This window comes from Pseudophryne corroboree, chromosome 6 (genome assembly GCF_028390025.1).
Source record: "Pseudophryne corroboree isolate aPseCor3 chromosome 6, aPseCor3.hap2, whole genome shotgun sequence".
Classification (NCBI taxonomy): domain Eukaryota; kingdom Metazoa; phylum Chordata; class Amphibia; order Anura; family Myobatrachidae; genus Pseudophryne; species Pseudophryne corroboree.
The window spans coordinates 373,243,627-373,387,805 of NC_086449.1; the positions used below are offsets into that span (position 1 = coordinate 373,243,627).

Below are 144,179 nucleotides of genomic sequence, written 5' to 3' on the forward strand. Positions count from 1 at the left end.
CTCTGCTACATTTATTAACAGTTTCTTATATAGCACAGCATATTCCATTGCGCTTTACAATTGGTTACATGGCTCACTTCTACCCCCATCTGTGTCACCCTGTCTGTCTGCCCCTCCCCTTCAGAATGTAAGGTCTCACGAGTGCTATCCGCTCAGATGGTCAACAATGTTTAGGTTGGCACTCATTAGGTCGACCACTATTGGTCGACATTGAAAAGGTCGACATTGGCAAATAGTCGACACGTGAAAATGGTTGGCACATGAAAATGTCAACATGGCTTTTTAAAAAAAAAATATTTTTTACTTTTTCATTCTATACCATCCACGTGAACTATGACTGGGAATAGTAACCTGTGCCGAGCGCAGCGAGCAGGGCCCTCTTACCTAATGTGCTTTTCCCTCTGAGACTATTTTCTTCTCCATACTCTCTACGGCACCCAGCCCTCTGTTTCTGCCACCCTGATGATTATTTCAGTGTCCTGTCCCCTGATACAGCAATGTCAATATACCATGTATTTGTCCTACATTGTCTTGTACTTTAAGTTATTGTTTTCTTGCTTTGCTCATTTGTTTGTGCACTTTGTTAGGCACTGCAGAACCCTTGTGTCAACATTTAAATAAACAATAATAATAATAACAACGTTATAAAGGTTATGTTATAAATCTGCAGAATGTCAGGCTCAATGTGGAATTCCTGCAATATTATATGAAGTCAAACACCCAAGGTAGATAAAATGTCAAATGTATATATTTATCAATAATGGCAACACAAGAACATGTGTAGTTTTAATTCACTTTATCTCATTCAAGTTAGCTAATTTTTAAAATATGAGTAAATGCTTAACGTGTCGCTATTTCTTTTGTTTATGTACTATAAGCATTGTAAAATTTATGTAATAGTATAACCTATGTTTGCAACTTGGATAGTTTCTATGTTACTGGGTACAATATTTTGGAATGTGAAAATGCTCTGGCAAATACACCTGAAAGTGTGGGAATGGAATGATGAATGAGATCCAAGCCTAACATTAAAAGTTATCATAATGGCAGATTGACAGTCATGCTTCATTTTACAGAAAAAGTTTTTCCAGGATTTAATTTCTGTTGCAAGAGCCAATATGAAAAAGTGTTCCATAATCTTCAGGGGTGAGCGTTAATAAAGGAATCATTATCGCCTTACAGGGGTCCATATTTAGCAATATAGCAGGTATAAACAGTACTTAGCCACTGTATAGGCCACATCAATGCAGAAAGCTTTACCACTGTTGTCTGACGATAGTATCGTAAAAAGCTGACAGCTGATATCTGTAAATGAATGCTAAGACCCATTTAATCGTACAACAAATCAGCAAGTAGAGAAAACATTGTAATGCCTGTAAGACACAACTTCTATTTTCATTTATGGGCAGTATCTACAATATATCTATGTGTATATATATATATATATATATATATACACACAAATATAAAACCACAGCACGCGCCACCCCAAAAGCGGGGCACACAAGTGCACTCACCACTCATAGGGTGGGGTGCATGTAACCTCGGTACTCACCACCCCAGAAGCGGGGTACACAGATGTACTTACCACTCATAGGATGGGATACATGTAGCCCATTACCACATCACTCAAATACATAGAAACAGAAAACCCAGCACTCACCATAGCAAGCTCACTTATCCTCAACACTTCAATAAATAAATGATGGGTGTTTAGTTAGTGGTTTGGCCAATGCACAGAAGCCTGCAAACCGATCGCCAAGGGTACCCCACATTCATGCAGGTCCTACACTATCACAGAGTCTTAATACCTGGCAACTGTCTCACACATCATATGCCTGCTAGGTTTAATGTGCACCTGCCACACACCTTGTGGCTTGTAAAGGTACACTAGTCACCTGACACTGGCTAATAGATTACGAAGAAACAGCTGAGACAGGTTCAGGATAATTGAGTCTACATAGGGGTGCATGAGAAAACTAGTGGTCACAGTTAATAAGAGTTAACCAGGCAGGTGCACATTAAACCTAACAGGCATATGATGTGTGAGACAGTTTCCAGGTTTTAAGACTCTGTAATAGTGTAGGACCTGCATGAAGGTGGGGTACCTTGGCGATCGGTTTGCAGGCTTCTGTGCATTGGCCAATTCAGTAACTAAACCCCCATCATTTATTTATTAATGTGTTGAGGACAAGTGAGCTTGCTATGGTGAGTGCTGTTTGTATATATATGTATATATATATATATATATACTGTAAGGAGGTAGTCGGGCAGCACTCACAAGACGCGTCCGACACCCTCCTTTCAGGGTACCCAGGCAGCTACCGTCTCTATCACGAGTGCCGGTCACTACGGATCAACAGATTATATATATAGGTATATATATAATTATTATATATATATTTTTGCCTGAATATCGTTGGCAAACCTTATTTTTTTTTTTTCATTGGAAGCACCAATTATGGCTTTAGATTACCAATAAGTATGGGAGGACCCAGAAAAAACTGCACATAAGTAGTTGATCTAGATCTGTAATCCATTAAAATGTTAATAACTATATACTGAGTGTATACTGTAATGCAATAAAGTGTACAGACCTCCTATCGTGATAAGATTGGTATGACTGTATTGAGAATAATTACATGAGAATCATATAACAAATGCCTGCCTGTATAAATGAGAGGTGTTGAGTGCAAAGTCATCAACTATTATCATATTACTTCTTATATGAACACTAGTTGTCTAACGGAGCAACACTTCAAATAGCTCCGTTGGGCGCCATCTAGTGGCCGCCGGCATGCAAACACCTGAATTCCCCACCATAGAGGTGAGAAGCAGCATTAGCCTTTCATTATATAGGATTGATATTAGGTAGAGATAAGGCAATGGCAGTGGAATTGCATTTTGTGGTGGAACAGGTCATTTTCCAATCCATCAGCCAAATGCAAAATGCTTTACCAGCTCTTGGAATGATAAACACATTAACTGGATGCTGAACTGTCATTTCTGAATGTGCTTCAGGCATGGCTGCTATTTATTAAATGGCTGTAGTGTATGCTATATAAACTACCCATGAAATTTGCCAACCATTTAAAGGAATGTGTGGTGGATTTGCAGTAATCTTGAAAGATAAAAGCAGGAAGAATAACGTATTAAAAAGGGTGAGTAAAGTATTGCATACCTTCTATAGAAGTAGCATCGCTTAAACTGATAGTCTAGAGCTGCAGGTATTGAGTCATATACAGATAAAGCTTAGCACCACATAGCTCAAACTGGTATGGGACTCCAGGTCGACACCAAAAAGGTCAACACAACTTAGGTCGACACACCTTAAGTCGACTCCTGAAATAGGTCGCCATGGACAAAAGCTCGACATGGAAAAAGGTCGACATGAGTTTTTTATGGGTTTTTGGTGTCATTTTCTTCGTAGAGTGACCGGGTACCCCAATTAGTGCACCGCGTCCCCTCGCATGTTTTGCACTTTGGGCAAGGTGCCTCGCTGCGCTCGGCACAGGTTACCATTCCCAATTGTAGTCCACGTGGATCGTAAAGTATGAAAAAGTTAAAAAAATGAAGATTTTTTTTTTTAAACTCATGTCGATCTTTTTCCATGTTGACATTGTTCATGTCAACCTTTTGTCTATGTTGACCTATTCCAGGTGTTGACCTAAGGTGTGTTGACCAATTGGTGTGGACCTAAGGTGTCTCGACCTTTTTGGTGTCGACTTGGAGTCCGGATACCGCTCAGATACTGGTATCTGTAAAACTAAAAATAATGATTCAGAGAATATCTCAATTAAGTAAACTACAAAATAGTAAAATAAATGAAGGCTTAGTGCTGCCCACTGGACTCATGAGTGTGTGAGAATGTGCCAATGAAAGGCATGCCAAGCATTGCCGTCAAGAGGAATGCTGGGTCCTGGCATGAAGCAGGCCTGCCCACACCACATTGTGATTTTCTGGCCCATTTGTGGAGGTTTAGTGCTGAAGGAGGTGGAATCAAACAATGTTGGGAGCATAACTTTTATAGGCATGGGCCCCCACGTAAGCTGGGCCCCAGTATATTTATCCCCACCATACCCTCAGCACCCCATGGAGTCAGTTCAATAAATATGATGTGAATAAAGAGCTGTCAAAACCGCATGAGAACAATTGTAACAGCGGTACAATGCACATTTTACCTGAAACCCCTGATGTTGGGCTACTGTCGCACATTGTGGTTAATTATATTGCACCGCAGAAATAATCAATGTGCTAAAATGTGCGAGAACTTGAAACAACGAGGAAACAGCACCTAGGGCACACAAGAGGTACCTCAGAAACTAGACAGATAAAGAGGGATCGGAAGGATTTTCATCTCTGTAAATAGAATGATCACACTTTTACAGAGACACATGGTAAAAGTATGGTAGCTTATGTTGCAGCACAATTCCGTACACTGCATGAATGTAGTGTGCATATCATTTAAACCAGTTGGACATCTTTTGAGGCATAGGGTTCTATGATTGATTCTATAGACTGTGCAGTTTTGTTTGCCACACTGGGTATAGACTGAAAAAGCATTATATATAAAATATATGCTGTAGGTTCAGTAGAAATACTGTGCTGCATTTAGTTTTATAGTCAGTATATGTAGTGTGAGTTGTAAAGTCACAGTGTGTTGTGTCTAGGTGGGGTCAGGTGTGGTGTTGTAATGTTTGGTAATGTACAATTATCATTGCAAAGCTATAGTACACTGTATTAAATTGTGTATAAGTGCTGTGCTGCAATTGTCCGGAGTCAGTTGGGGCCTCTCCTTAGACTTGGACACAGTAGTACAACAGCCGCAGCTACAGCCAGAAGGACGAGAGGATTCCATAGAGTGGCCTGGGAAGAGAGAGAAAAGAATGGGTCATAAAAACTGGACACTATAGATAATGCTTATAATATAAACACGGAGAGAAGAAAGCAAACGGAGTGGCAACTGCAGTTACAGCAGCATGCCAACATCATAGTTATGGAATCTAAAAATTTGTCATTTTTTTCCCTCCAAATATCTTCTCTCCGCTTTTCTAAATGAATCCTTTGGGTGATGCATCATTTAGCTTTGCCACCTTCTCATACTGCTCTAACAGACAGAGGATGGAATATGGATACAAGCAGGTATATAGCATTGTACCAATGCGGGATGTGGCGGTGTGGCTGTATAACAAAACAAAACTGACATCCACAGAAAGGATTCTTGAAAAAGAAGCACATAAACAGACAATGCGACTTGTGCTTCGTATTCCCGTGTTTCTGCCACACAAAACATTTTCATAGGCAAGAATTTAGGAAGCTCATGAATACAAATTTACTGGGCAGTTGGACATATTAGGACATTTGGAGTGGAGTTTATGGTCTGACCAAACTTCAGGTCACATGGGTTCCCACCTTGGTCAATTCAATTAGACCGACCACCATTCTACAGATCAGACTGAATGTGAGTACAATGGATTTGATATTATTTGGAACACAAATCCAGTTGTCTGACAATTGCTTTAGTATATGTGCAAGGCTATCTGCCAACTCTTAAATGAAAGAGCAATGTATAAGGTCAATTTACACTGCAATCCCATTGGATCTGTGTAATCAGGCAATCAACATCTTATTTGACTGCAATAATACAATTCAATCAACTGGAGATGTACAAAGATGTACAGATGAAAATTAACACGTGCACTAGTTCTCAAATTGTAAGACTCAGTTTAAAGGTTAATATTTACTATGGGGTTCAGGTACAGTAAAGAAAAGTAAAATAACTTGTATTATGTAGTATATATGTATTATGTAGTAAACATTATATATGAGGTAGGTGTCTCCTCCTAAGTTAATGCATCAGGTTTGCTCCAGCAAATATACAAGCCAACTACTGACCAATAGGAAATATACAATTCACACCAAAAGAAAATATTAATTCTAACTACTGACCACCAGGCAGGGACTGATGGGAGCTTTAAACTGGCCCTGGCACTGGATGTGGCGACATCTCATGGGGGTGTGGCATGTCTCACTGAGGCGTGGCATGAGCCATGGGGCCTGGGCTCACTGCAAGTCAGTCGGTGGAGCTGCTTGGCCAGGTCACACAGCTGTATTGACACATCTGACCATCGTCCCTTCTGGCATTAGCTAGAAGTGCCAGATGGCCAGTCCTGCCCTGCCACCAGAAAATATACACACTAACTACTGACCAATCAAAATATCCAAGGAAACTAATGCATTTAAAGCATAGTTGGTTAAAATAATTATTAGAAAATATTGATGATATGCAGCAGTGTGTGATGGTGTAGGAAGCAACTAAATAGATATCTGTATGAAAAACAAAAATAGATTGCAGAAATACAACTTTATTTCAGATGCATTTTCGCAATTACATTTGCCTCCAGCTCTGAATAAGTCCCTGTATGTCTTCTAAAAAATTTTTTGACCATCTCAGAGGATTTAAAGCAGGCATGTCCAAACTGCGGCCCTCCAGCTGTTGTGAAACTACATATCCCAGCATGCCCTGACACAGTTTTGCTGTCAGAGAAGGCTAAAGCTGTGTCAGGGCATGCTGGGATGTGTAGTTTCTCAACAGCTGGAGGGCCACAGTTTGGACATGCCTGATTTAAAGGATGGTTTCCCTAAAACTTTGGATTTAAAACCCACATGGTATGTGGCTCTCATTTTATTTAGTACCTTAAATGTATTTCTATCAATATATTTGAATTAGTTATACTTGTATGCACTTTAGTTTAAACTTATCTTTTGTAAAGGCTTAAAATCATTGGTTAGTTTCAATTTTTTTTAATTATTATTATTATTATTACAGGTTGAGTATCCCTTATCCAAAATGCTAGGGACCAGAAGTATTTTGGTATACCGGTAACTGCATACCATGATGAAATATCATGGTGATGGGACCTAAGTCTAAGCACAGAATGCATTTATGTTTTATATACACCTTATGCACACAGCCTGAAGGTCATTTTAGCCAATATTTTTAATAACTTTGTGCATTAAACAAAGTGTGTTTACATTCACACAATTCATTTATGTTTCATATACACCTTATACACACAGCCTGAAGGTCATTTAATACAATATTTTTAATAACTCTATGTATTAAACAAAGTTTGTGTACATTGAGGCATCAGAAAACAAAGGTTTCACGATCTCACTCTCACTCAAAAAATTCCGTAGTTCGGAATATTCCGTATTTTGGAATATTTGGATATGGGATACTCAACCTGTATTATTATTATTATTATGTAGTCAGGAATTATAACCTTTAGATTTGAATAAAGCAGCGATACTATGCAATTTTTTTTTAATTATTATTATTATGTAGTCAGGAATTATAACCTTTAGATTTGAATAAAGCAGCGATACTGGCAATTTTTTTTTTAATTATTATTATTATGTAGTCAGGAATTATAACCTTTAGATTTGAACAAAGCAGCAATACTGGCAAATAAGAGGATTTAAAAACAACAACAGGATCATTGAATAGCCAGGGGCACCGAGACGGGGACTGATACAGTACAAAGGCCCGAGGCATTCTGGGGGATCAGGAGTGCAGGGGAGGCATAATCACACACTCAAGACAGCACTACTATGCCACACCTGTGTGCTGCTTCTACATAGGGCCCTTGATAGAGCATAGTCAGACCCCTCAAATAGCCACTAGCACCCACTGTTCATCCAGCAGCATACTGATACAACACATTATACCCAATAGTAACTGTCACACATCTCACTGTTATACCAGTAATGGCCATATTATGTCATACATGCACAGATTATGCTAGCATAGAACTATTATATTATGCCAACAGTGCCAACCTTATATCATCAATGCCAAACTACATACTAGCAGAGCCCACATTATGTAATACATCAGTAATGCCTAAAATATAAAAACATATACTAGTAGTGCCCACATTATGCCACAAGTGCCCACATATTGCATGTACTGTAGGAGCACATGCCATGATTGTCTACATTATTCTCGAATTACTCCAGTGCTGACCAGAAGTGCTTATATTATTCCATGTTTGCACATTTTGCAAGAAATACCCTAGTACTTACCAGCAGTGTCCACATTATGATACAAGTGCTGCCACTTTGCTAGAAATACTTCAGTACATATCAGCTATGTATTATTTTTTGCCAGCACTGCACAAACATTTTACCATCACTGCATGATTATAAAGAAATGCTTTCTATTATAATAAGATAATAAGAATAATAATAAGTGCTCAACAGGTACTCTACCTCAAAACTGAAATTAAGGGGGGAGGAAGGGGGGATGGTGGGTTGTAATTTCGGATGGGCAGCAAGTCCTCCTGTAAGGTTGAATATATTTTGTCCACTTTCATAATGTGTACGTTGTTGTAATGTGCAGTAGCTCCATCGGTGTCTTCAGGGTCCAGAGGTTAGCAGCCGGATTCTGTGGTGCTTCTGGCAATAATTAATGCCAAACCCACCCCCCTAGTGCCTAACCCTAACCTTCCTTCCCGCAGCCTAACCCTGACCCTCTGCTCCTGCAGCTTAAAGCTGTTGGCATTTCACATGTCAACTTGTAAGAGGTTAACACTGTGAAAACACCATAACTGTTGACATTATGATTGTTGACATTGTGTATGTCGACGTGGTCACTGCAAACCCGCCCCCACCCCCTCCCCCTGCGGATGACATGAATGATGGAGAGGGAGTAACATTAATTGTGCTCCTGCAAGATGACTCTTTAGCTTATGCCTTTAGTCTTGATTTCTTTTTTTTAACTGAAGTTTTTTTTATTGGAGAAAAAAGTGTTTTACATTACAGATATTTCAAATCAGTGTAAACATACATGTACAAAATGTCATATTAACATCTGATCTGTAATAACATGAAAGTAAACAATAAAAAGGTGAAGAAAGGGAGAGAAAAAATGGGGGGGGGGGGATTACAAACATAAGTTCTAAAAGTGTAAATCAAATGATCGGTATGCACATGCCCTAAATATCATGGGGATGTAGGATCTGCCCAACAAGAGAGCAATTAAATGAGTGTTAGGTTCCTGGTGCTCAGAACAAGGGAGATGTTGCGTAGTGAGTCCAGAGCACCAGAACGTGACGCTGAAATAAGGTGTGGTGTGGAAATAGCCCCTAGCACCCTACCTCCATTGTTTCACCCGTCTGGTCAGTTCACGCCTGAGTGACTATGGTTTCTTGGGCCCACGGCAGCCGCGTTTGAAGGGCAGATTAGGTCTGCCCAACTCCGATCCCCCCAGGTCTTAGAGTGAGACAAGGCGTGAACCAAGACAGGATACTAACAAGGGGACCTCTAACTAAAGCAAACAGAAAGCTAGGGGCTACTAACAACCCTAAAACTAAATATATGTGCGGCACGCCGCCAAAGGAAAAGAACAACAAAGGAAATGCTGTCCACACGCCGACACAATACTGTTGTGTACCGGCGATGACAGAGGCGGAACTACCGCCAGTGCAGCCAGTGCGTTGCACTGGGGCCCGCCTCTGTCCAGGGCCCAAAGCATGTAATGAGTCAAACTGACTCATTACATGCCGCTGTGCGCTGCAGGCAACCGCTGCCCGCAGCGCACAGCCGCCCGGAGAGAGGAGAGGAGCAGCGGTAGTGTACGGGGGAGAAGGAGGAGGAGGGAGCCGAAGGAGGGAGCCGCAGCAGCGCTTTACTACTGGTGGCGGCGCTACTGCTGCTGCCTCTCTGCTTCACTATAGGCTGTCTTCCGAGAACAGCCTGTAGTGAAGCAGAGGGGAAGCAGCAGCAGCGCCTCCACCAATGACACAGCGCTGCTGCGGCTCCCTCCTCCACCTCCCTCCTCCTTCTCTCCAGCCCGGGAATCGTCTGACGCTGCACCGAGGAGCCTGAGCCAGCGGAGACGCCGGAGAGGGTAAGTATAATTCTTTCTTTCTGTCTCTTTCTTTCTGTCTCTTTCTTTCTTTGTTGGGACTGCCTGCCGCTATGTGTAAAAATGGGGGACTGCCTGCCGCAATGTGTAAAAATGGGGGACTGCCTGCCGCTATGTGTAAAAAGGGAGAATCTGCCTGCCGCAATGTGTAAAAATGGGGAATCTGCCTGCCGCAATGTGTAAAAATGGGGGACTGCCTGCCGCAATGTGTAAAAACGGGGGACTGCCTGCCGCAATGTGTAAAAAGGGGGAATCTGCCTGCCGCAATGTGTAAAAAGGGGGGACTGCCTGCCGCTATGTGTAAAAATGGGGAATCTGTCTGCCGCTATGTGTAAAAAGGGGGAATCTGCCTGCCGTAATGTGTAAAAAAGGGGACTGCCTGCCGCAATGTGTAAAAAGGGGGAATCTGCCTGCCGCAATGTGTAAAAATGGGGAATCTGCCTGCCGCAATGTGTAAAATCGGGGGACTGCCTGCCGCAATGTGTAAAAAGGGGGAATCTGCCTGCCGCAATGTGTAAAAAGGGGGGACTGCCTGCCGCTATGTATAAAAATGGGGAATCTGCCTGCCGCTATGTGTAAAAAGGGGGAATCTGCCTGCCGTAATGTGTAAAAAGGGGGATGCTGTCTGCCATAATGTGCAACAAGGGCACACTGTCTGCCGTAATGTGTAAAAAGGGGACGCTGTCTGCCGTTATGTGTAAAAAGTGCACGCTATCTGCCGTAATGTGTAAAAAGGGGGACGCTGTCTGCCGTTATGTATAAAAAGTGTACGCTGTCTGCCGCTATGTTTAACAAGGGCACGCTGTCTGCCGTTATGTGTAAAAAGTGTACGCTGTCTGCCACTATGTGTAACAAGGGCACGCTGTCTGCCGTTATGTGTAAAAAGGGGACGCTGTCTGCCGTTATATGTAAAAAGTGCACGCTGTCTGCCGTAATGTGTAAAAAGGGGGACGCTGTCTGCCGTTATGTGTAAAAAGTGTACGCTGTCTGCCGTTATGTGTAAAAAGTGTACGCTGTCTGCCGCTATGTTTAATAAGGGCACGCTGTCTGCCGTTATGTGTAAAAAGTGTACGCTGTCTGCCGTTATGTGTAAAAAGTGTACGCTGTCTGCCGCTATGTGTAACAAGGGCATACTGTCTGCCGTAATGTGTAAAAAGGGGGACGCTGTCTGCCGTAATGTGTAAAAAGGGGGACGCTGTCTGCCGTAATGTGTAAAAAGGGGACGCTGTCTGCCGTAATGTGTAAAAAGAGGAATCTGTCCGCTGTAAGGTGTAAAAGGGTCTCTACCTGGTGTAGTGGTGTTACTGTGCGGCGTAATTTGAAGAATGGAGACTACTGTGCACCGTTTTATGAACTGGTATTATTTTGTGGCCACACCCCTTCCCCACAAAGCCACGCCACTATGTATTTTTGCGCGCGCCTATGGCGCACGCTGCCCCTGTTTTGCATGCAGGGGTGGGGCTCCGATGCCGTTTCTTGCACACAGTGCTAAAATGTCTAGTTACGGCACTGTTGCTAGGTATTCACTTCCCTGAGCAGGTCCCCCCCACCAGATCCTCTCCAGGGGTGAGGGGGTGGACTTGGATGGGATGTGTGTGGGGGGGGGGGGGCAAAGCATTTTGTCGCACTTGGGCCCACCGCTCGCTAGTTCCGCCACTGGGCGGTGACAGCATAAGCAGAACCCTCTGCAAAACACCAGTAACAAAATATAACCAAAGAATACTGCGGCCTAGGCCGACGGACGCGGCAAAGCCGCTACTCACGGAAACCGGTACCAATACTGGCAAACGGACAGGAACCCCCAATGTAGCCGACACAGACTCTCAGAACCGGAGGACAGGCAGAATCCCAAACGACAGACCGGTGGACACCAAGAAGCCAGATACTCGACCAGGCACAGACAAAGCCACAGGACTTCTGGACAGGAACGCTTCACGGCAGGACACGGGATCAGACACTGGAACCGACACTGGAACCGATACTGGAACCGACACTGGAACCGACACTGGAACCGACACTCGAAGCAGCTAGACAGACACTGCTAGACAGGAGCTCAGGAACTGGCAGGGACTAGCTCAGAACTCAAGAACTCTGGAAATATCACCAGCGTCTGTGAATTGCATTGAGCCAGAATATAACAGAGAGTCTTAATTAATTATGTCGTGCAGCTGCCCTGCTGCACAACTGAGAGGTGCAATCAACAGACAGGTGAGGCTGAACACATGGGAACAAGCTGCAATCACAAAGACTCACCACCGGCAGCAAATAAGAGTCTTCTCAAACCAGAGCAACGGGAAATCCTGGCCTGCAAGACAACTATAAACATAGAATAGGAATGAACCACTACCTGTGGTTCATAACAGTACCCTCTCCTTAAGGGTGAGCTCCGAACACCCCATGACACCCACGGGGAACATAAACAGAAGTATAACATAAAATACATAACCAAAATGCAAAACAGGAATGAGCCACAGCCGTGGCTCATAACAATGAGTCAACCCTGAGAACAAGGCTGACCCCTAGGGGCAGCAGTCAGAAGAACATTGGGGACCTAAAGGAAGAATGTTGCCTCCTTCGTAAGTGAAGGCGTTGCCCAGAGTTACATGAGTTGTACAATAGCTTGACCAGGCTGACTATTTGTTAAAGGGAAAAGATGGGGCCATAGAATACTTAAATCATATAGCTTTCATTTCAAAGCTACGTTTAACATTAGAAATGATCTTCGACAATCTAGGGGGGAGTCTGCCCTTTTTCAATATTGGGCCAAGGCAGCTCTGGTGGCAATGAGTATATGTATGTACTATAATGTATGTATTATCACCTTGGGGGGAGGAGGGGAAGTTGTGTAAAAAGACAATTTCAGAAAGAAACGGAAGGAACATAGCAGTTTGAGTTTAGACCACAGCCAAAATGTATGAACTAATGTACCCTCCAGACCACAATTCCTCCAACAATATTTAGAGGACTCAGGCCAGATTTTATGCACTTTATCTGGGGTGTGATAGCGACCATGTATTAATTTAAATATCATTTCTGAATGGTTAATGCATTTAGATATCCTAAAAACATTTAAGAAGACTTTATTCCAATCATCATCTGTTAAGAAGATGTTCAACTCTGATTCCCATCTAACTTGAATTTGAAGCTTCGGGTTATCATGAGGAGATAGGAGGGTTTGAGTACCATAGAGAGATACCACTTTTATGACCTGAGGTGGAAAATTTAGATAACACATACAGTATGGTGGAGGCGGAGGAGGAGGAAGGGAATGTGGTGCAGATGAGCTTGACAAAATTCAGTGTCTAATGCGTAAATATTTATACAAGTCCTTAACTGGACAGAGTATTGTGTTTCTATTTGTTAGAAATATTTAAGAACCAGGTTATCATATAAATCCTTAATTGACAGAATACCCAGATCTTGCCAATTCTGTAAAGAGAGGTCAGGAATTAATTTCGATAGTGCCAACAGGGATAAACTGGAGGAAGGACGGGAGAATTCACCCAAAGAGGTAATTAATTTATCCCAGACCACTAGGGTATTTGAGCCACTTTTTAAAGATGTAGCAAAAGGCTACCTATGAGCAGTCTTGATCCATATCAAGTCACACAGAGGGAAGCCTTGGCACATATGTCACAGCTTTTATTTATCGTAAGTGTATTTATTTTTAGAGTCTTTAGATAAAAAAAATAAGGTGACCCTAATTATTTTTTTTATTAGATTATTAGTAACTATAAATGATTTTCTTGTGCAATGTCTTGCCCTAGACTAGGTGTATTCAGCCCTGCAGCTGTTGTGGAATTATACATTTCAGAATGCCCTGCCACAGTTTTAGCATGCCATAATAGCAAAACTGGAGCTGGAAGGCCAAGTGTGGAATACTACTGCCCTATGGGAAGTTCTGCAAGTAAATAAGGAAGATTGGAGACTGAGAGCAATAATGTTGGAACAGGATTCTTAAGATCCACTTCTCACCTTTACCTTTTTCACAATTACAGTAGGGTTATTATTTTGTGCCAGAATCCAATTAACCTACCAGTTTGTTTTTGGATTATAGGAGAAAACCAGGATACCTGGAGGAAACCCATGCATCTCCACACAGTTAGTTGGTGGGAGTTGAACCCAAGATCTCACTACTGTTAGGCAGTAATGCTAACCATTGCAGCAATCATTCTGAATTAATTAATGCTAGTTTTTGTTGAAATGGTCACTGGATTTAAGATTGTACCAAGGAGTTGGGAAACACCAGCACCTAGATGGTTCTGGAGAAACCCATTTAGACTTTCTCTTAGCGTTAAAGGAATATATTGTGCTGTACATTCCTGTTGAATTTCGTTAGAATCTTTTTTTTCTGTTGTTGTAAAGGCATTTCTTGATTATGTCACTGTTACCATTCTAATTTATCTGTCCCTAACGCTCTCAGAAATTACCTGCACATGTTTGTACAATTTTGTTATGTGGGTATTGTGCTTACCCTTTGTATTGTACCTTCTGTTTGTGTACCCTTGAAACAATAAAAACCAATAAAAAAAAAATCTTAATTTTTTTTTAAATTACTGGCCCATCTCTGAGCCCCCTTACCCCTCTAAGCTAATTGAGAGACTTGACTACATCTGCTCAAGGGCGTAGCTACAATAGATGGAGGGAGTTTAGCTGCTATGGGGCCCAGGGCTGAAAGGGGCCCAACACTATATCTAGTTATGTCACATGGACCTGCTCATTGTAATGTGGTATAAAATGAAGTGGAAGCACTATAGTGTCGCATAATATGAACTGGGGACACTGTATGTAATAATGTGAATTGGGGGTACTGTGTTACATAATGTATACTAGCAGTCCTACAATGTGACATAATGTGAACTAGGGCATTACTATGGTTCAGAAAATGAATTAGGGCACTTCTATGTGGCATAACATTAACTAGGGCCCTATTATGATTCATAAAATGAACAACTGTTGCGGAGAGGTGTCTCTCTCTAGAAGTATTGGAACAGGAGCCCCTTCAAAATGTTGCTACGGGGCTCGCTAAGTTCTGGCTATGCCCCCTGCCTCACACACATTCCTGACTTGTACAACTTATTAGACCCACTTCAGTCAGGCATTCGTGAGCAATTGTTAGGGTCTCCTGCCCTGTGCTGCCACGTCGTCATGGCAACCGGGAGACAAGTGGTAGTGGAGTAACCTGAGCGCAGCTGATACTCCGGTTCGGGTCTTTTGCTGTGCAGTGGTTATAGGCTCTGTGCACGGCAGGGGATCCGGTGCTGGTTTTTGTGCTCACAGTCTGTGAGGTCTGAGTGGGGCGTGGACAGCACCTGCTTTATAAGGCCTCTTTTCAGGGTAAGCAGATGCTGCTGAATCTCTGTTGGTTAGTCAGTTCATGAAAGTTAGCCAGTACTGTGTAGCTTTGTATTTGTTTGTTGCTTACTGCAAATAGGCCTGGGGATTTGGTATTACACTCTGCCAATCCAGACCTAGCAGTAAGACTGGAGTCAGTCGTTTAGCTTGCTGGGGTTCTGTTATTACTCTGTGAACTTAGCAAGTTTGCGGCTGTATTCTAACACTTGCCTGTCTAATCCTGTCTCACTGTGCTAGGTGTCAGGGGTCAGTTTAGTGGCAGTAAGCTTAAACCTGTGCACTGCAAGTGAGAATCAGGATTGTGGAGGCTCTCCTTGTGTCTATCATTCCATCTCTGACCAAGGAGTTTACTGCCACACCCGTTGGTAACCCTTTAGGGTTTTGCTGTTGCCCTTAGCAACAGCATTTCGGGTTCTCTACGTATTAAAACACAACATCTTGCTTTTTACATCTGAGCAGTTCTAATACAAGGGAGATACCCAGTTCCTTAGCCTCTGGGCTTCTCTGTTCACTGTGTGTGTATTTTGTTACCCTATCACCTTCTGTGTACGTTATGTCATATTCCCCAGTTTGTCTGTGAGTCCATTTGTTTTGCATAACAGTTCAAACACCAGTACATTCCTGCAGACACTGGAGTGCATAACAGTTCTGACACTAGTACTTTCCTGCAGGCACTGGTGTGCATAACATATTCAGCAGCCTAATACTCCTGTTGAAATTTTGTGGGAATATGGAGCATACCCCTCAAAATACGTTGCAACAGGTGGTCGATCAGGTGCAGGTCCTGACTCGACAATTTAATGATTTGTCCATTAAAATGCACACCTCCCAGGCTGCTGGCGGAGCTCCCGCAGCAGCAGCACCTGCAGGGGTTAAGGAGCCGAAAGTAAATCTCCCGGATCGTTTTTCTGGAGATCGCTCGCAGTTCTTTTGTTTCAAGGAGAGCTGCAAGCTATACTTCCGGCTTAGGCCTCAGTCTTCTGGGTCGGAGATTCAGCGGGTGGGCATAGTGATTTCCTTGCTACAAGGAGACCCACAGGTCTGGGCATATGGGTTGCAGCCTGACTGTCCGTCGCTTAAAAGTGTTGATGCTTTTTTTACGGCACTGGGCATGTTGTATGATGACCCTGACAAGACGGCCTCAGCCGAGGCTCAGATTTCGATCCTTAAGCAAGGGCGAAGGCCAGTTGAGGTTTACTGTACGGAGTTTCGGAGGTTGGCCCATGATACCCAGTGGAATGACCCAGCCCTGAGACACCAGTACCGAAGAGGTCTTTCTAACCAGATAAAGGACCAACTGGTACAATATCCCTTGCCTGATAGCTTGGATCAGCTCATGCAGTTATCCATCCGGGTGGATAGACGGCTGAGAGAGCGTAGGCTTGAAAGGGAGACTGAGATTTCCTTCCTTCCCAAGGGAACCTCAGACTCTGAGGAATTTTCTGAGGAGCCTATGCAGATTGGGGCTACCCGCCTCTCCTCGCGTGAGAAGACGCGGAGGAGACAGCAGGGGTTGTGTTTGTACTGTGGGAATAAAGGTCATGTGGTAGTATCATGCCCAGAAAAGCCGGAAAACTTCAGGGCCTGAGGGTGATGGGAAATATCCTGTCAGGCCAGAAGTCAGAATTTCCCAAGAAGACTTTTATCATTCCGGTGACCTTGAAGATCCTCGGTCAAACTGTCAAGACTGAGGCCTTTGTGGACAGTGGGGCCGACGGGGTTTTTATGGACCGCCAATTCGCCCTAAAACACTCTGTTCCCTTAGTACCCTTGGCATCGGAAATTGAGATTTGTGGGTTAAACGGGGAACCATTATCCCAAGGTAAAATTACCTCTTGCACTAGCCAGATTTCTTTGTTTATTGGAGCCACACACTCTGAAAAATTGTCCTTTTATGTGACTGTCTGTACTTTTGCCCCATTGGTGTTGGGGTTACCCTGGTTAAGGGCCCACAATCCTCAATTTGACTGGGTCTCTGGGGAGATTCTTAGTTGGGGTACTGATTGTTTCAGGAGTTGCTTGAGCCTTCCAGTCAGGCTCTCGCAGCTAAGTTTGCCAGGATTGCCAGGGTGTTATGCAGATTTTGCGGACGTGTTCTCCAAAAAAGTTGCAGAGGTACTACCTCCCCATCGCCCCTATGACTGTGCCATTGATTTGTTGCCAAATGCTAAGCTTCCCAAGAGCAGGTTGTACTCCCTGTCACGTCCTGAGACTCAGGCTATGGCAGAGTACATTCAGGAGAACTTGGCTAAGGGATTTATCAGACCTTCACAGTCTCCAGTTGGGTCGGGGTTCTTCTTCGTGGGTAAAAAGGACGGTTCGTTGCGACCCTGCATCGACTTCAGGGAATTGAACCGTATCACGATTAAAAACTCATACCCACTGCCTCTCATTTCGGTCTTGTTTGACCAGCTTCGTACTGCCACCATTTTTTCTAAGATTGACCTACGCGGTGCGTACAATCTAATCCGAATAAGAGAGGGGGATGAATGGAAGACTGCCTTTAATACCCACTCAGGGCATTATGAATATTTGGTGATGCCTTTTGGGCTCTGTAATGCCCCGGCAGTCTTCCAGGATTTCATGAATGATGTGCTCAGGGAATATTTGGATAGATTCTTAGTTGTATACTTAGATGACATCCTAATCTTCTCCCATTCCCTGGAGGAACATCGGAAGCATGTACGCTTAGTCCTCCAGAAACTCAGAGACCACCGGCTTGGGGCGAAGCTGGAGAAGTGCGAATTTGAAGTTCAGCAAATCGCATTTCTAGGATATATTATCTCCCCAGAAGGTTTCCAAATGGAGGGTTCCAAGGTACAGGCAGTCCTGGATTGGGTGCAGCCCACTAGTTTGAAGGCGCTTCAGCGTTTCCTGGGCTTTGCGAATTTTTATAGACGATTTATCGCTGGATTTTCGTCTATAGTGGCGCCCTTGGTGGCACTCACTAAGAAAGGGGCGGATGTTGCTCACTGGTCTTGTGAGGCTAAAGCGGCTTTTGCCCGTCTCAAAAGGGCATTTGTTTCGGCCAAGGTGCTGCGACACCCAGATCCAGAGCGTCCTTTTGTGGTGGAGGTGGATGCCTCTGAGATGGGTATTGGGGCAGTGCTTTCTCAGATGGGAGTGTCTGATAATCGCCTTCATCCCTGTGCTTACTTTTCCCGTAAATTTTCGCCTGCCGAGATGAATTATGACGTGGGTAACCGGGAATTGTTGGCTATTAAGGATGCACTCGAGGAGTGGAGACACTGGCTTGAGGGGGCTAAGTTTGTGGTCTCAATTCTCACTGACCATAAGAATCTGGCATATTTAGAGTCAGCGAAGCGTCTCAATGCCAGGCAGGCACGATGGGCTTTGTTTTTTGCTCGCTTTAATTTTTTGATAACATATCGCCCTGGGTCAAAAAACATCAAGGCTGATGCGCTCTCGCGGAGTTTTGCTCCAATCCAGGAGACCACCGAGGAGCCGTTGCCCATTGTTTCCCCATCATGTATTAAAGTGGGCATTACCCAGGACCTCTTATCATTAGTCCTTAGAGCACAGGAGCAGGCTCCTCCAGACCTTCCGGTAGGTCTTTTGTTTGTGCCTCCTAGGTTAAGACAGCGAGTGTTCCTGGAATTCCATGCCAAGAAGTCGGCAGGTCACCTGGGTATTGCCAGAACTCGGGAGTTGCTATCTAGGGCGGTGTGGTGGCCCTCGGTGGCTAAGGATGTGGATCAGTGGGTTCGGGCATGTGACATCTGTGCCCGAAATAAGACTCCTAGAGGGGTTCCTGTTGGCCCATTACATCCACTCTCTATCCCATCTAAGCCATGGACCCACATTTCAATGGATTTTGTGGTGGACTTGCCCAAATCCTCGGGGATGACAGCCATCTGGGTTGTCGTTGACAGGTTTTCGAAGATGGCGCACTTCGTTCCACTGGTTGGGCTGCCATCAGCCAGACGCCTGTCTGAATTATTTATGCTGCATGTTGTGCGTCTCCACGGGTTGCCACTTGATGTGGTCTCTGACCGCGGATCCCAGTTTGTGGCCAAATTCTGGAGGGCATTTTGTTCCGATCTCCAGATTTCTGTCAGCTTGTCGTCAGGCTACCATCCGCAGTCTAATGGGCAGACTGAAAGGGTGAACCAGTCCTTGGAGCAGTTCCTCAGGTGTTATGTCTCCAAGTGTCAGACTGACTGGGTTGCTCATCTGTCCATGGCGGAGTTTGCCTATAACAACGCGGCTCACTCTGCTACAGGGATCTCTCCCTTCCTTTGTGTGTATGGGCATCATCCTAAGGCCAATTCTTTTGACCCCCTGGACTCCACGCCTGGTGGTTCCTCTGTGGTTTCGGTCCTTAGAGGTATTTGGCGGAAAGTGAAGAAAGCCCTTGTGTCTGTGTCATTAGTGACCAAAAGGGTTTTTGATAAGCGGAAAAGACCCTGCAGCTTCAAATTAGGAGACTTCGTCTGGTTGTCTACCAAGAATTTGAAGTTGAGACAGCCATCTCATAAGTTAGGGCCCCGGTTCATCGGCCCTTATAAGATCACCAGGGTTATCAATCCGGTGGCATTTCAGTTAGATCTGCCCCGTTCTTTGGGTATCAATAAAACATTTCATTGTTCCCTTTTAAAATGGGCGATTAGTAATCCTTCTTCCAGTGGAAGACCTTCCCCTCTTCTGATACGTGGCCAGAGGGAGTTTGTTGTTGAAAGGATTCTTGACTCCAAGGTGGTTCGGGGTCGGCTGTCATTTTTGGTGCACTGGAAGGGGTATGGCCCGGAGGAGCGGTCGTGGGTGCGCAGTTGTGATCTTCATGCCCCCAGACTGATACGCTCTTTCTTCTCGCAGTTCCCCGATAAACCCGGTGGTAGGGGTTCTTTGACCCCTCGTCAGAGGGGGGGTACTGTTAGGGTCTCCTGCCCTGTGCTGCCACGTCGTCATGGCAACCGGGAGACAAGTGGTAGTGGAGTAACCTGAGCGCAGCTGATACTCCGGTTCGGGTCTTTTGCTGTGCAGTGGTTATAGGCTCTGTGCACGGCAGGGGATCCGGTGCTGGTTTTTGTGCTCACAGTCTGTGAGGTCTGAGTGGGGCGTGGACAGCACCTGCTTTATAAGGCCTCTTTTCAGGGTAAGCAGATGCTGCTGAATCTCTGTTGGTTAGTCAGTTCATGAAAGTTAGCCAGTACTGTGTAGCTTTGTATTTGTTTGTTGCTTACTGCAAATAGGCCTGGGGATTTGGTATTACACTCTGCCAATCCAGACCTAGCAGTAAGACTGGAGTCAGTCGTTTAGCTTGCTGGGGTTCTGTTATTACTCTGTGAACTTAGCAAGTTTGCGGCTGTATTCTAACACTTGCCTGTCTAATCCTGTCTCACTGTGCTAGGTGTCAGGGGTCAGTTTAGTGGCAGTAAGCTTAAACCTGTGCACTGCAAGTGAGAATCAGGATTGTGGAGGCTCTCCTTGTGTCTATCATTCCATCTCTGACCAAGGAGTTTACTGCCACACCCGTTGGTAACCCTTTAGGGTTTTGCTGTTGCCCTTAGCAACAGCATTTCGGGTTCTCTACGTATTAAAACACAACATCTTGCTTTTTACATCTGAGCAGTTCTAATACAAGGGAGATACCCAGTTCCTTAGCCTCTGGGCTTCTCTGTTCACTGTGTGTGTATTTTGTTACCCTATCACCTTCTGTGTACGTTATGTCATATTCCCCAGTTTGTCTGTGAGTCCATTTGTTTTGCATAACAGTTCAAACACCAGTACATTCCTGCAGACACTGGAGTGCATAACAGTTCTGACACTAGTACTTTCCTGCAGGCACTGGTGTGCATAACAGCAATTAAATACACATTATACTTCACAGCGTGTGACATTATTATAATTTTTCAATAGTTTTGTGCTTGTATTAATCTTTCCATTTATGTGGATCAGGAAGCCTTGCTTTCTATAGGCATCATTCCTACAGTAGGAGACTCCTCTGAGAAGCACAGACATGTGCAATTTTTTGTGGAACCTATTGAGTCTGTAATATGTCAATACCTTCACTGCCTCTTATGTTTCTTACAATGAGGTCTTTGATGTGATTTTTGACCTGGAAGACATCTTGTGCCCGCATTGTGCTAAGGATTATGAAGCTGACACAGAGCTGGAAGAAAGTAGGGAAGAAGCATTACATGGGAAAAAAATGTGTATGTCCAGCCATATGCAGATGTGACCACCGATACGTGTATGCTTGGTTTGAAACTAGTCATTAGTGTGATTATGCACCTACTCTACACTAGGTGCAGAATATACACATCCAAACAGGTGTATTTTTGCAGACTCCGACATAAGGTTGAATCACAAATGGAATCTTATTTAAATTGTGGGAAAGCTCAGTCCCCCAGACTTCATCAGACTGTAAAATTACTAGATCATTGTTCCTTATCTGCATTTAGTAGTACAACCATTTGTAGAGTTGAACTTGTCATTTTTATGAACTGGGAAAGGAGAGTCCCATTCCGTGATATAACTGTTCATCACTGAGCCCCAAAGCCGAGGAAGGGCTCAGAGATGCAGCTCTTGTTTCTGGGATCTGCTCTGAACATAGCAATGCAGGGCCGCAACTCAGTATGAAAAAGTCAGGAGAGTCCTCAACTTTGGAGTGGTAATCTTGGGAGGATGAGGCTACCTGGCATTGTGGACCTCTTTCATCTCTAGGTCCTATAGTGGCCACAAACCATGTACCCACTGTAATTACATCACTGATCCCATTATAAATATACACCACAAAGAAGCTTAATATAACACATCTATAAGCAATGAAATACAGACAATGAGACAGATAGGATGCAAAATGGTTATTTACTAACATTTCAAATACTTTTAATTTTAAAGCTATTTAAAATATGTTATAATATAAATTTTAAAAACTGGTAAAAAAAACAAGGAGGTGTGAAGAATAAGGGTCATAATAAAAAGGAAGCAATACAAGAAGATTGGAGAGACAGATGTGGCATCAGGCATAAAGTAGAAGCCACAGACATAGTCCTAGCCATGCAAAGCATGCAGAGCACGAGCAGTCACAAGGAGATAAGTACCTGATGTGCACTAGGACGTCTCAGCCCACCAGCACCAGAGCATCCCCATTATAACAATAAATCCTAGGAGGGGAAGGGAGAGAACAGGAGGGTCAGATCCACAAGGGGCCTGAGAGAGGGAAGAAGAGGGAGACAAACAAGCAGGGAAGAAAGTAAGGAGGAATGGTACAGTGAGGAAAATAGTCAAGGAATGAAGGTGGACATAGAAAGCAGTGAATCGTATTGAACCAGAATAAAGTGATAGCAGGCAAGTAAAATCAAGGCAAAGGAGAATGAGGCATTTGGATTTTGACAGTGAAATTTAGGAACACAGTGCAAGCAAATATAATGTAACAGAAAAGTCAAAAGAATGTAGATGGAAGAATAGGTGGTAACAGAAGATGGCATATGTCGCATATGCACATATGGCACAGCAAATGGGATTGTGTAGTAAAATGGAAATTGGAACATGGCGGTGAGAAGGGAGGAATGGATTGTTATATTAAAATGTACATAATGAAACATTGATAACAGTGTGTGAACAAAGAATGAAAGACAGGAATGGGGTAACGGGTGTTAGGAATATAAAGAAAATTTTGAGGCATTGTATAGAAGATAATTTGAATATGGGACAAACACAGGGAAAAAGGTAATGTTTCCCCATAAATCATGTGTCAAGACAACATGAGAAAATCATAGACAGTGTGTCCCAATGGTACAAACAGGTGGATCACCAGACAAAAACATTGTGAACGATAATGGGAATAGTGCAGAACACAACAATATGCATAGAGAATGTATCATTCAGAGCATGAGCACACGGAAGAATAGAGTTTGTAGAATTGATAAATAGTGGAAAAGAACACACATGATATAAGACGTGAAGGAGGATTTAGATTGGAAAAGAGAGAAGAGAGAGAGAGAGAGAGAGAGAAATATATTGGTTACACCAATGCCAATAGATCAGTCTGCTCAGTTAAAGGGCATGCAGGCGGCTTGTAAAAATCTGAATTTGGGTGACTATTAAAAGTAAATGCTGTATATACCCAGTTACTTTGACATGTAATCAGAACACCGGTGTGCTGCTACTGCAGCGAGTTTATAACATTAAATAAAGCAACAAAAAGAAAAAAAATACTTCTTCATATCGTACTTACAGATTTAGCAATTATAGCACCTTCATTATCAGCAATGATTTTAACTAAATGCATGTGATACCTGTTAATTATCTTTCACATTGGTGTGGGTGTATTTTGGTATTATTACCTCTTTGAGTACTGGTCCAAATTATTAATATTTTGAGTTGTCTTCCTTGGACTGCTTCATTCAGATCATAGCACACAATAGCAGGTTACCGTGAGAACTTTGGTTAGCCATTCAAAAAGACATAGGGGCCGATTTATCATTGACAACTTGTGGCATACACTGCCAAAATACCCATTTTCAGGAGATACCCACAAATATTAAGGATCCATGAATGTAAGTTTGGCCCCAGCAGCCAATGCCATCGTCAGATGTCATTAGCTGGAGTAGCCTATAGGTTTCATTTCGCAAAACATACCAGGAGAGGGTCTGCCACTAAGAAATTGTAATTAACGGGTCTGAAACCCAGTAACAAGTATGTTCCAAATGCTGATTTAGCCTTCCTGGCACACTGATTGTATGTGATCCATGTCTGTCTGCTCCTCCCCTGTAGACTGTAAGCTCTAACAAGAGGGGCCCTTTCTTTTCATGTGCTCCTCCTGTCTCACTTTATAAGAATCTGCTCCCCCTTGCCAACAACAGCATTGATGGTTTTGGTTCAGCCTGCACTGCTTTTGTGGGGTATGGCTGTATATGCACTTTATATCATGTTATGTTTGCACTGTATCTCTATATGCACTTTGTAAGATGCTGCAGACCTTTTGTGGTGCCCTATAAATAAAGGATAATAAAAATGATTCTATTATTTTTACTTGTGTGCTTAGATCCTTTACCGGGGTGTCCTGTTAAGCTTCATCAAAAATCACTGAAACCTTGTGGCTGCCTGCAACTTGCAGACGGCTACATTTATCTCTAAAGGGTCTATTCATTTTCCCTAAATTTCTACAAAAGCAGGTGAAAATTACAATTTTCACCTAAAAAGCAGGTGAAAATTACAATTTTCACATTCTTTTGTAGAAATTAAGTGTCAGGGACATTCATTATAAAGGTAATGTAGGAGATATCATGGATATCTCCTGCTTACCTTTCACACCCAATCTGTCACACTATCTCCAAACTATTGCATGGGGTCAAAACTCATCAGGCTTCGAAAATAAGACATTTTTGGATCTTCACTGATTCCCAGTGTTCTATTGAAAGAAGTATCGGGATTGCAAAGTGGGATAATTTCAGATCTCTCTGGCACTGTTTGGCTTCTTCTGCCATCTACCCGCTTCACCCCAGTTCACGCAGGTGCACGAGCCTCAGCAGTGCTATGGTTCACTGCTTCTGATCCACTGTCCTCGCACCGGAACAATTTGTATTCACAGTAGTGATGAGCGGGTTCGGTTCCTCGGAAACCGAACCCCCCCGAACTTCACCCATTTTACACGGGTCCGAGGCATACTTGGATTCTCCCGTATGGCTCGGTTAACCCGAGCGCACCCGAACGTCATCATCCCGCTGTCGGATTCTCGCGAGATTCGGATTCTATATAAGCAGCCGCGCGTCGCCGCCATTTTCACTCGTGCATTGGAAATGTTAGGGAGAGGACGTGGCTGGCGTCCTCTACGATTATTAATCTTGATGCAAAAATATTTGTGCTTATTCTTTAATTGTAGGGACTGGGGAGCAGCTGTATTATATAGGAGGAGTACAGTGCAGAGTTTTGCTGACAGTGACAACCAGTATACGTTGTCTGCCTGAAAAACACTCCATATCTGTGCTCAGTGTGATGCATATATCTGTGCTCACACTGCTTAATTGTGGGGACTGGGGAGCAGCTGTATTATATAGGAGGAGTACAGTGCAGAGTTTTGCTGACAGTGACCACCAGTATACGTTGTCTGCCTGAAAAACACTCCATATCTGTGCTCAGTGTGCTGCATATATCTGTGCTCACACTGCTTAATTGTGGGGACTGGGGAGCAGCTGTATTATATAGGAGTACAGTGCAGAGTTTTGCTGACAGTGACCACCAGTATACGTTGTCTGCCTGAAAAACACTCCATATCTGTGCTCAGTGTGCTGCATATATCTGTGCTCACACTGCTTTATTGTGGGCACTGGGGACCACCAGTATATTATATAGGAGGAGTACAGTGCAGAGTTTTGCTGACCAGTGACCACCAGTATACGTTGTCTGCCTGAAAAACACTCCATATCTGTGCTCAGTGTGCTGCATATATCTGTGCTCACACTGCTTTACTGTGGGCACTGGGGACCACCAGTATATTATATAGGAGGAGTACAGTGCAGAGTTTTGCTGACCAGTGACCACCAGTATACGTTGTCTGCCTGAAAAACACTCCATATCTGTGCTCAGTGTGCTGCATATATCTGTGCTCACACTGCTTAATTGTGGGGACTGGGGAGCAGCTGTATTATATAGGAGGAGTACAGTGCAGAGTTTTGCTGACAGTGACCACCAGTATACGTTGTCTGCCTGAAAAACACTCCATATCTGTGCTCAGTGTGCTGCATATATCTGTGCTCACACTGCTTAATTGTGGGGACTGGGGAGCAGCTGTATTATATAGGAGGAGTACAGTGCAGAGTTTTGCTGACAGTGACCACCAGTATACGTTGTCTGCCTGAAAAACACTCCATATCTGTGCTCAGTGTGCTGCATATATCTGTGCTCACACTGATTTATTATGGGCACTGGGGACCACCAGTATATTATATAGGAGGAGTACAGTGCAGAGTTTTGCTGACCAGTGACCACCAGTATATGTTGTCTGCCTGAAAAACACTCCATATCTGTGCTCAGTGTGCTGCATATATCTGTGCTCACACTGCTTAATTGTGTTGACAGGGGAGCAGCTGTATTATATAGGAGTACAGTGCAGAGTTTTGCCGACAGTGACCACCAGTATACGTTGTCTGCCTGAAAAACACTCCATATCTGTGCTCAGTGTGCTGCATATATCTGTGCTTACACTGCTTTATTGTGGGCACTGGGAACCACCAGTATATTATATAGGAGGAGTACAGTGCAGAGTTTGGCTTACAGTGACCACCAGTATATATAGCAGTACGGTACGGAAGGCCACTGCTCTACCTACCTCTGTGTCGTCAAGTATACTATCCATCCATACCTGTGGTGCATTTCAGTTGTGCGCAGTATATATAGTAGTAGGCCATTGCTATTGATACTGGCATATAATTCCACACATTAAAAAATGGAGAACAAAAATGTGGAGGTTAAAATAGGGAAATATCAAGATCCACTTCCACCTCGTGCTGAAGCTGCTGCCACTAGTCATGGCCGAGACGATGAAATGCCATCAACGTCGTCTGCCAAGGCCGATGCCCAATGTCATAGTAGAGAGCATGTAAAATCCAAAAAACAAAAGTTCAGTAAAATGACCCAAAAATTAAAATTGAAAGCGTCTGATGAGAAGCGTAAACTTGCCAATATGCCATTTACGACACGGAGTGGCAAAGAACGGCTGAGGCCCTGGCCTATGTTCATGGCTAGTGGTTCAGATTCACATGAGGATGGAAGCACTCATCCTCTCGCTAGAAAAATGAAAAGACTTAAGCTGGCAAAAAGCACAGCAAAGAACTGTGCGTTCTTCTAAATCACAAATCCCCAAGGAGAGTCCAATTGTGTCGGTTGCGATGCCTGACCTTCCCAACACTGGACGGGAAGAGCTTACGCCTTCCACCATTTGCACGCCCCCTGCAAGTGCTGGAAGGAGCACCCGCAGTCCAGTTCCTGATAGTCAAATTGAAGATGTCACTGTTGAAGTACACCAGGATGAGGATATGGGTGTTGCTGGCGCTGGGGAGGAAATTGACAAGAAGGACTCTGATGGTGAGGTGGTTTGTTTAAGTCAGGCACCCGGGGAGACACCTGTTGTCCGTGGGACGAATATGGCCATTGACATGCCTGGTCAAAATACAAAGAAAATCACCTCTTCGGTGTGGAATTATTTCAACACAAATGCGGACAACAGGTGTCAAGCCGTGTGTTGCCTTTGTCAAGCTGTAATAAGTAGGGGTAAGGACGTTAACCACCTAGGAACATCCTCCCTTATACGTCACCTGGTCCGCATTCATCAGAAGTCAGTGACAAGTTCAAAAACTTTGGATGACAGCGGAAGCAGTCCACTGACCACTAAATCCCTTCCTCCTGTAACCAAGCTCCTGCAAACCACATCACCAACTCCCTCAGTGTCAATTTCCACCTTACACAGGAAAGCCAATAGTCCTGCAGGCCATGTCACTGGCAAGTCTGACGAGTCCTCTCCTGCCTGGGATTCCTCCGATGCATCCTTGAGTGTAACGCCTACTGCTGCTGGCGCTGCTGTTGTTGCTGCTGGGAGTCGATCGTCATCCCAGAGGGGAAGTCGGAAGACCACTTGTACTACTTCCAGTAAGCAATTGACTGTCCAACAGTCCTTTGCGAGGAAGATGAAATATCACAGCAGTCATCCTGCTGCAAAGCGGATAACTCAGGTCTTGTCAGCCTGGGTGGTGAGAAACGTGGTTCCGGTATCCACCGTTAATTCACAGGCAACTAGAGACTTGATTGATGTACTGTGTCCCCGGTACCAAATACCATCTAGGTTCCATTTCTCTAGGCAGACGATACCGAAAATGTACACAGACCTCAGAAAAAGAGTCACCAGTGTCCAAAAAAATGCAGTTGTACCCAATGTCCACTTAACCACGGACATGTGGACAAGTGGAGCAGGGCAGACTCAGGACTATATGACTGTGACAGCCCACTGGGTAGATGTATTGCCTCCCGCAGCAAGAACAGCAGCGGCGGCACCAGTAGCAGCATCTCGCAAACGCCAACTCGTTCCTAGGCAGGCTACGCTTTGTATCACCGCTTTCCATAAGAGGCACACAGCTGACAACCTCTTACGGAAACTGAGGAAGATCATCGCAGAATGGCTTACCCCAATTGGACTCTCCTGGGGATTTGTGACATCGGACAACGCCAGCAATATTGTGCGTGCATTACATCTGGGCAAATTCCAGCACGTCCCATGTTTTGCACATACATTGAATTTGGTGGTGCAGAATTATTTAAAAAATGACAGGGGCGTGCAAGAGATGCTGTCGGTGGCCCGAAGAATTGCGGGCCACTTTCGGCATTCAGCCACCGCGTGCCGAAGACTGGAGCACCACCAAACATTCCTGAACCTGCCCTGCCATCATCTGAAGCAAGAGGTGGTAACGAGGTGGAATTCAACCCTCTATATGGTTCAGAGGATGGAGGAGCAGCAAAAGGCCATTCAAGCCTATACATCTGCCCACGATATAGGCAAAGGAGGGGGAATGCACCTGACTCAAGCGCAGTGGAGAATGATTTCAACGTTGTGCAAGGTTCTGCAACCCTTTGAACTTGCCACATGTGAAGTCAGTTCAGACACTGCCAGCCTGAGTCAGGTCATTCCCCTCATCAGGCTTTTGCAGAAGAAGCTGGAGACATTGAAGGAGGAGCTAAAACAGAGCGATTCCGCTAGGCATGTGGGACTTGTGGATGGAGCCCTTAATTCGCTTAACCAGGATTCACGGGTGGTCAATCTGTTGAAATCAGAGCACTACATTTTGGCCACCGTCCTCGATCCTAGATTTAAAACCTACGTTGTATCTCTCTTTCCGGCAGACACAAGTCTGCAGAGGTTCAAAGACCTGCTAGTGAGAAAATTGTCAAGTCAAGCGGAACGTGACCCGTCAACAGCTCCTCCTTCACATTCTCCCGCAACTGGGGGTGCAAGGAAAAGGCTAAGAATTCCGAGCCCACCCGCTGGCGGTGATGCAGGGCAGTCTGGAGCGAGTGCTGACATCTGGTCCGGACTGAAGGACCTGGCAACGATTACTGACATGTCGTCTACTGTCACTGCATATGATTCTGTCACCATTGAAAGAATGGTGGAGGATTATATGAGTGACCGCATCCAAGTAGGCACGTCAGACAGTCCGTACGTAGACTGGCAGGAAAAAGAGGCAATTTGGAGGCCCTTGCACAAACTGGCTGTATTTTACCTAAGTTGCCCACCCTCCAGTGTGTACTCCGAAAGAGTGTTTAGTGCAGCCGCTCACCTTGTCAGCAATCGGCGTACGAGGTTACTTCCAGAAAATGTGGAGAAGATGATGTTCATCAAAATGAATTATAATCAATTCCTCCGTGGAGACATTCACCAGCAATTGCCTCCAGAAAGTACACAGGGACCTGAGATGGTGGATTCCAGTGGGGACGAATTAATAATCTGTGAGGAGGGGGATGTACACAGTGAAAGGGGTGAGGAATTGGAGGATGATGATGAGGTGGACATCTTGCCTCTGTAGAGCCAGTTTGTGCAAGGAGAGATTGATTGCTTCTTTTTTGGTGGGGGCCCAAACCAACCAGTCATTTCAGTCACAGTCATGTGGCAGACCCTGTCGCTGAAATGATGGGTTCGTTAAAGTGTGCATGTCCTGTTTATACAACATAAGGGTGGGTGGGAGGGCCCAAGGACAATTCCATCTTGCACCTCTTTTTTCTTTCATTTTTCTTTGCATCATGTGCTGTTTGGGGACAATTTTTTTGAAGTGCCATCCTGCCTGATACTACAGTGCCACTCCTAGATGGGCCAGGTGTTTGTGTCGGCCACTTGTGTCGCTTAGCTTAGTCACACAGCGACCTTGGTGCGCCTCTTTTTTTCTTTGCATCATGTGCTGTTTGGGGACTATTTTTTTGAAGTGCCATCCTGCCTGACACTGCAGTGCCACTCCTAGATGGGCCAGGTGTTTGTGTCGGCCACTTGTGTCGCTTAGCTTAGTCACACAGCGACCTTGGTGCGCCTCTTTTTTTCTTTGCATCATGTGCTGTTTGGGGACAATTATTTTGAAGTGCCATCCTGTCTGACACTGCAGTGCCACTCCTAGATGGGCCAGGTGTTTGTGTCGGCCACTTGTGTCGCTTAGCTTAGTCACACAGCGACCTTGGTGCGCCTCTTTTTTTCTTTGCATCATGTGCTGTTTGGGGACAATTTTTTTGAAGTGCCATCCTGCCTGACACTGCAGTGCCACTCCTAGATGGGCCAGGTGTTTGTGTCGGCCACTTGTGTCGCTTAGCTTAGTCACACAGCGACCTTGGTGCGCCTCTTTTTTTCTTTGCATCATGTGCTGTTTGGGGACTATTTTTTTGAAGTGCCATCCTGCCTGACACTGCAGTGCCACTCCTAGATGGGCCAGGTGTTTGTGTCGGCCACTTGTGTCGCTTAGCTTAGCCATCCAGCGACCTCGGTGCAAATTGATTGCTTTTTTTTTGGTGGGGGCCCAAACCAACCAGTCATTTCAGTCACAGTCATGTGGCAGACCCTGTCGCTGAAATGATGGGTTCGTTAAAGTGTGCATGTCCTGTTTATACAACATAAGGGTGGGTGGGAGGGCCCAAGGACAATTCCATCTTGCACCTCTTTTTTCTTTCATTTTTCTTTGCATCATGTGCTGTTTGGGGACAATTTTTTTGAAGTGCCATCCTGCCTGACACTACAGTGCCACTCCTAGATGGGCCAGGTGTTTGTGTCGGCCACTTGTGTCGCTTAGCTTAGTCACACAGCGACCTTGGTGCGCCTCTTTTTTTATTTGCATCATGTGCTGTTTGGGGACTATTTTTTTGAAGTGCCATCCTGCCTGACACTGCAGTGCCACTCCTAGATGGGCCAGGTGTTTGTGTCGGCCACTTGTGTCGCTTAGCTTAGTCACACAGCGACCTTGGTGCGCCTCTTTTTTTCTTTGCATCATGTGCTGTTTGGGGACTATTTTTTTGAAGTGCCATCCTGTCTGACACTGCAGTGCCACTCCTAGACGGGCCAGGTGTTTGTGTCGGCCACTTGTGTCGCTTAGCTTAGTCACACAGCGACCTTGGTGCGCCTCTTTTTTTCTTTGCATCATGTGCTGTTTGGGGACAATTTTTTTGAAGTGCCATCCTGCCTGACACTGCAGTGCCACTCCTAGATGGGCCAGGTGTTTGTGTCGGCCACTTGTGTCGCTTAGCTTAGTCACACAGCGACCTTGGTGCGCCTCTTTTTTTCTTTGCATCATGTGCTGTTTGGGGACTATTTTTTTGAAGTGCCATCCTGCCTGACACTGCAGTGCCACTCCTAGATGGGCCAGGTGTTTGTGTCGGCCACTTGTGTCGCTTAGCTTAGTCACACAGCGACCTTGGTGCGCCTCTTTTTTTCTTTGCATCATGTGCTGTTTGGGGACAATTTTTTTGAAGTGCCATCCTGTCTGACACTGCAGTGCCACTCCTAGATGGGCCAGGTGTTTGTGTCGGCCACTTGTGTCGCTTAGCTTAGTCACACAGCGACCTTGGTGCGCCTCTTTTTTTCTTTGCATCATGTGCTGTTTGGGGACAATTTTTTTGAAGTGCCATCCTGCCTGACACTGCAGTGCCACTCCTAGATGGGCCAGGTGTTTGTGTCGGCCACTTGTGTCGCTTAGCTTAGTCACACAGCGACCTTGGTGCGCCTCTTTTTTTCTTTGCATCATGTGCTGTTTGGGGACTATTTTTTTGAAGTGCCATCCTGCCTGACACTGCAGTGCCACTCCTAGATGGGCCAGGTGTTTGTGTCGGCCACTTGTGTCGCTTAGCTTAGCCATCCAGCGACCTCGGTGCAAATTGATTGCTTTTTTTTTGGTGGGGGCCCAAACCAACCAGTCATTTCAGTCACAGTCATGTGGCAGACCCTGTCGCTGAAATGATGGGTTCGTTAAAGTGTGCATGTCCTGTTTATACAACATAAGGGTGGGTGGGAGGGCCCAAGGACAATTCCATCTTGCACCTCTTTTTTCTTTCATTTTTCTTTGCATCATGTGCTGTTTGGGGACAATTTTTTTGAAGTGCCATCCTGCCTGACACTACAGTGCCACTCCTAGATGGGCCAGGTGTTTGTGTCGGCCACTTGTGTCGCTTAGCTTAGTCACACAGCGACCTTGGTGCGCCTCTTTTTTTATTTGCATCATGTGCTGTTTGGGGACTATTTTTTTGAAGTGCCATCCTGCCTGACACTGCAGTGCCACTCCTAGATGGGCCAGGTGTTTGTGTCGGCCACTTGTGTCGCTTAGCTTAGTCACACAGCGACCTTGGTGCGCCTCTTTTTTTCTTTGCATCATGTGCTGTTTGGGGACTATTTTTTTGAAGTGCCATCCTGTCTGACACTGCAGTGCCACTCCTAGACGGGCCAGGTGTTTGTGTCGGCCACTTGTGTCGCTTAGCTTAGTCACACAGCGACCTTGGTGCGCCTCTTTTTTTCTTTGCATCATGTGCTGTTTGGGGACAATTTTTTTGAAGTGCCATCCTGCCTGACACTGCAGTGCCACTCCTAGATGGGCCAGGTGTTTGTGTCGGCCACTTGTGTCGCTTAGCTTAGTCACACAGCGACCTTGGTGCGCCTCTTTTTTTCTTTGCATCATGTGCTGTTTGGGGACTATTTTTTTGAAGTGCCATCCTGCCTGACACTGCAGTGCCACTCCTAGATGGGCCAGGTGTTTGTGTCGGCCACTTGTGTCGCTTAGCTTAGTCACACAGCGACCTTGGTGCGCCTCTTTTTTTCTTTGCATCATGTGCTGTTTGGGGACAATTTTTTTGAAGTGCCATCCTGTCTGACACTGCAGTGCCACTCCTAGATGGGCCAGGTGTTTGTGTCGGCCACTTGTGTCGCTTAGCTTAGTCACACAGCGACCTTGGTGCGCCTCTTTTTTTCTTTGCATCATGTGCTGTTTGGGGACAATTTTTTTGAAGTGCCATCCTGCCTGACACTGCAGTGCCACTCCTAGATGGGCCAGGTGTTTGTGTCGGCCACTTGTGTCGCTTAGCTTAGTCACACAGCGACCTTGGTGCGCCTCTTTTTTTCTTTGCATCATGTGCTGTTTGGGGACTATTTTTTTGAAGTGCCATCCTGCCTGACACTGCAGTGCCACTCCTAGATGGGCCAGGTGTTTGTGTCGGCCACTTGTGTCGCTTAGCTTAGCCATCCAGCGACCTCGGTGCAAATTGATTGCTTCTTTTTTGGTGGGGGCCCAAACCAACCAGTCATTTCAGTCACAGTCATGTGGCAGACCCTGTCGCTGAAATGATGGGTTCGTTAAAGTGTGCATGTCCTGTTTATACAACATAAGGGTGGGTGGGAGGGCCCAAGGACAATTCCATCTTGCACCTCTTTTTTCTTTCATTTTTCTTTGCATCATGTGCTGTTTGGGGACAATTTTTTTGAAGTGCCATCCTGCCTGACACTACAGTGCCACTCCTAGATGGGCCAGGTGTTTGTGTCGGCCACTTGTGTCGCTTAGCTTAGTCACACAGCGACCTTGGTGCGCCTCTTTTTTCTTTGCATCATGTGCTGTTTGGGGACTATTTTTTTGAAGTGCCATCTTGCCTGACACTGCAGTGCCACTCCTAGATGGGCCAGGTGTTTGTGTCGGCCACTTGTGTCGCTTAGCTTAGTCACACAGCGACCTTGGTGCGCCTCTTTTTTTCTTTGCATCATGTGCTGTTTGGGGACTATTTTTTTGAAGTGCCATCCTGTCTGACACTGCAGTGCCACTCCTAGACGGGCCAGGTGTTTGTGTCGGCCACTTGTGTCGCTTAGCTTAGTCACACAGCGACCTTGGTGCGCCTCTTTTTTTCTTTGCATCATGTGCTGTTTGGGGACAATTTTTTTGAAGTGCCATCCTGCCTGACACTGCAGTGCCACTCCTAGATGGGCCAGGTGTTTGTGTCGGCCACTTGTGTCGCTTAGCTTAGTCACACAGCGACCTTGGTGCGCCTCTTTTTTTCTTTGCATCATGTGCTGTTTGGGGACTATTTTTTTGAAGTGCCATCCTGCCTGACACTGCAGTGCCACTCCTAGATGGGCCAGGTGTTTGTGTCGGCCACTTGTGTCGCTTAGCTTAGCAATCCAGCGACCTCGGTGCAAATTTTAGGACTAAAAATAATATTGTGAGGTGTGAGGTGTTCAGAATAGACTGAAAATGAGTGGAAATTATGGTTATTGAGGTTAATAATACTATGGGATCAAAATGACCCCCAAATTCTATGATTTAAGCTGATTTTGAGGGGTTTATGTAAAAAAAAACACCCGAATCCAAAACACACCCGAATCCGACAAAAAAGTTTCAGGGAGGTTTTGCCAAAACGCGTCTGAATCCAAAACACGGCCGCGGACCCGAATCCAAAACCAAAACACAAAACCCGAAAAATTTCCGGTGCACATCACTAATTCACAGATGCTACTCGGAACGAATTGGATACAAAAGTATCACTGATGCTAATATTGGCATCATGAATAGACCATTTAGTGTTGTATTTTCTTCAAACGTATCATGTATTATACCACTTTCACCTCCTCTGTCTACAGGATGTTTTCTAGTAGACTTCAGGATCTTCCAGGTAGTCTTTGGGAAAGTGGAGACAGAACTAGATTCTCAGCTAGAGCAGTAAATGTATTTGTGTTATCCTCTCTTGCATACTTCCATTGATCTCTAAGGTTTGTGCTCTGAAAAGTTATAAACTGAACTTATGAGGAAAAATCTATTAGGTTGCACTGACTCGCAAAATGCAAAGAAGAGATTTCATTAGAGTAACTTTCAATTAGAGAACACCACATATAGGAAACAGCGCATGTTACTTTTGTTCAGTGTTCTTTGTAGTAGATTGGTGAATATGGTGAAACAAAGTCCTGCATTTAATCAGTCATTGATCTGGAGCTCACCATGACTTCCAGAACTCTGAATGTATTGTTGCTAGAGCAATTCTGTTGCACCACCACTAGGATGAGGAACACTGACTGTGGAATGCCTGACTATGGACTGAGAAAAGCCAAGGTAAACAGCTATGCTTTTTAAAATGATTTACTATATCAAGGGAATCATTTGTGATGTACCATAGCTGATGAAGAGGTTTAAGTATCCCTGATAAATGAAAGCTTGCAACAATGCAACTTACCAACAGAAATAACAGACATAGCCTAATTGGATGACCACTACACTCATCTGCTCATAAGGCAGCTGAAGTCAGTGCAACTGATCCTCTTCCTCATGTATCAGCAGAGATAACCAGTCCAGCACAAATAGGTTTAACAAAGGAAACCCTTATAAATCACTTCAAGTAGCCTACAAATTGTATTAACTTAAGTTTTCAATATGTTTTTATCAATGCTTTGCTGGTGAGGTCTTCCCGAGTCTCATTTGATGGAGACATTATCTGACCCTATATCTTGTGTTGTGAAGAGCAGAATGTGATTAAAGCTATGTTTAATTTTTCTACATTTATAATCTTATTTATTCTGTTTTATCAAATGTACCTCCTTGATAGAGCTTATAATAGTTATGTACAGAGATGTGCGGATCGGCTCTCCAGAAATCCAAATCTACCCAAATTTTTTGGACCTGAACCACACCAAAACTCGGTCAGGATCTCCCAAGGAGGTCCGATCCAACCAGAGTCCCGGTTCGGAACTTCCCACAGTTTGGAATTCAGATTTTAAATATGAATTTCAGGTTTTGGATTGCAAAAATCACATGATTTTAGCTGTTTTAATATATTTTTATTGCTGTTTATCAATGATTATCAATATTTTATTAGATTTTTAACTAAACCAAAAAACAAATCCGAACCAAAACACTTGAGAACCAAAACATGGGGGTCCACGCACATCTCTAGATCTATACTACAGGACTATAAAACTATTTATTGAGAATCATCAAAGCAACATTTATTCAGACATCATATTTACATATATGATAGATAGATAGATAGATAGATAGATAGATAGATAGATAGATAGATAGATAGATAGATAGATAGATACAGTGCCTTGCTAAAGTATTCACCCCCTTTGCATTTTTCATGTTTTGTTGCCTCACAACCTGGAACTAAAATGGATTGGTTGAAGGTTTGCATCATTTCATTAACAGAACATGGCTACAACTTTGAAGATTTTTTTTTTTTATTGGGAAGCAAACAACAAATAGGACAAAATAACAGAAAACTTTGGCGTGCATTAACTATTCACCCCCCTAAAGTAAGTACTTTGTAGAGCCACCTTTTGCGGCAATTACAGCTGCAAGTCTCTTTGGATAAGTCTCTATGAGCTTGCCACTGAGATTTTTGCCCATTCCTCAAGGCAAAACTGCTCCAGCTTCTTCATGTTGGATGGTTTCCGCTTGTGAACAGCAATCTTCAAGTCTGACCACAGATTCTAAATTGGACTGAGATCTGGGCTTTAACTAGGCCATTCCAACACATTTAAATGTTTCCCCTATAACCATTCGAGTGTTGCTTTAGCAGTGTGCTTCGGGTCTTTGTCCTGCTGGAAGGTGAACCTCTGTCCCAGTCTCAAATCACAGGCAGACTGAAACAGGTTTTGCTCAAGAATATCTCTGTATTTAGCACCATCCTTCTTTCCCTCGACTCGAAAAAGTTTCCCAGTCCCTTCTGCTGAAAAACATCCCCACAGCATGATGCTGCCGCCACCATGTTTCACTGTGGGGCTGGTGTTCTTGGGGTGATGGGTTGTGTTGGATTTGCGCCAGACATAGCATTTTCCTTGGTGGCCGAAAAGTAACATTTTAGTTTCATCTGACCAGAGCACCTTCCTCCATACATTTGGGGAGTCGTTCACATGCTTTTTGGCAAACTCAAAATGTGCCTTCTTATTTTTAACACTAAGTAATGGCTTTTTTCTGGCCACTCTTCCATAAATCCCAGCTCTATGGAGTGTACGGCTTATTGTGGTCACATGCGCAGATACACCAGTCTCTGCTGTGGATCTCTGCAGCTCCTTCAGGGTTACCTTTGGTCTCTGTGCTGCCTCTCTGATTAATGCCCTCGTTGCCCGCTCTGTGAGTTTTGGTGGCCGGCCCTCTCTTGGCAGGTTTGTTGTGGTACCATGTTCTTTTCATTTGAAGGTGATGGATTTGATGCTGCTCCAAGGGATCATCAAAGATTTGGATATTTTTTTATAACCCAATCCTGACTTGTACTTCTCAACAACTTTGTCCCTGACTTGTTTCTTCATGGTGTGATGCCTCTTGCTTAGTGGTGTTGCAGCCTCTGTGGCCTTTCAGAAAAGGTATGTTTATACTGACAGATCATGTGACACTTAGATTGCACACAGGTGGACTTCATTTCACTAATTATGTGACTTCTGAAGGTATTTGGTTACACCAGAACTTTTGAGGGGCTTCATAGCAAAGGGGGTGAAAACATATGCACATGCCAATTTTCAAATTTTTATTTATAAAAAAATCTTTTTTATATAAGTTTTTCTCATTTCACTTCACCAACTTAGACTATTTTGTGTATATCCATCACATAAAATTCAGATAAAAAAAAATTAAATTACAGGTTGTAATGTAACAAAATAGGTAATCGTAGCCCTGTCCCAAGCATTACAAGAAAGAAAAAAGAAACAGATCAGTTTTTATGGGTGCACTCGCTCCCATAAACACAAATATTGTTATTACTGTAGAGTCATTAAACTTTTCTTTATATATACGAGTTGACACTCAATTGTAGTACATTGCCAATACCCATATGGAATGAATCAATTTTATTAGTATCCCATATGAAGTATTTTGACCTCTAAGTGAGGCCTCAATAGTGAAATATAAAAACAATAAAAAGATAGTTGGACGTGATATAGAAAAAATGGACAAACAAAGAAAAGGTTTTGTTTAGTCCTGGTGAGAAATAATAAAAAGATATTAAAAACAAAGCCGTGTGCCGCCTGTTATTTCTTAACTGTATATATTGAACCTGTGAATTATGTTTCACTCATATATAGCTGAAAACAATATGGTCAGAACTTGTATTGTCTGTATTAGATGAACTGTAACCTTATTTTAGTTCTATATCTTGATGAACCTATGGCAACCTAGCTCAATTGATATTAAATAATTAAGGATTTGAATATTATTATATATGTATTACTGTGCAAGGACAAGAGTTTCCAATCTAGATGCTACATCTGTACTCTTGTTCTATTTAATATTGCAGTCACTGCTAAATAGTTTACACAAATTCATTCTGTGTTAGACAGAATGTTGGATACAATTGTTGCTTTTATAAACAGGGTATCTTTTTCATGTTGTAATTGTATCACAATACTATTGGAGATCTGCAGCTTCTCCAGTATAAATTCCCCTAATACCATGTTCACGCTGACAATTGGCGGGTTGCACCCGGGACTCGTGCACGAGACCTTCCCAGGTGCAACCCGCTTGAGATCCCGTTCAGACTGGCGGCCCCGACATGGCATATTGCCGTGTCGATGACGTAACCGAGTCACATGCGGGGGCGGCGCTTGGAGATCAGATGAAGATGATCTACAAGCACCGCCTGCTCCAATAGTGTTGAAGGGTCCCGGATTGCATCAACCCGGGAACACTTAACACCGTTCACACTGCCATCAAACTGCGCCTGACCCGGTATTCACCCGGGAATAACCCTTTATTCCCAGGTTGAAATACCGGGTCATACGACCCGGGAATTTGTCAGGACCCCCGTTCACACTGCAAATAAATCCGGATTACTGCGCGTTCACGTGCAATAACCCGGATTTTTCATGGCAGTGTCAGCGAGGTATAAGAGAATAGTAGTTTGTCACTCTATACTTATATGCTGAAATTGATATGCAGATGTAATAGTAGGTAACAAATCAGTTCTCAGTTATGATGTGACAGACATTTAAATGATAACCCTTTATCTTAAACACAAAAGTACAGGGATAACGTTTATTTTATGAAATCCTTAATCCATATTTACAAATCCATGTGACATTACTTGAATGTTTTATGTCCCCTTTTAACCATTGGTATTTATACACATTATAATATGTTAACCATTAATAGGAGATCAATTATTATGTTTTTAAAGATAAATATCCTTTATTAACTAGTTATACATTTCTTGTCCAATCAGTATAACAATACATAGAGGCTGAGGTGGTATATTATTTAAATGTGTTTTGCTGAATATCTGGACAAGAGGAATCTTGTAATAATAAACTGTATATATAATATTTTAACACAGTGCTCCACACAAACTATGCCTGTGTAAATTCACAAGCAACGTGGGCGTCGTACTGATAATGGATTGCTTTCACAAAGTGCATATATTTTCCTTTGTGAGCTATAAACAGTACTGACATGCACTATGCTATATTTTCATATGGCACGTATAGATCACCATCTGTATCCCTAGTAATAATAAAGATCTCAAATGTGTTTTACTGAGTATCAGGACAAGAAGAATCTTGCAGTAATAAACTGTATATACACTATATTATTCCTAGCACAGTGCTTCACACAGACTATGCCCGTATAGGTTAACAGGCAAAGTAGACATTATAATGGGGTGTAGTACGGCTGACCGGCGGGGTCAGCTTACCGACACCGGGATCCCGGCAGCATACCGACGCCGGGATCCCGGCGGGGAGGGGTGAGTGTAGCAAACCCCTTGCGGGCTCGGTGGCGACTTGCGGTCACCACAGGTTCTATTCCCACTCTATGGGTGTCATGGACACCCACGAGTGGAAATAGTCTCTGTTGGTCGGCATGCCGACCATCGGGATAGTGAGCCGTCGGGATGGTGGAGGAGGTCATGTGACTGTTGGTCAGCTGACCGCCGGTCACATGAATACCACCCATTATAATGGTAATGAATTGCTTTCACAACTTTCTGTGTCCTCTAATAATAATAGGGATCTCACAGAGCAGCAGGTGCTGCCTGTGATAATTGCTACTAAGATCTCACAATGCCGTTCTATGTATAACTAGAACTCTTCTGTACATTCACTAAATAGTCACAATAATTGGTTGCCAGGCATAATAGGTTAACAATTCCTTATACATTATAACATTTTTCTTTCAATAGACAGCGCACGGCTACTCCCTATGTGCATTTCACTCTATATTAGAGCTTCGTCAGGGCTCTAGCCTGTGCGCAGCTTTGCAAATGCAATAAATGCTGAACAGAGGCGTATCTAAGGTAGGGCGAGCAGGGCATATGCCCTGGGCGCCCTGGCAAGACTGGCAGAAGGGGGCGCTGATAGCCTGGGCAGATTAAACAGTAAGCTGTCAGCCTCTTAACCTCCGCTTCGAACCTCCGCTCCGACCGTCCCAGGGCGGGTGGGGATCAGAGAACTGTGTAGCCACCGCCGACCCAATCCACCGCCGACCCAATAGGAGAAGAGTGGGGTGGGGAAGTAGCAGACAAGGCACCATCATTGGCTGCACGTGGTGTCCGGAGGCGTCACAGGATTTTGCAGTATTGACCTCATTCAATACAGCCCAGCTGCCTGCACCCCTGCGTACTGGGTAACGCTAGTGCCAGATCTGGGCTGATGGGCAGCGGACTGCATGAAGGAGCATTGCAGCCAGAGCGGGGGCACATTACTCGGTGCTTACCTCTGCTTGAGGCTCCTCCCCTAACCCTCTTCCGCACGGCGGGCGGGATGATCTGCCCCCCCCCCCCCTCGGCGGCAGCAGCAGCTCCGGTTCCCTACCCCCTCGTCAGCAGCAGCAGCGGTTCTTCCCCCCTGCCCTCAGCGGCAGCTGCGGTTCCTTCCCCCCCTCCCTCGGCGGCAGCAGCAGCAGTTCTCCCCCCTCCCCCTCGGGGTTGAGGCTAGATCCAAGTGGCCTAAGGGACCTTTTCCGACAGGGGGAGGAGCCACGACCCAAGGGGGAGGAGCTAGGCCAGCGGGACAGTTGCTCTTATCCCCGCCACCAACTATTACCTTTAGTAATTAGGTGGCGAGCGAATCGGAGCGGAGCGAGCCACCGAGCCCGAAGCGTGGCGAGCCCGCGAGGGTACTTTTCGGGTACCCTGTACGGCCGTAGCTCCTCCCCATGGTGACGTGTCTCCTCCCCTAGGTACGTCACAAGGTCCCTTCTCCCACTTCGATATAGAACCAACCCTCCCCTCAGCAGCAGCAGCGGTTCTCCCCCCTCCCCTCCCTTCAGCGGCAGCAATGGTTCTTCCCCCTCTTCCTCGGCAGCAGCAGCAGTGGTGGTCCCCCCCCCCCCATCCTCGGCAGCAGCAGCAGCGGTTTTCCCCCTCGGCAGCAGCGGTGGTCCCCCCCCCTCTCCCCGCCCCTGCACATTTGAAGCAATGGGCACTGGGATATCTACGAGGGGGAGTGATAGAACAGGCCAGGCAAGGAGAGCTCTGGCACTGCAAGACTGAGCATGGAGGTGGCTGAAGAAGGAGTGTCTGGTCCCAAGGTGAGTGTGTGGTTCTACCCACAGCGTGTGTATGTGTGTGCATAGTATGGAATTGGCCCCTGTGTAACTGTAGGCTGGCAATTACCCATGTAGGTGTGTGTAGGGTGTCCGTGACCCGCGTGTGTGTGTGTGTGTGTGTAGGGTGGCGATGGTGTGCTGAGTGACGACACAGGGGCTAGGTGATGGTGTGCTTAGTGACGACACGGGGGGGTAGTTGATGGTGTGCTGAGTGACGACGCAGGGGGCGGTGATGTTGTGCTGAGTGACGACACGGGATAGGTGAAGGTGTGCTGAGTGACGACACGGTGTAGTTGATGGTGTGCTGATTGATGACGCAGGGGGAGGTGATGTTGTGCTGAGTGACCACACAGGATAGGTGGTTGTGTGCTGAGTGGCGACGCAGGGGGAGGTGATGTTGTGCTGAGTGACGACCCTGGATAAGTGATGGTGTGCAGAGAGACGACTCGGGGTAGTTGATGGTGTGCTGAATGACGACACAGGGGGAGGTGATGTTGTGCTGAGTGACCACACGGGATAGGTGATGGTGGGCTGAGTGACGACACGGGATAGGCGATGGTGTGCTGAGTGACGACATGGGATAGGTGATGGTGTGCTGAGTGACGGCACGGGATAGGTGATGGTGTGCTGAGTGACGACACGGAATAGGTGATGGTGTGCTGAAAGACGACAATGGGGTAAGGGGATGGTGTGCTGAGTGACGAGACAGGGGGAGGTGATGGTGTGCTGAGTGACGAGACAGGGGGAGGTGATGGTGTGCTGAGTGACGACACAGGGGGTAGGTGATGATGTGCTGAGTGACGACACAGGGGGTAGGTGATGATGTGCTGAGTGATGACACAGGGGATTGGTGATGGTGTGGCTGAGAGACGCAGGGGGCAGGATGTGAGTCTTGTTGAACCGCTGTTGTATGATGGTGACCTTGTTAATATTCCCACACAAACAGGCATCTTTTGGACGATGGGATCTCCCACATGAATAGTGAATACCGACTGAAGACGCCGTCTGCCTCAGAGGATACATTTCTTCAGAGGTTCCACATTGTGAGAAACCATCATAGAGGTAAGGTACGTGTGGAAATGAAAAGAATGTTTCCACTTGTGACGCGAAACAGGTGGGGTGTCATGTCAGCACGCACCATTTTCAGTGGCCACACCCCCTATGGTGCGTGGCCACGCCCATTTTTTTGCTGCGCGTCTGCGGCGCGCACACGTTGTTTCGTTTCTCAGACCTTTTTTTTTTCTAGTGGGGGGGGGGGGGCGCCATTCATGATCTTGCCCTGGGCTCCAAATACCCTTGTTACGCCTCTGATGCTGAATGAGGGACTTGGAACTGAATTGTAAATGAGAATCACAGTGCAAATTTACTGGGGAAAATGGCTTGTAGGACCCAACTGGTTAGTTTTTTCAATTGGCCCCTATGCAGGGCTGAATAAAAGACAAGGCTGCCTAGAGCCTAGAAGGGCTCATTTGCCACCGGATGCCATTTTTTCCCTTTATAGGGCACTCAGCCGTGATGGAGGAAGTAGGATCCTGAGACAGAGAAGTCTCTTTGTGGGGCAAATGTCTAGTGATGTATTGTGGGTGGAGCAGGCAGACTCTGTATGTACAGGAGATACTGTAAGTGCACCATTAGCTAAATCCCTCTGTATTTTATACACTTTTTTTGTGCCCGGGAATTGAACTCACAACCTCATACACCACAGTCAGACACCTAACACATGGAGCTATTTGCTTTGGAAGTCTGGTAATTCTAACTAAATTAAGCTGGAGAGAGAGATATGAATAAATACATTACAAGCAACGAAGTAGCTATAGAAATGTTATACCTTGAAATATAGTAGCAGATAAGTTCATTTCACAAAGTATAGGTGACATAGATCAAACTTTACCAAGTGAACTCTGCTTTCTTGTGATCTAACACATTTATGATGCATGCATACTGTACCTACATTGGCCTGGAACTAGGGAAACCTACTGGCTAGATATATATTACCTTTTTTTAATGTGCTCAGTCACATGTTTCCTGCAGAAACTTATAAGAGCAGACTTATCAATCACTGCAACAAATGAAAGTTATGCAAGTTATTCTGGGTACATTGAGTGTGTGTGTGTGCGCATGCATGCATGTAAGGGTGGGTAACTGTGCACAGCATTATAGGTTCCACCTGGTAGTACCAGACACGCCCCTAGGTAGCCCTATGTACACCCACACATATACGGTAACTACATACGTTCCCATTGAGGAAGCATGCAGTGCCTATACTGTATTTTACTTGCACAATCTACCTGAATTTTTTTTTCAAAAGTAGGCAAGTATGCTGTGTGTGACACTGCATGTGTGAGAGGCCATGTGTGAGACTGAGTATGCAAGTGAGTCTGAACCTGTGATTGCATGTGTAATCCTGCATGTGTGGCTCTGTGTGTGTCAGAGGCTATGTGTGATACTAACGGAGGGATGTAATGGAGTCTGAGTTCGCTGGAAGTGCGGGATGCTGGCCGATCTCATGTTTTTTTTAAAGGGCCAAACACTTATAAGGCAAAACCGTGCCTTTTAAGTGATTGCCCCTTTAAAAAAACATCCAAGATCGTCCGGCCTCCCACACCTCCGGCGTTCTTGGACATCCTGCCAGAAAACTGTACCAAAGAGAAATGTTCTGGATCTTTGAGCTTGGAACGCTTTCCCTTCAAGGCTTCAATGAATCACTCGAGATTGCACCTTTCTTATGAATTATATCGGTTGTCCTAGATCTATTTTAGATAATAGTCCTCTTATACAAAATTTTTTGCTTCTCTATTAGTATATTAGTACATATCTATTTATTTTCTCTATTATGCCACTTGTGAATTTCATCACCTTTTTATTCTTCTTACTATCTATTGCTGCATATTTATTATAAAATATTATATTAAGTTAATTAAAAATGATCCTTATATTTATTAGAGGTCATTAATACATAAATTTTTTTAATCAATTAATATTTTTTTGCACTTGTGCACATTACAGATTAAGGATATAAAGAATCAACCCTTCACCTGCGGCTGAATAATACATAGCATCCTAAGAAAAACGGAAATTTCCAGAATGGACCATCATAACATAAGTTTGCCAAAAGGACTGCTGAAGTGAAAGGATCAAGAGAGAGATCTGCTATAAGATTTACATTTTGACTGAATCTGCAGTAAATACAGACGGGCACACAGCACATTGTAATTAAATATTCCAAGTGGGCACTTTGGAAATTTGATCCAAAGAAAACCCATACCAAACTGTCAAGGGAGATATAAGTGGTTGGAGAACAACCTATTTGGCTCAGAGAAATCAGTCCTGTTTGGGAAATCAAGTAAAAACAGTTTTACCTAAGAGAAACACCCCTGATGAAGTCAATTTGGACAAAACGCGTTGGATGATATGCAAGTTGCTAGATCGGAAGCTAACAGAAACATCTGGCCTAAAAGGCACATTGTCAATTAAAGAAGTTCAACTGTTATAATATTGTATTGATTGAAGAAATACAATTTTAGAGTTTTAATGGTTTTAAAACTTATGTTCTAAATAAATGTTATGAATGGTTATTCTGGATGTAATAAGAAACGGTTTTGTTTATATAGAAGATAATTTGGTAGCCACCAAGTGTTGCATTCAAAACAGGCGCCCCTGTAGATAATTCTATTTTATATATATATCTATTTATATATATATCTATCTATATATATATATCTATATATATATATATATATATATATATATATATATCCATCCACAAATGACGGCACTGGAAGCTGATTTCAAATATAAGTGTATTGCAAGGTAGACGTTTCAGGGCTCACGCCCCGTCCTCAGTACCAAATACAAACAACATGTGCAAATACATACAAACATTTAAATACCTGACAAGGTCAGCGCCGTCCCCGCCGCCGCACACCGGGTCCTCACCTCCGGCAATCACCGCTCACTTCCCCCCTTCCTCTGACGCTGCGGTTGCCATAGTCACGCACAGCGTGCGTGTCACTGACTCCACAGCCCGGAAATACAGGGGGTTGGAATAGAGGCCGTCAGGAGGAGTCCTCTGTACCAGCTGACCGGGGCAGACTAGACCCTGTGAAATACCAATAGAAAGACATTAAAAAACATAAAACAAACAACAAAACATGAATACAAAAGTACAAAACCCCATACATAAATGCAGCAACAGGGAATATGGGTTGCAAAGGAGTGTTGTGTATGGAATAACCACCTCGCCAGAAGGTGTGTCGACCCATACATGTGCAAATATTATCACATATCTAAATAAAGTCTATAAAAGCTAAATTGCCTTGAGCTACATAGCAATAATAATCTATTTAACTATCTGATACGGTATAACTACAGACAAGTATTATAACGCATTCCAATTAATCTTATCATTGAGGCCCCCAGGTGCAAGTGTATTGAGCCTCATTATCCACCTGGATTCCCTCTCCAAAAGTGCCTTAGCTCTATCACCTCCTCTGAGGGTCAAGGGCACATGATCTATCCCAAAGTACTGAAGGTCCTCTAACGTATGGTTTGCCAACTTAAAGTGGCGGGGCACCGGTTGGTCAATAGATTTGCCTTCCAGAGTCAACTTGATGGCAGATCTATGCGCTGCCATCCTTTCACTCAATTTACGCGTGGTTTGGCCGACGTAGAACAATCCACACGGACAAACCACAACGTAAACAACAAACTAAGTACTACACGTGATCACATGTCTAATGGTGTATCGTTTATCGATATGTGGATGTTTGAAATCCTTACATAGCACCATATATTTACATGTGGCACATTTAGGGCATCTATAACACCCCGGTGCTTTGTAATGTACATTCGGAATAGCGGTACCTCCCATTCCTGTGATGTCGGATTTCACCACGCGGTCTCTCAAATTACTGCCACGCCTAAATGCTACTATAGGCCTGGTTTCCTTAAACACTGGTAAATCGGGGTCAGACGCAACTATAGGCCAAAGAGCCTTTGAGGCTCTACGGACTATCGGACTAGCCGTTGTATAGTCACAAGCCCAAGGCAGAATGTTCTGATTCTTATTGTGTCCAGAATGTAATAGTTCCGATCTGGACATTTGGAGGACGCGCTGTTTTTGCTCCTCTAAAAAAATGCCTGTCATAACCCCGACACGCAAACTTAGCAATCATGTTGTCAAGTAATTCTGGTACTCTAGTACTATCGCTAGTAATACGCGCCACCCGCATCATTTGTGATGCTGGTAGCCCCCTCTTTAAGGGCTCTGGATGATGACTTGAGGCTAATAAGAGCGTATTCCTGTCTGTGGGCTTGGAGTAAATCTCTGTATGAAGTATACCATTCTTGAGACTAATCTTAACATCCAAGTAATCAATTTCAAGATTGCTACATTTGTATGTAAATTTGATGGGAGATGCCAGAGCATTAATTTCCGACATAAGAGCCTCAAAGGACTCTTGCCCCCCAGTCCACATCAAGAATACATCGTCGATGTACCTCGTGTACATTAAGATGTTATCCTGAACAACTGTATTGCTAAAAAACATCCTATTCTCCTGTTCAAACATATATACATTCGCATACGAGGGTGCGACAGACGACCCCATTGCGCACCCCCGCAGCTGTAGAAAGAAATCACCGTCAAACAGGAAATAGTTTCTATACAGTGTTAATTCGAGCAATGTGAGAAACAGCCTATGATCAAACAATTCAGCCGATAAATACAATTCAAGGAAGGTCTTCATCGCCCGCAGACCCTCCTCATGTGTTATCGACGTGTACAGACTGCACACGTCCAGACAACAGAGGAGGGTATGCGTCGGGACCTCCCCATATTGCTGTAATTTAAACAGAAATGAAGTGGTGTCCTTGAGAAAAGTCCTCTGAGAGGTCAACAAAGGTTGTAATATACTATCAAGGAGCTGGGCCACTGGTTGGTAGAGAGAGTCTCTTGTGGAGATGATGGGTCTCCCTGGTGGACGCGTTTCATGCTTGTGAAGCTTAGGTAGCGTGTATAGGATTGGAGTTTTTGGGTTGCTCACACACAGAATCTTGGAAACTTTCTCAGGTATCAGATTCTTATCCGTTGCCTGTTTAAGAATGCCAAAAAGTTCCTTCTGGTATTCCAACACAGGGTTTGTTCTTAACTTCTTATAGACCCCCACCTCGGACAATTGGGATCTAATTTCATCACGGTAATATTCAAGATCAAGTATGACAATGGCACCGCCTTTATCTGCGGGCCTGAATACAATGTCCTGATATGTAGAAAGTTAATCCAGAGCCTCCCGTTCACTGCGCGATAAGTTAAATTTAATTCTGGCTCGTGCTGCCAAAAACCTCGTTACCGAATCATCCATGAGTCGACTAAAAGTCTTAATCGAGGAATTGTGTGAAGTAGGGTCAAAGCGTGATCTGGAAACTTTACTGAGAAATGGGTCGAATATCGATGGTTTATTAACTGTCACAGAGTTCTGGAAATACTCTTTTAAACGTAATTTACGTGTGAATTGATGTAAATCACGTGACCAGTTGAAGGGATCATGGCCGTTGGTTGGCACAAAGCTGAGGCCTTTATTCAATACCTGCATCTCTATAGCTGATAAAGATCTTTTAGACAGATTGAAGATTAGGTGTTCTTCTTGAGCGTCACACTTCTTACGCCTTTTGTTCTGGCCACCCCTGCGGCTGGGAGGCTTGCTGTACCTATGGCTCCATCTCGGCCACACCGATCTAAAGGGGCCGTACATGGATGACTATTATCCTCTGATTCAGAGAAAATTAATTCACTATCGCTACTGGAGCCGCCGCCCTTATCACCCCTCTTTCTGGGGTTTTGCCAAGGTCTTCTTCTGGTTGATGGTCTTGATTTACCACTGGGTTCCGTGCCAATGAGCCAGCAGTAGACTTTGTTTTCCTCATAGTCTCGATCAACCAGTGATTTCTTATTGCGTTTAAATTTCAACAGATCCCGCCTTAATGCTCTGGCATCTCCCATCAAATTTACATACAAATGTAGCAATCTTGAAATCGATTACTTGGATGTTAAGATTAGTCTCAAGAATGGTATACTTCATACAGAGATTTACTCCAAGCCCACAGACAGGAATACGCTCTTATAAGCCTCAAGTCATCATCCAGAGCCCTTAAAGAGGGGGCTACCAGCATCACAAATTATGCGGGTGGCGCGTATTACTAGCGATAGTACTAGAGTACCAGAATTACTTGACAACATGATTGCTAAGTTTGTGTGTTGGGGTTATGACAGGCATTTCTTAGAGGAGCAAAAACAGCGCGTCCTCCAAATGTCCAGATCGGAACTATTACATTCTGGACACAATAAGAATCAGAACATTCTGCCTTGGGCTTGTGACCAGAGGCGTCACCAGGTGTGGTGACACCCGGTGCGCACCCCTGATGTACTGCCGCGATCGCGGCAAAAAAGGGGGCATGGCCTTACAGCTAGGGGGCGTGGCTTCGCGGGGATACCGGGATCGTCACTCTGGGGGCGTGCCCAGCATCTCCGGAGATGCTGGGCTTCCCCCAGAGACGGTCTCAGTGTGCTGTCGGCTCCTCTGCTATGACAGGAGCTGGGTGCTGTAACGGAATTTCACACTGCAGCACCTGGCTCCTGTCACTGCGGAGGAGCTGACATTTGGTGTCACCCCCTCCAGGTGTCACACCCGGGTGCGGGCCGCACCCCCCGCACCCGCCTTGTGACGCCACTGCTTGTGACTATACAACGGCTAGTCCGATAGTCCGTAGAGCCTCAAAGGCTCTTTGGCCTATAGTTGCGTCTGACCCCGATTTACCAGTGTTTAAGGAAACCAGGCCTATAGTAGCATTTAGGCGTGGCAGTAATTTGAGAGGTGAAATCCGACATCACAGGAATGGGAGGTACCGCTATTCCGAATGTACATTACAAAGCACCGGGGTGTTATAGATGCCCTAAATGTGCCACATGTAAATATATGGTGCTATGTAAGGATTTCAAACATCCACATATCGATAAACGATACACCATTAGACATGTGATCACGTGTAGTACTTAGTTTGTTGTTTACGTTGTGGTTTGTCCGTGTGGATTGTTCTACGTCGGCCAAACCACACGTAAATTGAGTGAAAGGATGGCAGCGCATAGATCTGCCATCAAGTTGACTCTGGAAGGCAAATCTATTGACCAACCGGTGCCCCGCCACTTTAAGTTGGCAAACCATACGTTAGAGGACCTTCAGTACTTTGGGATAGATCATGTGCCCTTGACCCTCAGAGGAGGTGATAGAGCTAAGGCACTTTTGGAGAGGGAATCCAGGTGGATAATGAGGCTCAATACACTTGCACCTGGGGGCCTCAATGATAAGATTAATTGGAATGCGTTATAATACTTGTCTGTAGTTATACCGTATCAGATAGTTAAATAGATTATTATTGCTATGTAGCTCAAGGCAATTTAGCTTTTATAGACTTTATTTAGATATGTGATAATATTTGCACATGTATGGGTCGACACACCTTCTGGCGAGGTGGTTATTCCATACACAGACACTCCTTTGCAACCCATATTCCCTGTTGCTGCATTTATGTATGGGGTTTTGTACTTTTGTATTCATGTTTTGTTGTTTGTTTTATGTTTTTTAATGTCTTTCTATTGGTATTTCACAGGGTCTAGTCTGCCCCGGTCAGCTGGTACAGAGGACTCCTCCTGACGGCCTCTATTCCAACCCCCTGTATTTCCGGGCTGTGGAGTCAGTGACACGCACACTGTGCGTGACTATGATAACCGCAGCGTCAGAGGAAGGGGGGAAGTGAGCGGTGATTGCCGGAGGTGAGGACCCGGTGTGCGGCGGCGGGGACGGCGCTGACCTTGTCGGATATTTAAATGTCTGTATGTATTTGCACATGTTGTTTGTATTTGGTACTGAGGACGGGGCGTGAGCCCCGAAACGTCTACCTTGCAATACACTTTCTATATTTGAAATCAGCTTCCAGTGCCATCATTTGTGGATGGATATGTGCTTTTGTATTCAGGCACGGAGCACAGTTGTCTCATTGGACTAGAGTGCCAGCTGCTATGGATTGTATATATATATCTATATATATCTATATATATATATATATATATATCTATATATATATATATATATATATATATATATATATATATCTATCTATCTATGAAGAAGTCCAGACCTTGAGGGACGAAACGGCTGCTGAACTCCTCTATTGGACAGATAAGCGATTGAACTTTTAAATCCTGTACGCATGTTCTCAGGCTATTTTATATCCATTGGGACAGATTGCTGCTGTACTCCCTTTTAGATGGACAGATAAGCTTTACATTTTTTTTAGCTTGTACGTGTGTTGTCTAGCCATTGTATGTCTTAGTATATTAAATTGGTATCATGTTTTATTCTTAAATGTCTGGGCTACTAAATATGTTTGATTGGGAATAAGCATGTGCCCTAATTTATCGCCCTCTAGTGCAAATTACATTATTTTAATCTGAGAACGGTACACACTATGGCCCTCATTCCGAGTTGTTCGCTTGCTAGCTGTTTTTAGCAGCATTGCACACGCTAGACCGCCGCCCTCTGGGAGTGTATCTTAGCTTAGCAGAATAGCAAACGAAAGATTAGCAGAACCGCTACTTAATAATTCCTAGCAGTTTCTGAGTAGCTCCGGACCTACTCACAGATTGCGATCAGCTCAGTCCGTTTAGTTCCTGGTTTGACATCACAAACATGCCCTGCATTCGACCAGCCACTCCCCCGTTTCTCCAGACACTCCCGTGTTTTTTCCTGACACGCCTGCGTTTTTTTGCAAACGCAGGGAAAACGCTGAGTTGTCGCCCAGAAACGCTGCTTTCCTGTCAATCATTTACAGAACACCAGTGCGACTGAAAAGCTCCGCAGAAGCCACAGCAAAACTGCTAAGTTTTGTGTTAAATAACTTAGCGCATGCGCCCTGCGTGCCTTGCGCATGCGCAATTTGCAACAAATCGCAGCATAGCGAAAATCGGCAACGAGCGAACAACTCGGAATGACCCCCTATGTTTTGTGTTTTTCTCTTTACATGTAAATCCTAAATGATGAACACTCGTTGGATGTTCTTGTAAACCAGATAAGTGTTCTTGGTTATAATCATACCCACCTGGTTATTTCCTTTATATTTTGTTATTACACTCACAAGCGCTTATTTTCTTCATTACCTATCTTCGTCTATGTGTATGTCATACACAAATTTTGTATTATGAGCTGCTACTCTTAAAAGGGTTAAGGAGTGCTATTTACTAAAGCGCCTAGGTCTCTGCTATTCTATAAATATATATATAAAAGATACACACGTGAAAATGAATTTAAGAGTGCAAAACGTCAGATAGGAGTGGTAAATGTATAAACCTGTAACAAAAAAATAGTGCATGTTTGCAGCACTGGCAAAAAAAGTAAATGGATTGTGAATACAATTATCCTTATGCAGAGTGCACTGCAGCTTTGACAAGAAAAATTGCAGTGTAATATACACTGGTAGTTAAAAAAGCAACATGGGTGTTACCTGCAAGCCACTTTCCTTCAGCCTGTGAATCTCCTCTCTGCACAGCCTCAGCTCCTCCTGCAACTTCTCCTGCTCCTCGTGACTGATTTGATGACGTTGCTGCAGCTCCTCAATCTCAGAGAGTAACCCAGCACACTGCAAAGGTGGGGAATACATTTAGAAGAATTGTAAATTCTAGACAGTGCAGTCGCAGTGACCATTCGTGATACCTGAAAGCTATTATTATAATTTTAAAATGGGATGACTACTGCTCTCCACTTTATAAGTCCCTGCCCCCACCCACCCCATATCTTACGATGTTCCGTCTTGCATATGGAATGCTGGGTAATAACTAGAGATGAGCGCCGGAAATTTTTCGGGTTTTGTGTTTTGGTTTTGGGTTCGGTTCCGCGGCCGTGTTTTGGGTTCGACCGCGTTTTGGCAAAACCTCACCGAATTTTTTTTGTCGGATTCGGGTGTGTTTTGGATTCGGGTGTTTTTTTCAAAAAACCCTAAAAAACAGCTTAAATCATAGAATTTGGGGGTCATTTTGATCCCAAAGTATTATTAACCTCAAAAACCATAATTTCCACTCATTTTCAGTCTATTCTGAATACCTCACACCTCACAATATTATTTTTAGTCCTAAAATTTGCACCGAGGTCGCTGTGTGAGTAAGATAAGCGACCCTAGTGGCCGACACAAACACCGGGCCCATCTAGGAGTGGCACTGCAGTGTCACGCAGGATGTCCCTTCCAAAAAACCCTCCCCAAACAGCACATGACGCAAAGAAAAAAAGAGGCGCAATGAGGTAGCTGTGTGAGTAAGATAAGCGACCCTAGTGGCCGACACAAACACCGGGCCCATCTAGGAGTGGCACTGCAGTGTCACGCAGGATGTCCCTTCCAAAAAACCCTCCCCAAACAGCACATGACGCAAAGAAAAAAAGAGGCGCAATGAGGTAGCTGACTGTGTGAGTAAGATAAGCGACCCTAGTGGCCGACACAAACACCGGGCCCATCTAGGAGTGGCACTGCAGTGTCACGCAGGATGTCCCTTCCAAAAAACCCTCCCCAAACAGCACATGACGCAAAGAAAAAAAGAGGCGCAATGAGGTAGCTGACTGTGTGAGTAAGATAAGCGACCCTAGTGGCCGACACAAACACCGGGCCCATCTAGGAGTGGCACTGCAGTGTCACGCAGGATGGCCATTCCAAAAAACCCTCCCCAAACAGCACATGACGCAAAGAAAAATAAAAGAAAAAAGAGGTGCAAGATGGAATTGTCCTTGGGCCCTCCCACCCACCCTTATGTTGTATAAACAGGACATGCACACTTTAACCAACCCATCATTTCAGTGACAGGGTCTGCCACACGACTGTGACTGATATGACGGGTTGGTTTGGACCCCCACCAAAAAAGAAGCAATTAATCTCTCCTTGCACAAACTGGCTCTACAGAGGCAAGATGTCTACCTCATCATCATCCTCCGATATATCACCGTGTACATCCCCCTCCTCACAGATTATCAATTCGTCCCCACTGGAATCCACCATCTCAGCTCCCTGTGTACTTTGTGGAGGCAATTGCTGCTGGTCAATGTCTCCGCGGAGGAATTGATTATAATTCATTTTAATGAACATCATCTTCTCCACATTTTCTGGATGTAACCTCGTACGCCGATTGCTGACAAGGTGAGCGGCGGCACTAAACACTCTTTCGGAGTACACACTTGTGGGAGGGCAACTTAGGTAGAATAAAGCCAGTTTGTGCAAGGGCCTCCAAATTGCCTCTTTTTCCTGCCAGTATAAGTACGGACTGTGTGACGTGCCTACTTGGATGCGGTCACTCATATAATCCTCCACCATTCTTTCAATGTTGAGAGAATCATATGCAGTGACAGTAGACGACATGTCCGTAATCGTTGTCAGGTCCTTCAGTCCGGACCAGATGTCAGCATCAGCAGTCGCTCCAGACTGCCCTGCATCACCGCCAGCGGGTGGGCTCGGAATTCTGAGCCTTTTCCTCGCACCCCCAGTTGCGGGAGAATGTGAAGGAGGAGATGTTGACAGGTCGCGTTCCGCTTGACTTGACAATTTTGTCACCAGCAGGTCTTTCAACCCCAGCAGACTTGTGTCTGCCGGAAAGAGAGATCCAAGGTAGGCTTTAAATCTAGGATCGAGCACGGTGGCCAAAATGTAGTGCTCTGATTTCAACAGATTGACCACCCGTGAATCCTTGTTAAGCGAATTAAGGGCTCCATCCACAAGTCCCACATGCCTAGCGGAATCGCTCCGTGTTAGCTCCTCCTTCAATGTCTCCAGCTTCTTCTGCAAAAGCCTGATGAGGGGAATGACCTGACTCAGGCTGGCAGTGTCTGAACTGACTTCACGTGTGGCAAGTTCAAAGGGCATCAGAACCTTGCACAACGTTGAAATCATTCTCCACTGCGCTTGAGACAGGTGCATTCCACCTCCTATATCGTGCTCAATTGTATAGGCTTGAATGGCCTTTTGCTGCTCCTCCAACCTCTGAAGCATATAGAGGGTTGAATTCCACCTCGTTACCACTTCTTGCTTCAGATGATGGCAGGGCAGGTTCAGTAGTTTTTGGTGGTGCTCCAGTCTTCTGTACGTGGTGCCTGTACGCCGAAAGTGTCCCGCAATTCTTCTGGCCACCGACAGCATCTCTTGCACGCCCCTGTCGTTTTTTTAAAAATTCTGCACCACCAAATTCAAGGTATGTGCAAAACATGGGACGTGCTGGAATTTGCCCATATTTAATGCACACACAATATTGCTGGCGTTGTCCGATGCCACAAATCCACAGGAGAGTCCAATTGGGGTAAGCCATTCCGCGATGATCTTCCTCAGTTGCCGTAAGAGGTTTTCAGCTGTGTGCGTATTCTGGAAACCGGTGATACAAAGCGTAGCCTGCCTAGGAAAGAGTTGGCGTTTGCGAGATGCTGCTACTGGTGCCGCCGCTGCTGTTCTTGCGGCGGGAGTCCATACATCTACCCAGTGGGCTGTCACAGTCATATAGTCCTGACCCTGCCCTGCTCCACTTGTCCACATGTCCGTGGTTAAGTGGACATTGGGTACAGCTGCATTTTTTAGGACACTGGTGACTCTTTTTCTGAGGTCTGTGTACATTTTCGGTATCGCCTGCCTAGAGAAATGGAACCTAGATGGTATTTGGTACCGGGGACACAGTACCTCCAACAAGTCTCTAGTTGGCTCTGCAGTAATGATGGATACCGGAACCACGTTTCTCACCACCCAGGATGCCAAGGCCTCAGTTATCCGCTTTGCAGTAGGATGACTGCTGTGATATTTCATCTTCCTCGCAAAGGACTGTTGGACAGTCAATTGCTTGGTGGAAGTAGTACAAGTGGTCTTATGAGTACGACTTCCCCTCTGGGATGACCATCGACTCCCAGCAGCAACAACAGCAGCGCCAGCAGCAGTAGGCGTTACACGCAAGGATGCATCGGAGGAATCCCAGGCAGGAGAGGAATCGTCAGAATTGCCAGTGACATGGCCTGCAGGACTATTGGCATTCCTGGGGAAGGAGGAAATTGACACTGAGGGAGTTGGTGGGGTGGTTTGCGTGAGCTTGGTTACAAGAGGAAGGGATTTACTGGTCAGTGGACTGCTTCCGCTGTCGCCCAAAGTTTTTGAACTTGTCACTGACTTATTATGAATGCGCTGCAGGTGACGTATAAGGGAGGATGTTCCGAGGTGGTTAACGTCCTTACCCCTACTTATTACAGCTTGACAAAGGCAACACACGGCTTGACACCTGTTGTCCGCATTTCTGTTGAAATACTTCCACACCGAAGAGCTGATTTTTTTGGTATTTTCACCAGGCATGTCAACGGCCATATTCCTCCCACGGACAACAGGTGTCTCCCCGGGTGCCTGACTTAAACAAACCACCTCACCATCAGAATCCTCCTGGTCAATTTCCTCCCCAGCGCCAGCAACACCCATATCCTCCTCATCCTGGTGTACTTCAACACTGACATCTTCAATCTGACTATCAGGAACTGGACTGCGGGTGCTCCTTCCAGCACTTGCAGGGGGCGTGCAAATGGTGGAAGGCGCATGCTCTTCACGTCCAGTGTTGGGAAGGTCAGGCATCGCAACCGACACAATTGGACTCTCCTTGTGGATTTGGGATTTCGAAGAACGCACAGTTCTTTGCGGTGCTACTGCTTTTGCCAGCTTGAGTCTTTTCATTTTTCTAGCGAGAGGCTGAGTGCTTCCATCCTCATGTGAAGCTGAACCACTAGCCATGAACATAGGCCAGGGCCTCAGCCGTTCCTTGCCACTCCGTGTGGTAAATGGCATATTGGCAAGTTTACGCTTCTCCTCCGACAATTTTATTTTAGGTTTTGGAGTCCTTTTTTTACTGATATTTGGTGTTTTGGATTTGACATGCTCTGTACTATGACATTGGGCATCGGCCTTGGCAGACGACGTTGCTGGCATTTCATCGTCTCGGCCATGACTAGTGGCAGCAGCTTCAGCACGAGGTGGAAGTGGATCTTGATCTTTCCCTAATTTTGGAACCTCAACATTTTTGTTCTCCATATTTTAATAGGCACAACTAAAAGGCACCTCAGGTAAACAATGGAGATGGATGGATACTAGTATACAATTATGGATGGACTGCCGAGTGCCGACACAGAGGTAGCTACAGCCGTGGACTACCGTACTGTACTGTGTCTGCTGCTAATATAGACTGGTTGATAAAGAGATGTAGTATGTATGTATAAAGAAGAAAGAAAAAAAAACCACGGGTAGGTGGTATACAATTATGGACGGACTGCCGAGTGCCGACACAGAGGTAGCTACAGCCGTGGACTACCGTACTGTACTGTGTCTGCTGCTAATATAGACTGGATGATAATGAGATGTAGTATGTATAAAGAAGAAAAAAAAAACCACGGGTAGTTGGTATACAATTATGGATGGACTGCCGAGTGCCGACACAGAGGTAGCTACAGCCGTGGACTACCGTACTGTACTGTGTCTGCTGCTAATATAGACTGGTTGATAATGAGATGTAGTATGTATGTATAAAGAAGAAAGAAAAAAAAACCACGGGTAGGTGGTATACAATTATGGACGGACTGCCGAGTGCCGACACAGAGGTAGCTACAGCCGTGGACTACCGTACTGTACTGTGTCTGCTGCTAATATAGACTGGTTGATAATGAGATGTAGTATGTATAAAGAAGAAAGAAAAAAAAACCACGGGTAGGTGGTATACAATTATGGATGGACTGCCGAGTGCCGACACAGAGGTAGCTACAGCCGTGGACTACCGTACTGTACTGTGTCTGCTGCTAATATAGACTGGATGATAATGAGATGTAGTATGTATAAAGAAGAAAAAAAAAACCACGGGTAGGTGGTATACAATTATGGATGGACTGCCGAGTGCCGACACAGAGGTAGCTACAGCCGTGGACTACCGTACTGTACTGTGTCTGCTGCTAATATAGACTGGATGATAATGAGATGTAGTATGTATAAAGAAGAAAGAAAAAAAAACCACGGGTAGGTGGTATACAATTATGGACGGACTGCCGAGTGCCGACACAGAGGTAGCTACAGCCGTGGACTACCGTACTGTACTGTGTCTGCTGCTAATATAGACTGGATGATAATGAGATGTAGTATGTATAAAGAAGAAAGAAAAAAAAACCACGGGTAGGTGGTATACAATTATGGATGGACTGCCGAGTGCCGACACAGAGGTAGCTACAGCCGTGGACTACCGTACTGTACTGTGTCTGCTGCTAATATAGACTGGATGATAATGAGATGTAGTATGTATAAAGAAGAAAAAAAAAACACGGGTAGGTGGTATACAATTATGGATGGACTGCCGAGTGCCGACACAGAGGTAGCTACAGCCGTGGACTACCGTACTGTACTGTGTCTGCTGCTAATATAGACTGGATGATAATGAGATGTAGTATGTATAAAGAAGAAAGAAAAAAAAACCACGGGTAGGTGGTATACAATTATGGACGGACTGCCGAGTGCCGACACAGAGGTAGCTACAGCCGTGGACTACCGTACTGTACTGTGTCTGCTGCTAATATAGACTGGTTGATAATGAGATGTAGTATGTATAAAGAAGAAAGAAAAAAAAACCACGGGTAGGTGGTATACAATTATGGATGGACTGCCGAGTGCCGACACAGAGGTAGCTACAGCCGTGGACTACCGTACTGTACTGTGTCTGCTGCTAATATAGACTGGATGATAATGAGATGTAGTATGTATAAAGAAGAAAAAAAAACCACGGGTAGGTGGTATACAATTATGGATGGACTGCCGAGTGCCGACACAGAGGTAGCTACAGCCGTGGACTACTGTACTGTACTGTGTCTGCTGCTAATATAGACTGGATGATAATGAGATGTAGTATGTATAAAGAAGAAAGAAAAAAAAAACCACGGGTAGGTGGTATACAATTATGGATGGACTGCCGAGTGCCGACACAGAGGTAGCTACAGCCGTGAACTACCGTACTGTGTCTGCTGCGACTGGATGATAAATAATGATATAAAAAATATATATATATCACTACTGCAGCCGGACAGGTATATATTATATAATGACGGACCTGCTGGACACTGTCTGTCAGCAGAATGAGTTTTTTATAGAATAAAAAAACACCACACAAGTCACACGACGAGTGTTTAACTTTTTCAGGCAATCACAATATAGTATACTATACTGGTGGTCAGTGTGGTCAGGTCACTGGTCAGTCACACTGGCAGTGGCACTCCTGCAGCAAAAGTGTGCACTGTTTAATTTTAATAATATGTACTCCTGGCTCCTGCTATAACCTATAACTGCTCCCCAGTCTCCCCCACAATTAAGCTGTGTGAGCACAGTCAGATATTATACATAGATGATGCAGCACACTGGGCTGAGCACAGATATGGTATGTGACTGAGTCACTGTGTATCGTTTTTTTCAGGCAGAGAACGGATTATATTAAATAAAACTGCACTGGTGGTCACTGGTCAGTGGTCAGTCACTAGTAAACTCTGCACTCTCTAGTACTCCTAAGCTCCAGTAAATCAAGTGTCTCTGTCTCAATCTCACTCTCTCTCTTCTAATCTAAATGGAGAGGACGCCAGCCACGTCCTCTCCCTATCAATCTCAATGCACGTGTGAAAATGGCGGCGACGCGCGGCTCCTTATATAGAATCCGAGTCTCGCGATAGAATCCGAGCCTCGCGAGAATCCGACAGCGTCATGATGACGTTCGGGCGCGCTCGGGTTAACCGAGCAAGGCGGGAAGATCCGAGTCACTCGGATCCGTGTAAAAAAAGCTGAAGTTCGGGCGGGTTCGGATTCCGAGGAACCGAACCCGCTCATCTCTAGTAATAACACATATAACACTGCTCACCTCACTCTGTGCTCTCTGAATTTTCTCTTCTGCACTCTGTAGCTGTTGGTGCAGTTTTTGCCTATCCTCATCACGGTTCCTCTTCTGTGTCTCAGGTTCTGTCATACTTTCACTCTCTATAATTCCACTCATTACAATGGCATTTTCAGGATCATACTGTGGAATTGTGTTCTCCGTCAGGCTTTCATTCTCTTCTGTTTGCTCTGGCTGTGCCTCAGACACTCCATCCTCATGATCTGTGTCCACTTCTCTACAAGACAAACCAGTGATTAATCACATTACAGGGGCTTTCTAACATGTTCCTGCAGGTACTAATCAGTAACATTTAATGAATGTCATGTCTATAATATAAATGTAACAAAAAGGAATTAATAATGTTCTTTTTGCTTTCATTATGACCTCATGCAACCACTGCACGCCAAGCAAGGTGTAATGCCTGTCTTGGCAGTTGCCACACTTGCTATTTATACTGTACATTTCTCTGCTACATAATGGTAATGTTTCTACAGTTTATTTCTATAAAATATGGTGTCTGCACTTGGACTAAGATTACATTATAAGGTTATTTCGTTTAGTTAACCACACAAAGGGAAAGTTAGAAGTCACTCTTTAATCACTTAGCGGACAATTCGTCGGGGTTCTTTATGAGTGAATTAGGTGAAGAACATGTTGTTATCCGTATCCAAAATTATTTTAGTAAAAAAAAAAAAAAAAAAAAGGAAAACTTTTTTTTGATATTTGTAAAAAAAAATAAAATATATATATATATATATATATATATATATATATTATAAAACATCGGAACATCAGTCAACACCATGGACACATCGAAAACATCACGTACATTGCGACTTTAGTTTTAACAGCCCGAACAACCGCCAGGTACACATAGGGAGGAAGAAAGGGGTGGGGTTAACTTACATTACCCCAGTGGCTGCTATTGTCTACATCCGCTGGTTGTCGAGTCCTGCCATGCTGACCGATCAGCAATGATTGGCAGCAGAGTAAACACTGGGGGACAGTGCGGGGAGGCAGGGGGACATTCCGGTCCCTCTGAGAGCATCAGCAGAGGGAAGTTTCTCTTCCCTGCGACTGCAAACACTGTGTATCTGACTGGTCACATCCTATGTGACCAGTTCAGATAAAGCACTTGCTGATGTGGTCATATCTGATGTGACCATGCCAGGCAAGTGGTTAAAATTGAGGCAGAGTATTACAGTTTTACCAAGCGGTTTTCCTTGGCTCCACCATTGCTGTCGTACAGTACAATGGAAGCCGACGCTACTAGCGCAACCAAGGGGTGTATGACTGAATGCACCAATACAAAGCAGCATGTATCGAACTTGCAGTTTCCTATTGGTCCTTTTGCTCATAACTATTTTTAGAAGCCATTTTAGAATGACAAAAAATTAGCAATCCCACAGCTGAACAGTAGCGATGCTTTCATTACGCTTTCAATTATTTTAGTCAGAAATAATAAAGTGTACTGTGGCATTGCAAAAGAGAAAAAAAGGGGCATGTCAGGTTTAGTAATTATGTTCTAATGTCAAGGACTTCTATGTTTAACCCTCTATTATGAAGAGAAGGTTATTGAAAATAATTAAGACTAGATTTTATTTTTGGCAGAATCAATAAATTAAAACAAGGTCACTGTTTAAATTAAAACTATGACAAAACAAAATAATTTATCTTGGCGGTACAGTCAGTTCTACAATCATTTGTACAATTCCCCAGTGGCTGCTATTGTCTGCACCCGCTGGTTGGGGAATGCCATTGCATTTAATAAGCAATGGCAGATCTCTATCTCAAATATTACCTACACTACCTAAAAACTTACAATTAGACAAGCCAAAGCTTCGAAGAACATTTTTGCCTGAAGTTGCTCTGTCAGGATCCATCCTAACCGAATCTGTCAAGGGTAGTCATATGTGACACAGGATCAGGCACCCCTGGCAGTCGCTGAAATAACTCTATGGAATAGGCTAGCCACTAGGTTGCTACCAGTGGCTGACTGGAACCGGACAGGAACTGAACTGGGAATATTGGATTGGACTTGAATTGACTGGATACTGGAACGGACTAGAACCAGCAATGGAGCTGGACTGGAACAAGATATAATTCTGGCTGGACTGGAACTGGTAGGCTTCAGAAGAGGCAAGTATAGTTAACTAGATCTGCTCTTGAAATTACTGTCAGCTGGCTGATAAATGTAGTTCTCACGGGTAGCAAAGGAAAGCAGGAATTGCACTCTATGTTGTTGACAGCTGGCTGGAACCAGTGATATAGTAGCTGAATATACTGTAGCTGAGCTTGGGAAGCAATATAACAGTCTCTGGACACTGGAAGATAGTGTCTGTGATACAGGATGTAGGTTCCGACAAAGACCTGTAACATGTCCGCACTGAATAATAAGCTTGTTCACTAAGGATCCAGTGGTTAATTGCACTCCAGGACTCAGGATCTCTGCGGCATACGAATGTAGAGTGTTATAACCCAGCTACTGATGGTAACATAGAGCACTTTAGAATCAACATGCAAAATGCTCAGGTGAAACTCACAGGTGGTGATTAGCAGTGGAGGTAACACAGCAAGCAGAGTAACAGACACAGGCACAAGCTGTAGTTTACTGCAGACTGGTAACCTGAATGTGCTAGAGCAGTGGTTCTCAAACTCGGTCCTCAGGACCCCACACAGTGCATGTTTTGCAGGTAACCCAGCAAGTGCACAGGTGTATTAATTACTCACTGACACATTTTAAAAGGTCCACAGGTGGAGCTAATTATTTCACTTGTGATTCTGTGAGGAGACCTGCAAAACATGTACTGTGTGGGGTCCTGAGGACCGAGTTTGAGAACCTGTGTGCTAGAGGATTCAGTAGTCCATGAAGTCAATGCAGAGTTGTGAGACATAAAAACAGGTAAATTGTAGTTTGATTAGCAGGACCTCAGTTAAAGGGAACTCAGGAGTTAGAAACAGAGAATCTACACAGGCAAGGATTCCAGCAATGAAGGAACAATGGAACAGAAGTCTTCTATAGACAGGAGCCAGAATAAGCACTATAGCTAACTGCAAGCTGGAGCTCACTAGACAGGATGTGACTTACTAGGAGTCAGAATGACTTATGCTATGGCACTGGACTCATGGTCAGAGAGCCCTTACATAGATGTTACGGGTCTTTCATTGGTTGCTAGTGTCAGCTGAGGACAAGAGTACTGTAACTGGAGAAATACAGTCAGCTGACATGTTCAAAGATGGAAACGTCCGTGCATCTGTTGTCAACATGGAAAACCTGACCTACACGACAGGTAGCAAAGGTAAAACTTATGTCAAATACTTGAACTTAATTATTGCAAGCAGGATCATAACATGCCCAAAGTAAACTCTGTAAACCCTTAATTCCTCCCAGCTCCAGTATTTGTATTCACTGTACATCCTGCCATACCTCCAAATTCTGTTCCTCTATAATTTACTTCATCACATGTACAGTACAAGCAAAATACACTTATTAACTGTGGTGGTAAATATGTAAACTCATTGAATGTCCATGTAAACTTCAGTAAATTGGGGGGTTACCATTATGGTATTTTTTTTTTTTTTTAAATTGTTTATTTAAAATTTTCAGGTTATAGACATTACAATAACTTCCCCCCACATGTGGGGTGATCCGTTACGTTTTAACAATATACTACTCAAAGCAGTGATATAACCTTAAGACAAAGGATATGCGGTTCCCATAATGTAAAACAGAAAAAGAAATTAAAAATGTTGTTGGTACGAGAAACAGTGATGGGTATACAGAGGTTATCCGATTGGGCGGGAACCGAAACTTAAACTCATAATTATAGCAAGAAAAAGAAAAAGATTAAAGAGAAAGAGCGAGAAGAAGAGACAGGTAAGACGGGAAGGGAGTAGAATGGGAGGGGGGGGGGGGGAGAAGAAACAGGGTTAGTGGGGCCGCTGATGCGCCCCCAGATTCCGCCAACTGCGCTCCTGGCGTTAGAACAGATTGAAGAGTACTACCTGAGGGACACGAAAAGGGCATGCTAAAGGTAAACCCAAATCTACTCGACCGATTAGAAGATTACAGAGATCATAGTAGGAGAGCCATCGAGCCCCCAGGGGATCGTGATCTACTTGCAGGTGTCTGAGAGTCGAACCATAATTCCCATATCAGGAGGTACTGGAAAGATCTATTATGAAGGTATGCAGTGATTTTTTCCATGCTTGCGAAGTACCATACTTTATTGATGACCTGTTGTATAGGGGGGGGGCTCCCTCTGTTTCCAGTGGAGAGCAATTGAGCACCGGGCTGCGTTTAGGATTTGTGTCAGTAGTTTACCGGAGTTTGGAGGTGCGTTAGCAATGGGGAGGCCTAGCAGAAAAGACCAAGGGTCTTTGTATATCTGGGTCTGGAGCACAACTCTCATCAGGTGTGCGACTGAGTCCCAAAATAGAGTGATTTTAGGGCATGTCCACCATATGTGGAGGAAAGAGCCATGTCCGCCGCATCCTCTCCAGCACATGGGCGATGAGGAGGGAAACATTTTGTGAAGTCTAGAGGGGACAAAATACCACCTATATAAGATTTTATATGCGTTTTCCTTTACTAGGGTTGAGATAGAGGACTTCGCGACCGCAGTGAAGACGTCCGACCAATCATAGTCAGTCGGCATCGGGCCTAAGTCCCGTTCCCACTGGAGTATAAAAGCCGGGGTCAACGTCTGGTCCCATGTCTGGAGAAGGGAATACAGTAGGGAGATGATTCCTCGGGCTAGCGGTTTGTGGTAGCAGTGGGACTCCAAAGTGGAGAGAGATTGGAACGGGGACGGATTCGATAAAGAAGAGACAAAATGTCTCACCTGGAGATAGATAAAAGGATTCGCATCCGGGAAGTCATATTTTGACATGATCTCCGGTAGAGGTGCACAGGTACCCTTGGACAGCACGTCTTGAACAAATCGGATGTTATGTTCCACCCATGGCCGCGAACGGGCCAGAGAATGACCCGGGGCGAAAGAAGGGTTGTCCCACAGGGGGTAAGCGCCGAGGGGGATGACCGCAAGCGAAAATGGCGCGTGCAATAGTCCCAAGTCTGGCAAGTGAATTCCAACACAGGGTGCAATTGTAAATGGGGAGATCTGGTTCTAGGAGGAGATAAGAGTAGAGACGACAAAGACGGAGTGTGGCTAAGCGCCGTTTCCAGCTGAAGCCAACGTAAAGACTGCGTAGGGGCGAACCAGGCCACCGCCTGGCTGAGGTGGGTAGCCAGATAGTAAAGACGGATATCTGGAAAACCTCTGCCCCCGTCCTGCACTGGTTTGCGTAGGGTAGAGAATCCTATCCTAGGGGTCTTGTTTCTCCATACAAAGCGGAGCAACCATGAGTGTATTTGTGCTAAAACCGAGTCCGGGACCTTCACTGGTAGTGTCTGAAACAAATAAAGGAGAAGAGGGATGATATTCATCTTCAGAGCAACAATACGGCCCAGCCAGGAAATGATCAATGATTGCCATTTATGGAGGTCGGCCTTAAGGTTTTTAAGCAATGGTGAGAAGTTTTCTTTATATAAGTCTCCGTAGCGGCCTGTAATAAAGATCCCTAAGTATCGGATCTTAGAGGCGCACCAGGAAAATTTAAAGTTGTTTTGCATGTGGGACAGTCGGGGAGGGGGGATGTGGAAGGGGAGAGCCTCCGTCTTGGACCAGTTAACCTTGTAACCCGAGACACGTCCGTATTCAGACAGGAGTTTAAAAAGGTTCGGCAGAGAAGTGTGCGGTGACGAGAGCGATAGGAGGACGTCATCTGCGAACAGAGAGATCTTGTAGATAGAGCCCCCCACCTCCAGCCCTCCAATATCGGGCGAGGTTCTTATGCGGGCTGCTAATGGCTCTATTACTAGGGCAAAGATCAGAGGCGAGAGTGGGCAGCCCTGTCTGGTACCGTTGGAGATGTCCAAAGGGTCTGACTGCACTCCATTCACGGAAACCCTGGCGGAGGGATTCGTGTACAAGGCCTGAATCCCTGCAAGAAATTCCCCCTGAAAACCAAAGTGAGCAAGGGTTTCGAACATGAAGGGCCACCCTATCCTGTCAAATGCTTTCTCCGCGTCCAGAGAGAGCAAGAGAGCAGGAGTACGTGTTAGGTTGATGTAGTGAGCCAGACTAACAACACGTCTCGTGTTGTCTTGGGCTTGGCGGCCGGGGATAAATCCCACCTGGTCATTATGGACCAGGTGGGGTAAGACATTATTCAGTCGGAGGGCTAGGATTTTTGCGTAGATCTTGATATCCGTATTAAGTAGCGAGATAGGTCTGTAGTTCGCACAGTTGGATGTGTCTTTGCCATCTTTGGGAATAACTATAATCTTAGCCTCCAGAGCCGATTTGGAAAAAGAGGCTCCCTGTAAGACGGCATTGAAGAGGGTCGAGAGGTGGGGCGCCAGTTGGGGGAGAAAAGATTTGTAATAGGCGGCCGTGAAGCCGTCTGGGCCAGGGGCCTTGTTAAGTTTTAGGGATTTGACAACGGTGGCAATTTCTTCGTCGGATATCTTTGAGTTCAGTTCGGCGGAGACCGATGAGCTCAGAGTAGGCAGGTGGCAGTGAGACAGGAAGGTGCGAATGGCCCCAAGAAAGTCCGGGCTTGATTGAGTGGTCCCATGGGCATTATACAACTTCTCGTAGAAGCGGGAAAAAGTGTCAGTGATATGTTTGGGGTCACTTGTTTTCTTACCAGAGGATGACTGGATAGACATTACGTTGTTCCTTGCGAGTTTAGCCCGAAGCCTAGAGGCTAAGAGCCGATCCGCCTTATCCCCTTTTTCATAGAAGGATTGATTGAGCCATTTCAAGCTGGTTTCCACCTTTGCCGTCAGTAACATATTCAGTTCACCCCTGGCCGCAGACAAGGAAGAAAGGTCTGCTTCGGACCCTATTTGTTTGTGTGTCAGTGAGAGGGAAGTTACCAGGTCCGAAAGCTCTCGAATGCGTCCGGATCTGGCCTTCTTATTATAAGATGAGGCATTGATCAGGCAACCCCGTATTACCGCCTTGTGAGCGTCCCATAATAACATCGGGGGAACCGACGGAGATATGTTTGTCTCAAAATAATGGGAGATTTCGGTGGCTAGATGGGCTTTCGTTTGGGGGTTAAGAAGGAGTCTATCGTTTAACCTCCACACACGGTGGCGGGCGGGAGGATGCGGACCTGGTACATCCACAGTGACCGGGCCGTGGTCTGACCACGTGCTAGGATGAATGGAGGTGTCAAGGATACATTGAGCGGGCTCTGAGCTCAGAAAAATCATGTCCAATCTTGTGTAAACATCATATATGGGGGAATAGTATGTGTAGTCCTTAGCATTCGGTTCCTTCACTCTCCATGCGTCGAAAAGAAGGTGACGTGATAGTAGAAGGTTCAGAGCAGCTGCATTACGCGTATGAGAGGGGCGCATAGATCTGGGCAGGGGTTTCGATCTGTCTAGGGCACTGTCCAGAGTCACATTAAAGTCCCCCCCCCAGTACCACGTTACCCCGTCTGTGCAGGGCTAAGAGGTTATTTAGGGAGTGGAAGAAAGGGGCCTGAAGCTGGTTTGGGGCATAAATATTTAGGAATGTGTAGGGGGACCCATTTAACAGCCCCACTAGAAGCAGGTATCTACCTTCAGGGTCCCTCAGTATTTCAGAGGGGATGAAATCCAAGTGTCTAGCAAAGAGTACTGAGACCCCCTTCTTCTTGCGTATGGGGTCGCAAGCATGGAAAGTGTTTGGGAAGGATTTTGACCTAAGTTCTGGATGTGACTTACCGGTAAAGTGGGTCTCCTGTAGAAATACGATGTCGCCTTTCAGTTGTTTAAGGGACTGAAATAAAAGAGAACGCTTACGTGGGCTGTTTAAGCCTTTCGTGTTCAGAGTAACTATTCTAAGAACCATGGTATAGGAGCGGAGCTCTCTTCACGTGGCAGCGCACCAGCGGAACCCTGAAAGAGACTGAGGAAAGAGAGGGGGAGAAGGACAGAAAAAGATGGGGAGAAAGAGTAGGAGAACAGATGAGGAACAGGCATGAATTAGTACCAGTAACTAGAAGACAAATCAAATCCATTCTCGCTGGCCGGACCCAAGGAGGAAATAGACCCGCAGGTCCAGTTCGTCCGACTTCGACCCTGAGGGTCGAGCGGGGGGTGGATGGACCTAGCAGCTCAGAGAGGGGACCGGGTCCCGTGTGTGAACAAACTCGGTTAAAATTTACACATTGCCATTAGTATGCTAAGGGAGCTAAAGGGGGAGGGAAGAGGGAGGGGGGGGGAGGGAGGGGAGCAGAGGCGATGGAGTTAAGGGTAAAACTTGGCATGGTAATCACATAACAACTGTAGTAACAGTAAAACTCGGTTGAAATAGATAGAGAGGGCCCGAACCAGTCGGGCCACCCGGGACCGGAGCCCACGCGGCCGCCCGCATAGAACCCCGGCCCCGAGGGCCCGACCCGGCCCCCACACAGTAAACTTAGTAAGGCAATAAACGGTTAACAGTAGCTAGCCCGAGGGCCCTACACCATTCGGGGATCTCAGCATTGCTCAAAGTGATACCCTAAGGACCGTTAGAAGGCTAATGCAATTGTCAAGTCCTTGTAGGAAGAACCACTAATGTTGGGTCATGTATCTAGAGAGGCATGAGAAGTAGTTCCGACGGTGGTCCAATTTGGGGATGGGGCTGTGAGGAAAGGGGAGGTGTTGACTGGTAGAGAGCTTTGAGGAGTGGTCTGGGGGCCAGAGATGTTCAGTCGATGGAGAAGCTGAAGGGCCTCGTCGGGGGATCTGGCGGAGAGGAATTTGCCATCTGCCTTGACTTGGAGGGCAAAAGGGAAGCCCCACCTATATCTGATGTTGTTGTCTCTCAGGGTTTTGGTTATGTCCTTTAGCTCCCTCCTTCTATTTAACGTGACTGGCGACAGGTCCTGGAAGATCGCGAGATCAGAGCCTTCAAAAGGGATAGTCGAGGACCTCCGGTCTTTGGCGTAAACTTGGTCTTTGACCACAAAGTAGTGAAAACGTAGGATTACGTCTCTCGGTGTTTTAGCATCTTGGGATCTAGGACGTAGAGCCCAGTGGAGTGCGGTGAGGTCATTGGCTGGTGAGGCACTGCAGCCATAATGATCCGAAAAGTCCGGCATCGCCACTTGTGATGTCATGGAAGTAGGCTGACAGTGCCTGTCTACTTCTATTTTTCTATTTAAACATTTATATATTTTTTGAAGATATGTGTTTTAGGTAGCCCTTGATTTGAAATAGTTGGGGGATTTGGGATCAGAGTTAGGTACCCCTTTTTACACATTACGGCAGACAGCGTCTCCTTTTTACACATGACGGCAGACAGCGTCCCCTTTTTACACATTACGGCAGACAGTCCCCCTTTTTTTTTAGACATTACGGCAGACAGCGTCCCCCTCTTTTACTCATGACGTCAGACAGTCCCCCTTTTTTACACATTACGGCAGACAGCGCCCCCCCTCTTTTACTCATGACGGCAGACAGTCCCCCTTTTTTACACATTACGGCAGACAGTCCCCCTTTTTTACACATTACGGCAGACAGAGTTCCCTTTTTTGCACATTACGGCAGACAGCATCCCCCTTTTTACACATTACAGCAGACAGTCCCCCTTTTTACACATAACGGCAGACAGTCCCCCTATTTTACACATAACGGCACAGTCCCCCTATTTTACACATAACGGCAGACAGTCCCCCTATTTTACACATAACGGCAGACAGTCCCCTTTTTTTACACATAACGGCAGACAGTCCCCTTTTTTTACACATAACGGCAGACAGTCCCCCTATTTTACACATAACGGCAGACAGTCCCCTTTTGTTACACATAACGGCAGACAGTCCCCCTATTTTACACATAACGGCAGACAGTCCCCTTTTTTTTACACATAACGGCAGCTTTTTTTTGTGTGTGTGTGTGTGTTACTCGCCTTGGGGGGCCACGGTCCGGACACTCTCCTTGGCTGCGCTATGATGGTCTCAGGCGCTGAGTAGGCGCAGCGGGACTCGGGGACGACGGCAGTGGCGGGACAAGGGGGAAGGCGCGTCTCACACTCCTTCCACCGGCGGTACAGAGGGTTAGGCTCCCGGACAGATCTCCTCCCACGCTGCTGACTCCGGCCTGACAGGGCCAGCCGCCAGCCGCCAGCCGCTCGCTCCACCGCTGCTGCTCACTGCTACAGGGGCGTGCTATGGGTTGAAAGCACGCCCCTGACACTCCTCTGTCAAAGCGGCACTTCCACAAGTGCCGCTTCACGTGTATTTTTTCATGGGCTTTTACTGCCCAATTCTTAGCACCGCCTACCCGCTTCCTGCCGTTGCTATGACAGCGGGAGGCACCGACAGCGGTGCCTCCTAAACTGATTTAAAATTATTATTTTAAACTAAAAGAATCATTAAAATAATATAAATCCTAAATCATATACTTATGACACAGTATATGTGTCATAAGTATTTTCTTTATATTATTTTAATGATTATGACAGGGGAGGCACTGCCTCCCCTGCCTCCCCTGACTGCACGTCCCTGGTAGAGCCCTGTGAGCCCTGTCAAGGAGTAGCATGTCATCCGGGATGGAGGGAGCAAGTGAGCGGAAGAGGCGGAGTAGATAATCCGTGAGGTGGTTTTGTTCCACCGTTTCGGGGACGTTACGGATTCTAAGATTGTTCAGACGCCCTCTGTTGTCCAAATCTTCTTGTTTATCCGCTAATAGCATAACGTCTGTACGCATTTGGGTTATCTCCTGTTCTGATTCTTGTTGGAAAGCGATAAGCTCCTCTTGTTTCCGTTCGATAGCATCGACCCTGGAGCCCAGACTGTCCACATCTGTTTTCAGACCTAAGATAGCCTCTTGTACCTCCGCACGTATTGATTTTTTAATATTGCGCATTTCGGACAGGAGAAGGGCGACATCCGCTTTTGTAGCGGGGGTGGAGGAAGAGTCTTCATCTGAGTCTCGATCAGACGTCGCTGAAGCAGGAGGAGGCGAGGAAGTTTTCCTGGTGGACGATGGAGCAGAGTTCTTGAAGTAGCCCACCAGATTGTGGGCGTTCGATTTTTTTCCCCCTTTAGGCATAGTGGCAGAAAGACGTGAGGTAATTTGGTAGGCAACACCTGGGCGGGGTAGCTCCTATAGCATTAGAGTCACACACGGGATCGGGTGCATTACGTATCGAGATCACATGATAGGCGCTTCACAGATGGTGATCAGGAAGGTCCAGTCAGGTGCACTATGATGTGTAGGTGTTAATCAGTGGGTGTATGCTCCCGGCCCACGGAAAAGTTGGTATCCTCTGAAGGCAGAGATGTCCATTAGGGTCACCCAAGGCCCCGTTGCTGTTATATGTGAGGGTGCAAGGGAGGGCCCCCGCGGTGAGCTTTAAGAGGTCTTGTCTTGTAGAGTATTATAGCCCCTCCGAGGTAGCACCAGCCCGTGGGAGCTCAGTTTAGCCTTGATAGGGTATATTAAAGGAGAGAGGGCAATTGCAGGGTGAGGTGGTCGCTGCACAGCAGGTTTTCCCCCCTCACAGTTTGGTGTAGTGTGCGGCAGTGCCGAGGTACTGGGCACGGGTGTCTAGGCGGGGGTTCTGAGGAGTACTGTGAACCCAATCCCCCAGCCCCTGGAGATCAGCGGGGCATCCAAGTGTAATACACGCCGTTTTCAAGATGGCCGCCGGGCTTCCCGCACTCTTGTCGTGCGGCACTATTTTGTGCTCGGTGTGATGAAGAGGTAGAGGCAATAGGCAATAGGGCCTCTTCTGGGGATGTAGCCGCCAGCCGAGCGGTCAGGAGCGGTGTCAGAGGCCGCAATATCTATCCGCGGCTATCGCGGGTCCGGCCCCGCAATCGAGGTCCCGGTCTGAGGCCCGCCGCTAGGCCGCGTCTCGCGGGAGCTCCGGGGACCGTTTCCCGGGTCCGCGGCACGGAGCAGGCTACAGCAGGTGAAGCGGTAGAGGTAAGGGCCGCGGGGAGAGGGAGGGAAGAGCCCCGATGCTGCGCTGGTGTGCACCGGCAAGGGGGGGACTCACCCACCGTACGGAGCCGCCTCCGCCGCCAACCGCACACGATCCCGATGGCTGCCGCAGGGTCACAGGACGGGGTCCCCGGTTCTGGGGATATCGCTTTCCGTCGGTCCGGCGTATGGGCTCGTCCTCCCGGTCTCCCCGGACGGTTGTCCCGGTCAGCCTCACTTCCGGTGGGGTGGGAGGTCGCACCACAGACCCCGGCTTCTTATGGAGGGGAAGGCCGCAACCTGCAGGAGCCCTGACAAGGGCTCCCCGGCTCCGCAACCGACACCCTCTGGTACTAGCTGGGACAGGGAGCAGGTGCACTCGTTTAAAAGTGTGTGGTGACCTGTGAGGTATATTTTATAGCTGGTAGAAGGCCAAAACCAACAGGAGCACACACAGATCACCTCCTCTCGGCCTGCTAGCCAGGCCACGCCCCCACCATTATGGTATTTTAACCACTTAACTGATCAATTTTCCCCCACAAAACTGCTCAGAAATTGTTGTTTTTTTATTATTACTTATTAAAGTTTAAAAAGTATTTTTAGTAATATATTAAAATATTTTGTTTAAAAAAAATATATATCTTGGGGATATTTTGCGCCCTCCTATTACCCCCCCCCCATGTCCAATAGCACCCCATTATAAAATAACTTCCCACCAGTGGCGCCTCGTACCTAGGTGGATGAGGTGGGCTGCCACTGCCATACTGCCGAGTCTCCACCACCTTGTCCCCGTTGCCTGTTCCCTGCCACAGCCAAGGTCACGGCACCTGTACTATGTAGTTCACAAATGCCGTGACCCAGCACATCGGCTACAGTCCATAAAAGCTGACGAGGCAGGGAGTGGCTTCCTACAGGAAGCCCGATCTCTGCTAATCAGAGCCCGTTCTTGCAGTCCCAGAGGGAGGAAACAGTAGTGTCTGAAGTGTCTGTGACTGGCAGGTAGGACTTCCAATAGAAAGTCACTGCCAGTCACAGTGAAGCCAGTGCAGTCTCACGGACTGCATCTGGCTTCACTGACATGAGCTGGGTGGCAGATTTTACCTGGGGAGAGGGGGGGGGGGGGGTTTGCAGTCCTGCAGCCCATAGGCAAAAACTGCCACTGCTTCCCACCCCCTATTGGAAACAGATCCCCCCAAGTGGTCTTAAAATCTAATAATACTACCCCCACACCACCTTAGTAGCAAACAAAAATCAAAACACCCTTTTCCACCAAGTGAAAAGCCCCTTTTTTGTACCCCCCTCCCACCCTGTGACCCATGTATTTTTGTTATTATTATTTTACCACCCACCTACCCCCTCCAGCATATTTTACTTTATGCTAACCCTCCTCCACCCATAAATTAATGCTGATTCCCCCCACCTCACCCCATAGCTATACATCCCCCCTCTCCAAAATCTGCTGGGAGAGGAACTAAGCTCCCCTGCCCACACTGTGCATCCTGCAGAGAGGAGAGAGAATCCCTGTTTGTGTGCTTCGACACTACAAGTATCAGATCCATCTCAGGTTGGACATGGCAGTCCTGCAGAGAGGAGAGAGAATACCTGTTTGTGTGCTTCGACACTACAAGTATCAGATCCATCTCAGGTTGGACATGGCAGTCCTGCAGAAAGGAGAGAGAATACCTGATGAGCTGTATAAGCACAGTGCAATGGTTCTTATGGTGAACTCTACCATATGTACAATGGTTATTCCAGGAACGAGTATCAAAATGTAGTTATTGCCCGGGGGTAGTTTGGCAATTGATCACCACAATTTATCAGGCAATATAACAAACTTGATATAAACAGAGTTATGTATTTGCTCATATTAACCACATTTCATATTTACGATCATGTGTTGTTTACCTGTGTTGTTAGCATGATGTTCTATATCTTGGTAATAATGAAATCAAAACAATATGAAATATTGTGTCTGCTGTGGAAAGTTAGTACTTCACTAGAATCACCATCACTCAGCCAGACAGTGCTGTATTAAGAACAGGTCAACCGAGGCAGTTTCTCTGGGGGGCCCCCCACACAGGCATGGTTGGACTGGGCCCGGTGGGCCGCACCTCCTCTGGGCTTACCTCCTCTTCTACGGATCAAGTTCCAGACTGTCCACTTGAATTATATATTAAACATATGCATACCTCCCAACCATACTTGCCTACCTGACCCTCTCCATGAGGGAGAAAATGCTCTGTTCCTGGACTTTCCTGGTAATGTATGATTGCCATCACTTGTGGTGAAACACCTTTCTTATCAATTACCTAGCTCACCACAGGTGATGGCAATCATACATTACCAGGAAAGTCCAGGAACAGAGCATTTTCTCCCTCATGGAGAGGGTCAGGTAGGCAAGTATGCTCCCAACATGACCCTCTCCAGGAGTAACAGAATGCTCTGCTCCCAGACTTCCCTCTTAATGCATGCATGCCATCACCTGTGCTGACATACCATTCTTATCCATTAACCTGTTCAACACAGGTGATGTCAATCACAAATTAAGAGAAAAGTCCAGGAGAAGAGCATTTTGTCCCTCCTGGAGAGGGTCATGTTGGGAGGTATGCATATGTTACCTTATACTGCACAGGACTGTTGTGTATTCTCTTCAGAGCATTGCTGTTATTAATCTGGTACATTATCATGATGCAGTAGCAGTATTTTTACTATATATATTTATCTAGGGGCCCAGACCATGCACTCTCTAATGGTTAGCCAACCTCGATGGCATCTGGCCACACCCCCTCTGGAGACTGGCCACACCCCCAAACATGGGCCCCTGTCACTGCATTCCCCCGGTAAGCCATTCATGCCCCAGTAAACACTGCACACAGGAGAGGCCCCACATACAGCTATATAACCAGTAAGAGGGACGTTATGGCATATGTAAATTGGAGTTTCTATGTGGCAAAATGTGAACTGGGGGTACTACAGTGTGTTAAACAAATTTGTGGTGCTAGGAGTATCTACACATTATTCTTTCTAATATTATTGCCAGCATATCATATTGATCATTCTATTGGTTGGGGCCACCACAAGTTTGTTGCCCTGGGACCCGCACAAACATTTATCCGGTCCTGCAGCCTAACCGTTCCCATAACCAGAGCCGGACCTAGGCATAGGCAAACTAAGCAAATGCCTAGGGCATTTGGAATGCCTAGGGGCCCAAGCAGCTTCTGCTCATTAAAATAATATGTGGCATGCCTATGCTCTGTGTGTGACTGTGGCTGTATCTGCATACGAAATGCTACGTTACAGTGTATTCCTGGAAAATACTGTAATATAGCATTTCATATGCAGATACAGCCACAGTCACACACAGAATATAGGCATGCCACATATCATTTTAATCAGCAGAAGCTGCTTGTGCATCCTAGACACATAGCAATGTAATTAAGACACATTTTCGGCAAGAAAGGCGCCCGACATTAGCAGAGCTGCCAGCTGACTCACGTCAGGCATCTCTTGCTACATGGCGTATTGAGGCAAGATGTATGAGGACACATCTGTATCCAAGCAGAGGCAGAGGTCACAGTGTTAGCGGCCATGTGAGTGCTGTGTGCGGGTGGGTTGGTTGTGCAGTAGTGTTCAGCATATGTGTAAGAGGTATTATGTATGTCATTATGTGTATAAATGCATTAATAATGTGTGGTATATGTGTAAGAGGTATTATGTATGTCATTATGTGTATAAATGCATTAATAATGTGTGGTATATGTGTAAGGGGCATTATGTGTGTCATTATGTGTATAAATGCATTAATAATGTGCGGTATATGTGTAAGGGGCATTATGTGTGTCATGTCTATTAATGCATTATGTGTGGTGTATGTGTAAGGGGCATTATGTGTGTCATTATGTCTGTAAGGGCATTAATAATGTGTGGTATATGTGTAAGAGGTATTATGTATGTCATTATGTGTATAAATGCATTAATAATGTGTGGTATATGTGTAAGGGGCATTATGTGTGTCATTATGTGTATAAATGCATTAATAATGTGCGGTATATGTGTAAGGGGCATTATGTGTGTCATGTCTATTAATGCATTATGTGTGGTGTATGTGTAAGGGGCATTATGTGTGTCATTATGTCTGTAAGGGCATTAATAATGGTTGGCATAATGTGTAAGGCACATTATGTTTATAAGGACATTAATAATGCGTGTTAAATGTGTAAGAGGCATTACTGTGTGGTATAAACACATTTTGGCACCATCCAAAATCTTGCCTAGGGCATCATATTGTTTAGGGCTGGCTCTGCCCCTAACAGATGCTTATATGCAAATTAAACCATCTTGCTCTGTAAAGCCATGATCCCTGTCAATTTGTTGATAACCTCAGTTGTGTTTATCAGCATGCAGAAATACACATAACGATATTCTTGTAGAAACAATATATTGCAGTAAAGTTGTCTTCTTAAATAATTATCACTACTCTGCTAAAGCATACAGACTCATTGCAGCTGATATAAATGCAGATAAATAAGAAGCTGCACCTGTCTCCTCCCAGCATCAGGAGATGACTCTTCAGCTGGCTGTTACTTTCCTGCAGTATGCTGCGTTCCATCTGGAGGTGCTGGCACTGGTCCCGCAGGAACTGCAGCTCTCCTGCATAGTAACAGAAATATGCAGTGACGCGTAAGAATAAGGGCAGACAAACAGATCCGCTGCATAACAGTACAAAAATATTCATAATAAATAATACTTTACATAAGTGCCAAACGATTATGTAGCAGCTCCCAAGTTGAGTGTTCCAAAATATAATAATTTATGGAATGGGCATAAGGGAAAGTAATTTATTTTTCACTTATGTCTCTACACTTTACTGAACTGAACCTTACACTATGATGACTGTGGAAGGACTGCAGATGTACATATACCAAAGTAATGACTATCTGCCCCCATCATTGGGTCACACCATCATTGCCACCACCAGGTTCTGGTATTCTGTAACCTCCCACTTCCTCTAAGCTAATGTAGGTAAGGATCTCTAACTGTGATCGCATCTTTAGCATGGTATGCGGTTGATGGAGCTACAGTAAAAAGATACACAGTCAATAAGTCGACCCCATATGGTCGACATGCAAAAGGTCGACAGATAAAAAGTAGGCAGTGCTTAAGGTCAACAGTTTCAAAAGGTCGACAGGTTTAAAATGTTGACATGACAATGGTCATCACACATATAGTCGACACAAGTTTTTGTACACTTTTTCAACTTTCATCATTTGCCATCCACGTGGACTACGATTAGGAATAGTAACCTGTCCCGAGCAGCATATCAGAGTAATTAATTTGGCTCATATATGGTGAAGCATATAAAATTACACCATTTCCATGTTGACCTTCTGACCATGTCGACCTTTTGTATGTCAACCATTTGGGTTCAACCTATTTTTTTTACAGATCTTTTTAGATCTATTGAGCCACATCCCCTTCACATATATAGCTTAATTTTCTGATCAACTCTTGGAAATTGTACATACTGTATATAGTTGTGTGATACCCCGGCAGGTGTCATTTTGGGTTACCTGTTCCTCTTAGATCACAAGAATGGTAAGGAGGTTCTGCTCAGGCTATGAAGCATTATTGCTAGGATTTTAAATAAGTCTCTATTTATGAAATAAAACAGTTTTACCAATACTGTAGTTTTGGATAATCACACGATAAACTTCAACAATATGTATAGAGTAAACCCATTAACAGTCACAACAAATAATTTCACTCTAACAACTGTATGATCATGTATTGTGCTGGAACGTCCACAATGACTGACGTTCCCATTCACCAGACGCGTACGCTTTTACCTGTACCTAGTGACACAGATCTGCTCTGCTTGGTGAACAAGAAGTCATGTACAGTAATATAAAAGAACAATTGGTATCAACATGAAATTCTGATACACTGTATGGCATTTTACTGTCAACATTAGTGAACACATATAAATACACTAGTACATGAGAACCCATACATAAACATGTATGTTTACAAATAGTACTGATGTGAAGAAAAGGGGAAATAAGGAGACCTGTGCGCTGGTGTTGCAACCCCAAGTGCATGAAAGGCATTGTGCTTACATAAGAACAATAAAAATGTGTTTTCTACCTTAAGCCGCGGGTGATGCTGGAAGATGACCGGTGAATGTGCAGAAGTTCCGCAAGCACCGGTCATAAGCCAACAGAGGGAGAGTGGAATTTGCCAGGCAGGTGAGTTACCACACTTCAGCAGAAGACTGCTTCAAATATGCGAGCGGTATCTGACACCCTTCACCGCGATCCAGAGGTGAAGTGGGACTGCACAAATTACAGCTGTAGCCAGCAGTACATCTAACCCTCTGTAACTGCCCTGACTGTGCACCTCAGCCAGCAGCGTCTATGTCATGTGACCTGCTCATCACACCGTCACTCACTCAATACTCCCCAACGCAGTAAATAATCATCAATATGAATATTAACAATATATCTATGTAAGTCTATGCATATCATTACATTTTATATATATATATATATATATATATATATATATATGGAAACTGGGGTAGACCTAATGAAAGCGCTAAGTATGGAGCTCAACCTCAAGGCGTACTCCCTGTTAGATGGAGTACAAAAGTGCAGATAAAAGAAAATAAGATTTTACTCACCGGTAAATCTATTTCTCGTAGTCCGTAGTGGATGCTGGGAACTCCGTAAAGACCATGGGGAATAGCGGCTCCGCAGGAGACTGGGCACAACTAAGAAAGATTTAGGACTACCTGGTGTGCACTGGCTCCTCCCTCTATGCCCCTCCTCCAGACCTCAGTTAGGAAACTGTGCCCGGAAAAGCTGACACAATAAGGAAAGGATTTTGGAATCCCGGGTAAGACTCGTACCAGCCACACCAATCACACCGTACAACTCGTGATACTATACCCAGTTAACAGTATGAATAACAACTGAGCCTCACGAACAGATGGCTCATAACAATAACCCTTTAGTTAGGCAATAACTATATACAAGTATTGCAGACAATCCGCACTTGGGATGGGCGCTCAGCATCACTACGGACTACGAGAAATAGATTTACCGGTGAGTAAAATCTTATTTTCTCTGACGTCCTAGTGGATGCTGGGAATTCCGTAAGGACCATGGGGATTATACCAAAGCTCCCAAACGGGCGGGAGAGTGCGGATAACTCTGCAGCACCGAATGAGCAAACTCAAGGTCCTCCTCAGCCAGGGTATCAAACTTGTAGAATTTAGCAAATGTGTTTGAACCCGACCAAGTAGCAGCTCGGCAAAGTTGTAAAGCCGAGACCCCTCGGGCAGCCGCCCAAGAAGAGCCCACTTTCCTCGTGGAATGGGCTTTTACAGATTTAGGATGCGGCAGTCCAGCCGCAGAATGTGCAAGTTGAATCGTACTACAGATCCAGCGAGCAATAGACTGCTTTGAAGCAGGAACACCCAGCTTGTTGGGCGCATACAGGATAAATAGCGTGTCAGTTTTCCGGACTCCAGCCGTCCTGGAAACATAGATTTTCAGGGCTCTCACTACGTCCAGCAACTTGGAATCATCCAAGTCCTTAGTAGCCACAGGCACCACAATAGGTTGGTTCAAATGAAAAGCTGATACCACCTTAGGAAGAAATTGGGGACGAGTCCTCAATTCCGCCCTATCCATATGGAAAATCAGATAAGGGCTTTTACATGACAAAGCCGCCAATTCTGACACACGCCTGGCCGAAGCCAAGGCCAACAGCATGACCACTTTCCACGTGAGATATTTTAGTTCCACGGTTTTAAGTGGCTCAAACCAATGTGACTTAAGGAAATTCAACACCACGTTGAGATCCCAAGGTGCCACTGGAGGCACAAAAGGGGGCTGAATATGCAGCACTCCTTTAACAAACGTCTGAACTTCAGGCAGTGAAGCCAGTTCTTTTTGGAAGAAAATCGACAGAGCCGAAATCTGGACCTTAATGGAACCCAATTTTAGGCCCATAGTCACCGCTGACTGTAGGAAGTGCAGAAATCGACCCAGCTGAAATTCCTCCGTTGGGGCCCTTCTGGCCTCACACCACGCAACATATTTTCGCCATATGCGGTGATAATGGTTTGCGGTCACCTCCTTCCTAGCTTTAATCAGCGTAGGGATGACTTCCTCCGGAATGCCCTTTTCCTTCAGGATCCGGCGTTCAACCGCCATGCCGTCAAACGCAGCCGCGGTAAGTCTTGGAACAGACAGGGTCCCTGCAGCAGCAGGTCCTGTCTGAGCGGCAGAGGCCATGGGTCCTCTGAGATCATTTCTTGAAGTTCTGGGTACCAAGCTCTTCTTGGCCAATCCGGAACCACAAGTATAGTTCTTACTCCTCTCCTTCTTATTATTCTAAGTACCTTGGGTATGAGAGGCAGAGGAGGGAACACATAAACCAACTGGTACACCCACGGTGTCACTAGAGCGTCCACAGCTATCGCCTGAGGGTCCCTTGACCTGGCGCAATAATTTTTTAGCTTTTTGTTGAGGCGGGACGCCATCATGTCCACCTGTGGCCGTTCCCAGCGATTTACAATCAGCTTGAAGACTTCTGGATGAAGTCCCCACTCTCCCGGGTGGAGGTCGTGCCTGCTGAGGAAGTCTGCTTCCCAGTTGTCCACTCCCGGAATGAACACTGCTGACAGTGCTATCACGTTATTTTCCGCCCATCGGAGAATCCTTGTGGCTTCTGCCATCGCCATCCTGCTTCTTGTGCCGCCCTGTCGGTTTACATGGGCGACAGCCGTGATGTTGTCTGACTGGATCAGCACCGGCTGGTGTTGAAGCAGGGGTCTTGCCTGACTTAGGGCATTGTAAATGGCCCTTAGTTCCAGAATATTTATGTGTAGGGAAGTCTCCTGACTTGTCCATAGTCCTTGGAAGTTTCTTCCCTGTGTGACTGTCCCCCAACATCGAAGGCTGGCATCCGTGGTCACCAGGACCCAGTCCTGTATGCCGAATCTGCGGCCCTCTAGAAGATGAGCACTCTGCAGCCACCACAACAGCGACACCCTGTTCCTTGGAGACAGGGTTATCAGCCGATGCATCTGAAGATGCGATCCGGACCACTTGTCCAACAGATCCCACTGAAAGATCCTTGCATGAAACCTTCCGAAAGGAATTGCTTCGTAAGAAGCCACCATCTTTCCCAGGACTCGCGTGCAATGGTGCACCGACACCTGTTTTGGTTTTAGGAGGTCTCTGACTAGAGATGACAACTCCTTGGCCTTCTCCTCCGGGAGAAACACTTTTTTCTGTTCCATGTCCAGAACCATCCCCAGGAACAGTAGACGCGTTGTAGGAACCAGCTGCGACTTTGGAAAATTCAGGATCCAGCCGTGCTGTTGTAGCACTTCCCGAGCAAGTGCTACTCCGATCAACAACTGTTCGCTGGACCTCGCCTTTATAAGGAGATCGTCCAAGTACGGGATAATTAAAACTCCCTTTTTTCGAAGGAGTATCATCATTTCGGCCATTACCTTGGTAAATACCCTCGGTGCCGTGGACAGACCAAACGGCAACGTCTGGAATTGGTAATGACAGTCCTGTACCACATATCTGAGGTACTCCTGGTGAGGAGGGTAAATGGGGACATGCAGGTAAGCATCCTTGATGTCCAGTGATACCATGTAATCCCCCTCGACCAGGCTTGCAATCACCGCCCTGAGTGATTCCATCTTGAACTTGTACCTTCTTATATAAGTGTTCAAGGATTTTAAATTTAAAATGGGTCTCACCGAACCGTCCGGTTTCGGTACCACAAACATTGTGGAATAGTAACCCCGTCCCTGTTGAAGGAGGGGTACCTTGATTATCACCTGCTGAGAATAAAGCTTGTGAATCGCCTCCAGCACTGCCTCCCTGTCCGGGGGAGCTGTCGGCAAGGCAGATTTGAGGAAACGGCGAGGGGGAGACGTCTCGTATTCCAGCTTGTACCCCTGAGATACTACTTGTAGAATCCAGGGATCCACTCGTGAGCGAGCCCACTGGTCGCTGAAGTTCTTGAGACGGGCCCCCACCGTACCTGGCTCCACCTGTGGAGCCCCAGCGTCATGCGGTGGACTTAGAGGAAGCGGGGGAGGACTTTTGTTCCTGGGAACTGGCTGAATGTTGCAGCTTTTTCCCTCTACCTCTGCCTCTGGGCAGGAAGGACGCGCCTCTAACCCGCTTGCCTTTCTGGGGCCGAAAGGACTGTACCTGATAATACGGTGCTTTCTTTGGCTGTGAGGGAACATGGGGTAAAAATGCTGACTTCCCAGCTGTCGCTGTGGAAACGAGGTCCGAGAGACCATCCCCAAACAACTCCTCACCCTTGTAAGGCAAAACTTCCATGTGCCTTTTAGAATCTGCATCTCCTGTCCACTGCCGAGTCCACAATCCTCTCCTGGCAGAAATGGACATTGCGTTTATTTTAGATGCCAGCCGGCAAATATCCCTCTGTGCATCTCTCATGTATAAGACAGCGTCTTTAATATGCTCTACGGTTAGCAATATAGTGTCCCTATCTAGGGTATCAATGTTTTCCGACAGGGAATCTGACCACGCAGCTGCAGCGCTGCACATCCATGCTGAAGCAATAGCCGGTCTCAGTATAATTCCTGAGTGTGTATACACAGACTTCAGGATAGCCTCCTGCTTTCTATCCGCAGGTTCCTTAAGGGCGGCCGTGTCCGGAGACGGTAGTGCCACCTTTTTAGACAGACGTGTGAGCGCTTTATCCACCCTAGGGGATGTCTCCCAACGTGACCTGTCCTCTGGCGGGAAAGGGTACGCCATTAGTAACTTTTTTGAAATTACCAGTTTCTTATCGGGGGAAGCCCACGCTTCTTCACACACTTCATTTAATTCATCAGATGGGGGAAATACCACTGGTAGCTTTTTCTCCCCAAACATAATACCCTTTTTTGTGGTACCTGGGGTAATATCAGAAATGTGCAACACATTTTTCATTGCCGTAATCATATAACGAATGGCTCTGTTGGAATGTACACTAGTCTCATCGTCGTCGACACTGGAGTCAGTAGCCGTGTCGACATCTGTGTCTGCCATCTGAGGTAGTGGGCGTTTTAGAGCCCCTGATGGCTTTTGAGACGCCTGGGCAGGCACGGGCTGAGCAGCCGGCTGTCCCACATCTGCTATGTCGTCAAACCTTTTATGTAAGGAGTTGACACTGTCGCGTAATTCCTTCCACATGTTCATCCATTCAGGTGTCGACCCCGCAGGGGGTGACATCACATTTATCGGCACCTGCTCCGCCTCCACATAAGCCTCCTCACCAAACATGTCGACACAGCCGTACCGACACACCGTACACACACAGGGAATGCTCTGACTGAGGACAGGACCCCACAAAGTCCTTTGGGGAGACAGAGAGAGAGTATGCCAGCACACACCAGAGCGCTATATAATACAGGGATACCCACTACACACAGTGATTTTTCCCCTATAGCTGCTATAATACACAATTTGCGCCTAAATTTAGTGCCCCCCCTCTCTTTTTTACCCTATTGAGCCTGGAAACTGCAGGGGAGAGCCTGGGGAGCGTCCTTCCAGCGGAGCTGTGAGAGGAAATGGCGCCAGTGTGCTGAGGGAGATAGCCCCGCCTTCTACACGGCGGACTTCTCCCGCTTTTTTCAGGATATATTTGGCAGGGGATTTTACACATATATAGTCTTCCTGACTATATTATGTGGGTTTTTTTGCCAAGTTAAGGTATTTATATTGCAGCCCAGGGCGCCCCCCCCCCCCCCCCAGCGCCCTGCACCCATCAGTGGCCGGAGTGTGAGGTGTGCATGGGGAGCAATGGCAATCAGCTGCAGTGCTGTGCGCTACCTTAATGAAGACCGGAGTCTTCAGCCGCCGATTTTCTGGACGTTCTTCTTGCTTCTGGCTCTGCAAGGGGGACGGCGGCGCGGCTCCGGGACCGGACGACCGAGGCTGGGCCTGTGTTCGATCCCTCTGGAGCTAATGGTGTCCAGTAGCCTAAGAAGCCCAAGCTAGCTGCAAGCAGGTAGGTTCGCTTCTTCTCCCCTCAGTCCCTCGAAGCAGTGAGTCTGTTGCCAGCAGATCTCACTGAAAATAAAAAACCTAAATATACTTTCTTTCTAAGAGCTCAGGAGAGCCCCTAGTGTGCAACCAGCTCGGCCGGGCACAAAATTCTAACTGAGGTCTGGAGGAGGGGCATAGAGGGAGGAGCCAGTGCACACCAGGTAGTCCTAAATCTTTCTTAGTTGTGCCCAGTCTCCTGCGGAGCCGCTATTCCCCATGGTCCTTACGGAGTTCCCAGCATCCACTAGGACGTCAGAGAAAAGGGGGTGTCTTAAGGGAGCTTAATCAAGGTATTATCTTCCAGGATTTGACCGCAGTTCACTTAAAAAACTCCAATTTATTTGTATAAAAGTGTTAGACAGTGAATCACATTGAATAACAAATGGCCAGCCATTTGTTATTCAATGTGATTCACTGTCTAACACTTTTATACAAATAAATTGGAGGTTTTTAAGTGAACTGTGGTCAAATCCTGGTAAATAATACCTTGATTAAGCTCCCTTAAGACACCCCCTTTTCTTATATATATATATATATATATATATATATATATATATACACACACAAACAGAGAACCCAGCACTCACCCAAGTAAGCTCACTTATCCTCAACACTTCAATAAATAAATGATGTGTGAAACAGTAGTCAGGTTTTAAAACTGTGTGATAGTGTAGGACCTGCATGAAGGTGGGGTACCTTGGAGATCGGTTTGCAGGCTTCCGTGCATTGGCCAATCCACTAACTAAACCCCCATCATTTATTTATTTATTGAAGTGTTGAGGATAAGTGAGCTTGCTATGGTGAGTGCTGGGTTCTCTGTTTGTATGTATTTGAGTGATGTGGTCATGGGCAACATGCACCCCACCCTATGAGTGGTAAGTGCATTGGTGTGCCCCACTTCTGGGATGGTGAGTGCTGTGGTTTTCTACACACCCAGGTCTGGGGTGCCACATTTGTAAATAGTGTTTAAGGAAAATCTTTTATGTAAATAAAAATGTGTATTTTTAACCAAGAAGTTAAAGCAAAATATAAGTAAGTAATGTTACTGCCCACTTCGTTACAGCTTGTTGGATCCCCTTCCACACATTTATGATAGACTTCCAAAGGTGTCACTTTCAGACAAAATGTGGAGGATGCAGCTGTGTGGCAAGTACGTATAAATGGGATGCAGTCATAATGTTAGCATTTACAATGTTGACATTGTTGAAGTGTCCACATTGAACATTGTCAACGCCTGAAATGTTGCTGCGGAGGCTTGGAGTTAGGCTACGGGAGGTGAGGGTTAGGGTTATGCACTAGGGGAGTGTTAGGAACAGGCTACGGGAGAGGAAGTTAGGGGCAGGCACTAGCAGAAGGCTTAGGGGTTAGTATTAGTTGGAGCCGCCAGACACCTCTAAACCACCAGGGACGTCTTGTTGATATTCTAATCATGTTGACATCTCATGAGTGTCCACATGATGAATGTTGATGTGGTCAATGTTGAAATGAGGCATGTCAACATTATGACCGCATCGACATTCTCATGTTGACATTATATATTGTACATATGTTCACTGTAAGCAGGTTGTAGCTCACCACTTGAGGGCCACATGCACCACATGGAATATATATATATACATACAGAAGACAGAAGGATAATAGGTACCGATTTAGATCTGGATGTGTCCAGTTAACATGTGTACTTACTTGCACCTCTGACTAATACCACTAGGCCCTGGCTACGTTAGCATCACATTAGACATCTGCCATTCCTGCTCATTCCTTTTCATATTCCTGTTACCTACACTGTACTGCATGCCTTCTGCCTGATAGTACCACAGTCTGTGCAGCTTATTCACCAACAGTGCTCATAGGCCCTCATTCCGAGTTGTTCGCTCTGTAATTTTCTTCGCATAGGAGCGATTTTCCGCTAATTGCGCATGCGCAATGTTCGCACTGCGACTGCGCCAAGTAAATTTGCAAAGAACTTTGGTATTTTACTCACGGCATTACAAGGTTTTTTCTTCGTTCTGGTGATCGTAGTGTGATTGACAGGAAGTGGGTGTTTCTGGGCGGAAACTGGCCGTTTTATGGGTGTGCGTGAAAAAACGCTGCCGTTCCTGGGAAAAACGCGGGAGTGGCTGGAGAAACGGGGGAGTGTCTGGCCGAACGCTGGGTGTGTTTGTGACGTCAAACCAGGAACGAAACTGACTGAACTGATCGCAGTGGCAGAGTAAGTATCGAGCTACTCAGAAACTGCAAAGAAATTTCTATTCGCAATTTAGATAATCTTTCGTTCGCAATTTTGCTAAGCTAAGATTCACTCCCAGTAGGCGGCGGCTTAGCGTGTGCAATGCTGCTAAAAGCAGCTTGCGAGCGAACAACTCGGAATGAGGGCCATAGTGTGTGTGCAGAATCACATAGCAGCTAACTAGCAACTACACTATCACAGAGTCTTAAAACTTGACAACTGTCTCACACATCATCTGCCTGCTAGGTTTAATGTGCACCTGCCACACACCTTATGGCTTTTAAAGGTACACTAGTCACCTTACACTGGCTAATAGATTGCTAATGAACAGCTGAGGCAGGTTCAGGATAATAGAGTCCACATAGGGGTGCATGAGAAAGCTAGTGGCCATGGTTAAAAAGAGTTAATCATAGAATAACCCTGTCATATACACAAAAAGAAAACCACAGCACTCACCACCACAGAAGTGGGGCAAACCAATGCACTTACCACTCATAGGGTGGGGTGCATGTAACACAGCACTCTCCACCACCGAAGCGGGGTACACAACTGCACTTACCACTCATAGCACTTACCACTCATCAATCTAGCAGGCAGATGATGTGTGAAACAGTAGTCAGGTTTTAAAACTGTGTGATAGTGTAGGACCTGCATAAAGGTGGGGTACCTTGGAGATCGGTTTGCAGGCTTCCGTGCATTGGCCAATCCACTAACTAAACCCCCATCATTTATTTATTTATTGAAGTGTTGAGAATAAGTGAGCTTGCTATGGTGAGTGCTGGGTTCTCTGTTTGTATGTATTTGAGTGATGTGGTCATGGGCTACATGCACCCCACCCTATGAGTGGTAAGTGCATTGGTGTGCCCCGCTTCTGGGATGGTGAGTGCTGTGGTTTTCTACACACCCAGGTCTGGGGTGCCACATTTGTAAATAGTGTTTAAGGAAAATCTTTTATGTAAATAAAAATGTGTATTTTTAACCAAGAAGTTAAAGCAAAATATAAGTAAGTAATGTTACTGCCCACTTCGTTACAGCTTGTTGGATCCCCTTCCACACATTTATGATAGACTTCCAAAGGTGTCACTTTCAGACAAAATGTGGAGGATGCAGCTGTGTGGCAAGTACGTATAAATGGGATGCAGTCATAATGTTAGCATTTACAATGTTGACATTGTTGAAGTGTCCACATTGAACATTGTCAACGCCTGAAATGTTGCTGCACGGACTGGCAGCGGAGGCTTGGAGTTAGGCTACGGGAGGTGAGGGTTAGGGTTATGCACTAGGGGAGTGTTAGGAACAGGCTACGGGAGAGGAAGTTAGGGGCAGGCACTAGCAGAAGGCTTAGGGGTTAGTATTAGTTGGAGCCGCCAGACACCTCTAGACCACCAGGGACGTCTTGTTGATATTCTAATCATGTTGACATCTCATGAGTGTCCACATGATGAATGTTGATGTGGTCAATGTTGAAATGAAGCATGTCAACATTATGACCGCATCGACATTCTCATGTTGACATTATATATTGTACATATGTTCACTGTAAGCAGGTTGTAGCTCACCACTTGAGGGCCACATGCACCACATGGAATATATATACATACAGAAGACAGAAGGATAATAGGTACCGATTTAGATCTGGATGTGTCCAGTTAACATGTGTACTTACTTGCACCTCTGACTAATACCACTAGGCCCTGGCTACGTTAGCATCACATTAGACATCTGCCATTCCTGCTCATTCCTTTTCATATTCCTGTTACCTACACTGTACTGCATACCTTCTGCCTGATAGTACCACAGTCTGTGCAGCTTATTCACCAACAGTGCTCATAGGCCCTCATTCCGAGTTGTTCGCTCGGTAATTTTCTTCGCATAGGAGCGATTTTCTGCTAATTGCGCATGCGCAATGTTCGCACTGCGACTGCGCCAAGTAAATTTGCTAAGAACTTTGGTATTTTACTCACGGCATTACAAGGTTTTTTTCTTCGTTCTGGTGATCGTAGTGTGATTGACAGGAAGTGGGTGTTTCTGGGCGGAAACTGGCCGTTTTATGGGTGTGTGTGAAAAAACGCTGCCGTTCCTGGGAAAAACACGGGAGTGGCTGGAGAAACGGGGGAGTGTCTGGCCGAACGCTGGGTGTGTTTGTGACGTCAAACCATGAACGAAACTGACTGAACTGATCGCAGTGGCAGAGTAAGTATTGAGCTACTCAGAAACTGCAAAGAAATTTCTATTCGCAATTTAGAGAATCTTTCGTTCGCAATTTTGCTAAGCTAAGATTCACTCCCAGTAGGCGGCGGCTTAGCGTGTGCAATGCTGCTAAAAGCAGCTTGCGAGCGAACAACTCGGAATGAGGGCCATAGTGTGTGTGCAGAATCACATAGCAGCTAACTAGCAACAACCTTTTATATATCTAGGGTAAGTTTTTGGCTTTGTGCAAGGGTATTCCATATGTGACTTTCTAGCTGCACACATCCCAGCATGCACTGCCACAGTTTTAGCATGCTCTAATAGTAAAACTGTGGCAGGGCATGCTGGAATGTGGAATGTGTACTTCCTCAGCACAGAGGACACGTGGACACTCGCTTAGGTTAGAGAGGAGATTCCGCACAAAGTGGCAAAAAGGTTTTTCCACAGTAAGGACAATACGTGTTTGGAATTCCCTGCCTGAGAGAGTAGTAATGGTGGACTCAGTCAACACCTTTAAGAATGGGTTAGATAAATTCCTAATGGATAAAGATATTCAGGGTTATGGTGCGTAGTTACACACTATAGTTATTAAAAAAAGAGGAATAAAACACAACGGCTGACATCAGCATCAGACAAAATTTAGTCCAAAAATAATACTGCACAGGAGACCACAAATAGGTTGAACTCGATGGACAAATTGTCTTTTTTCAACCTTAGATACTATGTTACTATGTTACTAGATGGAGGGTCACATGTTGAATTCACCTGGATTAGAGTATTTAGTAGCTGTAAAAATCCATGTGAGAGAATCAGGTAATTGTTGAGGAAGTTTTGTAGGAGGTAAACTGAAAATAACTAAATAGTTCTTAGGCTAAAATTTCAAGGCCACTGCAGAAAATCTATAAAGATTATTCAATATACTAGGCATATACCATGCAGTGTGTGCATCATGCCAGGTCAGTGCACTCACCGTGGATTAATGCTGGTTCCTGACCTGCGTGCCCGGTACAGCTCTTCATGCTGATCTCAGCTCTCAGAGAGGTGATTTCCATCTCATATTCCTGTCTTGTCTCCTGCAGCTCATGCAGCTCTGCTCGCAGCCGACACAGCTCTTCCTGCAAAGACGCAATGTCACTTTCCCTCTCAGCTGCTGCCTCCTCTGCTGACTGCCGCAGAGCCATGATTTCCTCCTGAGCACAGCGTAACTCCTGAGACACCTCCAGCAGCTCACAATCCTTCTCCTGCTCCAGACTGTCCACTTCTTCCTGTACAGAGCGTAGCTGAGCTTCAAAGGGATGAAAAGAAGATGTGATGCTAAGCCATATCTGTCACTGTAGAAATAGCTATGTTTAGTCAGTCTACGAATATGTGCAGTTACACAGCCCTTTCTTGTATTGGCCATAATCTACTTGAGTTTTTTTTACTGATAATTAAGGTACATGGCTAATTTAAAAGTGCACTACCGCCTAGGACAATATTGCACTAACATACATCCTCATTTAACCAGGGTCTAGGGAATTGCTGCATGCAGAATTGTGTGAGTGAAAGGACAAATAAAATATGGCAATCTCTTATTGTGGCTAATGACTGATCCTCCCACTGATTCCTCCAAAAACACTGTGGGGCAGATTTATTAAGCTCGGAGAAGTGATAAAGTGGAAAGTGATAAAGGACCAGCCAATCAGATCCTTACTGCCATGTCACAGGCTGGGTTTGAAAAATGTCAGTTAGGAGCTGATTGGCTGGTCCTTTATCACCTTCCAATTTATCACTTCACCAAGCTTAATAAATCTGCCCCTGTGAGAGAAACCAGAGAATGGGCAGGGTTAGATTAAGGATTGGTGGAAGTCCCTACCAATAAAATTATCAATAATATGATATACTGGAGATGTTTTAGAAACTATAATGTGAAACTACATGCAGCCCCACAAATGTATTAAACACAAGGGAGTGCCCCCAGTTCCCATTACACCACACAGAAACCTCAGTACACATATGCCACTTGGTCCCAACACTGGTGATGTTGCCAAGTCAGCTCAACAGGGGGTGGGGCTCTGAAAAAGGAGGCATTTTGGGCGTGGAGACGCGATCACGTCATTGCGCCCCGCTATGTAATGCGCACATTGCAAAACGGTGGCGGGGCTACGATGACATGATTTAGCGCTTACTTTTCCTCTCGGTGCATGCGGCTGCAGGAGTGAGCGTGGAAGAGCGCATGGGGTGCGAGTAAGTTTCGGGAGACTTGCTCACTTTTCCAGGTGGCTAGAAGTGCCACACAATTTTCAGAAGCCTCCTGGCAATTGTTAGTCTGGCACTGAGTATGGGAGCCAAGCGAGAGAAGACACCCCTTAGGGCTCTGGCTAGGAGAGGGGCATGCTAGCCAAATACTTTTCTAATACTTGTCTGTGTGGCAGATTCGAGATAACCTGAATAACTCAGGTTAACCTGAATAACCTGAAAAACATCTAAATTGGTAATATATTGGAGAAGTAAAACCATTTATTAGAGAGCCAGGACAAAATAAATTATTGCTGCTGAAAACAGATTGCGATTACTAAACACATTTAAACAAAATACTTGATTCAATTATAACTGTATTATAGTTCAGATAAACATGTATTATTTAACTTACTAATATTACTGTATCACAACTATTTAACAATGTGAATCAGATGTTATTTTGATAATTGGAGACTGTAGGGTTTTATTGAAATAATATTCAGTTGCATAGCATGTGTTGTAATTAATAATCAAGATGTACACCTTACACTTATTTTTGATTGACAGTTTTATGTTTATTGTGTGTGAGTAGGTTACTTAAATCGGTTATTTTGTATATATTATACCTGACAAAGCACCTGTTGCTCCATTGTGCACCTATAAAATAATGATTTATCACCAGTTGTCCCCTAATTAGGGTTTTATTATTATGTCTAAAGCAAGTATTTTTTTTATTTTATTTTACTAATGTTTTGTTATGGCTTTTTTCTGTAAATGGTAAGTTACCTGGGAACACTTACTACTTTATACATTGTCTCTATGTCCACAGTATGTTATCCCATCTAAACAAATAGTGTACAGACTTTTGTAATACTGTATATAGAGATAGTAATACAACTAATTTGCAACATTAATGTTATTAGGTTCGGTTATGTGGTGGTGGACAGTACACTTATTTTATGATTACCAGCCTCCAAGACTGATTTTGCCTATCACTTTGAAGAGGAATAATTTGTTTTGGTACTGGACCACCAACATGAGGCACCCCTGCAAGAGCCTCACAGCGCCATAATCATTCCAAAGTAAATCAATTTATTTATTTTTAACAGTTTCAAACTACTTTTAAGGATTATATGACGATCTGGGTAAGATTACTATAACCTGACTACAGCAAAGAGTTTCCAGCAGTGGTAGCTAGCTACTAACATAATTACACATTAATGGAAGTCAAAGATGATAAAGTTAAATGAGGGGTAATTGTCACTACCATGGTACAATAAGAAAATGTTAGCATAACCCACCTCTGACAGATAATGTCTACAATATACAGTAGAAAATAAGATTATTCCGATGGATTTGTTATTGTATTTATTTATTTACTTATTTGTTGTTCTATGAAAATGTGATCAGAAAATAAAAATAATAATAGTAAAACTGCATTATTCTTCCACATATCAGAGTAAAAAAACATAAAACAATTTTAATGTATTTATAAAATGAAATGGTACTGTATAGTAGAAGATGGATTATTCATTTGGAACTGAAGCTAGTTTGGATAATCGCTTTGTTCAGATAATTGAGCATGTATTAAACTTTGTATGTATGTATGTACTGTATGTATGTATGTATGTATGTATGTATGCATGCTGTTATTGTTTTCTGAATTTTTCAGTACAATTTACTTTTTATGAACTAAAATAACATTACATTTTATTTTTGGTTCTTGTAGATCAAGTGTGGATAATTGGTGTTTCAGATAATATGTGTTTGGAAAATCAGTGTACTACTCTGCTTGCTAATTACACTGGCGGTCACATAACCATAAGTCACCACTTGAAGGAAGAAAGCTTCTGTTCATTCCCCTGAACTGAAGCAAGTGGTTCCAGTAGTTCCAGCGGTTCTCATATACGCTGTGATCGTGAAACCCCTGATACGTCACAATGTATTCACTGACTTGAGGTTTTTAAACAGCGATTCACGTGGAAAACATGGCCCTTATGAGTTACACTTACACTTAAAACAGACAAATATCGAAAATACTCATATCTGTAAAGCTCATGAGGGTTGACTTTAATTGTCTTAAATTCATCTGTATTCCATTGTACAATTGCTTTATACAGTTGTGATAACATTTATAATGCACAAACTCCCTAAAGAATTTAATGTGAAAACTTCTGTGTCACTTTGTAGCCCACCTTGTAGCCGATGAATTTGCTTGGTAAAGATCTCTGCTTGCTGGGCACTGGCCAATCTTTCTTCCTCCAGAATACCTGTAACTCAAAGGTCAAAAGTCAAGCACCAATCTGAGTCTCTTCAAATTAAAAAAATAATTTGTGATAATTTTCATAATTAATTCTCCAGCTGTATGATCTGCATCCTTAAATCCTGGCGCTTTAAGAGCATGTTGCCTAGGGAAAACATGCCATATCTCGGCCCCCGGGATGCCGGCTGTCAAAATACCGACATCGGCATCCCAGAGATTAAAATCCTGACAGCTGTCTAAAAGGTAACCTTACCCTGATCCTACACCTCCCTAACCCACCCTTCCTGCAGCCTAACCCTAACCCCCCCCCCTGCAGTCTAACACTAACCCTCCCTAATGGTGCCTAACTCTAACCCTCCCTCCCCGCAGCCTAAACCTAAATCTCATTTACCGCAGCCTAACCCTAACCTCCCCTCCCCACTGCCTGACCCTAACCCTCCCACCACAGCATAACCCTAGTCCTCCCCCTGCACCCATGCAGAGTAGAATGCAGAGTAGAATGCAGAGGTTTACCTGTTGCCCAGGGGGAGTGTATATTCGCCGTGCAAGTGTGCGATCCTATGTGTACGCCGAACTGCTAAAATCCACTGTGTGCAGTCTTCGCGCAGCCCAGGACTTACTCCTACAATGCGGTCACAACAGGCTGATCGGGGCCGGAGCTGACGTCAGACACCCTCCCTGAAAATGCTTGGGAATGTCTGCGTTTTTCCGGAATCTCTCAGTAAATGGTCAGTTACCACCCACAAACGGCTTCCTCCTGTCAATCACCTTGTGAACGCCCCGTGCAATCAGATTTTTTGCAACATCCTGCCACTGACCGGCGATGCCCTTTGTTGTTGTCTTACGCACGTGCGCATTGCTGTACATACGCATGCGCAGTTAGTACCTGGTCGCCCGTTGGGCGAAAGCGCACAGAAGCGATCAGGTCTGAATCACCCCCATTGATTGGTGTCACAAAAGACTTACTATAGTAGCATGTGATATTCCCAGTTAACTGCATTTTCAAATCAAAACTGTCCTAAATAAAGGAAAAACATCAACTATGATGTGAATATCATTTGCTGTACTGATATACCTCCCGCTGGTAACTTCAGTCGTGTTACTTACCCTGCATCTCCAGAAAGCTGTCTTCATGTTTCAGTGCCAATTCCCGAGTCTCCTCTAGCTCTGTCAGCAGTTGGATGATCTGCGTCCTTAAATCCTGACTCTCTAAGAGCATGCTGCTCGGGCCACTTTCTGAACCACTTGGAACATCCCCAGATTCTGACTCCAGATCAGGTGGCTCTTCATCTTCTGAATCTGAGACCAATATAGAAAGTTAAGTGACCTGGGAGGAAAAACCTTATTTTGTAACTTTACACTATGTTCATTGATATCTTATGCATATGGTAGACAGAGTAAATGTGAATTTAATGTTATGCTGTATTTAATATGTTTCATGTTGTATGTAATATATTTTTGTAAGCAAAATTGTAAAAACAATCTACAAATGAATAAACAATAAGTAAAAATAAATAACTTTATAATATAAACATATATGTATAAATAAATACATGACTATTAAGGTGGGTACATACTAGGTCATGTGCTCAGTGAGCGACATCGCCTAGTGTGTTCCTTCTGGGGCGGGCCGGCCGACGGCGGGCATACACACTGTGCGATATCGCACAGTGATGTCATGCTGCGGCCGGCTGAAGCATGCAGCTTTGAACAATGAGTCCAAATTAAGCTGCATGCACGGCCAAGACCGAGGCTCTTTAAGGACCCACTGGGCAGCGCATCGCTTGTCATTTACAGCTTATACTCTAGTTGATATAGTAAACAACGTCGCTCAGGAAGGGTCAGAATGAGCGACGTCATTTACTTTATCGACTAGTGTGTATGGGCCTTTACCTTGAACAGACAACTTCTGGCTAAGTAGATCAAATATATGTTGGCGTGCTTAACCAATCTTCCCCACACTCAATCAATTTAAATAAATTAGGAATTCAACAATAAATAGGTCCACAGCTGCAGCTCACAAATATAAAGGCAGTAAACTCTACCATACACGTAGAAACTGAGAAGATATTTGGACACAGTGGGGGTCATTCCGAGTTGTTCGCTAGCTGCATTCGGTCGCTGCGCAGTGATCAGTCAAAAAATCGGCACTTCTGCGCATGCGTATGCTGCGCAATGCGCACGCGCGTTGTACTATTACAACGAACAATGTAGTTTCACACAAGGTCTAGCGAAGCTTTTCTGTCGCACTGCTGGCTGCAGAGTGATTGACATGAAGTGGGCGTTTCTGGGTGTCAACTAACCATTTTCAGGGAGTGTTCGAAAAAACGCAGGCGTGCCAGGAGAAACGCAGGCGTGGCTGGGCAAATGCAGGGCGTGTTCGTGACGTCAAAACAGGAACTGAACAGTCTGAAGTGAACGCAAGCGCTGAGTAGGTCTGAAGCTACTCTGAAACTGCACAAAATTATTTTGTAGTCGCGCTGCGATCCTTTCGTTCGCACTTCTGCTAAGCTAAAATACACTCCCAGTGGGAGGCGGCATAGCGTTTGCACGGCTGCTAAAAACTGCTAGCGGGTGAACAACTCGGAATGACCCCCGATGCTATAGACATATATTATCTAATAATTGCTTTTTCAAACAAATGGGCACAGGGGATGCATCTTAGTATCAATTTAATGAAAATAAATCAAGAAGTAAAAATAGCAACTATAATAAAATAACTAGTATCATGAAGGTAAAAAATATCCAAATATCATATAGTATACTCTATTTATGTGTTGTTGTCATTATAGTAGTATACAAAATTGCTGTTAAAAATGTAATAAATTCAAGTGCATCCTATTAGATGGTCATGTTAGTATTGACTCCACATTGAATTCTGTACTATGGAAGAATCCTTTTCACTGTAAGCCAGTATTTCAAGTTCAAAAAGACGGGTAATAGGTTAGTAGTGCTTCCCTTAGAAGCTTTCAGGATGTACAATTCTTTACAATCTGTTACTTGATACTAGCGCATCTGTCTGGTTTAATTTCCAGTTTTTGTATACAGTTTTGGTATTGGGGTATACATAGATCGGAAAGGGTGCTGCTGCGCCCAGATACTCTCCTACATTTACACATTTTCTAATAGGTTAGTAGTGGTTAGAAAGCAATTGAAAGGTCAATTGTATATAAATGTACATATACAGGTTGAGTATCCCTTATCCAAAATGCTTGGGACCAGACGTATTTTGGATATCGGATTTTTCCGTATTTTGGAATAATTGCATACCATAATGAGATATCATGGCGATAGGACCTAAATCTAAGCACAAAATGTATTTATGTTTCATATACACCTTATACACACAGCCTGAAGGCAATTTTAGCCAATATTTTTTATAACTTTGTGCATTAAACAAAGTGTCTACATTCACACAATTCATTTATGTTTCATATACACCTTATACACACAGCCTGAAGGTCATTTAATACAATATTTTTAATAACTTTGTGTATTAAACAAAGTTTGTATACAATGAATCATCAAAAAAACAAAGGTTTCACTATCTCACTCTTATTCAAAAAAGTCCGTATTTCGGAATATTCCGTATTTCGGAATATTTGGATATGGGATACTCAACCTGTATTATTATTAGTATCCTTTTTTTTATATCACCATTTTTATATGGTGCCATAAGAGATTTACAGAGCCTTATAGTCACTGTATTTAATGAGAGTGACCTTCCTTAGTGTTTTTAGCCAATAGCCTAAAACACTAAGGGAGGCATTAATCAATCACTACATTTGCAATGCCATCTGGGTACAATGTTAGCTCCCAAGACTGCATTGCACAATGCGCATACATTGGCTAGATGTAAGATGGAGCACCCACAGGGTGCTTCGCATTCCAAAGCTTGGTAAATAATAGCAGCATTGCATCTATGGGGCATGGGCTGCAGATGGCAATGGATTGATTGAAGCAGGTATCAGAGATACAGTATTTGCTGCGGTACCTCAGTAATACATTAGGGTGTTTTTGGGGAATATTTTTTGATAAATGGACCCCTAAGGAAGGAATGCAATGAGAGATGCACATTTCACCTACCGAAATACCTCTACATCAAGCTATGGGGTGTTGTAACTACTGGATCATCAGTACAAGGGTAAGAACAATTTTTATATTATTATTCCCTAAGTTTCTTTTTTACTGAGATCCCCCTGATTTTTAATAGTTGATTCAGACTGTATGAGCTCTAGCTTCTGATGCTACAACATTGTGGTGGTGCCAACGAGCATTACACCCCTAGAAACGAGCATTACCCCCCTGGCAAGAGCTTGACACCCAGAGCATGAAACCCCTGGCCATGAGCATTACACCCCTGGTAATGAGTATAACACCCTTGACAATGAGCATGAAACCCCTGGCAAAGGGCATTACACCCCTGGTAACAAACATGACACCCAGAGCATGAAACCCCTGGCAACGAGCATGAAAACCAGAGTATAAAACCCCTGGCAATGAGATGACACCCCCGGCAAAGAGCATTACACCCCTGGTAACAAGCATGACCCCCAGAGCATGAAACCTCTGGCAACAAGCATTACACCCCTGGCAACGAGCATGACACCCAGAGCATAAAACCCCTGGCAACGAGTATGGAACCCAGAGCATGAAACCCCTGGCAATGAGCATGACACCCCTGGAAAAGAGCATTACACCCCTGGCAATGAGCATGACAACCCTGGCAACGAGCATTACACCCAGAGCGTGAAACCCCTGGAAACGACCATGACACCCCTGGCAAAAAACATTACACCCCTGGCAATGAGCATGACACCCCTGGCAACAAGCAGTACACCCCTAGCAATGAGCACTACACCCCTAGCAACGAGCATGACACCCAAAGCATGAAACCCCTGGCATTGAGCATGGTACCCAGAGCATAAAACCCCTGGCAATGGGCATGGAACCTAGAGCATGAAACCCCTGACAATGAGCATGGAACCCAGAGCATTAAACACCTGGCAACAAGCATGGAACCAAAGCATGAAATCCCTGGCAACGAGCATGACACCTCTGGCAAAAAGCATTACACTCCTGGCAATGAGCATGACACCCCTGAAAAAGAGCATTACACCTCTGTCAATGAGCATGACACCTCTGGCAATGAGCATGATACCCCTAACAACGAGCATGACACCCCTGGCAATAAGCATGACACCCAGAGCGTGAAACCCCTGGCAATGAGCATGACACCCCTGGCAAAAGCATGACACCCCTGGCAATGTGCATGACACCCCTGGCAATGTGCATGACACCCCTGGCAATGAGTGTAACACCCCTGGCAACAAGCATTACATCCCTGGCAACAAGCATAATACCCAGAGCATGAAACCCCTGGCAATGAGCATGAGACCCCTAACAACGAGCATGATACCCCTAACAACCAGCATGACACCCCTGGCAATGAACATGGAACCCAAATCATGAAACCCCTGGCAACAAGCATGGAACTCAGAGCATGAAACTCCTGGCAATGAACATGGAACCCAGAGCATGAATCACCTGGCTACAAGCATGGAACCCAGATCATGAAACCCCTGGCAATAAGCAGGTAATTTAAAAGTAATTAGAAGCCTTACTGTGGGGTACAATGGGTAATGGGTATTGTGGCATGTGGCATAATGTATCATGGGCATTGCGGTGTGTGGCATAATGTATCACGGGCATAGCGGTGTGCTGCATAATGTATAACGGGCATTGCGGTGTGTGGCATAATATGAAACTTTTTTTTGGCCGGGTGGAGCAAAAGTTATACTTACGCCATGGCTACTACTGGGCATGTGCGGAGCCATTCTGAGACATTGGAGTAGATGTATTAAGCCTTGGAGAGTGATAGAGTGGAGAGAGATAAACTACCAACCAATTAGCTCCTGTCATTTTTTCAAACACAGCCTGTACTATGGCAGTTAGGAGCTGATTGGCTGCTACTTTGGGGTGTATGTACTAAGCCTTTGAGAGAGATAAAGTAGACTGAGATAAAGCACCATTCAATCGGCTCCTTCTGCCATGTTACAGGCTCTGGGGGAGTTGTATTATAGCGGCACTAATCGTGCCACTAAAGCACTTCCTGCTTTGCCTCATTAACAAGCCGAAGCAGGAAGCTACACCGACAAGACGTATTAACATCTTGACTGGCGAAGTGATCCCGCCAGAGCACACAGCATATCAGCTTAGTGCTGATGCGCTAAGTCTCTCCTACGTCCAGCTCCACTGAGCATCCATAAGATCTTGCTACTATCGCAAAATCTCACATGCAGCCGGGGGCGGCAGCTGAAGCAGCTAGGGACAAAACTGTCCCTGCTGTGGAGATAGGGCAGAGACATCTGCAACTGTCGAAATTGATAGCTGCAGGTGTCGGAATGGTCAGTGCCACTGACCGCTCGTACATTGCCCCGCACACTGGTGCGTTATCTTGTAGACAGCAGCGCCGATATAGACAGGGGGGCATAGCACACACAACCAGAGTCACACTTGGGGGAGAAGTGGTATCAGTGCTCATAACGTGGGCTGATACCACTTTTCCCTCACATTAGTGGACCACACATCTACCAATGTGATTATAAATGACAATTAGGAGCCAGTTGGTTGGTACTTTATGTCCATCCACCTTATCTCTCTCCTAGGTTCAGTACATCTGCCCCTGTGAAAGAGTGAATCAGTGGATTACAGCAGTCTTCAACTTAGCTCCAGCGAGAACTGCAATTATCTGCTGTTATAGATGCTGCTCCAGCATCCCGCACCACTACTTGGTACCTAAATACACTCAGCAGCTGGTAGGTGTATGACACTCCGCTCCGCTCCATCTACCAGTGTGTATAACAGTGAGTACGGCTGTGCCGGCTTTAGCTTCAATAAAACCACTCCACTGGTTAAGTAACTGGGTTTTTTGTAGTACATAACTACATCAGCAGGTGACACTGAGATAAGTATCAGGTGGCAGAAGACTGCTGGATTTGGTGCAGTTGAAGATTATTAAAGTAAGAAAAAGATAAGCACATAAGGGAAGCGGACCCTACTCGTTAGAGCTTACATTCTAAAGCTTACATGCTAAGGTCTCCAACCTTACAGAACTCAACGGCCTCTGTATGCCATACTTGTAGTATGGGATACAGAGCATGTATGTATGTATAACATACTGTAGTATGGCATACAGTATGACCTCTGATGGACATACTATTGTCTAGGGTAGGATGTGCTATATATGTTCTGTCACTAAAATGCCTGCTAGACAATAGACGATTTTTGTTTGTTGAATCATTGTAGGATATTATTGATTTCATGGATCAATTTTGTGACATTGGGGTCTATTCATGAAGCAGTTAAAAGTGTGGAGAAGTGAGTCAGTGGATAAGTTGCCCATGGCAACCAATCAGCTGCTACGTATAATTTTATAGAATGCACTTTATAAATGTTACCTCAACACTGCCATGGGCCACTTCTCTACTGGCTCACTTATCCACTCTTTTCACTGCTTCATGAATAGACCCCATAGAGATGTAAAAATGTCAACAACTATCTGCCTTCCTCTGTGTTTCTCTGGCACATAGGGCCTGATTTATAGTTGTTCGCAAACCATCGGCATGCATGCAACTATGATGTTGGGTGGACTACGTATGTGCAGAACGGGTCCAGCATTGGCGCACACACTGCCCCCTGACTGACTGGCTGCGGCCGTTTGGGGGACTGTTTTCAATAATGCAGCAGTGATGCAAATAACGCCCACCTCTGAATCAGGCCCATAGTTCTTTATTGTGCAATTTGTCCTACATCATATAATTCTGAGAATGTCGACATGCTGCATGTTGACAATTCAACAATGTCGACATCATATACGTAGACAATGTGGTATCAATATTATGAACGTTGAAACTGTTATTGTTAGCCTAAAGACAACATACCCTTTCTGCAGTCTTCCCCAGCGTTTATTCATACCTCCCAACTTTCTATTCCCTCAAGGAGGGACTTCTCGTGCGGGTGACAAAGGGGCGTGGCCTGCTGAAAAGGGAGCGTGGCCTCGCACGGGTGACACTCTCGCACTGTGAGCTACTGGCCATGCCCCCAGTCCCTCTGCCTTACTGGAATAGACGCTGTGCGCATGCGAGTGATAGGGAGCCTCCCAACTGCCCCCACCCCCCCACCGCGAGACACTGCAGCCCGCGGGAGGGACAACGGGACAGACCAAAAAAACGGGACTGTCCCGCGAAAATCGGGACAGTTGGGAGGTATGGTTTATTACTTGCTATTACAGTTATATAAATGTGTATTTCACTATCTAATTCTGACATTCCCATTGTACTGTAGTAAAACACACCACTCTACATTATTACATTTCAAGTTTTAATAAGATGACGTTGCATTCTAACGTAGATATGCCATGGGAATACATACGTTTTACCAGGAGACAGGATACAGGCTGTCAGTATGCCAATAGTGGCATCCTGTCTGCTGGAATCATGGTAGCGAGTCCTCTTGCAGGCTCACTACGGTCGCCACGCTTTTGGCCGGATGCTCGCTGCGCTCGCCACAGGTTATATTCCCATTCGGTTGGTGTCGCGGACCCACCAACCAAATGGGAATACCCAGAACAGGTGGGGATTCCAGGTGTCTGTATTTCACAAGCTGTCAGGATTCCAGCGTCGGTCTCCTGAACGCCGGGATCCCAACAGCCGGTATTTTAACTGCATCCCAATACATGTTTAGGCTGCCAATGCTTTGTGTGTGACTTTTCTTAGCAAAGATCCATTTCCAAACTGCAAAGTTTATTGCAACCGAATCAAAGTTAATTATTAAATTTAACACCATAAGGTTTGAAGAAATGCAATTGTTTTTACTTACGCTCACCATTCATCAGCTCTCTAGGGTAGGCATGGTTTCTTCTGGTAAGGGGTTGAGGAAGCCAGCGGACGGAAGTTCCAGAGACAGGACTGGATCCTGTTATGAACAGAAGATGTGCCTATTATAAAGTGCCCTGGCTAACGGACATAGGAGTCACGCACTGCCCTTTAGCAACCACTGGTACACACACACACACACACACACACATATATTATTAATTTCTTTGTCAAAAGTTTGCGATATGTTATTTTGTTTATAGAAAAAAAAGATAATATTTTCTTGTACCTCAGATTTTCAGACCCTGAAACTGTTTGAGAACACACTGATTGTGTCAGAAGCACAGAGCCGGCCCTAACCAACAGGGGTGTAGCGAGGGTGGCTCCAGTGGAGCGCGAGCTCCGAGCGACAAAAAAGTTAAAGGGCGCTCTGCCAGTCACCACCTTCCTCCCTTCCTGCGGGCCACTGTACTGGCAGCCGCAGAGCAGGAGGAGGAGAAGTAGATGTGGCACACACTGAGTTGGAGACTGTGCAACAGGGTTACTTTTGTCCTGCAACACCACTATCTGACTCCGCTGCTGCAGCACCTCCGCTACTGCAGCGCCTCTCTCTTACCTGTCTGCACTAGCTCTCTCTGCCCTAGCTGCTGCAGCACCTCTCTCTGCACAGGCTTCTGCAGAATCTCTCTCTGCCCTGGCTGCTGTAGCAGCTCTATCTGCCGCAGCACCTCTCTTTGCAGCAGCTGCTGCAGCAACTCTTTCTGCCCCGGCTGCTTCAGAGAGAGGCAGGAAATTCTGGGACATAATTTTCATTGAAGCACAGCGGGATTATCAGGTGTGGGATGGCAGTAATAGGGTATTATTTTCATTGATGCTTTGGGGGATTATCAAGTCAGGGAGGGGGGAAATTTTGGTGCATTATTTTCATTGGGAGTTTGGGGATTTGAAGTCTGTGGGGGGGATCACATTTAGGGCTTTATTTTCATTGAGGAATTGGGGGGTTGTGAGGTCAGGTCAGTCGGAACATATATATAGTGTTTTTAATGTATTTGAATTAAACAAGTAAATAGTTAAATACAGCTACTTCCATAGCGGCTCTACCATGGTGTAATGTGTACAAGGGGCTCAACCATAGTGTACTGTGTATAAGGGGCTCAACCATAGTGTAACGTGTATAAGGGGCTCTACTGTGTGGCGTAACATGAAGAACGGACACTACTGTGCGGTGTAATGGGAATTGGTACTGTACTGTGGCCACACACCTTCCTAATAAAGCCATACCTCTATATTGATGTCTTCGACAAGCACTGACCCTATTTTAAACATGGGGGGCACCCAAAGGAAACTTTTACCCTGAGCTCCACAAGGTCTAGAACCGGCCCTGTCAGCAATTTAGGATTTTTAAATATTGTTTCTTTCTAAATGTAACATGCCACCACATGTGGGCCAGGCCCCCAATTCAGTACAGGGGATGGGGGGGCGCCAAAACATACTCTTGCTCCGGGCACCATGGCACCTAGCTACACCTCTGCTAACCAATATAACGTCCTAGGCAAGATTTTGGCTGGTGCCCCCTTGTACAGACGCTAGTTCCGCCTCTGACCCCGCCTCTACCCCTTTCCCAGCTGCATCACCCCTCACCCATAGCAGTCCTCATTTTGGTGCTCCTACCCCCTATATTTTAATTAGGAACAGTGTGCACATTCGGTACGCAGCCCAAAACAGTGCATGTTCTTGCTGGGAAGGGACATGGCCAGTCAATAATACCCCCAGTTGAAATTATGCCACACAGTACTGCAACTTTATTCACATTATATCATGCAATAGTGTCTCTTATTCACGTTACATCACACAGTAGTACATGTTACTCCTCACAGTAGTGCCGCTTATTCACATTACACCACACCATATTGCTCTTTATTCACATTACACCACACAGTAGTGACATTTCTATACGTTACGACACAAAGTACTGTAGTACACCTTATACACATAATGCCGCACATTAGTAATGCATTTTGTATGCAGATAGAGCCGCAGTCACACACAGAATATAGGCATGCTGCATATCATTCTAATCAGCAGAAGCTGCTTGTGCCTCTAGGCATTCCAAATGCCCTAGGTATTTGCCTAGGTTGCCTATGCCTAAGGTCGTTTCTGCAGAAGCAGTAGTATTAATTACAAAATATACATACAGTACATAGCTATCACAGCACTAAGAGATTGGATGATTCTAAGTAACAATACGTTATTTTAATAAATACACTTTTCACTATATAATGTATTACCCATATTTTGCTATACTATACATGGCATATTACCAGGGTTGGAGGAAGCTGTGTCGGTACCCTAAGTCTTGCAGCTTCCCTGTCAGAAGCAGTGTCTTCCTGGCGTTTAGTCTAGCTCCACACTCAGAGCGTATCACACTGGGGAGCAGCAGCCAACATCTTCACGGGAAAAGGCTCCCGGCTGCTCTCTACCCCATGTCAGTAGCTTTGTGTAGAGACACTGCAGGGCCATTATAAAATCTGGATGAGTTTATTATGTAATTTGACATTATGTCAATCATTCATTGTTGTAGGAGCTCCCTAACCATTGAAAGCCTAAGACAACAACCTACTGTAGGTTCACTTTATGTCAGCGCCGGCCTTGTGCACTAACTACTGTATTTTTAATCATATTCTTTCTGTTCACAAATTAAGATAACCATCAGTCAATCAGGCTTTCAGTAATTCTAGAGGCCACAAAAAGCCTACATATACATGGAAATACTTGCACACTGTGCATACCACATTCAGAATGGAAACTGTGTGCACTGACTACAGGACCAGGAGCCAGTCAGTGGCTCTTGGTAGTAACTCGGAATCCATAGCCTGCCGCAGAAGACACCTATGTGGCTGGGATAACAGGGCCCTATGAGCCTTATCATCACTACTAACTTTGCAGCTGTAGTTGTTCCTCCACTGTTTTTATTAATGTTTCTCTGATTCAGGATTTTCACAGAGACCTCCATTTTGTGTCAGATAAAAAGTAAAAACAGCAACATAATGTCTTTAAAATATGCACAGCATACACAAACGTATTGGTATGTTTACTAGCGGTTGAGTTCAATTGATTTTAATCTATTTCAAATCGATCTAAGTCAATGTTGTGTTTCCCTGGCTAAATCACAGTTTCACTAACAGACAATTTTTATATCTTTTTTTTTTAAATCGATTAGAGTTGATTGAAATCGACCTTTAATAAATATACCCCTCAGCCTGGAGATTACAGGTATCTGAAGATTCTCCAGTACCCCCATGCAGGGCCGTATAAGGCACTTGTGCGTCGTGTTGACTCCCACCGTCCCCCAGCTTAGGTGCCCAGATGGACACACCCTAAATCTGACCACACATTACACAAAAATCTTTTCAGCTAGCCAACTGCTGTATGTGAGCAAGCAATAATTGGTTGGCCCAAAAATTCATACCTCCCAACTGTTCTGATTTTGGCAGGACATTTCCGCTTTTCAAGCAATGTTCTGCCATTCCACCTGTGGGCAACAGTGTCCCGCAGTGGGGGGTTGGGATCCCATCTTACCCGCCTCTCTGCTTAGCAGAGCAAGCAGTGAATAGATGCCATGTGCATGCACATTGTGTTTATTCACTGGAGAGAGGAAGCACTGAGCATGACTCTAGCATGACAAATGGGGGATGTTTCTCACAGATACACCATTTCCTGCAAATCCGCACCCCTTGTAGAAGGTCCCTATCTACACTTCACGAAAGTTGGGAGGTATTAAAACGGTTTAGACAAGTTGGCTAAATCAAACGCGTTTAACCAAAATAGCTGTATGATTATTATTTAGTGTAGGGAGAAAGAGAGAGGCATGGAGCACTGTGATGCTTACTCTCCCTGCTGCTGATTTCCAGGACCCAGTGAGTGTATGGGGAATTCTCTATCACTCCATATTCCACCTTCCCAAATGTCTCTTATCCTGCATGGGGGGAGATTGTGTTGCAGCGGGGGGGGGGGGGGGGGGGGGGCACATTTGTCAAGTCTTTTCATTTTATTTATTATTTCAATTATTTTTCTCTATGCTTTTTTAATAATAGAAGTAGGTGGACAGTGATATCAGAATCACTCTATTGGAGAGAAATAATTGGTTCGTCTGATAAAAAATAAAGTAGTCAGACAAATTTGACATAGGTTGGACAGTTGTTTAGTTGAATAAAAGTTGGTTACAGTAGATGTGTGGCCAGCTTAAAAGTATTATCACAACTATATATTTTCATATATATTGTTTAACATATTCATAGAGGGAAATAATCTGCACTTTTAAGCCCCACACACACTAGACGAGAAAGTGAAAGGTCTCGCTCAGAAGGGTCGACCTGAGTGAGATCTTTTAGAATCTCGTCCAGTGTGTACACTCAATGTTGTTAACGATGTGAACTCCCGCGCATCGTTAATGACCCCTCCCTCGTCCGAACATGTACAGACATGGGAGGTCCTCGTTAATGACACCCATGCTGCAGATGCAGCATGGGTGTCGTTCCCCCCGCCGCGCCCCCCCCCCCTCCATCCCCCAGCTGTCGCTCCCTACGCCGCTGGCATCGTCAAGTGAGTATGATTCCCTACAGTTAAAGTTTTCACATGTAAATGTTTTTATCATTTTTATTTACAGAACTAATCAACTCTGTCTCTTTATTTTATAATTAAACTCTGCAGTCAACTTGGCCATACATGTACTGTAGATGTAAAGCATATGAGTTAAGCAGATCTTGTCTTTTATGTAGAAAGAGCACAAAGTTTCCTGCCTATCGATGCACACACAATCTCAGTCAACAGATCGGGAAAGCTACAGATCACAAAACTTCCAAATCGCCCATGATAAACAATGTAGGCCTCATTACAGTCACATTTTTGTGACCTATTCTGAGTTGGCTGCAAGAAGTAACAGGATCCAATACACCTGGAATATGATAAGGGGTGTGGCTTCTCTATACAAGTAACAGGATCAGATACACCTGAAATATGATAAGGGGTGTGGCTTCTCTATACAAGTAACAGGATCAGATACACCTGGAATATGATAAGGGGTGTGGCATCTCTATGAGTACAAAAGAAGATGTTAAAATGCACAGTACACAATTCATATACATTACAGTAAATTGCTATATAGTGCAGATAATAAGCAGTATATTTACTAAAGGTCAATTTTCATTGATTTTTATCGATCCTAAGGAAATCGATCTAAATCAATGTTGTACTTCCAGAGATAAAACACACATTCACTAACATTTAAAAAATTATTATAAAAAAATCATCTATTAGTACATGTTAACCCAAAATCGGTATGCGATTTAAGGAATTTAATTTGGTGCGAGTTTGATCCCACAAGACAAATTCACAGCAAATTTACATTGCGAATTACATTTGTCATTCAATTTCAAACCCGCTTTTCTTTTTTAGAGTAAATTTGCCTGTTTTTGTTTGCACCCCCCTGAGCAGGTGAATACGTATGATAAATCTTTATTTCAAGGTAAAAATGTTGGGACTTGCGTCAGAATCCTTTGGACAACCCCTCAATAACTAATTAGACATTTGGAAGTTTTCAATTAGCTTATGTAGGCTAATAATAAAATGTCATTTGGAGGGGTGAAAAAAAATAAATGACCTTAAATTATTCCAAAATCAACTTTTTTGTTCGTTTATGCACCCCAAAATTCATAAAAGTATTTACTTTATCATTGTTTTAGATTTAAAAAAAACAAAAATAAAGTGGCCTCAAATTACCCCCAAATCACCTTTTCTTCTACTTTTTGTTTTGCAGTTTTTGCTTAATTCCTTTATAACTAAAATAAGATTTTACTCACCGGTAAATCTATTTCTCGTAGTCCGTAGTGGATGCTGGGGACTCTGTAAGGACCATGGGGAATAGACGGGCTCCGCAGGAGACTGGGCACTCTAAGAAAGATTTAGTACTACTGGTGTGCACTGGCTCCTCCCTCTATGCCCCTCCTCCAGACCTCAGTTAAGGAAACTGTGCCCGGAAGAGCTGACATTACAAGGAAAGGATTTTGGAATCCAGGGTAAGACTCATACCAGCCACACCAATCACACCGTATAACTTGTGATAAACTTACCCAGTCAACAGTATGAACAACAACAGAGCATCAACAATGGATGCCAACATAACGTACCCCTTTATTAAGCAATAACTATATACACGTATTGCAGAAAGTCCGCACTTGGGACGGGCGCCCAGCATCCACTACGGACTACGAGAAATAGATTTACCGGTGAGTAAAATCTTATTTTCTCTAACGTCCTAGTGGATGCTGGGGACTCCGTAAGGACCATGGGGATTATACCAAAGCTCCCAAACGGGCGGGAGAGTGCGGATGACTCTGCAGCACCGAATGGGCAAACACAAGGTCCTCCTCAGCCAGGGTATCAAACTTGTAGAACTTAGCAAATGTGTTTGAACCCGACCAAGTAGCTGCTCTGCAAAGCTGTAATGCCGAGACCCCTCGGGCAGCCGCCCAAGAAGAGCCCACTTTCCTTGTGGAATGGGCTTTCACTGATTTTGGATGCGGCAATCCAGCCGCAGAATGAGCCTGCTGAATCGTGCTACAGATCCAGCGAGCAATAGTTTGCTTTGAAGCAGGAGCACCCAGCTTGTTGGATGCATACAGGATATACAGCGAGTCAGTCTTCCTTACTCCAGCCGTCCTGGCTACATAGATCTTCAAAGCCCTGACTACATCAAGCAACTTGGAATCCTCCAAGTCACGAGTAGCCGCAGGCACCACAATAGGTTGGTTCAAATGAAAAGATGACACCACCTTTGGCAGAAATTGCGGACGAGTCCGTAATTCTGCCCTGTCCACATGGAAAACCAGATAGGGGCTTTTACATGACAAAGCCGCCAATTCTGACACACGCCTAGCCGAAGCTAAGGCCAATAGCATGACCACCTTCCACGTGAGATACTTTAGCTCCACGGTCTTAAGTGGCTCAAACCAGTGGGATTTCAGGAAACCCAACACCACGTTGAGATCCCAAGGTGCCACTGGTGGCACAAAAGGGGGCTGAATATGCAGCACTCCCTTAACAAACGTCTGAACTTCAGGAAGAGAAGCCAGTTCCTTTTGAAAGAAAATGGATAGGGCCGAAATCTGGACCTTTATGGACCCCAACTTCAGGCCCATAGTCACTCCAGACTGTAGGAAGTGCAGGAACCGGCCCAGCTGGAATTCCTCTGTAGGGGCCTTCCTGGCCTCACACCAGGCAACATATTTTCACCATATACGGTGATAGTGTTTCGCTGTCACGTCCTTCCTAGCCTTTATCAGCGTAGGAATAACTTCATCCGGAATGCCTTTTTCCGCTAGGATCCTGCGTTCAACCGCCATGCCGTCAAACGCAGCCGCGGTAAGTCTTGGAACAGACAGGGCCCTTGTTGCAACAGGTCCTGTCTGAGAGGCAGAGGCCATGGGTCCTCTGTGTGCATTTCTTGCAGTTCCGGGTACCAAGTCCTTCTTGATGTGTAAAATGGTGTTGGTGTGTCCTAATGTGCGCTTTTTGTTAGCAGCCCGTCAATATTTGCTAATGGGGGAATTTCTCCAAAACCCCTGATGCTAAAGTTGTGTGTAGGGTGAGCAATTTGTGTACAGGCGCTAACTCTAAAGAATGGAAGATATAGACTTCCCTTAGTTCTTATATAGCGAGGCGATGTGCAGTCCTCCCAAGGCCCTGTCCTGGTCGGATGTTCTGCCGGATGGGTCTCCAATGTTTCGCAAATTTATATGGAAACGAATGGAAAAAAAACCATATAGTGTAGTACGTTTTGGTTAGATTTCATATGTATCTAGTTCAATAGACGCCACCCCCTTTTCCTTTTAGGGATACTTAATATACAATATTATATAATTACCAAAAGGAAACAGATATTGAGTACGTAGTAGAGTGCCTCGTGCCTCCTCCCAGAAGTGACACCCAAACAATGGTGCAGAGGACAGAAAAAATGGCTCAACTGCCAGATTGTGGACTTGAGACAACGTGTGATTACTCTCCTTTTCAATTGTCCCAAGTGATCGCGCCACAAAGCCCACACCTAGTGGTTTTCAGTGCCTCATACCTCTTCCCAAAAGAATATTCATGTATAATAATAATAATAATAATAATTTTATTTATATAGCGCTCTTTCTCCAACAGGACTCAAGGCGCTTTACAGACATCAAAAACAATGCACATGATACAGAGGATTTGAGTAATACAATAATTGATAAGCAACAGACATAAAAGAAAACCTTAAGCCCACAGAAAGCATAACGCCGGATTGGTGCAGGCATTTTGGGTAATAACTTCCAAGGGTTGTGTATTCCACCCTCACAAGGTACCAGGTGCAGCAGCCATCTTAGGCGCTCGGCGTAGGATTACCCAGGGTGGGATAGTCCACCCCTAGGAGTGATGACACAAAATGGGGGTGATTTCAGAGTCCTACAGTTCAGAGTAGGGTTCCATCAAAACCATCAGGCCTATGTATTTTTCATCCCATCCACAAGTGTACCATATGGGGCAGCCATGTTGGGCGCACTTTGGAGGTTACACTGTGGGAGGTGAGCCATACAAGGGCCAAGGTCATATATGGGAAAACTGATGCTTATGTAGTAGTATGATGTACCCTGCATGTAGGGCACAATGGAAAGGTGTGCAATCAGTGGAGGTAAACATTACAGGAAAAACACATGGTGGGGTGGAAGCGAGCAATGGAGGGGAAAAAAAAAAAATAGCAGGTAACTAGTGGCAGAGTAGGATTGGGCTAACATTTTGATCAGATCTTAGTACGGGTGGGTAGGAGAATGTGGGGGGCATACTCAATACTCAGAAGCAATGGGGATGTCCCTGCTGAACCTGGTCCTGTGCCCCACAGTTCCCTGTTCATCTTGGGGGTTAGGCCCGGGGGCAGGCTTGATGTTCTCAGCCAGAGAGGTGCTAAGCCTGGTCTTGGTGTTCTCATGTTTGCTGCGAGGAGAGGCCACATAAAGTTCCAGCGTTTTGTGGTTGTGATGCAGTCCTTCTGTTATCTTGTTAGTTTGTTTGCCTTCTGTTTTCCTTCGGTTAAACAAAGGTATAACACTGCTGTTTTGTGCTGCCACTTTATAACTAGCCACTTCATAAAATAGCCACTGCAGCGTCCTAATAGGCCTGGCGTCCTATGCTTTACTGACTAAATAGGTCTACAAACATATGTCCTGATTACAACCCCCTCCCCCACACAACAACCCTCCCACCAATAGGTGTTAATCAGCTAACAAATGTGAGGTTTGAAAACCCAAGTCAATCACTATAAGTTTTTGCACACTACAGATATTAAACCACTTAAAACAATTTTATAAACATACAATGTAATGTGCAATGTTCTGCAAATAATTACCAGCAAGATTTGTACTAAGAGAGTAGCAATGTTCTGCAAATAATTACCAACAAGATTTTTACTAAGAGAGTAGCAATGTTCTGCAAATAATTACCAGCAAGATTTTTACTAAGAGAGTAGCAATGTTCTGCAAATAATTACCAGCAAGATTTTTACTAAGAGAGTAGCAATGTTCTGCAAATAATTACCAGCAAGATTTTTACTAAGAGAGTAGCAATGTTCTGCAAATAATTACCAGCACGATTTTTACTAAGAGAGTAGCAATGTTCTGCAAATAATTACCAGCAAGATTTTTACTAAGAGAGTAGCAATGTTCTGCAAATAATTACCAGCAAGATTTTTACTAAGAGAGTAGCAATGTTCTGCAAATAATTACCTGTTGACAAGAAGGAGAGACAGGAGTCAATTTTGAATATCAGTTGAAGATGTAACTAATGAAACACAGGTATAACACTGCTGTTTTGTGCTGCCACTTTATAACTAGCCACTTCATAAAAAAAAAAAAAATAGCTTCCGGATTAGCGAGACGGCAGGAAGTTTGAGGGCAGGATCCATTACAACGGAGGGAGGGCCAGCATTATGCACAGCTGAGCACATTTACCGGGAATAAGGACGGCTCCTGATTGGACAAAGGGGATTTAAATACAGGACTAGGAGAAGACATGCTCATCACCTTGAAAAAGACCTAGGTGCGGGTTGAAACGCGTTGGTGGAGGGACGGCTACGGCGACACGGTCTTTCTCAACTACCAGGACAGGTGAGGGGTCCAGGGAGCGATCCGGAACGCAGACTGGGTACACATCTTTCTCCACACCCTCCAGAGTATTGATGCCTATATACTCTGGGTCTCTGGTAATTGATTTAATTCTGCTGTCACCGATGCTATCCAATGAGTGTTGTCTGAGGGAATAAGGACTCAGTTTTAAAGTTGCCTTTTATGCATGCTATTTGGTAATTGTTTATACTATACATTTAGGATTCCAGTAAGGGATCAGTCCATAGGTTTTTTAACTTTGTTTTTAAAAAATAAAAAACGTATTATGCTATGCGTTTTTCTCATATTTTATCTGCATAAACCCATGCTACATCTGGGACGATCTGTCTGAAGAGCCTCAACCCGTGATTACTATAAAGGATATAGACACATGCTGATCGACACTTGAGTCTGGTAATTAAGCCAATCCTGGCACGAGTGTTTTTATACATGAATATTCTTTTGGGAAGAGGTATGAGGCACTGAAAACGACTAGGTGTGGGCTTTGTGGCGCGATCACTTGGGACAATTGAAAAGGAGAGTAGTCACACGTTGTCTCAAGTCCACAATCTGGCAATTGAGCCATTTTTTCTGTCCTCTGCACCATTGTTTGGGTGTCACTTCTGGGAGGAGGCACGAGGCACTCTACAACGTACTCAATATCTGTTTCCTTTTGGTAATTATATAATATTGTATATTAAGGATCCCTAAAAGGAAAAGGGGGGTGGCGTCTATTGAACTAGATACATATGAAATCTAACCAAAACGTACTACACTATATGGTTTTTTTTTCATTCGTTTCCATATAAATTTGCGAAACATTGGAGACCCATCCGGCAGAACATCCGACCAGGACAGGGCCTTGGGAGGACTGCACATCGCCTCGCTATATAAGAACTAAGGGAAGTCTATATCTTCCATTCTTTAGAGTTAGCGCCTGTACACAAATTGCTCACCCTACACACAACCAAGTCCTTCTTGGCCAATCCGGAACAATGAGTATTGTTCTCACTCCTCTTTTTCTTACGATTCTCAGCACCTTGGGTATGAGAGGAAGAGGAGGAAACACATAGACCGACTGGAACACCCACGGTGTTACCAGGGCGTCCACAGCTATCGCCTGAGGGTCTCTTGACCTGGCGCAATACCTTTTTAGCTTTTTGATGAGACGGGACGCCATCATGTCCACCTGTGGCAGTTCCCATCGATTTGTAATCTGAGTGAAGACTTCGTGATGAAGTCCCCACTCTCCCGGGTGGAGGTCATGCCTGCTGAGGAAGTCTGCTTCCCAGTTGTCCACTCCCGGAATGAACACTGCTGACAGTGCTTGCACGCGATTCTCCGCCCAACGAAGAATCCTGGTGGCTTCTGCCATCGCCACTCTGCTTCTTGTGCCGCCCTGGTGGTTTACATGAGCCACTGCGGTGATGTTGTCTGACTGAATCAGCACCGGTTGGTTGCGAAGCAGAGGCTCCGCTTGACTCAGGGCGTTGTATATGGCCCTTAGTTCCAGGATATTTATGGGCAGACAAGCCTCCTGACTTGTCCACAACCCTTGGAAGTTTCTTCCCTGAGTGACTGCCCCCCATCCTCGGAGGCTCACATCCGTGGTCACCAGGACCCAGTCCTGTATGCCGAACCTGCGGCCCTCGAGAAGGTGAGCACTCTGCAGCCACCACAGAAGAGACACCCTGGCCCTCGGGGACAGGGTGATCAGCCGATGCATCTGAAGATGCGATCCGGACCACTTGTCCAACAGATCCCACTGAAAGATCCTCGCATGGAACCTGCCGAAGGGAATGGCTTCGTATGATGCCACCATCTTTCCCAGGACTCGCGTGCAGCGATGCACCGACACCTGTTTCGGTTTTAAGAGGTCTCTGACTAGAGTCACGGGCTCTTGAGCCTTCTCCGCCGGGAGAAACACCTTCTTCTGGTCCGTGTCCAGAATCATGCCCAGAAAAGGCAGACGCGTAGTAGGAATCAGCTGCGACTTTGGAATATTCAGAATCCAGCCGTGCTGTTGCAACACTTCCTGAGAGTGTGCTACGCTGATTAGCAACTGCTCTCTGGACCTCGCCTTTATGAGGAGATCGTCCAAGTATGGGATAATTGTGACTCCTTGCTTTCGAAGGAGCACCATCATTTCTGCCATTACCTTGGTAAATATTCTCGGTGCCGTGGAGAGCCCAAACGGCAACGTCTGGAATTGGTAATGACAGTCCTGTACCACAAATCTGAGGTACTCCTGATGAGGTGGATAAATGGGGACATGCAAGTAAGCATCCTTGATGTCCAGAGACACCATAAAATCCCCCTCTTCCAGGCTTGCAATGACCGCTCTGAGCGATTCCATTTTGAACTTGAATCTTTTCAGATAAATGTTCAGGGATTTTAAATTCAATATGGGTCTGACCGAACCGTCCGGTTTCGGTACCACAAACATTGTGGAATAGTATCCTCTTCCTTGTTGAAGGAGGGGAACCTTTACCACCACCTGATGGAGATATAACTTGTGAATTGCCGCTAACACTACTTCCCTTTCTATGGGAGAAGCTGGCAGGGCCGATTTGAGGTAACGGTGAGGGGGCATCACTTCGAATACCAGCTTGTATCCCTGAGACACAATCTGTATAGCCCAGGGATCCACCTGTGAGCGAACCCACTGGTGGCTGAAATTTCGGAGACGCGCCCCCACCGCTCCTGGCTCCTGTGGAGCCCCAGCGTCATGCGGTGGATTTAGTGGAAGCCGGGGAGGACTTCTGTTCCTGGGAACTAGCTGTATGGTGCAGCTTCTTTCCTCTACCCCTGCCTCTGGCAAGAAAGGACGCACCTCTGACCTTCTTGCTTCTCTGTGATCGAAAGGATTGCATTTGGTAATACGGTGCTTTCTTAGGCTGTGAGGGAATATATGGCAAAAAGTTTGACTTCCCAGCTGTAGCTGTGGAAACTAGGTCCGAGAGACCGTCCCCAAACAATTCCTCACCCTTGTAAGGTAACACCTCCATGTGCTTTTTGGAGTCGGCATCACCTGTCCATTGCCGAGTCCACAGGACCCTTCTGGCAGAAAATGACATTGCATTTATTCTAGAGCCCAGTAGGCAAATGTCCCTCTGGGCATCCCTCATATATAGGACAGCGTCTTTTATATGCCCCAGGGTCAGTAAAATGGTATCCTTGTCTAAGGTATCCATTTCCTCAGACAGATTATCTGTCCATGCTGCTACAGCACTACACATCCAGGCCGACGCAATTGCCGGCCTCAGTATAGTACCTGAGTGTGTATAAACAGACTTCAGGATACTTTCCTGCTTCCTATCTGCAGGATCTTTTAGGGCGGCCGTATCCTGTGACGGCAGGGCCACCTTTTTAGATAAGCGTGTCAGAGCTTTATCTACCCTAGGGGAGGATTCCCAGCGCATCCTGTCCGTTGGCGGGAAAGGGTACGCCATAAGTAACCTTTTGGAAATCAGCACTTTCTTATCGGGGGAATCCCATGCTTTTTCACATAATTCATTTAACTCATGTGAAGGGGGAAAAGTCACCTCTTGCTTTTTCTCCCCATACATATGCACCCTTTTGTCAGGGACAAGGTTTACCTCTGATATGTGCAATACATCCTTCATTGCTATAATCATGTAGCGGATGGCCTAAGCCATTTTAGGCTGCAATTTTGCATCATCGTCATCGACACTGGAGTCAGAATCCGTGTCGATATCTGTGTCAACCATTTTGGATAGTGGGCGCTTCTGAGACCCTAACAGCCTCTGCACTGTAGGATCAGGCATGGGCTGAGACCCCGACTGTCCCAAGGCATCAGCTTTATCCAACCTTTTATGTAAGGAGTTTACATTATCATTTAACACCTTCCACATATCCATCCAATCAGGTGTCGGCGCCGTCGGCGGAGACACGTCATTCATCTGTACTTGCTCTGCCTCCACATAGCCCTCTTCGTCAAAAATGTCGACACACGCGTACCGACACACCACACACACAGGGGATGCTCTATATGAGGACAGGACCCCCACAAGGCCTTTTGGAGAGACAGAGAGAGAGTATGCCAGCACACACCCCAGCGCTATATGACCCAGGAATCACACAGTAACTTAGTGTTTACCCAGTAGCTGCTGTATATATATTAAATGCGCTAAATTTATGTGCCCCCTCTCTTTTTACCCTTTCTACCGTGAGTCTGCAGGGGAGAGCCTGGGGAGCTTCCTCTCAGCGGAGCTGTGGAGAGAAAATGGCGCTGGTGAGTGCTGAGGAAAAAGGCCCCGCCCCCTCAGCGGCGGGCTTCTGTCCCGCAATTTTGTGTAAAATTAATGGCGGGGGCTCATGCATATAACAGTGTCCAACTGTATATATGCTGCTTATGCCAGGAGGTATCTAATTGCTGCCCAGGGCGCCCCCCCTGCGCCCTGCACCCTACAGTGACCGGAGTGTGTGGGTTAGTGTGGGCGCAATGGCGCACAGCTGCAGTGCTGTGCGCTACCTCATATGAAGACAGGAGTCTTCTGCCGCCGATTTTTCTTCTTTCTTCAACCCGCCGGCTTCTGACTTCTGGCTCTGCGAGGGGGACGGCGGCGCGGCTCCGGGAACGGACGACAAGGTCAGGTCCTGTGTTCGATCCCTCTGGAGCTAATGGTGTCCAGTAGCCTAAGAAGCGCAACCTAGCCGCAGTTAGTAGGTTTGCTTCTCTCCCCTCAGTCCCACGTAGCAGAGAGTCTGTTGCCAGCAGAAGCTCTCTGAAAATAAAAAACCTAACTAAAATACTTTCTTATTAGCAAGCTCAGGAGAGCTCACTAAAATGCACCCAGCTCTGTCCGGGCACAGATTCTAACTGAGGTCTGGAGGAGGGGCATAGAGGGAGGAGCCAGTGCTCACCAGTAGTACTAAATCTTTCTTAGAGTGCCCAGTCTCCTGCGGAGCCCGTCTATTCCCCATGGTCCTTACGGAGTCCCCAGCATCCACTAGGACGTTAGAGAAATAAAAGTTTACGCACAAATCAGTCATTTGACACCTCTTAAAAACACCCAGCACTTTCCTTATACCCACTAAAAGCCTTTTTTATGTTCTTGGCAATGAAGTTGTCACTTTTGTGGTGTCCAGGAAAGTCTCCCCACTTTTTATGCTCTTTTCCCAGTTCACTTTTTGGAAAAAAGTTGCATACCCTCCCTGCGAGCAGTGTGAATTGGCCTTTCTAAATGAATTGTGCAAATCTTAGGTGGCGCATGAAGGCGAAGTGAGTGAGTTTTACTAGTCAAGTTTGCCTTTTGCAAACTCACACCTAATTGAATTCCTTCCTAAGTGTCAAAGTAGCTTGGAGAATGTAGAATGCTAATGTAACAAATTTCAAATATAATATAAAAAATTTTTGTAAGTCAACACAAATATATGAGCTGTCTTCCCTCTCCCACCGAGTAAAGTTTGATACACACTCATGCAATATGTAACCAGGCCCAAAGGTCCGACATATCGTTACCTAGGTACACACTGAGCAAGGTAATGAAGGTCAAAGTGACATGTCACTCCTTCCTTAATTACATATACTGTGGTCATTATCACTATGCTTGATGTGCAGCAAATCAAACCTAGCGACGTCACTAGCAACCGTGGGCACCCGCAAATTGCCAGTACACACTGACTGACCAGGTCAATATGTTGGTCGAATTGGCCGGAACTGACATATCGGCCCGCCATCGCCCCTGTGTGTGCCACTGCCCAGCTTAAGAACCATACATCATTTTCTAAAAATGACTTCAATAAACTGAAATATTAAGCTACTTTAAAATCACGGTTGCAACGGTTATGGTTCAAAGGGTCGACCTAGTTAAGGTCGACAGTCATTAGGTCGACCACAAATAGTCGACATTAACATGGTCAACATGGGAAAATGATTGACACATTAAAATGGTCGACACGGGACAGGACGACACATGAAAAGGTCTACATTGACTGTTTTTGGTGTTGTTTTTTGCATAACATAACTAGGATCTCCAATTAGTGCACCGCGTCCCTTGGCGAATGAACTGCGGGCAAGGTGCCTCGCTCCCCTACTTCTGCACTCATAGATGGCAAAGTATGAAAAAGTTTAAAATCTTTATTTATTTTTTAAAAAGCGATGTCTACCTTCATGTGTCGCCCTGTCCCGTGTAGGCCATTAATGTGTCACTCTTTTTCCCATGTCGACCATGTCAATATCAACCAATAGTGGTCAACCTAAATCAACATAAGTAGTGTCAACCAACCATCCAGATACTGTTGCAACAGTTTAAGAGCATTTGCATTAATGGGCATGTTTTACAGTAAATGCAGTCTACCAAGCAGATGAAACCTACAGCCATAATAATCATCATCAGTTTGGAATTTACAAAAGAGTTTGAGCATGCTTAAATAAGATCCCTCCTGACAGGCACATCAGCAATCTCCGCCTGCAATGTTTGCTGGAATTCGTTTCCAGTCTACCAGCCCTTAATGCAAAGCCGGCCCTAACCAATATGATGCCCTTGGCAAGATTTTGGCTGGTGCCCACTAACACCACTGCTAGTTCAGCCTCTGCCCCTTCATCCCTTTCCCAGCACCATCACCTCTCACCCATAGCAGTCCTCATTTTGGTGTTCCTACCCCCTATATTTTAAATAGGAACAGTAAGCACACACGGCGCACAGCCCAAAAAGGGGTGTGTTCTTGCTGGGAAGGGGCATGGCCACACAATAGTACCCCAATTCACGTTACATCACACAGTAGTACCACTTTACCTTATATACATTACTCCTCACAGTAGTGCCCCTTATTCACATTACATCACACTGAATTGCTCCTTATTCACATTATATCACACCGTATTGCCTTTTCTATACGTTACGCCACACAGTACAGCACCTTATACATATGCCACACATTAGTAATGCCTTTATATACATAATACCACACGAACCTTATCAGTAATGCCCCTTACACATATGACACCCATTATTAGTGCACTTTTACACATAATGACACACAGTAATGTTCCTTACACATACAGTATGACACACATTATTAATGTTCTTATAACCATAATGCGCCTTACATATTATGCCAACCTTTATAAATGCTCTTATACACATAATGTCCCTTACACATGCCTCACATTATTAATGCCCTTATACACATAATGACACACAGTAATGCCCCTTATACATGTTACACATTATTAGTGAACTTTTACAAATGATGACACACACAGTGCCCCTTACACATTTGCCGCACATTATTAATGCATTTATACACATGACACACATAATGCCCCTTACACATATATCGAACACTACTGCACAACCAACCCACCCGCACACAGCACTCGCACGGCCGCTAACACTGTGACCTCTGCTTCTGCTTAGATACAGATGTGTCCTCATACATCTTGCCTCAATACGCCATGCAGCACGAGATGCATGGCGTCAGTCAGCTGGAAACTCTGCTAACGTCAGGCGCCTTTTTTGATGAAAATGCATTACTATGTAGCTAGGATGTACATGCAGCTTCTGCTAAGTAAAATTATATGCAGCATGCCTATATTCTGAGTGTGACTGCGGCTGTATCTGCATATGAAATGCAACGTTACAGTGATTTCCTGGAATACATTGTAACATAGCATTTTGTATGCAGATACAGCCGCAGTAGCACACATAATATACTGTAGGCATGCCACATATCATTTTAATCAGCAGAAGCTGCTTGTGCCCCTAGGCATTTGCCTAGTTTACCTATGCCTAGGGCCGGCTCTGCCTTAATGTACTTTGGCTGTGTCTACACGCCTCCACCAACTCCCATCCTGACCCTGTTGTCATAGAGAGCTGCAAGTCCAACTTACATGTAACAAATGACGCATAACGCAAAAAGTTGTCCATGTGTATTTAAAAAAAAAAAACATGTTAGATTTACATACAAGTCTGAATAAGGCCACGGATATCCTTCTGTGTCTCTGGACCTAATTCTAAGTAAAATGAAATGTGGTGCAGATACTTTGTACCCCTGAGGACAACCACAGAAAGCACTGAGTAATATTGAAAAAAAAATACAAAACAATATACCAGATAATGTAGAAACATAAAAGTCAGTCCACGCTTTTGTATTCTCCATTAAATTAGACCACAAAAACTTCAAACAGCAACACAAGTCATTGCTGACAATACACATTTGTATATCAAACATAAAGGAAAAATGTATCACATCCAAATGTATCAACCAAAAACCCTAAACCCACAAAATCCGGCTGTCATTTACATCAAATCCTTCCTATAAAAGAAGCTTCTCTACAAGCCTGGGGTCTGTTAGGGCTGACTACAGTCTGAACTCCTGTTTAGAACAATTCACAGTAATAAAATCAATACATGAAAACACAGCTGCCAAGATCAGCCTCTCATGCTGCAGATCCCCTAGCAGCAGCAGCAGCAGCAGCTCGGTACTGCATGTGTACAGTGTGACACTGACAGGGACAGGCACGGACATTCTCCAGACCCCTGAGCAGCTCAGTACATCTCGCGGTGCACGCAGGCGTATTATGTGACCCACTTTACCTTAAGGATTCTGTTCACCATCATTAATCACACGTACTTTAGTATGGAGCAGGCTACTCGCATTAGTTAAATGTTATGAATTCTGGCTAGTAATAAATCAGGAATGTCTTTACTATGCAGTCTCACATTATTATGCAACACGAATTTTGCAAGCAGCAGTATCAGCACTAGGGAGCCTGCAGGTGAGCGGCGGTTTGATGCCTTACATGGGGGATACGGGGATGGGTGGTAGTACCACAGAAGGTAGTGGTGGGCCGGCGATGGAGCGCTAGTAATGGTAAAGAGGACAGGGAGAGAAGGATTAGACGCAGCCATATTATAGCACGGACCTGTCATCTGCTGGGCTCTGCCTGTGCTCTGACCATCCACATCCTCCATGCTGCAGCAGCCGGGACACCGCAGCCGGGCACTGAGCCTGGGAGAGGGGGAGATGGAGGGAACACAGAGGGCAGTAATATGGAGGGCAGGAGGATGGAGATGGTGTGATATATTTCTGTATGAACACGCAGATATGAGATGGATTTGCAGAGAGGATGAGCAGACAGGCAGAGTAACAGGGAATGAAGGTTAGACAGTGAATATATGAATTATGGCGGTGGAACAAACATCTGCAGACCGGTGAGATGAGACAGGAGAGCCAGGAAACAAGAAGATACAGACATGCACATGGTAACAAGAGGAGAGATTGGAGGAAAATACAGAACAGACAGCAGGAGGAGTTAGGCAGCAAAAAAAAAAAAAAAAAAAAAGGGGGGGGGGGGGGGGTGGAGGTGCTGCTGCTGCATTGCAAAGTGGCCTTCCTGTGAGGACACTGGGTGCTTTGCATTTTGCCTATACTAAGGGGGAGTTTTATCAGATCTTTAAGATATATAAAGTACCAACCACTCGGTTTCTAATTGTCATATTTCTTGCACAACTTTTAAAATGAGCTAGAAGTAGAGATGAGAGGGATCACTGAGTTCTCAGAGACCTGAGCCCACCCTAAATTCGTGTCTCCTGGCCAGGCAAAACGTCATCTTCCTACTGTCTGATCTCTCAAGTTTTGGATTTAAGCTACAACTTTCAAAGTCCCATTGAAGTCTATGGGTTCACCGGTGTTCGGCTAAAGGTCCCCATAGGCTACTGTAACTTCTCAGAGGAGAGAAGTTGGATACGTCTCCCTTGAACTACCCAGCAGCTTCCCAGGTGGCAGGATCACATACAATACATTGTGTGCAGTCCTTCTGCATATGATGTATCGTATGCGATCCCAGCCAAAGCTGTCCGATCCGAGAAATCTATAGTGCAGCCAGTGCCGTAACTAGACATTTTAGCGCTGTGTGCAAGAAACAGCAATGGCGCCCCCCCCAGTTTTAAAATAGGGCCAGTGTGTGCCGTAGGCACGTGCCAATAATATAGGGGTGTGGACCAAAATAATACCAATTCATATTACGCTGTACAGTAGTCTCCATTATTCAAATTATGCCGCACAATACACTACACCAGGTAGAGCCCCTTTTACACATTACACCTGGTAGAGTCCCCCTTTTACACAGTACGGCAGGCAGAGTCCCCTTTTTACACAGTACGGCAGGCAGAGTCCCCCTTTTACACAGTATGGCAGACAGTGTCCCCTTTTTACACATTACAGCAGACAGCGTCCCCTTTTTATACAGTACGGCAGGCAGAGTCCACGTTTACACAGTATGGCAGGCAGAGTCCCCCTTTTACGCAGTACGGAAGGCAGAGTCCCCCTTTTACACATTACGGCAGACAGCGCCCCCTTTTTATACAGGCCAGGGGCGTAAGTACATACCAGATGTCCGGACATATATACACACAATCACATATATACATATATGCATAGTGCACACAGCCACATATATACACACACGGGTGGTATTCATGTGACCGCCGGTCAGCTGACCGACAGTCACATGACCTCCTCCGTGAGCCCGACGGCTCACTATCCCGATGGTCGGCATGCCGACCAACAGGGACTATTTCCACTCGTGGGTGTCCACGACACCCATAGAGTGGGAACAGAACCCGTGGCGACCGCAGGTCGCTACCGAGCCCGCAGCGTGGCGAGCGCAGCGAGCCCGCAAGGGGCTTGCTGCACTCGCCCCTCCCCGCCGGGATCCCGGCGTCGGTATGCTGCCGGGATCCCGGCGTCGGTAAGGTGACCGGCGGTCAGGAGACCGCCGGTCACCAGTACTACACCCACACACACACACACCCCAGCCACATATACACACAGCTATATATATATATATATATATATATATATACAAGCAGAGGTTCCCTGGGTGGGCATATGGCAATCCCCCCAATGGCAAACAGGAACCAGGCGGCACTCGTTGGATTTGATGAAAAAAAAATATTGTGTATTAAAGATGAAAAAGCATAGTAATCAACCGACGTTTCAACGCCACGCAGGGCGTTTTTTTCAAGGTGACATGCTGTGAATTCACAGCATGTCACAGCATGTCACCTTGAAAAAAACGCACTGCGTGGCGTTGAAACGTCGGTTGATTACCATGCTTTTTCATCTTTAATACACAATATTTTTTTTCATCAAATCCAACGAGTGCCGCCTGGTTCCTGTTTGCCATTGGGGGGATTGCCATATGCCCACCCAGGGAACCTCTGCTTGTATATACAATTTGAGGAAGGCACCGTGGTTATCCTGATTTATTTGGAGTGCCTATTATGTCTATACATATATATATATATATATATATATACACACACACACACACACACACACTTATCTGACACATTTATACTCTCTGTCTATCCCCACCCTGGCATTCTCCCTTGTCAGTCCCCTCTCATCTCACCTCTCATGCAGCCACCGGTGCTGGTCCTGCCTCTCCGTGCGGGAGCAGGACAGTGGGTGCAGAAGCCGGGCACCAGGGGTCAGGAGGTAGCAGCAGAACTGTGGCAGCGGGAGCCGGGCAGCGGGTCAGGAGGCTGGAGCCGGCACCCCACTGCCGCTGCTGGTCCTGGCTCTACGTACATTAGCAGGACAGTGGGTGCGGAAGCCGGGCAGCTGGGATCATGAGGCGGGAGCCGGCAGCTTAAGTGTGGGGGCGGGAGTCAAGCAGCGGGGGTCAGGAGGCTGTAGCCGGCACGCCACTGCCGCTGCTGGTCCTGCCTCTCCGTGCGGAAGCAGGACAGTGGGTGCGGGAGCCGAGCACCAGGGGTCAGGAGGCGGCAGTAGAAGTGTGGGGGCGGAAGCCGGGCAGCGGGGATCAGGGGCGGCTTGTAATGAGTCAGTCTGACTCATTACAATGCCGCAGATTTTGGGCCCCCTGAACAGGGAAGTGGACAGTTGCGCCCTCAGGGCGACTGCCCTGTGTGCCAGGCCCCTCTGGCACACACGTAGTTACGGCCCTGAGTGCAGCCCTTGCGATCTACAGGCTCCGATCCGTTGAGCGCGGGACCGCGCATTGGATCGGATTCATATGTGATTTTCCACTTTTTATTTGATTTCTCAGCTTGATGCGTCGAAATCGGATCAAAAGGGCCCAAATTGCACTCTCACATCTCTCAACCAATAGGCACTGTACACTGCAGCGCCTGGACCATCATCATCCTCACAGAAACCACTGGGGGTATTTTCCATCTGGGAGACCCACCTGCCTGCTGTCACAGTAAGGGCACTATTGGTTTATACAAACCACACTGTATTCGACCTACACTGTATCTGACCCACACTGTGACCTGCACTGTATCCTACCTACAGTCTATCCAACCTGCACTGTTAGCTGCATTGTATCCAACCTGCACTGTATCCGACCCACACTGTATCCTGCCTGCACTGTAATCTGCACCAGGGTTGGACTGGCCTATAGGGGTACAGAGGAAACCACCGATGCACCCCACGGCCTGGGGGGGGGGGGGGGGGGGGGGCACCCTTTCCTCTAGGGATCAGATTCCAGACTGTGCACTGTAATTATGCCTGTGTTACCTTATAGTGCACAGGACTGTGGTGTATTTTGTACAGTGCATTATTGTTATTAATCTGGTACATTATCATGCATGCACTGGCAGTTTTTACTATAAATATTTGTCAAAGCACCCAGACCATGCACTCAGTAATGGTTTGCCAAGTCTCTGTGGCAGCTGGCCACTTCCCTCTGGAGACTGTCCACACCCCTAAATATGGGTCCCTGCCACTGCATTTCCCCGGAGAGCCCTTCATGCCCAGTGTCATGAGTCACGTGGGATTCTCCCTGTAAGGACATACTCTGATTTATTTCACACAGGGTTATGCAGTATTCAAAAGTCAACAATAGCGGGTATCAAAGTCCAGTCACAACTATGGGTTTAAGTATAAATGTCCAAATATAGTAGCTTAAAGATTGTGTATTGGAATACCACAGTCTGGAGACACGGGATAAGAAACAAGTACAGGAAACAGAATTCACGAGATTATTTTTGTAGAAGACTGAATACTTGATAACTGTAGCTGAAGAACACTGAGGAATAAATACTTGATAACGGTGGCTGAAGAACACTGAGGAATAAATACTTGATAACTGTGGCTGAAGAACAATGAAGAATGAATACTTGATAACGGTGGCTGAAGAACACTGAGGAATAAATACTTGATAACTGTGGCTGAAGAACAATGAAGAATGAATGCTTGATAACGGTGGCTGAAGAACACTGAAGAATGGATACTCGATAACTGTGGCTGAAGAACACTGAAGAATGGATACTTGATAACTGGCTGAAGAACACTGAAGAATTAATACTTGATAACTATGGCTGAAGAACACTGAATAATGAATACTTGATAATTGTAGCTGAAGCACACTGATTAGCAATGACCGGATAGAACTGGTAAGCGAAGGTTTTAGGCAGTAAAAGTAACAGGTAACAAATCCAGGTAGTTGAAGGAAATAATGACAATGATATAGTTCCGAATAGAAAGTTCATTGCAGGATGCAGTAAGTTGATGACTGGTAGCAAGGTGAAGTCCAGACAAACTAGTATATAATTGTATAAAGACAAATTAATGAAGTTCCAAATAACAAATATACTCTGTGCAGTTGTTAGCAGGATACTGGAAGTGATTACTAATGGCAAGATAAAGTCCAGGCAAATGTATATAGACTTGTGAGTAGGCAATGAACAAAGTCCAAGTTAACAAATATATTACACACTGCAGGGTGCAGAGTAGTGTGCCAGATTCAGGGTCGGCGCTACCACTAGGCAGCTGCCTAGAGCGCCAGCCACTGGAGGGCGCCGCTGAGCCACTTAACAAACAAAAAGAAAAAGAATGTCTGCTGTCCTTTCATACGCCCCCCCCCCCCCCCCCCCCCACACACACACACACACACCTTCCATACCAATCCATCCCTGACAGACCAAAATGTTTTTTATTTTTAACAAAAGAAGGCAGCCACAGCATCCAAGTTAAGCTCCGCCCACTGTTGCGTTTGGCCCCGCCCCCTCTCCACATACCCGCAAATCGCACTGCAAGGGACCTAATGGCTCGATACACCTGGTTCCCAATCCCATCAGTAACAGTGACCTGGCTCTCTGGTGTGGCTTTTCCTCCTGCTGACCCCACTGGTACATGTTAAGTAAGTTAAGTGTGGGAGAAAACGGTATATATATATATATATATATATATATATATAAATGTTAGATCTGGTGAAGTGCTGCAATTTTTTAAGTCTAACTCTAAACACAGTAATGCTATCACTAAAGCACAATATATATATATATATATATATATATATATATATATATATATATATACACATCCAGCAGCAGCCGGCACTTACATACATAGGACAACTTGTTTCGGTGCCAGATCTATGTGCAATAGTCCTCCAGAAATAAACGGCACTCAGAGACAACAAATATGGTCAATGTGATGTTAATCCATAGTGATGTTAATCCATAATCCTATGGATTAACGTCATTTTGACCATATTCTTTGTCTTTGAGTGCCGTTTGTTTCTGGAGGACTATATATATATATATATATATATATATACAAGCAGAAAGTTCAGCACTCACCATAGCAAGCTCACTTATCCTCACAACATCGATAATATATATATACTGTGTAGATTGGCACCCTGGGTTCAGTAGTACAACTGCCGAGGTGCCCTCCTGGAATTAATACATGTGTCCATGTCCGGAATTACAGACGAGGCGGCACTCCATCGGTCTTATATGATAACATAAAAGTGATTATTGCTCCATAGGCCACTGTTTAAAGGCTGTGCAGCCTTTTCGTCAGGGCGTGGTATATCACTCCCTGACGAAAAGGCTGTACGGCCTTGAAACGTTGGCCTATGGAGCAATAAACAACATTTATGTTTTCATATAAGACCGATGGAGTGCCGCCTCATCTGTAATTCCAGACATGGACACATGTATGAATATATATATATATATATATATATATGTCTATATATATATTTATATATATATATATTACACACAAACATACATACACACACTAACAGACTCCGCATATAATGGGTCACCTCAGTCACTGCCTCTCCCCATGCTTAGCTCCACCCTATCTTTGGAACTCGTCAGTGGTTGGGACGACAAGGGGAGGGGGATGCACATGCTGCAGCGGCTATTATATCCCCGGGAAGGGGAAGAGGGGGTGGCAGTGAGGTTTTGCCTAGGGGGACGAGAAACCTTGCACCGGCCCTGGCCAGATAACTCACATGAGATACATGAGGAATGAGGGAGTAGGCAGAGGTTTTGCCTAGGGTGCCGAGAAACCTTGCACCGGCCCTGGCCAGATAACTCACATGAGATACATGAGGAATGAGGATAGCAAGTTGCAGAAGACCAGGACCTAGAGTCAGCAGGAAAGCACAAGGTATCCCTTGCTAGTAGCATGATCCAAAGTACAGACGGTGAGGCAGACTTGACATGATGAACTGGCATCAGGAGCTCATGTGGCTGATCTACTGTATATAGGAAATTCAGGTGCTGCTCACAGCTGCTGTAACAGCTAATTACCAAGCTGCAGATACTCAGACCAGGGTGCTGAAACACCAAAGAAGAGAGTGACACCCCAGGCATGGAAGAGAAACTGCACAGATTGTGACACCCAGTCTGACACTGATCTGCACAGTATCCAACCTGCACTATATCCCGCCCGCACTGTATCCAACCTGCACTGTATCCAACCCACACTGTAACTTGTACTGTATCTAACCCACACTGTATCCTATTCACACTGAAACTTGTACTGTATCTAACCCACACTGTATCCTATTCACACTGAAACTTGTACTGTATCTAACCCACACTGTATCCAACCTGCACTGTATCCAACTTGTAATGTAACCAGCACTGTATCCAACTAGCACTGTAACCCGCACTGTATCCAACCAGCACTTTAACCAGCACTGTATTCAACCTGCACTGTAACCATCACTGTATCTGACCCACACTGTATCGAACTCACACTGTATCGGACCCACAATGTAACCAGCACTGTATCTAAACCGCACTGTAACCAGCACTGTATCCGACCCACACTGTATTTGACCTGCACTGTAAGCTGCACTGTATCCAACCCGCAATGTAACCAGCAATATATCCAAGCCACACTGTATCCAACCCACACAGTATCTGACCCGCACTGTAACCCTTTCAGTATTTAACTGTGTGTCCCAAAGTATTCCGCAATGTAACCTGCACTGTACCTTGCAGGAATGAAACATTGTTTTTATGGTTGGTAAAATTTTAGGGAGTTGCTCAACAAAAAGACTGATTGATCAGGGCTTTACATGGGCACAGAGTGATAATTATCAGTGGCCCAGGTCCCTCAGGAGGGATTGGGCACTGAGAATAGGCTAAGTGTGAAGATTACAATTTAATAACTATATGGACTTAGTCTGGACGTCTTCTCGGACACATGCAACCCTTGCAAAGACTGTGATGTAACTCCTATCATCTTCTCATCTACAGGTAATGTGGAACTACTGCTCCCAAAAGACACTAATGCATGTATTCAATAAGCACAGCTTTAATTAAGATAACTGCATATTTTAGGTAATGTAGAACTACTACTCCCAACAGACACTAATGCATTTGTCTCAAGCACAGCTTTGATTAACATAACTGCATACTTTAGGTAATGTGGAACTACTGCTCCCAACAGACACTAATGCATTTATTCAATAAGCACAACTTTGATTAACATAACTGCATATTATAGGTAATGTGCAATTATTTTTTAAGCAGCCTTAAGAAAGATTTACAATGCATCCGGAAAGTATTCACAGCGCTTCACTTTTTCCTCATTTTGTTATGTTACAGCCTTATTCCAAAATGGAATAAATTCATTTTTCCCTCAAAATTCTACACACAATACCCCATAATGACAACGTAAAAAACGTTTTTTGAGATTTTTGCAAATTTATTAAAAATAAAAAAACTAAGAAATCACATGTACATAAGTATTCACAGCCTTTGCCATGAAATGAACAGCTGAACAACCCCAATAAAAAGGTATCTGAATGATTAAGTTTAAAAATGGCAACTTCATTATGCTCTAATCCTAAATAAGTAGTTTTATATCAAACACACCATGTACCACAAATAGCTTTTTTTTTTTTCATTTCACTCCATGGCATTCTATCCAAAACAATTACATCCTTCATTCTCCCTGCAACTCACCCATCTGTACACATTGCTACCTCAATTATCCACTCACCTCTTATTAACACTCATGAGGTTGTTTTACTTATCTTTATACACTGACAATATCATCCACAACCTGTCACCATAAAAAACATTTACAACCCTCTCCTACAAGTATATTTAGCTCTCTCTCTTATGTTTTTATTAGCTGGTGACATTTCACAAAATCCAGGCCCCAACCACTTGCCCCACTCACATTCACCTGATTTGCAGCAGTATATACAGCTAACTAACCTCATAAACATCAGATCTCACATTATCCTCCAAATCATTAAAATGTGCCTTATGGAATGCATGCTCTGTAGCAAATTAACATCCATCCATGACCTCAAAAATCTCTAGCAATTTCAACTGCTGGCTATAACAGAAACATGGCTCACACAATCAGACACAGTCTCCCCTGCAGCACTGTCACTTGGTGGTCTCCACTTCACACACACACCTCCAGGCCTGGCAACAATCCCAATCCTTCACATACCCAAATCTACTACAGTATCCATCACTCACATTCACATAATTTGAAGAGCATGCTATCAGGATTTACACTTGTTTCTCTCTGCGTATTGGCCACCTGGGTAAACTAAGCATTTCTGGAAGATTTTTTTGCCTGGCTCCCTCACTTCCTATCCTCTGACATCTCCACCATCATCATGGGTGATTTCAGTATCGCTATTGATAGTCCGAAATCTGCTGTTCATGCCTCCAAACTACTCTCTCTTACCTTCTCTCTCTGCCTTTCCCAATGGACTGACTCCTCTACTCATCAGCAGGGTCACTATCTTGATCTTGTATTCACCAGACTGTGCTCAATTTCTGAATTCACTAACATCTTTCCCTCTCTCAGATCACAACTGCATCACCTGCATGCTCTCCTTCATTACTTCAAACTTAATGTCATTGAAGTCCTCCAATCCTCCTCAAACCCAAAGAAATATTAATGCTATTAATTTTCAAGAACTTTCCACCTCTATGCAACAACTGCTCTCACCTATTTCTGCATTCACTTCTCCTGAGATGACTGTATCACACCTGAACCAGATCTAGAAATAGCTCCAGCTACCTATCACACCACATAGGCCTAGATTTTAACCATGGTACTCTAAATTAACAAGACACCTACAATAAAATCTCACATAAAGTTCAACGTCAGTATTCCAAGTGACATCCTCACGTATAAGACTATTTACCACTATCATAATGCTGTGGACACTGCCAAAGAAACATATTTCCAAATGCTCATCTCTGCTCAAGCCTCTAACCCAAAGTGACTTTTTAATACAATTACTTCTCAACCTTCCCTCGCCCAACCCACCAGCTACTATCAATGTGCAAGATCTTCTTTCCTCCTTCAAGGACAAGATGGAAGGTGTGCTCTTCCTCAGTCAGTGACCTACTGTATTTCCTACCAAAACCATTTGGCACCTTCTCTTTATTCGATCCCACAAACGAAGATGAAGTATCAACATTCTTCTTGTCCTCCTACTCTACTACCTCTCCTCTTGATCCTATAGCCTCACAAATAAGTAAAGCTGTCTCCTGTGCTCATCGCAACCTTAACTAAAATCTGTAATCTCTCTCTACTGGTATCTTTCCATAACTGTTCAAGCATGCTGTGATTATTGCCACTCTGAAAAAAAATCGAATTCTGACCTAAACTCTCTCTCAAACTATCATCCCATCTCTCAACTCCCATGCCCCTCTAAGCTACTTAAGAGACTTGACTAAACTCGCTTCACACACTTTCTTAACTCACACAACTTATTTGACCAATTTCAGTCTGGTTTTCATTCCCAACACTCCACAGAGATATCACTGACTAAAGTAGTGAATGATCCTAGGGCGGCCATTGCGCAGTGTTGGAAATGTCCTTCTCCCCCAACCCTTCATAAATCTTTCACAAAATTCATTATGTTTTTCAAATGGAGACCTTGGGAGTTCCCTACTCCTTTACTAATTCCTCCCCCGTGACCAAATGGTTTAGGTGGCATGAGTTCTCTACAACTGCGGAAGGTGCAAGGTTACATCTTGAAATAGAGTAATCACACACAGGGAGTTGACCCCTTATTGACATGTATGTAATAACCAAATTGTTATTTATTGTATATGCACCGTGTTTTCTTTCTTTTTTCCCCCTCATTTATCATTTGTATGTGTTATTGGATTTGCTGTCATGGATCCTGTCTACCTTCCTCTACCCCCCATTTATTTTCTTCTGTACCCCTCTCCCTTTTTTCGTGGGTAACGGAACAAAATTTTAATGAAAATTGTTGATGGGGAAAAAAATAGTGAATTTTCTGGTCACTGCAAAGTCTAAAGGCCATTACTCACTTCTAATTCATCTAGCTCTCTCTGCTGCTTTTGACACTGTTAACCACTCTCTTCTCATACAAACACTACAATTCCTAGGTCTTCAGGACACAGCTTTTTCTTAGTTCTCAGCCTACCTATCTAATGGCTCTTTCAGTGTTTGCTTCTCTGAATCTACCTCCTCTTCACCACCTCTATCAGTTGGAGTACCGCAAGGCTCATTCTTAGGACCTCTGCTTTTCTCAATCTATCTATATGGATTTCAGTATCATCAAATCTACCTATCCTCCCCAGATTTGTCATAATCTCTATTGGTTCGTGGCACTGAATGCCTTTCTGCCGTTTCATCTTTTATGTCATCTCGCTACCTCAAACTTAATATTTCCAAAATAGAGTTAATTATATTTCCACCGATGAGTAGTAGTTACCAACCTGATATTTCTATCACTGTTGAGAGCCTGACACTCCTTAAGCTCACTGCCTAGGTGTCATCCTTGACTCTGAACTGTCCTTTGTTTCCCACATTCAATCTGTCTCAAAATCATGTTACATGCATCTGAAAAATATATCTAAAATACTACCATATCTTACACAAAACATGCAAAAACTCTAATGCATGCTCTCATTATCTTCCTTACTGATTATTGCAATAGTCTTCTTACTGGTCTTACCACTACAATCCATTCTGAATGCAGCTGAGAGGCAAAGTTTTCCCGTTCATCATCTGCTGATCTGCACTGTCAGTCCCCCCACTGGTTACCTGTATTCTACCGTATAAAATCTAAAATACATTTACTCATATACAAAGTCATTAACCAAACTACACCAACATACATCTCTTCGCTTATCTCAAAATATCTCCCAGCCTGACCTCTTTGCTCTTCACAAGTTCTCTCATCCACACTCGTTATTTGCTCTCATCCATAATAACAGGACTTTATTCAAGCTGCACCCCCTCTATGGAATGCCCTCTCAGTCACAATAAGACTCTCCTCTAGTCTCCAAACCTTCAAGTGTTCCCTGAAAACTCACCTCTTACAGCAAGCTTATCAAAATCGACCCACATAAACTTCATAAACTTTCCTATCCAATTACATCCACACATATTCTCTATTTCTTCATTTTTCACATCCACTTGACCCATGGCCAACATGTGTGACCATATCATACAGCCCACCAAGAACCTTTGCAATCTGGTGGACCATTATGCAATAGATAACACCTATCCTTGTGTATCAATGCCCATTTATCTATAGATTGTAAGCTTGCGAACAAGGGCCTTCCTAACTCTGTAACTGTCTGTTAATACCCAGTTTTATTCTATCACTGTTGTTCCAATTATAAGGCGCAACAGAATTTGCTATGGTGCATAAGAAATTGTTAATAAATAAATAATGTGCTGGGGGGCATGTATAGGGAGCATCAGCATCTGCTGCTGATATTTTACACATGGTTTAGGTTTTTGGGTGTTATGCTGTTTGTTAACTACTATAACTTTTAAACAATGATATTCCACGCACAATTCTTGGTAAATTTCTGTGTTTGTTTGTTTGATAATACTTGTGAGTTGGTTCAATTAGTTACTTATTGCTAATACATTACTGATTTGCCAAACATTTTAAAAAAATAAATAACTGTCGTGTATTTGTGCTGCTGCTCTGTTGCTTAGTTTAGCCACCCAACCTTTGGCCTACAGTATGTTGTTGAAAAATATTGTGAGCTGTGAGGAGGTCAAATTGACTGAAAATGACTGGAAATTTATGTTATTGAGATTAATAATACTGTAGGAACAATTATGTGTTTTCTAGCTGTTTTTATACATTTAAAAAAAATAATAATAATAATACAGATCCAAAACCAAAGCACGTGGTTGGCTTATATCTGTAGCTAGAAGCTGATTGGTACTTTATCTCTCTAAACTTTATGTTTCCCCAAGATTTAATAAATCTCACTCTATGGGACATATTCAGTTGTTTGTGGAATTATGCCCGCAAACAAATTGTGGACCTTGCAACCAAGTTTGATTTACTGTGGGTATGTGTGCTCCTGATAAATACAGTATTCAATAAAAAGAAAAACAATGGCTGAGAAAAAAATATGGCCAAGGAACACCAGGCACTCCCCGATGTGTTCCAGCCGCTCCTGTGCCAGGCTGCCGCATGCTCACACTGCCAACTGACTGGGACACACAAACCTGACAGGTCATACACACACTGACTGACACTGACTGATGGCATATCTCATATGCTGGGGGTCACACACACTGACAGGGGGTCATGAACGTATAGAACACTATTCTACTGTGGATATCTGAACAGAATAAGGACTGTGGTGATAAGAGATATACTGTATATCATAAATAGTAATGAGTGGTAATGAGAGATGTATAGACAGGTGCCTAACCAAATTCTGTTGTTGATATTAGAATAAAATATCTTAATATTAGTAACACTGTGAGAGGTACATAAATACTAGTGACATACTTATCCAGTTCTTTTTAATAATTACATGTATATTGGTGGTCATTCCGAGTTGTTCGCTCGCTGCTATTTTTAGCAGAATTGCTAACAGGCTAAAATCCGGCAGTTCTGCGCATGCGTATGCACAGCAGGGCGCACGCGCTAAGCAATTTTACACAAAACTATGCTATGTTACTCACGGGCGAACAAAGCTTTTCAATCTCTCTGCTGATCGTAGAGTGATTGACAAGAAGTGGGTGTTTCTGGGCGGAAACTGGCCGTTTTCAGGGAGTGTGCTAAAAAACGCAGGCGTGCCAGATAAAAACGCAGGAGTGGCTGGAGAAACGGGGGAGTGGCTGGCCGGACGCTGGGCGTGTTTGTGACATCAAACCAGGAACTAAACGGACTGAGGTGATTGCAATCTAGGAGTCGGTCTGGAGCTACTCAGAAACTGCAAGGAAATACTTAATAGCAGAATTGCTAATCTTTCATTAGCAATTCTGCTATGCTAAGATACACTCCCAGAGGGCGGCGGCTTTGCCTTTGCATTTCTGCTAAAAGTAGCTAGCGAGCGAACAACTCGGAATGAGGGCCATTGGCCCTCATTCCGAGTTGCTCGCTCGCAAGGCGATTTTAGCAGTATTGCACACGCTAAGCCGCCGCCTACTGGGAGTGAATCTTAGCTTCTTAAAATTGCGAACGAAAGATTCGCAATATTGCGATTACACATCTCGTAGCAGTTTCAGAGTAGCTTCAGACTTACTCGGCATCTGCGATCAGTTCAGTGCTTATCGTTCCTGGTTTGACGTCACAAACACACCCAGCGTTCGCCCAGACACTCCTCCGTTTCTCCAGCCACTCCCGCGTTTTTTCCGGAAACGGTAGCGTTTTTTCCCACACGCCCATAAAACGGCCTGTTTCCGCCCAGTAACACCCATTTCCTGTCAATCACACTACGATCGCCTGAGCGAAGAAAAAGCCGTGAGTAAAAATCCAAACTTCATAGCAAATTTACTTGGCGCAGTCGCAGTGCGGACATTGCGCATGCGCACTAAGCGGAAAAACGCTGCGATGCGAAGAAATTTTCCGAGCGAACGACTCGGAATGACCTCCATTGTGTGGACATAGAAACAATATGGTTTACTTTTTAATGCATACAAATAAAGATCAATTTATAAAAAATTCAAAAATTATCATTACATAAAGAGTGCCCCAGCATGTAGGTGGAAATTTACTAAGCTCCCAATTTTATTTGAGATGGCATTTTTGGCGAAAATGCATCTTGGTAATTAACTAAAAACAATCACGGCACTGTTGGGGCAATTCGTATTGAGTTTCACAGCCGACCACACAAATACGAATCAATACACCATCGGTCAAACACACTTGTTTTTTCACATACACCTCATACAACACAGGAATTTACTAATGTTTTGTATTCTCAATCACTGCCGACAATGGGCCTAATTTAGACCTGATCGCAGCACAACATTTCTCTCTAATGGGCAAAACCATGTGGAGTGCAGGTGGGGCAGATATAACATGTGCAGAGAGAGTTAGATTTGGGTGGAGTGTGTTTAAACTGAAATATAAATTGCAGTGTAAAAATAAAGCAGCCAGTATTTACCCTGCACAGAAACAAAATAACCCACCCAAATCTAACTCTCTCTGCAAATGTTATATCTGCCCCACCTGCAGTACACATGGTTTTGCCCATTAGAGAAAGATTTTGCTGTTGCGATCAGGTCTGAATTAGGCCCCATAGCCAAACACTGCCGGAAAAGGATTAAATTCATACAGAAATAGAACTCTCAGATAGACCTGCTTATGAGGCATTAAAGGACCCACTGGTACTTATAGTTCCACAGCAAAAGAATATTACAATAAAAAGTACACAGACAACGTGATAGTACAACTTTAATAAAACATACATGCACACTCACACTTACTTACATACATACGCACACTTAGATATACTTACCTACTGTCCCACGGAGCCCCTCGGTCCTCTTGTCTAGTAGAATCCACAGGGTACAGTGCCTGCAAAAAAAAAAAATTATATATATATATATATATATATATACACACACACAAGTAGAAGTGCGGCACTCCAGGCGACTTGAATAAAGAGACTTCAGGCAGTAAATGAAAGCAACGTTTCAATGTTTAACACATTGTCTTCAGGCTTAACAAACATACATAAAACAACACTCACCTAAATAGTGATCTCACCCCTGTGACTGGCGCCATCGATCCGGAAACGGTATTGCAGCCCGCCCCGGGACGCGGGCGTCGCTAACTTGATACTCCGGGGCTTTAGGATTCGCAACTCACCGAAGATAGGCCTCTATAACACCTCCTTTTGTCGTCGGTGGGTTACGATCCTCAATAAATGTTCGATGGACCTCATCTTACTAGTAGTGGAAGAATCCATGAGAGATCTTAACAATGTTAGAGAGCAACTTCAGGTGTTTGAAGGAGAGCATAAACCGGCTTTATTGCTAGATACCCAAACTGATTGGATCACCAAATTAAACAATCAGATTGAGCAGTACCGTCAGGAACTGGTGCGATTCAAGAAGGATAAGCTTGTCACGGTACAAAGAGATTATCAACAGCGACAAGTTTACCCCTGGTTGGGGGGCACCCGTACATCTCAGGAGTACAAATATCCCAACCGGCGACAACAATCACGTCGCTGGAGGGAGCAACAAGTGGGCACTAGCACATCAGCCAGTGATTCAGAAGGTGCAGCTGGAATGACCCCACAATCTGAAGGACAATTCCCTTTAGGCCAACACCCCCAGGAAGTCCAAACCCGCTTCAACCGCACCCCACGTAGTAGGACGCGGGAGAGGACATGGAGGGTGGGGCAGAACCAAAGGATCATCTGCACCAAAACCTCCTTGACCTTAAAGGAGTTAGTATTTCATTTATCTTCAACCCCCCCTTACAGAGTTGGAATACCGTACATTGGCTAAGGGACTATCCTTTGTTCCTACTGTTCTCCCAGACCCGTTGGAATGGAAGGTGGAAGTACACCGTTTGAGCAGAACTTTAAGAAGACGGGAATATTTTAATAATAGAGAGCCTGAATCCTCTACTTCTCCCACTTCTCCTGAACAATTACAGAGGATAGCTCCTCGTTCACAATTTGATCCCCCCAGCCTGAACCCTTCCATTCAGACTTTTGATCCAGAGGCTAAAGCTTTGACTGTTCCCAGGATGCATTGCTACTCTATAATCCCGCCTCCGGACACTGGAGCTCAGTTTTGTAAGTTGGTGCCTGCATAGCAGGTCACCTAACGGGGAACTGCGCTAGGCAGCCCTGAAAAGAGCTTTTTAGAAGACTTCAAGAGCTGCAGAACTTCCTATGTCAGTCTAACATGCTGTGCTGTGGCTCCATCACCTCCCCGGCAGCGCTGCACACTCCCGCAGCTGGGTTCCTGGGTACTTGCAGCAGAGGCGCACCGGCTCACAGGCACACCACCGCTGCCGCTCTCCAGGATCGCGTGGCTGCCCATCAAGGAGGAGGTAAGAGGGTCCCCCAGGAGGGACTCGCTGGTAAATCGCGGTCCAGTCACAGTCCCAGGAGATGGACCGCGCCGCTGATGTGGACACTGTACTGCACAAGGACCCCACTATATCCACCAGGGCAGGGAGCACAGGTCAGATTTAAAAAAATCAGTTTTACATAGGCTCCACAGTACCCGATAGTGAGGACCAGCATAGGAGATAACACGCTGACCTGTAGCCCCTCCCACAGCTCCAGGCACCATCTACTGCTGGTGTTCCCGCCCTGGAGCTGCAGTTCACTCTCCCTCACTCCCTGACAGAGATTTTGGCGCCATCTTTACACAAGTAGCTGTGGCTGATCTCCGGGACTGCAGGGCAATGTCTCCTCTGTAAATCCGCCTGTCTCATCAGCGCTGTGAATTTACAGTCACTTAAGTATTCTACATGTAATATTAGACAGTGTTAGTTAAGAACAAGTGAACTGCTACCTGAATATTTAGTACAAGTATTCTGAGATATACATCCAGTATCTACTGTGCATTGTTTTATATATATATATATATATATATATATATAGATATCTCCTATATATTTGCCTTAATCTGTGACTCTGTGCCCGTAACGCTGGGCGGAGTCACAGAGCTGGGCGGAGTCAACTGCACCTGCTGCAGGGAGCTACTCCATACCCAGCGCCAGCAGCAGTCAGGTGCAAGACCCTACCTTACAGTATAGGAGGTGAGGATGGCCACTAGCTGCCGGCTGCTGTGCCTGTCCTCCCCCCCCCCAATCACCTGTGACAGCGGGATGTGTGCTGTGCAGTGCGGGTCCCGAAAAGGGGGCGGAGCTACGGCGTCACGAGGGGGCGGAGCTACACGGAATAGAGGGGCGGAGCTACACGGGACCAGACAGCTGAACAGTGGTGGAATCAGCATTGCAGTGACGGCCAGCCAGACTTGGTAAGTGGAGGGTGAGAGAGAAATGTGTGTGTGTGTGTGTGTGTGTGTGTGTGTGTGTGTGTGTGTGTGTGTGTGTGTATGGTGGGGTGTGTGTGTTTGTATATATGTGTGAATTGTGAGTGTGTGAGGTATGTCTCTGTGTGCGCACTTTATGGATGCCACTGCTGGTGGGGCCATTACATGCAAGGACGCTACTAATATAGGGGGGGCATTACGTATAAGGACGCTACTACTATAGGGGGGGCATTACGTATAAGGACGCTACTACTATGGGGGGGCATTACGTATAAGGACGCTACTACTATAGGGGGGGCATTACGTATAAGGACGCTACTACTATGGGGGGGCATTACGTATAAGGACGCTACTACTATGGGGGGGCATTACGTATAAGGACGCTACTACTATAGGGGGACATTACGTATAAGGAGGCTACTAATACTGGGGGGCATTACATATATGGACGCTACTACTACGGGTGGGGCATTACGTATAAGGACGCTACTACTATTGGGGGGGCATTACGTATAAGGACGCTACTACTACGGGTGGGGCATTACGTATAAGATGAATAAGATTGTGCTACATTGTGGCGTAATTTTAAATGGGGGTACTATTGTGTGGCCATGCCCCTTAGTTGTGAGACCACACCACTTTTCCCGATGCACAACAAAGGAATATGGGAGGGCGCAAAATTCATAGTTTGCAGGGGGGCGCCGAACACCCTAGCACCGGCCCTGGCCACCAGTAGCAAAAGTACACCACGGCCACTGACACTATCTGCAGGGAGGGGAACAGCGCTGATATGGAGGGTACTTGCAGGCAGCGAGTCGCCGCCCGCAGCTCCTCTCCCACCTACACACCATACCTGCCGCCTGACACCCACACCCCAGGGAGAGGGCGCTAGCTCAGGCACCGCTAGATCAGCATCTGCAGCATACAGACAAGGGCTGCCATGCTTAGCGGCAAGCGGTGCGGAGCATGTGCAGCGGGACAGCGCCAGGACGGGACACGCACTAATCAACATTGCTGCTGGGCCGGAGCTCCCTCCGTCTGCAGCCTAAGGACGCGCGCCGCACCTCTCCAGGGAAACACCATGCCTGCCAGCCCACAGGGCTCCGGACGCTTACCTATGCTCCGCGATCACAGCAGCTGACGCTGCCATGCAGGATGGAGGAATGACGCCCGTCAGACAGGGCGGACAGTGTGCGGCGGAACGGGGCCAGGAAGGAATGCTGACCACGACCCATTGCTGCTGGGTCTGAGCTCCCTCCCTCTGCAGTCACCATCTCACAGCAGCAGCCTGGAGGTTAGTGGCCACCACGACCCGCACATCCTTACCTCACACATACCTCACATATACCTCACATAGGCCCTCATTCCGAGTTGTTCGCTCGCAAGGCGAATGTAGCAGAGTTACACACGCTAAGCCGCCGCCTACTGGGAGTGAATCTTAGCTTCTTAAAATTGCGACCGACGTACGCGCAATATTGCGATTACAAACGAGTTAGCAGTTTCTGAGTAGCTTCAGACTTACTCTGCCTGTGCGATCAGTTCAGTGCTTTTCGTTCCTGGCTGACGTCATAAACACACCCAGCGTTCGCCCAGGCACTCCCACCGTTTCTCCGGCCACTCCTGCGTTTTTTCCGGAAACGGTAGCGTTTTCAGCCACACGCCCCTGAAACGCCGTGTTTCCGCCCAGTAACACCCATTTCCTGTCAATCACATTACGATCGCCGGAGCGATGAAAAAGCCGTGAGTAAAATTACTTTCTACATAGCAAAGTTACTTGGCGCAGTCGCAGTGCGAACATTGCGCATGCGTACTAAGCGGATTTTCATTGCGATGCGATGAAAAATACCGAGCGAACAACTCGGAATGAGGGCCATATACCTCACACATGAGAGCAAAGGTACACACACTGTGACATCACACCTGTAGCCCACCCCTATATCTGCTAAGTACTCCCCGTCACTATGCCCTGTCACCCTCATCCTGCTCTCTAACTGCCTGTCTGTGTACTGGCCTTCACCCCTCTCACACCATCACCAACCCTCACTAACTACCACAGAGACTATGTGCACTGATATCTGCCCCTCCACCACCTGCAGCGCCCCTGGACCCCTCCCCATCCCCCGCAAACCCCCGCACCTGCCCCTCCACCACCCGTGGCACCCCCACCCACTGCGCCTTCGGACCCCCTACCCCACCCGCAGTGTCTTCCAAACCCCTCCCCCATCTGCAGCAGCCCCTCCCCCATCCGCCACACCCCGCATCTGGCTCTCCCCCGCCCGCTGCACCTTTGGATCCCCTACCCCACCCACGCAGCAGGCCCTTCCCAATCCGCATCGCCTACACCATTCGCAACAGCACCGCACCCGCCACTGCCCCACCCACGTTACCCCCGCATCCACCCCTCCCCCACCCACCGCGCCCCCTGGACACCTCCCCCATCCACTGCACACCCGCACCCACCCCTTCCCCATCTGCAGCGCCTTCGGAACCCCTCCTCCATCCGCAACAGCCCTGCAGCTGCCATCCCCCACCTGCTACACCCCTGCTCCTACCCCACCCACAGCGCCTTCATAACCCCTCCCCCATCCGCGGTCCCCACTCCCCAAACCCCTTCCTGTTGCAAGGGACTACGCCCCCTTCACTATCGGACGCCCTATCATTGTGCAATATTCAAACACTAACAAAACTAGGAATGCAGGGAATACTCCATATATTGAACCCCAGAAAGGCGTGCAGGGGTTAAGGGGGCGTAGCCCCTTCCGACGGTGTGAAGAGCGCCCGTAGGGCGCGATGAAGCACCTAGTATATATATATATATATACATACACACACACACACACACACACACACACACACATATTTATATGTAGTTTTACTGGTCCAGTGCAGTTTTATTGTTTATCTGAAATAACTTCTGCATTGTACCTGTGAGTGTGTCTGTAGCTGCTGTGTGGATTTCATTCTCGTGTATCACACTTATTGCTATCACTATATTCTGTACCCTGGGGGGCTAGGTGCGTCAGGGTCTCAAATATATATATATAGTGCTACACAGTATATACTGTTTTGTGTTTTTTTACTGTGTATTTCAGTCATCTCATACCGCTTTAATCCTCTGTTTGTGTCCTGTATTTACTGTCACATAAATCAGGGGGTTATTTGCAGGTGTTGTGTTTGTCTGGCTATATTGTATTGTTATGCTCTAAGGCCACATTCCCTATAATGTCTGCCTCACAGGGCGGGAAATCCGCGGATGCTTCTGCATCATGCAGTGCTTGCACCACGGATTTACCTGAGGGGGAAGTTTTAGCTGATGGTTCAGGTACTGGGTGCCATACATCTCCCAGTCAGCCCGCAGCACCTGTGGCCAATCAGGAACCACCTTGGGCAGCATTCTCAAGTATGCTGAATATGCTTGTGACGCATCTTACGCCCCCTATGGGGCCTCCTGTGCCATTGCAGCCACATATTGTCCCTGTAGTTAATCCGCCCTGGGCGGACACTCTGTCTACCCAGTTAAAACAATTAAATCAATCTTTGGTTAGACAAAAGTCTACTCCTCGCCCCTCTGGGGTCAAGGGGTTATCTAAGCGAGCCGCTTCCTCCTCACAATCCACTAATATTTCATATAATTCATCTGATGAGGATGGGGAAAATACTGATCCGTCAGACACGGATACAGTCGCTTCTGACGAGGACCCTTCAACTCAGGTTGATGTTTCTGACCTAGTGGAGGCTATTAAGCTGATTCTACAAATTGATGATGGGGTAGATCCCACTACTGCGTCTAAGAAACCTGATAAGTTCAAACGTCAGAAGGTTACTAAAGTAGTCTTACCACATTCTGACCATTTAATTGACATATGTCAGGAATCCTGGTCGTCTCCAGGAAAGAAATTCTTCCTGTATAAAAAGATGCTAGCTCGTTATCCTATCCCTGCGGACTTAAGTAACAAGTGGGAAAATCCACCGCCGGTGGACTCTCATGTCGCCCGTCTTGTGGTGTCATCTACTCTGCCTGTCACCACTGTCACCTCACTGAAGGAACCGACAGATAAGTGTGTGGAGGGATGCCTGAAGTCTATTTACTCCCTTACCGCTGCGGTACATAGACCCACTATAGCAGCCTCCTGGGCTGCAAAAGGAATTGAAACATGGGTTCAGGCATTAGAGAATGAGCTGCCTCAGGATGTTTTCTGACACTGCCAGACAATATCTGTCTCATATTACCACCGCCTCCCACTATATTCAGGAGGCGTCCTCTGAGGCAGGTCTAACGGTGGCCAAGGCGTCTACTGCGTCTATACTGACTCGCCGAATTCTGTCGTTGAGGTCCTGGAAGGTGGACCTAGACTCCAAAAAGACCTTGCAGGTGCTTCCTTTTAAGGGAGACATCTTATTTGGAGAAGATCTAAATAAGATTGTGACTGACTTGGCGACTGCTAAGACTGCGTTTTTCCCAAGTACTAATCCTTCTGCACCAAAGGCAAAGAGTACCACTTTTCGTTCCTTTCGACCTCCAGGGAAAGCAAAGGGTCAGGCGTACCCGAGACAAGCTCGTACTTCCAAAACCACTAAGTCCAAACCTAAACAATATTGGACTGCCCGTCAGCCTGCTTCCAAACAAGACAAGCCTGCTGCAAGACGGGGCCGGCCTCCCCGGGGGGATCCCAGGGTGGGAGGCCGACTTCTGCAGTTCGCCCAGGCCTGGCTTCAGACCACTTCGGATGCCTGGGTGCGGGAAGTTGTCTCACGGGTACTCGATCTCTTTCAAGAGATGTCCCCCTCGCCAGTTTTGCTTGACGGTTATCCCTTCGGATCCATTGACAGCGCAAGCTCTACACTTGGTTGTGCGATCCCTCCTGAACACAGGAGTGGTAGTGCCGGTACCTCTGTTCCAGAGAAGCAGGGGATACTATTTTACCCTGTTTCTAGTTCCGATACCCAATGGGTCTTTTCGGCCTATACTCAACCTCAAATCATTGAACAAATTTGTGAGTGTCCAAATTCCGTATGGAAACTCTGCGCTCTATTGTACTGGCCACGAAACCCAAAGACTATATGGTATCCCTTCACATACAGGATGCTTACCTGCATATACCTATTGCCATATTGCATCAGCAATATCTGCGGTTTGCTGTTGGCAACCTACATTATCAATTCCAGGCTCTGCCATTTGGACTGGCTATGGCCCCTCAGATTTTCACCAAGATCATGGCCGTGATGACAGCCCTTCTTTGCCGTCAGGGAAACAGGATCCTGCCATATCTGGACAACTTGTTGATCCTAGTGAACTCCCAAGAGGTTCACCTCAGTCATCTGGAGCTGACGGTACAATTCCTACAAGCCCACGGGTGACTCATCAACTGGAAAAAGTCCTCGCTGGTCCCTGCTCGGAGCATGGTGCACCTGGGGGCACTGCTGGACACACAGAGTCAAAGACTGTTTCTGTCTCCGGAGAAAGTCCTGAAACTACAGAACAGGATCAGATGCTTCCTTTCTCGCCCAAGGGCGTCGATACACTCGGCAATGCAAGCACTAGGCCTCATGGTGTCGGCTTTCGATGTGGTGGAGTACGCTCAATTTCATTCCCGCCCTCTGCAGAGGTTAATCCTTTCCAAATAGGATGGCCTGCCTCATAGGATCAGGTCTCAAATGATCTCCTTGACTCCGGAGGTTCGTCTGTCACTGAGCTGGTGGCTACAGGACCAACAGTTGAGCAGGGGCCGACCGTTCTGGATTCCCAACTGGGTATTGCTGACTACAGACGCCAGTCTGCATGGTTGGGGTGCGGGACTGGAGCAACACTCTCTCCAGGGTCGGTGGACCAAGGAGGAATGTCTCCTCCGAATAAACATTCTGGAATTGTGGGCATTGTTCAATGCTTTGA

The 144,179-nt window shown here is 45.3% G+C and overlaps 1 protein-coding gene across 5 annotated transcripts; it reads right to left on the minus strand.

Annotated features, from left to right (window-relative positions):
- Window positions 1-2,177: 2,177 nt before the first annotated feature.
- On the minus strand, window positions 2,178-121,049 carry CCDC136 (coiled-coil domain containing 136). Of its 5 annotated transcripts, none has more exons than XM_063926715.1 (10): window positions 120,684-121,049; window positions 101,623-101,712; window positions 93,844-94,035; window positions 92,669-92,743; window positions 89,224-89,538; window positions 76,277-76,388; window positions 59,744-59,993; window positions 52,324-52,458; window positions 22,354-22,462; window positions 4,780-4,866 (listed from the first exon to the last, which is right to left on the minus strand). In XM_063926715.1, the coding sequence occupies exons 1-9, from the start codon at window positions 120,730-120,732 to the stop codon at window positions 22,364-22,366; spliced, it is 1,317 nt and encodes a 438-aa protein (XP_063782785.1). In that variant the 5' UTR covers window positions 120,733-121,049; the 3' UTR covers window positions 4,780-4,866; window positions 22,354-22,363. The 5 variants fall into 5 exon arrangements, with proteins under 5 accessions (XP_063782786.1, XP_063782785.1, XP_063782787.1 ...); XM_063926717.1 differs by having other exon boundaries at window positions 22,354-22,416; window positions 101,617-101,712; XM_063926714.1 differs by having other exon boundaries at window positions 101,617-101,712.
- Between the last annotated feature and the right edge of the window lie 23,130 nt (window positions 121,050-144,179).

Bases quoted from the DNA above. Each gene is read 5' to 3' on its own strand.
- CCDC136 (XM_063926714.1), bottom strand. From the start codon at position 120,732: ATGGAGGATGTGGATGGTCAGAGCACAGGCAGAGCCCAGCAGATGACA. The intron at 101,713-120,683 runs GTCCGTGCTATA...TGTTCATAACAG, and splicing joins CAGAGCCCAGCAGATGACAG to GATCCAGTCCTGTCTCTGGA. The intron at 52,459-59,743 runs GTGAGCAGTGTT...CCACCTTTGCAG, and splicing joins TTCAGAGAGCACAGAGTGAG to TGTGCTGGGTTACTCTCTGA.